The 124,129-nt window shown below is 42.2% G+C and overlaps 1 protein-coding gene across 2 annotated transcripts; it reads right to left on the bottom strand.

Moving 5' to 3' along the window:
- Positions 1–15,124: 15,124 nt before the first annotated feature.
- LOC122553468 (uncharacterized) lies at positions 15,125–76,797 on the bottom strand. Of its 2 annotated transcripts, XM_043697255.2 has the most exons (9): positions 76,714–76,797; positions 71,263–71,345; positions 69,882–69,946; positions 61,001–61,086; positions 38,507–38,619; positions 37,628–37,763; positions 20,855–20,917; positions 19,170–19,230; positions 15,125–15,704 (listed from the first exon to the last, which is right to left on the bottom strand). In XM_043697255.2, exons 1-9 carry the CDS (start codon positions 76,783–76,785, stop codon positions 15,547–15,549), a joined length of 837 nt encoding a protein of 278 aa, XP_043553190.2. In that variant the 5' UTR covers positions 76,786–76,797; the 3' UTR covers positions 15,125–15,546. The 2 variants fall into 2 exon arrangements, with proteins under 2 accessions (XP_043553190.2, XP_087845603.1); XM_087989477.1 differs by lacking the exon at positions 20,855–20,917.
- Between the last annotated feature and the right edge of the window lie 47,332 nt (positions 76,798–124,129).

Genomic DNA, 124,129 nt, shown 5'->3' with positions numbered 1-124,129 from the left:
AGGAAGAAGAAGGGAGAAGAAGGGAGAAGAAGGGAGAAGAAGGGAGAAGAAGGGAGAAGAAGGGAGAAGAAGGGAGAAGAAGAAGGAGGAGGAGGAGGAGGAAGGAGGAAGAAGAAGAAGGAAGAAGAAGAAGAAGAAAGAAGGTGGAAGAAGGAGGAAGAAGGAGGAAGGAGGAGGAGGAAGGAGGAGGAAGAAGGAGGAAGAAAGAGGAAGAAGGAAGCAGGAAGGAGGAAGAAGAAGGAAGGAGAAGAAGAAGAGAAGAAGAAGAAGAAGAAGAAGAAGAAGAAGAAGAAGAAGAAGAAGAAGAAGAAGAAGAAGAAGAAGAAGAAGGAAGGAGGAAGAAGGAAGAGGAAGGAGGGAGAAGGAGGAAGAGGAAGAGGAGGAAGAAGGAAGGAGGAAGGAGGAGGAGGAAGAAGAAGGAGGAAGAAGAAGAAGGAAGGAAGAAGAGAAGAAGGAGGAGGAGGAGAAGGAGGAAGAAGGAGGAAGAAGGAGGAAGAAGGAAGGAGGAAGGAGGAGGAGGAAGAAGAAGGAGAAGGAGGAGAAGAAGAAGGAAGAAGAAGAAGGAGGAGGAGGAAGAGGAGGAGAAGAGAGAAGAAGGAGAAGAAGAAGAAGGAGGAAGAAGGAGGAAGAAGGAGGAGAAGGAGGAAGGGAGAGGGAGGAAGAAGGAGGAAGAAGGAGGAAGGAAGGAGGAAGAAGGAGGAAGAAGGAGGAAGAAGAGGAGAAGGAAGGAGGAAGAGGAAGAGGAGGAAGAAGGAAGGAAGAAGAGAAGAAGGAAGAGAAGAAGAAGAAGAAGAAGGAGGAAGGAGGAAGAAGAAGGAGAAGAGGAAGGAGGAGGAAGAAGGAGGAAGAAGGAGGAAGAAGGAAGGAGAAGGAGGAGGAGGAAGAAGAAGGAAGAAGAAGGAGGAAGGAAGAAGAAGAAGGAAGAAGAGAAGAAGAAGGAGGAGGAGGAGGAAGAAGGAGGAAGAAGAAGAAGAAGAAAGAAGGTGGAAGAAGGAGGAAGAAGGAGGAAGGAGGAAGGAGGAAGAAAGAGGAAGAAGGAAGGAGGAAGGAGGAAGAAGGAGGAAGAAGGAAGGAGGAAGAAGAAGAAGAAGAAGAAGAAGAAGAAGAAGAAGAAGAAGGAGGAAGGAGGAAGAAGAAGGAGAAAGAAGGAAGGAGGAGGAAGAAGGAGGAAGAAGGAGGAAGAAGGAAGGAGGAAGGAGGAGGAGGAAGAAGGAAGAAGAAGGAGGAAGAAGAAGAAGGAAGAAGAAGAAGAAGAAGGAGGAGGAGGAGGAAGAAGGAGGAAGAAGAAGAAGAAGAAAGAAGGTGGAAGAAGGAGGAAGAAGGAGGAAGACGGAGGAAGGAGAAGAAAGAGGAAGAAGGAAGGAGGAAGGAGGAAGAAGGAGGAAGAAGGAAGGAGGAAGAAGAAGAAGAAGAAGAAGAAGAAGAAGTGGAAGAAGAGGAAGAAGGAGGAAGAGGAGGAAGGAGGAGAAGAAGAAGAAGAAGAAGAGAAGAAGAAGAAGAAGGAAGGAGGAAGAAGAAGGAGAAAGAAGGAAGGAGGAGAAGAAGGAGGAAGAAGAAGGAAGGAAGGAGGAAGAAGAAGGAGAAAGAAGGAAGGAGGAAGGAGGAAGGAGGAAGGAGGAAGGAGGAAGGAGGAAGAAGAAGAAGAAGAAGAAGAAGAAGAAGAAGAAGAAGAAGAAGAAGAAGAAGAGAAGAAGAAGAAGAAGAAGAAGAAGAAAGAAGGAGGAAGAAGGAGGAAGAAGGAAGGAGAAGGAGGAGGAGGAAGAAGAAGGAGAGAAGGAGAAGAAGAAGGAAGAGGAAGAAGAAGGAAGAAGGAGGAAGGAAGGGGAAGAAGGAGGAAGAGGAAGGAGGAGGAAGGAGGAGGAAGGAGGAGGAAGAAGGAGGAAGAAGGAGGAAGAAGGAGGAAGAAGGAGGAAGAAGGAAGGAGGAGATGAAGAAGAAGGAAGAAGAAGGAAGAAGAAGGAAGAAGAAGAAGAAGAGAAGAAGAAGAAGAAGAAGAGAAGAGGAGGAGGAAGAAGAAGGAGAAAGAAGGAAGGAGGAGGAAGAGGAGAAGAAGGAGGAAGAAGGAAGGAGGAAGGAGGAGGAGGAAGAAGAAGGAAGAAGAGGAGGAGAAGAAGAAGGAAGAAGAAGAAGGAGGAGGAGGAGGAGGAAGGAGGAGGAAGGAGGAGGAAGAAGGAGGAAGGAGGAGGAAGAAGGAGGAAGAAGGAGGAAGAAGGAGGGAGAAGGAGGACGAAGGAGGGAGAAGGAGGGAGAAGGAGGGAGAAGGAGGGAGAAGGAGGGAGAAGGAGGGAGAAGGAAGGAGGAGGAAGAAGGAGAAGAAGGAAGAAGAAGGAAGAGGAGGAGGAAGAGGAGGAAGGAGGAGGAAGAAGAAGAAGAAGAAGAAGAAAGAAGGAGGAAGAAGAAGGAGGAAGAAGAAGGAGGAAGAAGAAGGAGGAAGAAGAAGGAGGAGGAGGAAGAAGGAAGAAGGAGGAGGAGGAAGAAGGAAGAAGAAGGAAGAGGAAGAAGGAGGAGGATGAAGAAAGAGGACGAAGAAGAAGGAGGAAGAAGAAAGAAGAAGGAGGAAGAAGAAGAAGGAGGAGGAAGAAGAAAGAAGAAGGAGGGAGGAAGAAGAAGGAGGAGGAGGAGGAGGAAGAAGAAGGAGGAGGAGGAAGAAGGAGGAGGAGGAGGAGGAAGAAGGAGGAGGAGGAAGGAGGAGGAAGGAGGAGGAGGAGGAGGAGGTAGAAGGAGGAGGAGGAGGAAGAAGGAAGAAGAAGAAGAAGGAAGAAGGAAGAAGGAAGAAGGAAGAAGAAGAAGGAGAAGGAGAAGGAGAAGGAGAGGAGGAGAAGGAGAAGGAGAAGGAGGAGGAGGAGGAGGAGGAGGAGGAGGAGGAGAAGGAGAAGGAGAAGGAGAAGGAGAAGGAGAAGGAGAAGGAGAAGGAGAAGGAGAAGGAGAAGGAGAAGGAGAAGGAGAAGGAGGAGGAGAAGGAGGAGGAGGAGGAGGAGGAGGAGGAGGAGGAGGAGGAGGAGGAGAAGGAGAAGGAGAAGGAGAAGGAGAAGGAGAAGGAGAAGGAGAAGAAGGAGAAGGAGAAGGAGAAGGAGAAGGAGAAGGAGAAGGAGAAGGAGAAGGAGAAGGAGAAGGAGAAGGAGGAGAAGGAGAAGGAGAAGGAGAAGGAGAAGGAGAAGGAGAAGAAGGAGAAGGAGAAGAAGAAAAAGAAGAAGAAGGTTCTGAGTCCTGGGCCTGCTTCTGGTGCTACAGCCCGGGCCTTGCCCACAGCTGTCCTAACTGCTGCTGCTGCCTGAGGCCTACCTCCACTGCTGCTGCCAGAGCCTCACCTAAGTCAATTCCCACCTCAGACTGTGTGGAGTTTGCACATTCTCCCCGTGTCTGCGTGGGTTTCCTTCGGGTGCTCCGGTTTCCTCCCACAGTCCAAAGATGTGCAGGTCAGGTGAATTGGCCATGCTAAATTTCCCATAGTGTTAGGTAAGGGGTAAATGTAGGGGTATGGGTGGGTTGCGCTTCGGCGGGTCGGTGTGGACTTGTTGGGCCGAAGGGCCTGTTTCCACGCTGTAATGTAATCTAATCTAATCTAATCTAAAAAAAAGGGTGTGTTGCTGCTGCCTGGGGCCCACTCCAATTGCTGGTCCCTGGACCCTACCTGCTGCTACTTGAGGCCTGTCTCCACTACTGCTGCCTGGCACTTGCCTTGGGCCTCTTCCAAGACCTCCACTTCTGCAACCAGAGACCTGCTTCCACTGCTGCTGCTGCCTGGGACCCCACGTGGACTCAAAGCTACAGCTGTTTCCTGGGGCCTACTCCATTAACACCCAACAGCACAGCATGGTGAGCCCCAAAAAAGCAAGCCCCAGTCGCACCTATGCTGGGGTGACCGCTGCCTTAGGCTTGGAGAAAGTGAGGACTGCAGATGCTGGAGATCAGAGCTGAAAAATATGTAAATGTCGACTCTCCTGCTCCTTGGATGCTGCCTGACCTGCTGCGCTTTTTCATCAACAGATTTTTCAGCTGCCTTAGGCTTGGCTGCTACAGCCCCCGCTGCAACCCCGACCCCTTCAGGCACTTGACTAAACGTCTGGGGGTCAAGGCCTACTCCCACCCGAACATGACCATTGAGAGCTGCAGTAAGGCCATGGCTAATGTGGTCAGCCCACTAGCCATGTTGCTGCAGCCAGAAAATATGGGAAGGCCGTATTTTTCCTCAGGACCGAGCAGGCAGTCCACCTAGTCAGGGAGAGGGGGCTCACTGTGGGCGGGACACATTTACCCGTCAACCCTTTGGAGGTCACGGCCCAGAGGGCTGTGATTTCCAATGTCCCGCCCTTCATTGTCAGTGAGCCCCTTCTCCCCCACCTTCAAACTCTGGGGAAATCCGGTCAGGTGTCCAACTGCTCCTACTCGGTCTGAAGGAACCTGCCCTCTGGCATATATACTCCTTCCGACACCAGGTGTTCATTTGCCTAGCCCGGGAGGAGGTCACGTAAGGCTCATTTACCCTCCTCCATGAGGGTGTGGCCTACCGCATCTTCTGGATGGCATGTGGTGTCACCTGTGCCATGAGGTGGGGCAAATAAGAAAGAACTGCCCTACCCAGAAGGCTTAGCCCACGACAATGGCTGAGTGTGGCGCCACCACACCTACTCCCCCTCCCCCGAAGTCAACACCACAAGCTCCAGCAGCAGGGGTTAAGCCAGAGGCTCCTAGTGCCTCGGCCTCTGGCAGGGAGGGGGTGAGCATGCGGCCAGACAGAAGGCACAAAAGAAAACCCAACGTGCCAAACCCGCCCCCATGGAGACTACCCCATCATCTTCGCCCAAAATAGACCCTCAACACGCCCCACCCTGGCACGACAATGCCCCTGTGGCTGTGCCAGAGTCACCCTGGCACAGGAACCCTGACCCCAACCCCCCGAATCCATAACTGATCCCTGCTCTGCCGTGCCCCTGACCCCACGTCCAACCCCCGCCCCATTACAGAAACCCCTGGGACATCATTGCCTGGTCCTAGCCCTGCAACACCTGGCCCGGGAGTCTCTGAGCCCAGTCCCTGCCCCACCCAGCCAGACCCCTGCACTAACCTTGGGGAACACACCACTGCCTTCCTTCCTGCAGCAGCTGTGCCTCTGACCCCTGCCCAGTGAAGCAGTTGAAGCTACTTTGTTGAATGTTTTTAGGACAAAGATAGATTTTGAACAATAAAGGAATTAAGGGTTATGGTGTGCAGGCAGTTAAGTGAAGCTGAGTCCACAAAAAGATCAGCCATGATCTTACTGAATGGCGGAGCTGGCTTGATGGGGCCAGATGGCCTGCTCCTGCTTCTATTTTATATGTTCTTATGTAATATGTTCAAAAGAGTATTGAGGTCATAGGTGATCCTAAGCTGCGTCATCTGAATTAGGAGTCCTACCATAGGAACACTGGTGAAATAATTTAACTTATTGGTATTGCATAGCCAAGTCCTAGGTACACTGTTCCTCCCATTGACTTTCTCTATCCTCCCAAGCTATTGCCACCTGACCACTTTTTTGGAAACTCGTAACCACCCTCCTATCAATCCTGCACTCCCCACAAACAACCACCTCCCCAACTCCTCTCCCCAACACTCACCACTGCCATGATTTCATTTGGTACTTGGAACTAGCCTGGAGATATTTATGATCAAATGTGTCTGCTCAAAGTCTTTTCTCTTTTCTTGGGTTAAGTTTAGAACTTTGGGACTTCAACTTTTTAAAGGGTGTTATTGAAAAAAAGAATTCTGTATTTGACCAATAGCTTATTCCAACAATGCATGACTATGCGACCTTCATCACCTTCACAACATTTTATTTCCTTGCGACTTCATCCAGCTCCCTGGTCACCATCTGGTTGGAACAGAGTGACAGCAATCTCAGCATTTGGTTATGATCAGTTTAGGACCTTATATCCTGTACAAAACAATGATTTCCACTTTAGCCTATCTATTAAAATCTACTAGGAGAAAGTGAGGCCTGCAGATCTGGAGATCAGAGTCAAAAAGTGTGATGCTGGAAAAGTACAGCAGGTCAGGCAGCATCCAAGGAGCAGGAGAGTCATGTTTTGGGCATAAGCCCATTCCTGATGAAGGGCTTATGCCCGAGACATCAACTCTCCTGCTCCCCGGATGCTGCCTGACCTGCTTTGCTTTTCCAGCACCACATTTTTTGACTATTAAAATCTACCGTCATTCCAGACTCAATTATTGAGTTGAGTTATCTCCTGTCCCTCATCTACCTTCGATGACCTCCAGATTATGCAAAATTTAATACAGCACATCATCAAACTGAATCGTGTTTGAAGATTTCTGCCTTGCAATCATTTGCATGCACAAATTCAGGATGCAATATTCTTTAGTTTGCCATTCTCATTCAATAAGCTATTTGGGGTTTGGAGCAGAATGTGTTTTCCTCAATTTAAACTAATTATAAATTTGCCTTACAATGCTTGTCCCAAGGTGCAGTTCGCCTTTTTCGTGACAATTGAGTATGTCGATGCAACAAAAGCAATTCATTTTCAGTTTATTTCTTAGCAGCCCCTCTGTGAAAGGTTGGCTTAATAGCACAATATGATCTTCATTGAACAGATAGCAAAATCCAATCACCTATGTAAACCCATTAGTGCATTTCCCAGCTAAACGATTCAATCATTTGCAGTACAACAAAAATCTAATCTTCATTTTATACAGATTGGTGAAAAGGATTAATTGGTCCTCAGTACTATTAAAATCATTCCACAGATTGCTTTAGGCAGAAGCATATCCAATAAAATTTGTTGTTTTACATATATTTTAAAAATTCTACTGCTGAAGAACTCTTATGCAAACTTTTTAAATTATTTTATACATTTCATAGTTCATAGAGAACTTTAACTGTATTAAATTATTAACTACGATTTAATTTATTAACATTTTATCCACATTAGTAGATGCCACAAAATATCCAGAATCTTGAATTACAACAAGCATTGAAAATACTTACCCTCATTGGGGCTGTTAATCAGGGAACCCTTGCTGACAGATAGAAAGAGGAGTGTCACTGAGTCTCACACCTGCACACACGCAAGGGTGCTGGGGAAAAAATAAGCACTACCGCAGTTAGGCGGTAGTGTGGGGGTAATCAAAAAAATTAAAAAAATAAGAGGGTCAGAGGTTCTGTTCACTCTGAGAGCTGGCTCTGAGGGAGTTAGATCAGTGTCAAGGGCTTTCCACATGTAAATAAAAGGTGACTTGGTGATGGGATGCTGGTCTCTGTGGTGTTATTTCACACAGCAAGCACATCTGTTCCATTATTTCACTCAAAAAAAAGAAAGATGAGTATCACTGAGTCTCACACCTGCACACACACATGGGTGCGGGGGAAAAATAAGCACTACCGCAGTTAGGTGGCAGTGCGGGGGTAAATAAAATAAAAAAAGGAAAAAAAATATAAACAGGAGTATCAGAGGTTATAAAAAGAAAAGTGTCACTGAATTTCACACCTGCATACACAATTGGGTGCAGGGGAAAAATAAGCACTACCGCAGTGAGGTGGCAGTGTGGGGATTTTATAGAGAAATAAAGAAAGAGGAGTGTCAGACATCCTGTTCACTCTGAGAGCTGGCTCTGAGAGAGCTGGATTAGTGTGAAAGACTCTCCACATGTAAATAAAGGGTGACATAGTGATGGGATACTGGCCTCAATGAAGTTACTTAATGAGCAACAAGAGAATAGCATGCTCCTGAAGGAATTGGCTCTCAACAGTTGTCTTTGAGTTAGGCTAAGCACTTATGGCATCATGGCATAATTTGGGAAGCTTCATTCGTTCAATCTTGCCATCAATGACTGGGCCCAGTATGTGCAAAGTATGTTTTATTTTGTCTGGGCAAATGACATTGGGGCAGATGAAAAGCAACAAGTAGTTCACCTGACAGCTTGTGGAACCAAAGCTTTTTCCTTTATTAGGCGCCTAACTTTCCCTTTCAAGAATTGACAGATTTAATTAAGGCATATTACAACCCCAAGCCTCCTCTAATTCTGAGGTACAATCGGTTTTACTCAGTAATTCGAGAACAAAGGGAATCCATATCAGGATTTTTGACTGGGTTAAGATGACTAGCAGAGACATGGGAATTTAGTTTAACCTTTAATGAGATACTGACAGACTATTTGGTATGTGGGATTAATGATGTAACCATGCAAATGTGCCTACTAACCAAAGCCCGACTGGATTTCAAACAGGCACACAATAGGCTTTATCATTGGAAAATTGTGGCAAGTGGAGAATATGAGTTGCAGGGTATTCTGATGGAAGTGGAAACCCTTGCAAGTTTGACTGAGCTTGGGGAACACCATTTGAGTGAAGGCAATTGCACGGCATCACACAGAGCAACAGAGGGACTCTAGGTCAGTCCAAAGTAAAATCCCAAAATAAAGCCAAGCTTCAGCCAAACGGTTAACATTTTCTTAGGATCCAGGCCAGGGAGCTATTGTAGTTACTGCAACCTTGAGACAGCAGAAGAGTACCACTAGACCTAAATTGTGTAAGAGAACTCATAGGTTGGCATCCTGGAGAATGCACACCCTGGAAAGTCCACTTACGTCTGCATTGAAACAGTTAAATTGTTTAGCAACATCTAAACCAGATATAATCAAAATAAATATCTGGTTAAATGGTTAACTGGTTCTAATGGAAGTCAGTATCAGTGAGGCCATTTCAGTAAACGCAAAACCAGTCTTTAACAAAATTTGCTCTGGACTCCAACCCGTAAGTATGCACAAGACCTCAGCTAGACTGAGAACTTCTACAGGGAACCTTTACAGATTCAGTGCACAACTACGGTTCTAGTGTGTTATGAAAAGGAGCTGGTTTAGTTACCAATGATTGTAGTAATAGGCTCGGACTAAAGCTTGATGGGGCAGAATTGGTTGATAAAGATTCACCTAGTTTGGCTATTTTTCAAATATAAAATGGCTGCCTGAGTGAAGTCCAAATTATCTGCCCAAAAGAATTTCAAGAAAGTCTAGGGACTATCAATGGAGCCACCTTGCATATTGATCAGGAATCAATTCCACAATGCTGCAAAGTCCTTCCAGTACTATTTGTTTTAAGGGCACAAGTAGAGGCAGAAACCAGAAGGAATCTTCAAACCAGTCCAGTTTGCAGAATGGGTAGCACCAATTGTACCAACTGTGAAGCCCAATGGGTCGGTTCACCTTTGGGGGGATTTTAAACGAATGGTAAATCTATTTTTGCAGCTGGATGAACACCCAAATCCTCGCATAGAGGATTTATACATGCAAAAATGACAGGGACGCTGAGCTTCTCAAAGCTGGGTATGAGCCATATATACTTGCAATTGCAGTTAGAAGAGAATTCCCAGAAGTATGCTACAATTAATACTCATAAGAGCTTGTACCAATAAAACAGACTGCCACTGGGGCTATCATCTGCCTGTGGAATTTTTCAAAAGATGATGAAGAACATTTTACAAGGTCTATTTATCTAGATGATGTGCTAATAGCAGGGAAGACCACTAAGGATCACTGAGAGAACTTGACAGGCAGGCATATGCCTTAGAAGGGAAAGAATGTGTGTTCCAAACACCCCCAAGCAAACGTACTAACCAAGACTCCTATATTTATATGAAATCTTTTATATGAATTCTGAAAAGTAGCAGTCCCAGCACCGATACTTGTGGCACACCACTAGTCACGGGCCTCCAGTCTGAAAAGCAACCCTCTACTATTAATCCTCTGTCTCCTGCACTCATGCTTCAGTGTCATACTTAAAAACACAGCTGCGCACTTTTTCAAATGCTGAAAGGAAAGAACTGCGTTTTACATCTCATGTTTGTGAAAACTCACACAGGTATTGGTCAATAGAGATACATTACACTCACTTTGCTGTCAGGAACCTGGAGATCCACTGGATTGGCTAGTGAACTGGAGGATTGTACTCTTTCCTATGGACAAACCGTGGTGACCGTAGCACCAAGTCCTGTCTGTCCACTTTTAAAGTGTCACCTACACAACACAGGAAGAAGGTCAAAGACATTTTGCACGCCACAAGGGTCAGTGCCATCATCTTCTCTCTGCTACCTCGCACCCTCTCTTTACTGAAAGAGTGAAGAAAGAACAAACTGATAATGTGCATTTTCATTTGGGAACAAACAGGGACTGCTTCCTTTCTAGCATTAATACTCTCAATGAATGATGATTTCAGCCAACTCCATTGCATTGGAAGAGATTATCAAATAAGTCTTGACAGACATGTTGTGCCTGACACTGTTGTGCTCCAACATGGTGAAGGTGATGTTCCACCTGATCCATGTCCTCATCTTCCTCATCAGAAGAATGTTGCTGCTCTCACAACTCCTCATTGTCCATCACTTCCCCTCTTTGGCCTTTTCCTGTTGACAACAGCAAAGTTTGCAAGGATAGTGCAGCACACTCTATCTACAGTGTATAGCAAGGAATCTCCAGATTTGTCCAACATGAGAATCTCATCTTGATACTATTCTGCTAAAGTGCAAACTTTGTTATGTATGCTCATCCCTTCAAATGGTGGTAACCTTCAATGACAACACTGCCTTGGTACCCCATACCTTCCACTGATCTATTGTCTCCCATCCTTGGGTATTAGGTTAGCTCTGTTCACAGTTAGTGTCTACTCTGAATTCCAGCAGATTGTCTTCAATCGCAATAATCCACAGCAATCATCCCTGATAACTCACTTGACTTTCAGGGAACAGACTTCCATGATATACCATGGCCCAATCCCTGGTCAACGTGGATTAACGAATCCAAATGTATGATAGATCAAATATGCGGCTGGTTTGTGTGTAGTTCCTGATTGGTTGAACTCGACCTGCAGGACTGACCGCGGCCTCCTGGCCACGTCCTCATTCCCAAACCACAATGCTATGGAACCGCTGACACTGTGCTGTGTAAGCTACTGACTCATGGTGTAGGTGTGACTTTGACATAGAATGGTCCCATACAGCAACATTTCTACTCCTTACTTAATCATTAGTGGGAATTATGACAAACTTGCTAGTTTTCTGCTTGCACCTAAAAACAAGACAAATAGATAATTACCAAGAGCTTGAAAGTTCTGAATGAAGTAATAAATGTAAAAAGGCAAGGCAGGGCACAGATTCAGTGAGCATCTAAGTATTGTGTGTGAAAAATTAGTAGCACTAAGAAAGCAAGCCATGAGCCCAAAGATACATCATGTTTCCATACACAAAGATGAATATATGCTCCTGTTGAGGAAGTTAGAGAGCCACAAAAGAATAAGTTCCATTTTTACTTGCTTATCGTGATATATTGGGAATTCATGAGTCCAGAGAAAATATATTCCTGTTACGGTGAAAGGAAAGGCTGCTAAGTATAGGGAGTGCTGGATAACTAAAGAAATTGAGGGTTTGGTCAAGAAAAAGAAGGAAGCAAGTGTCACGTATTGACAGGATAGATAGAGTGAATCTTTAGAAGGCAGTCGGAGTATACTTAAGAGGTAAATCAGGAGGGCAAAAAGGGGACATGAGATAGCTTTGGCAGATAAACTTAAGGAAAATCCAAAGGGTTTTTACAAATACATTGAGGACAAAAGGGTAACCAGGGAGATAATAGGGCCCCTCAAAGATCAGCATGGCGGCTTTTGTATAGAGCCGCAGAAAATGGGGGAGATACTAAACGAGTATTTTGCATCAGTATATCCTGTGTAAAAGGTCTTGGAAGATATAGAATGTAGGGAATTAGATGGTGACATCTTGAAAAATGTCCATATTCCAGAAGAGGAAGTGCTGGATGTCTTGAAACGCATCAAATTGTATAAATCCCCAGGATATGATCAGGGGTACCCTAGAACACGGTGGGAAGCTAGGGAAGTGATTGCTGGGCCTCTTGCTGAGATATTTGTGTCGTCAATAGTCACAGGCGAGGTGCTGGAAGACTGGAGATTGGCTAACGTGGTGCCACTGCTTAAGAAAGGTGGTAAGGACAAGCCAGGGAATCATAGACCAGTGAGCCTGACATCGGTGGTGGGCAAGTTGTTGGTTGGAATCCTGAGGGACAGGATGTACAAGTATTTGGAAAGGCAAGGACTGTTTAGGGATAGTCAATCTGGCTTTGTGTTTGGGAAATCATGTCTCACAAACTTGATTGAGTTTTTTGAGGAAGTAACAAAGAGGATTGATGAGGGCAGAGCAGTAGATGTGATCTATATGGATTTCAGTAAGGCATTCGACAAGGTTCCCCATGTGAGACTGGTTAGCAAGGTTATATCTCACGGAATACAGGGAGAATAGCCATTTGGCTCGAAGGTAAAAGACAGTGGGTGGTGGTGGAGGGTTGTTTTTCAGACTGGAGGCCTGTGACCAGTGGAGTGCCACAAGGATCGGTGCTGGATCCACTACTTTTTGTCATTTATATAAACGATTTGGATGTGAGCATAAGTGGTATGGTTAGTAAGTTTGCAGATGACGCCAAAATTGGAGGTGTAGTGGACAACGAAGAAGGTTACCTCAGATTACAACAGGATCTTGATCAGATGGGTCAATGGGCTGAGAAGTGGCAGATGAATTCAGATAAATGTGAGGTGCTGCATTTTGGGAAAGCAAATCTTAGCAGAGCTCATATACTTAATGATAAGGCCCTGGGGGTTTGTTGTGGAACAAAGAGACCTTGGAGTGCAGGTTTATAGCTCCTTGATAGTGAAGTCGCAGGTGGATAGGATAGTGAAGAAGGTGTTTGGTACGCTTTCCTTTATTGGTCAGAGTATTGAGTACAGGAGTTGGGAGGTCATGTTGCGGCTGTATAGGGCATTGGTTAGACCACTGTTGGAATATTGTGTGCAATTCTGGTCTCCTTCCTATCAGAAAGATGTTGTGGAACTTGAAAGAGTTCAGAAAAGATTCACAAGGATCTTGCCAGGGTTGGCGATATTGAGCTATAGGGAGAGGTTGAACAGACTGGGGTTGTTTTCCCTGGAGCATCGGAGGCTGAGGGGTGACCTTATTGAGGTTTACAAAATTAGGAGGAGCATGGATAGGATAAATAGACAAAGTATTTTCCCTGGGGTGGGGGAGTCCAGAACTGGAGGGCATAGGTTTAGGTGAGAGGGGAAAGATATAAAAGAGACCTAAGAGGCAACGTTTTCACGCAGAGGGTGGTACGTGTGTGGAATGAGCTGCCAGAGGAAGTGGTGGAGGCTAGTACAATTGCAACATTTAAAGGGCATTTGGATGGGTTTGGAAGGGATGTGAGCCGGGTGCAGGCAAGTCGGACTAGATTGGGTTGGGATATCTAGTCAGCATGGATGGGTTGGACAGAAGGGTCTGTTTCCGTGCTCTACATCTCTATGATTCTGTGACTCTCTGACTCACTGCAGTATCAATTGCATGCCTGCCCTCTTACAGAATGAGATGGACATCACAGTAGGGGGGCTTGCCGACTCCAAGAGGACAGACTCCTCTGGAGCCATACATGTGGATTTCACTTCCAATCTCAGGCAAAGGTGTTTATCCTCCCTGGACAAGACTGATAGCCTTGGTCATAACCTTATTAACTGCCTCCTGTTTCCATTATCATCCTTCCCCTACCTATTAACAAGGGCATGTGAAACCAACAATAAGAACAGAACTAAGTCCTTCTGTATAAATCTTTATCCATCAACATTTGACTGTGAAGAATACAATAACCAGTTTCTGTAAACCATTCGCTATTTGTTACAGGAAGTCAGCAATCACCGGGCATCGTAAAATTGTAATTACCTGCCTTAGACAATGTAACAGCAATCAGCCAAGTGACTTGTAGACCTCTGTATTATTCCTATAAAACATACTGCTTTCGTGTGTAGAGCAGGGATTCATCGAAGGGTGGCAGCACAAGAAGGCTACATAACCCCTTTGGTGTCACCCATAATCTCTTGTTGGCTATCCAAAAATAAAGCATCTATTTTTGAACTGAAACTTGTGCCATCCGGAGTTAAGAGTCAAACTTCCACACTGTGTGCAAAGTGGCCTGGCAGCAGCATGACAACATAACTGTCAATGAGCTTCAATATGCAGTATTGATGTGACAAACTGTATTATATATGAGTGCAAGATGTGCCATGATTATGCAATAAGACGGATGATTGGCAGATACAAACCTCCATGAATGAAGGGTGCAGGTGGTCACTGCCCACGTGGTGCCCCACCAGAGGTTGGAGAATACTGGCTAAAATGAATGCCTGGAGAAGGCACCAGTGAGAAGCAGCTGCCAGGGAATTGCTCAGACTTCTATGTCAGAAATCGATCCACCTAGTTTCTCTACATTGCCTTGAAAAATAGCAACCTGCACATCAATGAAGTGAGATTAGGTAATAATGGGATTTGCATGTGTACAAATAGGCCCCATGTAACTCATTACAGAACAACCTCGATTATCCAAATGAGATGGGTGGGGAGTATTTTATTTGGATAACTGAGAGTTCGGATAATGGATTATTCAGATAATGGATAGTGTTTTTACAGGTTGTTCAGATCTTGTTCTGATAATCTGAAATTCGGATAATTGATGTTGGCATAATCGAGGTTGTTCTGTAGTGAGATTCTCATTTAGTCATTGAAACTTTATGCGGAAAATTGAACACTTTTTCTTCGAATTGAGAATCTAATTTCTCCATTCTTGCCAAATTTTCCTAACTGCCTATCCATGGCTGATATTGTTCACGGACTATGAAAATTCTCCCAGATTACATTTTATGTTTGACGTTTATATTATGTTTAGTTTTTCTTTTTAATCAATTTGCATGTCAATCATGATGCTTTATAATATTCAAAGAATTTAGTGAATTGAATGAAGAAACCTAAATTTCTATAACAAGATTTTTGCAATTTAGTGCTAAATTATTATAATCTCTCAAATAAAAAAGAACAATGCAGAATTCATTTTATATCACTATTAACACACTCAATATTTTAGAATACCAAGTGGCTTCAAGATCATATCAAGCAACAGCATCATATAATTTAATACACTTACGCAATAACTGAAAAAAATGTGCTTACAGAGTTTCTACATTATCAGTCAATTCTGCCTTTAAGCTAACAATTAGCAGAAATGTCAGCTGTATTGCACTTCCACAGACTAGTATTAAACTGGAAAAAAAAACAAGTAATTTTGCTGTACAATAGCTTTTTTTATATTTATGTAAAATAACAGAACAGTTTATGCCAGCTGGATATGCATTAAATACAACTGGTGAAATAACAATACTTTAAACTGAGACAACTCTAAATGTCTACTAGTTAACTTATGTTCGGGATCTTCAGTTCAGTAGCCACACATTTCTGATCTAACATTAAGAGGTATTTCAGGTGATACAACATTGACTGTTGAAATAACCTTTGCATTTGCAACCCATTTTTAAAATGAAAAACTAATATAAAATCACATTACTATTATTTTATTCAGACTAACCAGAAAAATATTATAATTCAGTCTCCAAATCAAGAAAATAAATATTTTTGATCTTCCATTTGTTATTGCTAATTGGATTCAAAAGACAAAGGACATCTGCACTTAAAAGAATTTGAAAAGACCTGGTTGAGATGATTTCTGATCCTGTCCAAATGAGAAACCAAAACTGAATTCATCTTTGCTGTTTCCAAAATTATTTGAAGACATATCAGATTGGAAGGAAAATGTGAATGGCTGACCATTTGATGGACTGTCCATACCTGTAAAAACCAAAATAAAACTTTATAATGTCATAGTCTTGGAGACATACAGCATGAAAACAGACTCTTCCACCCAAATCATCCAGGCCAAAACTGAAGTAGCCCCATTTGCCTGCATTTGGCCCATTTCCCTCTAAATCTGTCCTATCCGTGTACCAATCCAAATGTCTTTTAAATGTCGTAATTATACTCGCCTCTACAACTTCCTCTGGCAGCTCATTCCATATACACACCAATTTCTGTGTGCAAAAGTTGCTCTTCAGGCCCCTTTTAAGTTTTTCCCCTCTCACCTTAAATCTATGCCCTTTAGTTTTGGTCTCTCCTTCCCTTGGCTATATACTTTATTCATGCCTCTCATGATTTTATTAATTTCTGTAAGGCCACCCTTCAGCCTCCAATGCTCCAGAGAAGAAAGTCCTAGCCTATCTAGCCTCTACTTACAACTCAAACCTTCCAGTCCCAGTAACATCCTTGTAAATCTTTTTTGCACCCTTTCCAGTTTCATAATATCCTTCCTATAGCAGGATGACCAGAACTATATGCAGTAGTCCAACGTGACCACATCAGTGTCTTGGACAGCTGTAATATGATGTCACAACTTCTGTACTCAATGCTCTGACCAATGAACGCAGGTGTGCTAAATGTTTTTATCACCACCCTGACTACCTATGAGTTTACTTCTAAAGAACTATGTACCCGCACTCCCATATCTCTCTGTTTGAGAAACATGCCCAGAGCCTTACCATTAACTGTGTAGGTCCTGCCCCTGGTTTGTCTTACTAAACACAACACTTCGCGTTTATCTGAATTAAACTCCATTTGCCATTCCTCAGTCCACTTGTCCAGTTGATCGAGATCCCGATGCACTCACAGATAACCTTCTTCATTGTCCACATTACAACCAATTTCAGTTCACCTTCAAACTTACTAACCATGCTTCCTATATTGTCATCCAAATTGTTTATATAAATGATGAACAGCAGTGGACATGGCACAGATCATTGCAGCACACCACTGGTCACTGTCTCCTACAAGCCAATTTTGTATCCAATTGGCTAGCTCACCTAATACTATGTGATCTAACCTTACTAACCAGTCTGCCATACAGAATGTTGCTGAAGGCCTTGCTAAAGTACAGGTTGACTGCTGGTCTACTGCTCTGCCTTCATCTATCTTCTTGTTCATATCTGCAAATAGCTCAATCAAATTTGTGAGACACGATTTCCCATGCACAAAGCCATGCTGACTATCCCTAATGGAGTCTTTGCCTTTCAAAAGCAGGTATTTCCTCTCTCTCAGAATCCCCTCCAACAACTTACCCACCATTGACGTTAGGTTCACCAGTCTGTAGTTCCCTGCCTTTTCTTTGCAGCCTTTCTTAAATAATGACACAGCATTAGCCATCCCCTAGTCTTCTGCATCTCATCCATGGCTTTCGGTTATACAAATATCTCTGCTAAGGACCACATGATTTCTTCCCTAGCTTCCTACAATGTCTTAGAGTACACTTGATCAGCTCCCAGGGATTTATCCAGTTTATGTGTTTAAGACCTTCAGCACCTGCTCTTTTTTAATGTGGACTCTTTTCAAGACATCGCTATTTGTTTGGTCCGAATTCCCTACCTTCCACGTCTTTCTCCATGGGATATACTGACCCAAAATACCACCTTCTGTGGTTCCACATATATTTTACTAAAGTATATCAATATTTTGGCACATTGCTATGATCCAACAGATAATAGTACTGGATAAGTTGGATTCCAGAACAAAGCCTGACTTGACTTGACAGATTATAGGATTGTCATGATGGTTAGTCACAGAATTATATTCATATGAGATTGCAATGTTCTTTAACAGAACATAAATTTATTAGACAACAGAAAAAAAGTACATTTAAAATACAACTTAAAACAAACAACAAAACAAAGTTTCAACCTGTTTCCTCACACTATCCCTTTACAGATAGTCAATTCCAGAGAAATATTACTCTGATCTCAACTCTTTAATTCTTAACCAACTGACATCTCTCAGTTTCTTTTCTTTGGACTGCGGAAACAATATTAGTTATTTTTCAAGCCAGCTGGCATGAATGTTTCATAATTTTGATGACCTAAACTTTTTCAGTTCTAACAAACTCTCCTGGCTCAGAAGCTTCATGAAATAAAAACACTTCAGTTATGGTGACTAGTTCCACTAGACTAAAACCTGATTCTCATACTTGGAGGAAACTGTTCTCCCTTCTGAAGTCAAATGGCCTCTGGTCCATTTGTAAACTCAGGAGTAGATGTACTCCATCTATTAACACCACAGGCACTTGACTGAAGTTGTATGTTTTCTTCAAAATGATGTAATTAGGTCACTGTTCCATACAACCTTCTGAGCTTTTAAAAAAAAAGTCACTTCCACAGAGTAAATCAAAGTCCATCCGCCTCTATTTTAAAATCCAATTCATATATTGAGAGAGATATACAGCACAGAAACAGACCCTTCAGTCCAACTCGTCCATGCCCACTACATATGGTAAATAAACCTAGTCCCATTTGCCAGCATTTGGCCCATATCCCTCCCAACCATTCCTATTCATATACCCATCCAGATGCCTTTTAAATATTGTAACTATACCGGCCTCCACCACTTCCTTTGGCAACTCATTCCATACATGCAGCACCCTGTATGAAAATGTTGCCCCTTAGGTCCCTTTTAAATCTTTCCCCTCTACCTTAAACCTATGTTCTCTAGTTTTGGACTCCCCCACTGCAGGAAAAAGACCTTGTCTATTTAGCTTATCCATGCCACTCATGATTTTATAAATCTCTATAAAGTCACCCCTCAGCCTCCGACGCTCCAGGGAAAATAGCTCCAGTCTATTCAACCTTTCCCTATAGCTCAAACCCTACAAACCCGGCAAGATCCTTGAAAATCTTTTCTGTTGTTTCACAACATCTTTACCATAGCTGAGAGACCAGAACTGCATACAGTATTCTGAAAGTGGTGCAATCAATGTCCTGTACAGCTGAAACATGACCTCCCAACTCCTATACTCAAAGCACTGACCAAAACAGGGAAGTATACCAAACACCTTCTTCACTATCCTATCTACCTGCAACTCCACTTTCAGTGATCAAATGATAATTTTCTGATATATATTTTATTATAATGTGAGTTACAAGATAAATTCAATCAAAAGAAATAAAGATTGTCCATTCAAAATAGATGGGAAGAGACAGATCGCCAGCAGGTGCAGCATAATTTTACACAGTAAAATACTGCTGGCCAGGATAGAAACAATAAGAAGGGGTATGTGGGAACATCTTGATTTCGAGAAAGAAGCTACCTTAGATCAGGAAAGGTCCTGACTTCAGCTGTGAAATAATGGGGCAGGCATGTGATTTTTGTGTACAAGTAAGAATCTTTTACAGATGACTAAGATTGTAAACTGGAATTTTCAGAGCTCAGAATACTTGCCAATATCTTTTTGTGATGACAGAAGATTGCTTGTTATGTTAGCTGAATTACCCTTTTCAGGCTAAAAATAAACAGAAAGGCAAGATTATATTTTTACATAGACTTAGTAATATATAGTAAAATTACATAGCATTCATACAAAACATGCTGTTTGACCATATCTGCCAATGTTAGTTTTTATTTTCCAGGAAAACAATCGTCTTAGTTTTACTTCTATGTTCTTTGTACAAATTTCTTCAGTTATTTTATTTGCTTTCAATCTATTCTTAAAAATTGAAATTATCCTACCTCACTAACTCTGAGAATGCACTCTATGGCACCATGGTCCTTAGTTTTAAAAATTACTTTCTGCTCTTAATTCTTAAAGTTCTATGCTTATTCTTACCTTCCCTCAATCTAGAGTCCATGGTTACTGGAATTAATTTATTTCTATTCCCTACTTTTGATCCTTTCAAACAGTAAGCACTACAAGAAAATCTTCTCTGTTCCAATAAGAACATAACTAATATAAAGACCCTCTGATTGGTTTGACAGCATCAAGAGTCTTCCCACTGTCCTCAACCAGATAGTCGAGGTGGACATATAGGAGGCCACCACCTTGAGGAATGTGACATCACGTTTCCTGTTGACAAATGCTGGCTCGGGACAACCACTTGGTCCCAACATTGGGGATCCAAAGCCTGTGAGAAAATCTATCCCTTGATGTCTAAATGTTCAAGCTGAACTTACGATATTTTGGCTAAGTAACAGTTTTTATCCTTCCCGTCAAAACATTAGGCTTTGTACCTCCTTCAGTATACGCAGATATAAACTGTTATGATATAGTTGTGTTTACAGAGAACTGGTTTCAGGGTATCTAAGAATGGGTACTGAACTTTCAGGGGTATTCACTATTTAGAAAGGATAGTCAGTTATGAAAGGAATGGAGCAGCATTATTAGTAGAAGAGTAAATCAATGCAATAGTGAAGAAGGATATCAGCTTGAAGAATTGTGATGTGGAATCTGTATGTGTGGAGATAAGAAACACAAAAGTGCAGAAAATGTTGTTGGAGGTTATCTATAGATCCCCCAAATTGTAGTAAGGGAAGGCACTAAACAAGAAACAAACATGCAATAAGGGCACAACTGTAATCATGGGTGACTTGAATATACACATAGAATGGACAAACCATACTTGTGGTACCACAATAGTCACTGCCTGCCACTCAGAAATAGATCTATTTATTTGCTCTCACTGTTTCCTGTCTGCAAACAATTCTTGATTCATGCCAATATACTATCCCCTACCCTATGAGCTATAACTGTGCCTACTAACCTCCTATGGGGGACTTCATTAAAGACTTCTGAAAATCTACTGTTTTAGGTCAAAATCAACCAGTGGTAGATTGCACCAATTGCAATTACATTTTTTTTCTATAAAATTTATTTTGAAAATGTCTCTTACAGGGACTAAGTAGCCTAGTTCTTCCACTTCTGGAGCCTGGATTTGAATCCACCTATAGCTAATGAAATAGTTATTATCCATATTACTAATATTTTCTTAAAACCCTGCACATAACCTGCAAAACTATTTTTACCTACACCAAATCATTAGCAGGAAACGTCAATGTCCATAAATGCTATAAACAAGTGCTTGAGCATCAGCCAACTTGTTATTAAACTTTTTAACAGCATTAATTTTTACCGTTTTCTTGAAGAACAAACTTGAAAACTCAAACTGATTAGCAGACATTTGATTGTCAGTCATCTGAAATGTTGATAAATAATTATTAAGCATATAAAAATCTCAAATATAATATTAATAAATATAATAAGTATATTGCAGCCAAACAAACTGGAAAATTGGAAGTAAACATTCTGTCTTATAATGCAACTTTCTGTCAGGAATCCATCTGACCTTCTTTTCTAAACTTTCCAAAAAAGCATAAAGAAAGTAGTTCTTTGACTGTTTACACAGACATTTTGGAATATTTGCAAATGTCATTATTTATGTAGTTTAAGACAAATAGTTTGATTAATCCAAATGTCAAAGATGCTGCCTATATAAATTGAAGTACGTTTTACGATTGTAAAATTCAAAGAGCTGAAAACATATATCTAAATTTCAAGATAGAGCACAGATGAAATTTATGAAGTCTTGACAGTTGTTAAGAGAAAGTATTAACAGGCCACAAACTGACGGAGGGAGGTATTAATGTAGTGGTAATGTCAATGGGCTAGTAGTCTAGACATCAAGACTCATATTCTGGGGGTATGAGTTTGAAGCTTACTGTACAGATAGTGAAAATTAAAATCAACAAAATTCTGGAATTAAAAGTAGTCTGATGTAACCATTGTTATAAATGCACATCCGGTTTACTAAAGTTCTTTGGGGAAGGAAATATGATATTCTTACCTGGCCTACCCTACAAGTAACTCTGGACCCACAGCAATGAGGTTGACTTTTAACTGAATGAAGTCTTGACAATTGTTAGGATAAAATATTAACAGGCCAACTAAAAGAGCTGAACCAGCCATTCAGTCTCCTGAACATTTGCTTATCGAAAATTAGGGGGAGCATCCATACAGAGTACAAACGAGGGAGAATATTCATCTTAATAAGCCCTATCCGACCTAACCATGAAATCAGAAGCACCTCCCATCTTTGAAGGTCTTAGAGTCATAGAGATGTACAGCATGGAAACAGACCCTTCGGTCCAACCTGTCCATGCCGACCAGGTATCCCAACCCAATCTAGTCCCACCTGCTAGCACCTGGCCTATATCCCTCCAAACCCCTCCTATTCATATACCCATCCAAATGCCTCTTAAATGTTGCAATTGTACCAGCCTCCACCACATCCTCTGGCAGCTCATTCCATACACGTACCATCCTTTGCATGAAAAAGTTGCCTCGGAGGTCTCTTTTATATCTTTCCCCTCTCACCCTAAACCCATGCCCTCTAGTTCTGGACTCCTCAACCCCAGGGAAAAGACTTTGTCTATTTACTCTATCCATGCCCCTCATAATTTTGCAAACCTCTATAAGGTCACCTCTCAGCCTTGACGCTCCAGGGAAAACAGTCCCAGCCTGTTCAGCCTCTCCCTGTAGCTCAAATCCTCCAACCCTGGCAACATCCTTGTAAATCTTAGCTTTAAACAACCAGTCAAGAACCGGAGTGATGAATATGCCCAAATACATAAACCCCCTCTATGACCACTCAAGGGGGAATCGAGATTTGCTCTCAAGATTTGGCACCTTTGTAAAGCCATCCATAGGCATAGCCTCTGATATTGCAAAATTAATCTTGTACCCTGAAAAGGTGTCAAACAAGCTGATGCATTGTATCAGACGAGGCACCAAAACTGCTGGGTTTGATAAAGAAACAAGGACATCGTCTGTGTACAATGAAATCTTATGTAATTTTGACCCCACTTCAGGAGCCAATATATTGGGATCCTACGAATAGCCTTTGCCAATAGTTCAATCACCAATGTAAAAAGCAATGGCGAAAGGGGACAGCCCTGTCAGCTGCCCCTAAAAATGCTAAAATTGCTGAATCGTACCCCATTGGTGATGACCACAGCGAGAGATTCACTGTAGAGAACCTTTACCCATCTTATAAAGGCTTTGCCCAAGTCAAACTGCTCTAGAGTATAAAAAAGGCCACTCAACTCGGTTAAATGCATTCTCTGCATCTAGAGAAATCACCAATCCCTGTATTGACTGTTGATGACATGCTTGGATTACATTAAGCAGCCTCCTAACAATATCAGAGGATCTGCGGCCCTTTATGAAGCCCATCTCGTCCTCTATAACAAATAAAAAATAACACAGTTTCCAGCCTTAAAGCCGAGAGTCTTGGAGAGGATTTTAAAGTCATCATTTATGAATGAAATGGGCCTGAAAGAAGCATAGTCCTCTGGGACCTTCCTTTTTGTAAGAATAAGCAAACTATTGGCCTCTTTTAGAGATGGCGGGAGAAGATCATGACTGTACGAGTCATTAAGCATATTGAGCATCGAGCCTGACAATATGCTTATAAATTCCTTATCGAATTCACTAGGAAGTCCATCAGGACCGCGTGCCTTTCCATTCTGAAGCTGCTTTACAGCCTCCTGCACCTCTTGCTCTAATAAGCAGGCATTAAGAAAAGACTCTTGCTCGGGGGTCACACCTGAGAGCTCCAGGTCCTCGAAAAAGTGTTCCAATTTGGCCCTCCCCTCCTCACAATCCTCAGATCTGTATAATTCAGAATAAAATCTCTGGAATGCCACATTAATCTTTTTGGAATCCCATGTTAGGTTCCCAGACCCTTCCCTAATCAATGTAATGGCTTGAGAGGCACTCCTTTTCCTGGTGAGATATGCTAGGTACTTGCCCAGCTTGTCATCATGCTCATATAACCTTTGTTTTGCGAAAGTAAGCTCCTTCTTTGCTGTCTGCATGAGCACGGAATTCAATTCAGACCACAGCATCGTAATCCTCTGTTACTTGGCCAACAAGGGCCTATCAAAGTAAGCCTTCTTGGCTGCCTTCAACTGTATTTTGAAGAGACGCTGCTGCTCGCCCTTCTGTCACTTCCTACTGGCAGAGTAGGAAACAACTAACCCTCTGGTATAGGCTTTGGCAGTTTCCCAAAGGATGGATGGGCTACTAAACGAGCCTGAATTAAATGTCTAGGAACGCTCTAAATTCCTGAGAAGTACTCCACAAACTCCACATCCTTAAGGATAAAGGGATCCATTCGTCAGTGCCTCAGGCCCACTATAGCATCCTTAATCTTAACTAACACGTACACTGGAGCATGATCAGAGATGGTAATTTTAGCAATCGTACAAGATGCCACCAAGTCTAGGGTTGCCGGGGGGAGTCAGAAAAATCAATCCTAGTTTGACATCAGTGTGGATTGGAAAAAAACGTAAAATTCCTGCCTGTAGGTGGAGATGCCTCTCAACGTCCACCAACCCTAACTCCACACACAGATCCACTAATTGTTTAGTTTGTACAGAAGATATCGGGGGGGGGGGGGCTTTGGGCAACTTGTCAACCGTGGTATCCTTAAGACAATAAAATCTCCTCCTATAATAATATGTCAGGACTTGAGACTGATCAATTTAGAGAATGCATCTACCAGAAATTTGAGGGGATGGGCCGGAGGGCAATAAACATTTAAAACACCATATTCTTGTCCATTTTTCAGGATTTTGAGGATTACAAACTTCTCATGTGTGTCTTTAACAAACTCTAGTAACTTAAATGGGAAATTCCTCCTAACCAATATAGCCACTCCCCTACTTCTGGTATTAAATGATGAAAAATCAACCCAATTGAAGCTATTCTGTTGTAGTTTCAAAGATTCCCCATCATTCAAGTGTGTCTCTTGTAATAAAGCAATATCCACTTTTTCCTTTCTCAGACTCCAGAGTACCTTTTTCCTCTTAATTGGTGAGTGACTCCCCTTGATATTCCATCTACACCATCTAATCAAGTCATTAGCCATAACCTTCTGCAGTAACATTTAGATTCCAAAGAGGAGAACCTCAAATTACAAATTGTCGAGGCTTAGTGTTGCAAGATCCATCAAACATAAAAACTACATAAACTAAAACCACTACAGCTAACAACCACCAAAACTATCAAAGATTATATACAACAAAAACCAAAAAGCAAACCAACATATAAAGTGCCAAAGGCTCTGAATAGGGGAACTCACCTCCTGCCCAAAGGGGGCAGCTACATATCTCAAAGCCCTACTTCCCATCCCGCTGCCAGTACTGCAGCCAGGTCATTTAAATACCTGAACCAGGCATAAACTGCCTGTAAGTAGGCATCTAGCCATCCCAACCATTTCTCTCCTCCTAGCTAGAGCCGCACCTCAAACACAATCAGAAAAGAAAGAAAATACACCATAAAATAACAATGTTAATAAAGAAACTTTGAACAAAAAAGGCAAGTACCTCATCCATCCTTTGGTATAACTTAACTTAGAAATTGAAAGTACACATCCCAACTGCCTCCGAGCATGGTTAGACCAGATTATTAGCAATAAAAGAAATAGGAAAAGAAAGCCTCGACCGAACTTGCTCTCTTTTTTTAAAAAGTAAAGTAGAGACATACCCAAACAACACTAAATTTGTACATACTAAATTGTTCAGATTAAGTTAATTTGTCCACAAAGTGTCTTGCCTTCTCCGATGTATCAAAGAGATGTACAGATCCATCTAAGGTGAACCGGAGCACTGCCAGATACTTCAGAGAGTACTGGATCCCGGGCTCCCTCAATCTTCTCTTGACAGTGTCATAGGATGTTTTTTTTTCGAGATCACCGCTACCAAGAAGTCCTTGAAGAACATGATCTTAGAGCCCTCGTAAAGTAAGGCCTTCGAATCCTTCCCCTGGATTCTGGAAGCTTCCACGATTCTCTCCTTATCTCTATAGAGATGAAACCGCACCAAGATATGACAAGGATGCTAGTTCAGACCTAACCTCTGCATTGTGACCCGGTGAGCCCTCTCAATCTTCAAGCTTCTCATTCCAGCCTCCAAGTTAAGGAATTTCGGCAACCAGTCCTCAATAAATTCCACTGGCCGCTCACCTTTCTTATCCTCCGGCAGACAGACAATGCAAATATTTTTTCTCCTGTCCCTGTTTTTGAGGTTATCAACCTGGTCAAGCAAATTACGGACCTTCGTCTCCAGGGCCTGGATCCTATCCTTAGAGGAACCGGTATCAGCTTCCACCATTGCAACTCTGTGTTCTACCTCATCCGTCCTTTTCTTCAGGTCTCCCAGTTGCTGTTTGCGTTTCTACAGCATGATAGAGATCGGGCCCAGCTTCTCTATCTACTTGCCCAACATCTCGCAAACTCCTTCATCAGGACCTGGTAAGAAATTGAGTCTGAGGATCCTGCAGGCTGGGCCACAGGCTCAGCCTCAGACATACCTCCTCCCTCTTCGGCATCCTTGGATGACCAAGGTAAGTTGCTCTCTGGCAGTTTCCTGGGACTCCACGACCTTATTGTGGTGGTCCGGGTAGGGCGGGTCAGGACTTTATCCCACTTGCGATGTGGTGTGGAGCTCGGCAACGCGATCTTCCTAGATCACCACCATGTTGGATCCCCCACCATGTGATTTCTAACTTTGTCCACCCCAGTCCAACACCAGCACCTCCATGTTATAGTGACAAATGCAGAGAGAAGGAATAAAACGATGTTTATTCATGGTGACTATGGCATGAGTGTGAAAGGCAAAAGGATGATACAAGTATTAGGGAATTGATATACTATTTACCTTTCTGCTCTATCAAAGATCTTGGGCCAACTTGGGGCCCTGTCTCACAGTTGGAGAAATCATACTTTCATTGCCAACCTACTTGGTCACTTCCACCCACATAATTGAATGTCATCCACTTCCTATCCTTGGTATGATCGCCACACTGTAGTCCCTCACATTCTGTAGCAGGACTTCCAGATAACAGTAAGAAATCTGGCAGCAGCTTCTCAGATCTCCTTTCTGTTCTTATTTTTGCTGCAGCCTGCAAAACTATGTAACTCATGTCATACCTAATTTCATTAGAAATCTTTTAATAGATCCGGTGCATCATCACAATCTTCCTCCTTATTTACGGGGTAGTATGGTAGCAGAATGCATCTGTCATGGCTCAGTTAAACAGATTCTCAACCCTTGTATATGTTGTGTTGTTTAGTCAAGGACTATTACTTTTAAGTTTTAAATGTAATGCTTAAATATGGCTTCAACTTCCCTCTGAGTAACAGCAAAATATCTCAGCAGTTTTCAAAAGAGAGCAGTATTATTATCTCAGGTGTCCTAGTCAGTATTTATGTCCCAACCAACATCTAAACACTAGATGATCTGCTAAGGATATTGCCGTGTATTTCCTACATTATTACTTTGGAAAAGTGCTTCACTGCCTGGAAAGCACTTTGTGATAACTAAAGGCATGCATGATACAATTAACAGTCTCTTGGGCAATGAAGGAAAGCTAGCATGGATTTATTAAGAACAAACTGCATTTAACTAACTTGCTCGGGTTTTTTGAAGATGTAGCAGAGAAGGTAGATAAAGATAATATTGTTACTATTGTACATACGGACTTCAAAATGGCATTCTCACAAGCATACATAGTGGGGTTTGGTTGAGAGTCTAGATTTCCATAAAAACTTTGCTTTATTAAAGTAGGCTCACATTATTTTACTGACAATTTAACAAGCTTTTTTATTCTGTGATCTATTTTTACACTGGCTCACTGATTACTTACACAAGGTAAAGAGGTGTAATTTTCTTATAGTTTTTGATATTAAGACCATAAGACCATAAGACATAGGAGTGGAAGTAAGGCCATTCGGCCCATCGAGTCCACTCCGCCATTCAATCATGGCTGATGCGCATTTCAGCTCCACTTACCAGCGTTCTCCCCGTAGCCCTTAATTCCTCGAGACAACAAGAATCTATCAATCTCGGCCTTGAAGACATTTAGCGTCCCGGCTTCCACTGCACTCCGTGGCAATGAATTCCACAGGCCCACCACTCTCTGGCTGAAGAAATGTCTCCGCATTTCTGTTCTGAAATGACCCCTTCTAATTCTAAGGCTGTGTCCACGGGTCCTAGTCTCCTCGTTTAACTGAAACAATTTCCTAGCATCCACCTTTTCCAAGCCATGTATTATTTTGTACGTCTCTATTAAGTCTCCCCTTAATCTTCTAAACTCCAACGAATACAATCCCAGTATCCTCAGCCGTTCCTCATATGTGAGACCTGTCATTCCAGGGATCATCCGTGTGAATCTCCGCTGGACACGTTCCAGTGCCAGTATGTCCTTCCTGAGGTGTGGGGACCAAAACTGGACACAGTACTCCAAATGGGGCCTAACCAGAGCTTTATAAAGTCTTAGTAGTACATCTCTGCTTTTATATTCCAACCCTCTTGAGATAAGAGACAACATTGCATTCGCTTTCTTAATCACGGACTCAACCTGCATGTTTACCTTTAGAGAATCCTCGACTAGCACTCCCAGATCCCTTTGTGCTTTGGCTTTATTAATTTTCTCACCATTTAGAAAGTAGTCTATGCTTTTATTCTTTTTGCCAAAGTGCAAGACCTCGCACTTGCTCACGTTAAATTCCATCAGCCAAATTTTGTATTGATACATAAAATTGTCTAGCTCATTAATACTTTTATAGGATTGTTTTGGTACATTTATTCTGTGATCTATTTTGACACTACCTCAATATTCATTTCTATAGTTTTTGTTATTGATACAGAAAAATGTCTAGCTCATTAATACTCTTATAGGATTGTTGGATCTGTAATTACTTTCAAAAAATTATGAAAGAGGTTTTTAAGTATTTTCATACACATCTTTGTTAATATTGAGCTAATTGGCTCAGGACAAGAGTACGGAAATGCTATGAGCTTGCATGGTGGATACAAGTGGAGTTGGGGTTGAGTAGAGAACATGGATTGGCATGGAGACCATTTATGTATCAGTGGAAACATGGGTTGGCATGGAAGGTATGAGAGAGTATTGGGGAAAGGTAAGGTTGTGAGCTGGTATGGGGGAATGGAAATTACATTTTTAAGTCATGGTACACTTGATTTCCCAATCAAACCATGGTGCATGACATCTTTGAGTGGTTGTGAACCAGGTGTCTTTGAAAAGCTAGTCAGTGATATCACCTGGCGTGCTGAATGTTTTCCAGCTTCTTCTGTACTGATTTCTAGATAACTTGTATTTTTTTCCCTACATTTGTTCATGGGATGTGGGCATCACTGGTTGGCCAGCATTTATTGCCCAACTTTAATTGTCACTTGAACTGACTAGCTTGTTAAGACCATTCGAGAGGACAGTTAAGAGTCAACCTGTGGGACTGGAGTCACATGTAAGGAAGACCAGAGAAGGATGACAAGCAAAACATCCTTCCCTAAAGGCAAGTGAATCAGTTGGGCTTTTACAACAATTAACAACGGTTACATGGTTGCTACTAAGCTAGCTTTTTATTCCAGATTTCCAAAAACCAAGGTGGCATTTGAAACCGGAGCATTTGCCCGAGTCTCCGGATTACTACATAAATTGCTCAATAAACTCAGCAGATCTGACAGCATCTGGGGACAGAAAGCAAAGTTAACATTTTGAGTCCAATGACTTCTTCAGAACTGATAGTGGCTGGAAACTACAAGCTAAGAGGCCTTCTTGCCTCTCGCAGGCCCAACCTCAGGGAAACCCGGAACTAAGGCTTGATCAGTGCTGGAACAAGGAAAATGTTGACCCAATATTGAGAAGGCCCAACTGAACTAGCCACAAGACACCCCAGAACATTTAAGGCTGAGACTGGTGCCCAGGACACCATCAAGAGCATACACTTACCTTCTGGAGGAGCAAACTTTCCTCACTGACACACAAGATCGACTACCCAGGAAACATGGGAGATATGCTGGACTGCAGGTCAGACTGAAACTGCAGGGTTTCAAGTCTCCCTCCCCAGCATATTCCTTGCAAATGTCCAAGCCATGGAAAACAAGATGGATGACCTTAAAAGTTAGACTTACCTTCCAAAGAAAATTGAGAGATTGCTGTGCACCTGGTTTTAATAGACTTCTGAATGAACCACCCAAATTTTAAATTTAATGATGATTTCATTCTCCGAGCACGTTATCTGCAGCCCTGACATTGTGTTCTTTGCTCTGTTCTATTACTTTATTGCACTTTGTAACCTAGGTACATGCAACAATAATAAATCAAAATCTCCTGTTCCATCAGCAGAATAGACCCAAAGAAGATTGCAGTTGGAAGAAATTGCTCAGGGAATCCTCAACATTAATTCTAGATCCCATGAAATCTCTTGCCATCAGATGAAGTATGGGCAAGGAACCTTCCTCCTGTTATTACCTACTGTCCCGCCTCAACTGATAAATCAGTTCTGCTCCATGTTGAACACCAATTTGAGGACATACTGAAGGTCTTAAGAGTCCAAAATGTGATGTGGATGGAAGAAACCACAATGTCCATTATCAAGGATGGCTAATTAGCACTGCTACTGGCTGATCTGGCCAACTCCTAAAGGACATAGCTGATAAACTGGGCCTGTGGCAGGCAATCCTCAAAACATGTTGTGTGGCATTACAACCTGCTAAATGGGATAGATTTCAAACAGACAGCTCAAAACTAGGCATCCACAAAGCACTGTAGCCATCAGGAGTGGCAAGCTATATTCAATGTAAATTCCATGCCCTTTTATTTTTTTATATTTTTAAATTGTGGACTGAAATAACAACAGTAGGCTTGCTGCATGTTTATAAGCACCATTTACACAACTGCTTAATTGAGCAGTGTTGAAATGTGATTGCAGATGAACTGGAACTGAATGTTTGTGCACAGTTGGAAGTAGTTGGTTACTCTGTGGACTAGTGACTAGTTATTGTTGACAAAGGCCTATTGCCTTCCAACAACTATATAATTGGTTCTTGGGCAGCCAAACAGCTTGAGGCCATAATCAAGATACACAGGAGCTATCGGAACTCCACCAGTTCGGTAGTCCTCTCAATTCTCTGCACTAAAATCCACTTTAAGTCTGAAGGGAAACAGATTGTTTTCCTTTAGCAGTTGCTGCAAGCTATGACTTTTATTTGATAACCCACAGACCTTTTATAAGAGAACCAATCACCTCCTCACTCTTGCAAACCAATAGAAGCATCTGGAGAAGGATGACTGAGAATAGCAGAAGAATCACGACAATCATCTCAGCAAACTGTGTGAACAGAAACTCCTGAACTATCTTCCAAGTCTTTCCATCCATAATATCCATTTTGTCCTGACTGTGTCTGTGACAGAATTTATAAGGGGATTAGAGTTTTAACTTAATGCAGTTATTTGCCTATGGTTCATAATTGTTTGCCCATAGCTAGTATTCAATTATTTGTAATAAATAGTAATTTTATTAAGCACAGGAACATAGTCCATGCTTTCTGTCAACCTGGGTCTGAAAGTCCAGTGAATTGGGGAATCTTTGTATACATTTTAAAAGCATTAACATTTGTGACAATTCTGTGAATAGTGGGGCTTGATTTCCAGTGCAACATCCCAGTGAGATGGAATATCAACTACAACCTGTAAACTCAGTGCCCAACATATCCTTCACTCTAATACTACCACCAAGCCAGGTATCAATCCTGGTTCAATAAATAGCTCAATAAATAGCCTATACCAGTGCCAGATATATCTAGAACTCAGATGATGACCTGGTGAAAGCTATAACAAATACTAAATAAATTTCAAGCAGCATGGAAAAGACAAATCCAAGCAATTCCCATAACCTGTTCAGACTGATGAATGGACTCTCTAGCCTCAAATAATGCTGATCTCGCTAACATTGATCTCGTCTAGCATGCACCCTGTGCAATGTAACCTGCATGCCTCTGTCTAAGTCTTGTTGATCTGTACATCCTTGTTTACTAAGATCTGCTTGTAAATAAAGCTTTTACTGCACCTCTGTACACGTGACAATAAACTAATCAACCATGAACGGTGATGGGCAATACTCAATGATGGGGGACATCAGCACATTAGTACAAAGACAGTGCTGAAGCACTGGCATCCTTAGCTAAATATGCCATGTGGATGATCCATTGTGATCTGTTTCTGAGATCCCAGCATCAAATATTTTTGGCCAGTTGGAATCATTCCATATGATGTCAAGAGACAGCTGTAGGCAGTGGATACTGCAAAGACTATGGGCCCTCGCAACATACTTGTACATGTACTATGTAACAATCGTCTCCAACAAGACAGAATCCAACCATAGCCCCTGGACATTCAATGGAATTATTATCGTTGAATCCCCACTATCAATACCCTAGTGGGAAAAGTCAGAAAATACATGATACCAGGTTATAGTCCAACAGGTTTATTTGAAATCACAAGCTTTCAGACTGCTTCTCCTTCATCAGGTGAAATCTACTCAGGTGGCTTCACCTGATTAAGGAGCAGCACTTTGAGTGGTTGTGATTTCAAATACACCTTTTGGACTATAACCTGATGTTGTGTGACTTCTGACTTTGTTTATCCCAGTGCAACACTGGCATCCCCACATCATAACATCCTGACTGGAAACTGGAATGGACCAACTATATACTTCCATGACCAGAAAAGCAAGTCAGAAACTGGGAATTCTACAGCAAGTCATAGAGTCGTAGAGATCTACAGCATGGAAACAGACCCTTCGGTCCAACCCGTCCATGCCAACCAGATATCCCAACCCAATCTAGTCCCACCTGCCAGTAACCAGCCCATATCCCTCCAAACCCTTCTTACTCATATACCTATCCAAATGCCTTTTAAATGTTGCAATTGTACCAGCCCTCACCACTTCCTATGGCAGTTCATTCCGTACATCACCACTCTCTGTGTGAAAATGTTGTCCTTATATCTTTCCCCTTTCACCCTAAACCTACACCCTCTAGTTCTGGACTCACCGACCCACGGAAAATACTTTGGCTATTTATCCGATCCATTCCCCTCAATCTTGTAAACCTCTATAAGGACACCCTTCAGTCTCCGGCGCTCCAAGGAAAACAGCCCCAGCCTGTTCAGCCTCTCCAACCCTGGCAACATCCTTGTAAATCTTTTCTGAACCCTTTCAAGTTTCACAACATCTTTCCAATAGGAAGGAGACCAGAATTGCACGCAATATTCCAACAGTGGCCTAACCAATGTCCTGTTCAGCTGCAACATGACTTCCCAACTCCTGTAATCAATACTCTGACCAATAAAGGAAAGCATACCAAACGCCTTCTTCACTATCCTATCTACCTGCGACTCCACTTTCAAGGAGTTATGAACCCGCACTCCAAGGTCTCTTTGTTCATCAACATTCCCTAGGACCTTACCATTAAGTGTATAAGTCCTGCTAAGATTTGCTTTCCCAAAATGCAGCACCTCTCATTTATCTGAATTCAACTCCATCTGCCACTTCTTAGTCCATTAGTCCATGTGGTCAAGATCCTGTTGTAGTCTGAGGTAACCTTCTTCATTGTCACTACACCTCAATTTTGGTGTCATTTGCATAACTATACCTCTTACACTCACATCCAAATCATTTATATAAATGACAAAAAGTAGAGGACCCAGCACCGATCCTGGTGGCACTCCATTGGTCACAAGCCTCCAGTCTGAAAAACAACCCTCCACCACCACCCTCTGTCTTCTACCTTTGAGCCAGTTCTGCATCCAAATGGCTAGTTCTCCTTGTATTCAGTGAGATCTAACCTTGTTAATCAGTCTCTCATGGGGAACCTTGTCAAACGCTTTACTGAAGTCCATATAGATCACATCTACCGCTCTGCCCTTATCAATCCTCTTTGTTACTTTTTCAAAAAACTCAATCAAGTTTGTGAGACATGATTTCCCACGCACAAAGCAATGTTGACCATATCTAATCAGTCCTAGCCTTTTCAAATACATGTATATCCTGTCCCTCAGGATTCCATCCAACAACTTGCCCACCAGCGACATCAGGCTTACTGGTCTATAGTTCCCTCGCTTATCCTTACCATCCTTCTTAAACAGTGACACCACATTAGCCAACCTCCAGTCTTCCGGCACCTCACCTGTGACTATCGATGATACAAATATCTCAGCAAGAGGCCCAGTGATCACTTCACTAGCTTCCCACAGAGTTCTAGAGTACACCTGATCAGGTTCTGGGGATGTATCCACCTTTACGTGTTTCAAGACATCCAGCACTTCCTCCTCTGAAATATGGACATTTTTCAAGTGTCACCATCTATTTCCCTACAGTCTATATTTTCCAGATCCTTTTCCACAGTAAATACTGATGCAAAATACTCGTTTAATACCTCTCCCTTTTCTGCGGCTCCACACAAAGGCCACCTTGCTGATCTTTGAAGGGCCCTATTCTCTCCCTTGTTACCCTTTTGTCCTTCATGTATTTGTAAAAGCCCTTTGGATTCTTCTTAATTCTATTTGCCAAAGCTATCTCATGTCCCCTTTTTGCCCTCCTGATTTCCCTCTTAAGTATACTCCTACTGCCTTTATACTTTAAGGATTCACTCGATCTATCCTGTCTATACCTTCTTTTTCTTAACCAAACCCTCAATTTCTTTAGTCATCAGCATTACCTACACCTAACAGCCTTTCCTTTCACCCTGACAGGAATATACTTTCTCTGGTTTCTTGTTATCTTATTTCTGAAGGCTTCCCATTTTTCAGTCATCCCTTTACCTGCGAACATCTGCCCCCAGTCAGCTTTTGAAAGTTCTTGCCTAATACCGTCAAAATTGGCCTTTGTCCAATTTAGAACTTCAACTTTTAGATCTAGTCTATTCTTTTCCATCACTATTTTAAATCTAGTAGAATTATGGTTGCTGACCCCAAAGTGCTCCCTCACTGACACCTCAGTCACCTGTCCTGCCTTATTTCCCAAGAAGTTTAGCACCTTCTCTAGTAGGTACATACACATACTGAATCAGAACATTTTCTTGTACACACTTAACAAATTCCTCTCCATCTAAACCCTTAATACTATGGCAGTCCCAGTCTATGTTTGGAAAGTTAAAATTCCCTACCATAACTACCTATTATTCTTACAGATAGTTGAGATCTCCTTACAAGTTTGTTTCTCAATTTCCCTCTGACTATTAGGGGGTCTATAATACAATCCCAATGAGGTGATCATCCCTTTCTTATTTCTCAGTTCCACCCAAATAACTTCCTTGGATGTATTTCCAGGAATATCCTCCCTCAGTACAGCTGTAATGCTATTCCTTATCAAAAACACCACTCCCCCTCCTCTCTTGCCACGCTTTCTATCCTTCCTGAAGCATTTGTAACCTGGAACATTAAGTTGCCAGTCTGGTCCATCCCTGAGCCATGTTTATGTAATTGCTATGATATCCCAATCCCATGTTCCTAACCATGCCCTGAGTTCATCTGCCTTCCCCGTTAGTCCCCTTACATTGAAAAAAATTAAGTTTAATTTATTAGTCCTATCTTATCCCTGCTTGCCCTGACTGATTCGCTTCTGTTCTCAATTGTACCTGTCTCAGATTGATCTCTTTCCTCACTATGTCCCTGGGTCCCAACCCCCCCCACCTTACTAGGTTAAATCCTACTGAGCAGCTCTAGCAAATCTCCCTGCCAGTATATTAGTCCCCTTCCAATTTTGGTGCAATCCGTCCTTCTTGTACAGGTCACCTCTACCCCAAAAGAGCTTCCAATGATCTAAAAATGTGAATCCTTCACCCATACACCAGCTCCTCAGCCATGCATTCATCTGCTCTGTCCTCCTATTCCTGCCCTCACTAGCTCGTAGCACCGGGAGGAATCCAGATAATACTACTCTCGAGGACCTCCTTTTTAAATTCCTACCTAACTCTCTGTAATGTCTCTTCAGAATCTTAACCTTTTCCCTTCCTATGTTGTTGGTTTCAATGTGGACAGTGACCTCCTGCTCGCCCCTCTCCCCTTGAGAACATTCTGCACACTCTCTGAGACATCCTTGATCCTGGCACCAAGGAAGCAACACACCATTCTGACTTTTCACTGCTGGTCACACAAACGTTTGCCTGTACCTCAGATTAGAGAGTCCCCTAACACAATTGACTTCTTGGAACCCGATGTACCCCTCATTGCGTCAGAGCCAGTCTCAGTACCAGAAACTTGGCTGTTTGTGCTACATTCCCCTGTGAATCGATCACACCCTACATTTTCCAAAACAGCATACTTGTTTGAAATGGGGATAGCCACAGAAGACTCCTGCACTAGCTGCCTACCTCTCTTACCTTTCCTGGAGTGTGACTGTATTTGAGACTTGCCCCCTTCCTATAACTGACATAATTATGCTGTTGCTGTTGCAAATTCCTCATTGCCTCTAACTGTCTATCCAATCCATTTGATCTGATAGGATTCACAGCCAACAACATTTATTGCAGACATAATCCACAGTAACCCTTAAACTCCCTTTAAACTCCCACATCTGATAAGAAGTGCATATCACTCTACTAAAGGCCATTTTTGCTCCTTCACAATCTACAGACCCAGAAAATAACACCGTCTTATTCCTCTACAAAACACTACCCAGGTTAAATCAATAGTTATGGCTTATATTTTAAGTTTAATCAAGAGACAAATCTCAAGAAAAATATTATCAAGAAAGAACCCACTCTACTCACGACTGCAGACTCTCTGTAGCCCACACTTAAAACAATTCGCTTATCTGTTTCTATGCTGTGAACTTCACCCAAACAGTTCCTCCATGATCAGTTGCGAATTTCACTGTTTGAGAATTTTTCCAGACGCTCTCCGATGGCCAGTGATATATGAATTCAAACAGCAAAGGCAGTAACTGTGCAGGGTACACTGTGGTGTCAGTTTCTCTCTCTCTCTCTCTCTCCTGCACTGACCTCACCATGTGCTTCCTTTGTCTGTACTTCTCCCTTTCAAAACTGCTGTTGTTTGACTTTTTTTCCAAAGTTCCAAAACAATGCAACAGCATATAAAACAGTAATTGCTGCTCCTGGAATTCGAAGAAATCACTTCCAACACCTAAAATACCTCAAAAAAAAGAGCAGCTGTTACAGCCAAAAACTTTTCCATCCTCCATTTTGGATTACCCAGAATCCTAACTAGCATCTTTACTCCTCAAAACTACTCCATCATCTATGAAGCACAAGTCAGGAAGTATTGGAATATTCTCCACTTGCTGTATGAGTTGAGCTAAAATGACATTCAAGAAGTTCGACAGCACCCTAAGCTCGACACAAAACAGCATAATTAATTAGCACCCAAATTATTATTTTAACATTCAGTCCTTCTACCACTGATGCATAGTGGCAGCAGTGTGTACCATCTGCAAGATGCACTGCATTTTAAATCTGTGCTTTCTACTACTTAATAGGACAATGACAGGATATACATTGGAACACTGATGCAAGTTCCCCTCCCAGCCACACATCAGCCTGTCTTGGAACTGTATCACTACTCTTTCACTGAGTCAACATCTTTGAACTCTCTACTTAACAGCATTGTGGGTGCACCTGTTGTTCATATCTGATTTGTTAATGGGATGCTAAATATCTCGGAGTTAAAGGTAATAAGGCAACAGATATTGTAAACTAATTAGTTAACTTTTAAAAAGTGTATAAAAATTAGTCAGTCAGAAAGTTGGAAAACTTTCAGTCAGTGAATAGTTGAAATAAAACTCAGAGTAAAAAGTACATGCTTGAACTCTATCAAAAACATTTATATCATCAGGTAGGCTACACCAGTTCACGAAAGCAGCTCAACATCACCTTCTCAAGGGCAATTAGGAATGGGGAACAAATGCTGGCCTAACCAGTGATGCCACATCCTAAGTATGAAAAAGCATAAATTATGCCAAAGTCTCTTCTGCCAAATTGGTAAATATCAAAGTGCTATGACAATGTTAAAAATAAACTTTTACCTGCTCTGGGGTGTTGCTTAAGTCGAATGCTGTTTTTCCAAATAAATTAAATTCAGTGGATTTGGGCGTGGAAGTATTCAAGAAACAAAACCCAGGTGACTTTGATGCTGTTTTCCCAATGGATAAGTTAGAATTCCTAATGCAAAGATAAAATTTAAATTGTAGCATTTCCTTCATAGAAACAACATAGGCATGACAAGATGCTACAAACCTGGCCAAAATGGATAATGGGAATAGAAGCTTGTAATTTATTCTGCTGAGTACTGTGATGATAATTCAGTTGTGAAATCATAAGTAAGAGCCACTAGTCAGATAGTAGAGGGAAAGCCTATCATTTTAGCAAGGACCAACAGCTGTGCTGCATCACACCAATTTAAGATGAATAACAACAAAAGAATAATGCAATGAACCATCCTAAAGGAGTCAGAGTGAATAGAATTGATATTCTGCCAGCATCTGAAAGAACTGAGCTGAAATCTGCTTCAAAATAGGGCAATAATCAACAGTTGTGGAGAAAATAACTTTATATACTGACTTCATGCAAAAAAAATCCCAAGACTCTTCACAGGAGTATCACTCAGCAAAATTAAATATCGATCCACATACATATTAGGCCAATACATGGAATATTAATTTTCCTGGACTATTATTCCTTAAAGAAATAGCATGTCCATTGGGGGACCTTTTCAAAGTGAAAATTTGTCCAGAGACTGTTTCTCTTCAGGGCAGGTTTACACCTAGTTTTCAAATATGCAGAACAATTGGGCAAATAATGTCTGCCACTTTAAAAAAGACACTTAAATGTTTTAAATTTACTCTTTTCTAAGATAAACATAATTTCTAATCCATAACAACTTGTCTCAGTAATCATATATTTACATTCCAAATTCCTTTTGTCCTAGCTCAACCTGTTCAGGTGTTCGTGGAAAAACAGGTGTGTCATTAATGGTCTTTTCGAGGTCGCTATTCATAGATTTTAGTCCAATCAGTGCCTAAAAAAGGGGGAAGAAGTGTATGAAAATGATTATTGTTTTCAACAGTCCAAAGACATTGGAACGTATGTGGCATGGTTAAATCTATCATAATGTAATAAATTGAAAATCACATTATGTGATAATCCAATTAGCACACTGAACAATTTTCATCACTTTGCTTTCAAAAATAGAGAAAAAAAAGCAAGGCATGGTAAGAAAATGTATGTTGTGCTAATGACAATCAAAATTCCAAAAGTAGAGAGCTAGCCAAAAGTCCAAAACAAAAATCTTAAAACTAAACAAAGCAAATTAATTTGGTGAAAGCGAGGTTGACTGTTAAGTCTATTGAACTCTGAGGCTGATTGTGCAACTAGATCAAAACGTCTGATGGCAAGCAAAGAATGGAAAACATTTAAGGAAGTGATTCAAAGGGTACAAAATTACCGTTTTTGGCACCAGTCACATTCAGTTTGCTGAAATGATTCTTGCTATGAAGTTGGATAATTTTTCACCGTATATTACCAAACTCACCACTTTAGTCTTTCTTTGACCCCACATGGCAAGAATAATGCTTTATTTCACCCCCTTTTTACTGTGTAAGGTTCACAAAGGTTCACAAAGGAGCTTGCCTCTCAGCAGGGCTCCTTCATAAGACCAGCATCCCTTGGATGCTGCCTGACCTGCTGTGCTTTTCCAGCACCACACTCTCAACTACTAACCCACAATGTAAAGCCTTTGACTCTTACGTCTTGCAAGAAGACCCATCTTCCAAAACACCAGACCATCTCCCACACAAGAGAGTTCCTTGACATTCCCAGATAATTGTATGAAAGCATTAGAGTTATAATAGTCTGCACTGACTCCTGGATTCCCAGAAGCATGAATGACAACATATTGTCGGTCTCTCCCAGATCACCAATGAGATTGCTAAATTACACACACCTGTATCTCCCACTTGGGTGAGGGGGAAATGGCCCAGATCACTAGCATTCAGAGGACTGCTGGAGACCAGACACATTCTGAGCCCTGCCAAGTGTTGGCCCTGGGGTCTCAGCCATGAAGGACTCCATGTAGGTGTGCAAGGAGGAGCAGCAGTGGTAGATAGGTATTCAGGACCCACTGACCCTCCTTGCTGAGATGCTGGGGTGGTACAACCACTGAGACAGTCAATGCTACAGGCTGGCCATACGGTAGGCGACATGCATGGCCAACCTATCACGTGTTGGAGGACAATACTGTTCCCTGCAAATGCCCAACAAATAGTTGCAGATACTGCCCACTTCCTCAGAAATTGACTCAGTTTCCACACCAATTGTGAGTTTCTCCACAGTCATTCTATTGAACACTATTTGGGCTTCACAACTGGCATGACAGCAAATCGGCTTCTGTAAGGCTTTCTCCCTAAGTGTTAATGTGCCACTGAGACCCCCCAACCTCAGGCTCTTGCTTCCAGATTTCCATTCTGTTAACCCCACAGGCTCACGCTCCCCCAGGCCACTAACCAGGCTGTATATCTGTGGTTATAACTGCCTACCTGCTTGTCCTTCCCCCAGTCTCCATTGCCCTTGCACCCCACCTCCCCCCAACCCCCTTAATTTCAAGCGACCTGAACTGCCCTCAACTGCTGGTGTATACATTTATCCCTGACTGTAACAGTTCTCCCCAGGACAGGCCCTTGTGCAGAAAAATAACTGATCGTGACCCACTTCTTACAGTACAGTGGTATGGTCACTGTGCAAAGCCACAACAACCAGCTACTTATCTATGTCTAAATCACAGACTGACATGGGAGGCAGCCCCTGACTGATCATGCTCGGCTCCCTTGAATGACAGGTGTCATTCGGTGCGAACATGGAAGCCACGTTGTGCACGGTCTGGAGTGACATGGCTCACAGACATATGACAAGCTGTACATGCCTCTTGATCTTTGACTGAGGACTGTTGCACAGAGTGGCCACCTGGCTGGTTGCCTGACCGTGACAGTTACCAGTTAAAGGCAAAGCAGGACAAATCAGCAAAAAGCAACTTATGATGCTGAAGATATGCCAGTAGGCACAGGTGAATGCATACTGAGACAGCAATGATTAAGCCCTAACAGATAGACTGTTAAAAGCCATGTAATAGATATTTACCCTGTGCAGTATGTGTACCCAATGCAGCCATATACTGCTGATTGCCTGCGTGCCTTCATAGCTCAGTCTGCCCTTGCAAGGCATGGTGTCAGTGTTTAAGCCAATGCCAAAGTGGTGGCATTCCTCTTGAAAGTGGACTGCCAATGTCTGTGGGCGGAAGGTTTCATGTGGTTTACGCTGGTGGATCCTGCCCTGCATTCCATTTTGTCCCTGGCCAACATCAATCCCCTAGAACAAGCAGCAAGTTAAACCGCCTACAAACGTGTTCTGGTTTCCATGTCAAATTTTTCTGACAGCTTGTATTTTCAGGTGTAGTCAGTAAGATCACAATCGGTAGCAAAATGGGCTGTTAACCAACCATTTAATGAGCAATAAAGAGTGCCAGTTGGGAACTCAGATCCCAGACAAGAATCTCACCATGCCACTTGAGTAAAGGGAGGAAGTTACAAAAAGATGGTCTCGATGAACTCATCTTGGCATAGCCCATACTGTTCAGAGTCTTATAAGATTCTACTCAAACTGTTTTAACAAACAATTTATACCATGAGAAAGGAGAAAGCACCATATAAAACTTATCCATGGTATACAGAGGAACCTCAATTATCCAGCATTTGATTATTCGAATATCGGATTATCTGGCAAGATTGCAAGATCCTAATGCTCGGCTAAACTATGTTATCTGGCATTCGATTATCCAGAATTCGATTAACCGAACAAAATATTGCCCACACGTGTCCTTTGGATAATCGAGGTTCCTCTGTATGTGGGGAATAAGGAAGATGTTAGATTAAGAAAGGTTTTTAATATGGTGAAGAAAAGTAATAAGCCAGAATATTGCATGTCTTTCAGAAGCTAGCTAAGAGCCACTAACCCTAAAAGTGGAAAAAGACTAGGTATGCAATTAAACTGGACAGAAATACAAACATGGATTAGAGCTTTTAAAAATATATGCAATGGAGAGTAATTTAAATAATTATTGCTTCGCTAAAGGTAGAGACAATAGAAATTATCATGAGGAATTAGGAAATGGCAGACATTAAACAAATATTTTTGCTGAGTTGGGACTGTGACAATAATGTGGCAGTAAGAGGTCGATATTCTCCTGGCATTTTTTTGAAGAAAGGTTTTAAGGCTGAGGTGCAATGCAATCTACCAGAGTCACTACAGTAAACAGTATGTGAGGTTTTGGGTCTTTAAAGTTGAAACAACAGAAGCAGCCTGAATATACATGGTCACACTCTCACAGAACCAGGATTTTTAGTTCAGTAGAAGCAGTCATTGTTGGGGTCTCAGCAGGGTTGGAAGCTGAGGTAAACCTTTCCCCAACTGCTACACTCTCTCAGAATTTTCTCTTGATGTTCTTTTCCTCCTGGGCTATTGGAGTTGGATGTGAGACAATTGGTTTTTTGAACTTGGCTTTTGCCAAGGGTTGAAAAGTGTGGCGCTGGAAAAGCACAGCAGGTCAGGCAGCATCCAAGGAGCAAGAGAATTGACATTTCAGGCACAGGCTTTTCATCCCCTCATTCCTGATGAAGTGCTTATGCACGAGGCATCAATTCTCTTGCTCCTCAGATGCTATCAGACCAGCTATGCTTTTCCATTGCCACACCTTTCAACTCTGATCTCTAGCATCTCCATTCGTCACTTTCTCCTTTTGCCAAGAGTGTGTTGATGGGACGTTACTATATTGGAACAGTTAATTAACAATTATTAGAATGCCATGATTCCACCCTCCACCACTCCTCCCCCGCAATTCCCTTTATCAACAATTTTCATTGCATGGGGGTAAATGGGCATATAGACAGTCCACATGGAGCATTCTTGCCATTCCAACTTCGTTGATGATTTGGACAGTTTAAACCTCTCCAAAGTTTTAGGGTAGTCAGGCCCTTTTAGTAAGTAGATGGGTTTGACAATCTCTCAAAGGAGGTGTGAGACATGGGAGTCAACACATCACAAAAGAAATGCTACTGAAATTGATTCATTGTATAAAAACAAAATACAAATAAAAGTTTTTTGTTTCAATTTCAGTGGTTAGACTGAATTAATTAGATTGTAAATTAGATATGTTTTACTACAGTGATTTGACAGTTGACCAGAGCGCTCTTCCGTATTAAAATCAGAAGAATGGACCACCATACTCCCTAGCTTAATAACCTAAGTATCCTAAATATGGGAAGGGCCTGCTGCACAGGAGGAAGTCTCTTTGTCTCTAAGCCAGAAGTTCTGGGTTCAAGTCCCACTCCATGACTTGGTGGCCAAGAAATGTGTATTCATAACATGGAAAAAGAGATTCATCCAACATATTAGAATGGCAACTGATAAGAGCAGGAGAAATTCCTGATCAGTCATGTGATGAAATAAAATTGAAGTCACTATCATCACGATCCAGAGGTTTGGACTACATGTAAATTTGTATCTTGCTACAGCCACTTGGAATTCTTTGGGGGAAAATTGGCTGGACTGCTAGTCTGGATCAGATTGGTGCCAACATTATGGGGTGTGACCTCGGTTCCAACTGAGATGGACTCAGGAACTGACTTCTTTCACTGCTCTAGGTATTATGGATCAGAAGTCCCTTTAAGCGGAAAATTGAAGATGAAGGAGCCTAAATTGTTTTCACACTGAGAAAATACAACTTCCCGGTGTTCCTGGATTCTTTAATTAACCAGATAGCTTGTGTGAATTAGAAACAAAAGCCATTTGGTTTTTCAATTTCAAAAGATACAATTTATTGTATTTCCCAAGGTTTAGTATTATTACAGATTTACTGAGTTTCAAATGTTCCAGACCACGTATCTCAGCAAGGCAGTGTTGAGGTTTGACTGAGTCTTTAGAGGTAATTCAAGGAATATCTGTCTCTGATGTGGTTAGTGGGGTAGCTGGGGGTGTTGGGAGAATTGGTTGGAAGCATTAGGCATTCAAAAAGTTTGGGAACTACTCAGGGATTAAATCTCAGGAGGAGGGGTTCCAGATGCTGAGTAATTGTGCTCCATAACTTTTGACTTCTTGGGCAATTCCTGCAGAGTCCGCTGCAAATGGATTTGTGTCTGTTCCCAATGTACAACACTAGACTACATTTCAGCACAGGCATGAATGTATCTAATGCTACAGCAACCTCAGTAAAAACATAGGAAACTGAAGCAACCTGTTAAATCTGTCCTGCCATTCAACAAGACCATGGCTCATTTGCACTTAGAACTTAACTACTCTTTTGTGATGTGAAGATGCCAGTGTTGGACTGGGATGGATAAAGTTAAAAATATCATACAACACAAGGTTATAGTGCAACAAGTTTATTTGTAAGTACAAGCTTTCGGAGCACTGCTCCTTCCTCTGGTAGCTAGTGGGGCAGAATCATAGAACACAGAATTTATAGCAAAAGATCAAAGTGTCATATACATGACACAATGCATTGAACAAAACCTATATTACTATTAATTCTTTAATCACTTAGATTGGGGTTGCAGGTTTTGATTCATTAATATGTAAATCCCATAACTTCTTTCAAGTCATATTTCCAAGGTAACTTAAGATTTTATTTTAAAAAGTGACATCTCAGCTCAGACAATGCATTAAAGGTGTGAGGTTAGAGTCTGTCTGTATCCCAAACTTGCGTCAGACTGGTTTTATTTCCAAAGTAGGAATTGATAAAATGTCAAATGGACTGACTGCCTACAGATTGTGTGCTTTTTGAACAAAGTATAATGTATCTGCAAATACAAATCTGCAAATGCAAATTCACCCCATAGACTTATATGAGTGTGCACGTGTATGTGTGTGGGTAAGGGGAAGAGAGAGAGAGAGAGTGTATGTGTGTGCATGTGCATGTGGAAGACAGAGCGAGTGTGTGTATGTGTGTGTGCTTACGTGGGCGTGCTTGATAGAATGTGTGCGCAAGTGTTACAGAGTATATGCCTGTGAAAATGTATGCGCATAACTGTGAATATGCTTATGTGTATGACTGAGACAGCGTGTGTTATGAGAGAGGGTCTTTGGGACTGTGTGTGTGTAAGAGTGCGTGTATGTATGTATGCATGCCTGTGTGTGAGTGTATTTGTGAAGTGTATAGTGTAGTGGGGTCACCTGCAATGTGACATGAACCCAAGATCCTAGTTGAGGCCATCCTCATGGGTACCGAACTTGACTATCAGCTTCTGCTCTGTGTTGTTGCGTATCCCAAAGTCTGCCTTGAGGATGGTCACCCGAAGATCCAAAGCCAAATGCCCTTAACCGCTGAAGTATTCCCTGACTGGGAGGGAACATCTCTGTCTGGCGATTATTTCGCAGTGTCCATTCATACATTGTTGTAGCGTCTGCTTGGTCAGTACATTGCATCAGTGGTATGACACTTTGATCTTTTACTGTAAATTCTGTGCCCTATAATCCTGCCCCATTAGCTACCTGATGAAGAGGCAGTGCTCTGAAAGCTTGTACTTCGAAATCAACCTGGTGTTGTGTGATTTTTAACTTTAACAAGCTCCTCTTTTGTGCCAGCTCATTAGAGCCCACAACTCCCTGACATTTCAAAATTTCACTTAGCACTTCATTAAATCTTTCAGTGATCCAGTCTTCACAACTCTATGAGGTAGAGAATTCCAGTCATTTACTACCCTCTAGGAGAAGGTATTCTTTTGCATCTCAATTTTATAAGTGTGTGTCCGTATTCTGTAAATGTGTCCCCTAGTTTGACATTCCTCCATTAGCAGAAACAACTCCTCAACATCCCTTGTCAAGCTCCCTCAGATCATATGAGTTTCAATATCCACTGCTCATCCATGACTTTCCACATTCCCAGAAATAGACAGCTATTTCTCTTTCTTTGTAACTGCCTTTTTATGGTTAAGATATTAGAATATAGAACATAGAACAGTACAGCACAGTACAGGGCCTTCAGTCCGCGATGTTATGCCAAGCATTTAACTTAAATCTAAGATCAACCTAACCTATACACCCCTCAATTTACTGTTGTCCATGTGCTTGTCCAGCAGTGCTTAAATGTCTGTCATGCCTCTGACTCCAATACCACCGCTGGCAGTGTATTCCACACACCCACTACTTTCTGCATAAAGAACCTACCTCTGACATCTCCCCATACCTTCCTCCAATCACCTTAAAATTATGACCCCTCATAACAGCCATTTCTACCCTGAGGAAAGGTCTCTTACTATCTACTCTATCTATGCCTCTCATTACCTTGTATACCTCTATCAAGTCACCTCTCTTCCTTCTTCTTTCTACTGTGAAAAGCCCTAGCTCACTCAACCTCTCTTCATAAGACATGCCCTCCAATCCATGCAGCATCCTGGTAAATCTCCTCTGCACCCACTCCAAAGCATATCCATCCTTCCTATAATAAGGTTACTAGGACTGGATACAATATTGCAAGTGTAGTCTAACCACGGTTTTATAGAGCTGTAGCAAAACCTTGTGGCTCTTAAACTCAAAGTCAAAACACCATATGCCTTCTTAACCACCCTATCAATTTGGGTGGCAACTGTGAGGGATCAATGTACGTGGACCCCAAGATCCCACTGTTCCTCATCACAGCCAAGAATCCTGCCTTTAAACCTGTATTCAGCATTGAAATTCAACCTTCCAAAATGAATCATTCTATGTTTATCCAGGTTGAACTCCATCTGCCACTTCTCAGCCCAGCTCTGCATCCTATCAATGTCTTGTCGTAGACTGCAACAGCCTTCAACACTATCTACAACACCATTGACTTTTGTGTCATCAGCAAACTTACTAACCCACACTTCCACTTCTTCATCCAACTCATTTATAAAAACTAAAAAGAGCAGAGGCCCAAGAACAGATCCCTGTGGGACACCGACCTCCAGATGGAATACTTTCCATCCATTACCACTTCCTATCTTCTTTTGGCCAGCCAATTCTGTACCCTGTCAGTCAAATTTCCCTGTATCCCATATCACCTACCTTTCTGAATGAGCCTACATTGGGGAACCTTATCAAATGGCTTACTGAAATCCATATACACCACAATAATCTCATTCCTCGCTTCCTGTAGTAATCTTGGATATATCTGGCCTGGTCCCGGGGACTTAGCTATCTTATTGCTTCCTAGAGTTTCCAGCACATCCATTTTATTAATATCAATCTGTTCAAGCCTATTAACTAGTCCATGGTGTTCTCACTATCAACAAGGTCCCTCTCTCTATTGAATACTGAAGCAAAAAACTCATTTATAGCCTCCCCTACCTTTTCAGACTCAAGGCACAAGTTCCCTCCACTATCCCTGATTGGCCCTACCCTCTCTCTGATCATTCTCTTATCCCTCACATTAAGTGTAGAATGCATTTGGGTTTTCTGCCTTTCTGCCAAGGCTTTCTCATGATATCTCCTTGCTCTTGTCATGGAGAAAATGTAGAGAATCACCAGGAGATGCAGAGAGTTCTTCAAGAAGTAGATCTTTTATTTGCAAACAAAAAACTGTGACACTGAGAAAGCAGATTCTCGAATGCCCACGAACCTCAGGGTCCATGGCTTTTTATATTTTTTTAATCATGTTTTGTTAGCCTATCAGCATGTCCAACTATATTAATCAAAGTACCTTACTCTTGCTACACAATAAACCAGTGATGTTAATTCCCATTATTTTTTCAGCTGTACATTCTACCTAATGTCATTCTAATGTTAGATATTTAGTGTCAGATTTTGCAACAATGATCTTTCATTCCAGACCCGACTTAATATTTTCCTAATGTCATGATTAGATATTTATTGTCAATAGTCTCAAGCAGGTTGACTCTACTTAACTATTAATTAGATATTTAATGTCATGTCCCAAATATTTATGGTCTCAATCTTGTCATAATGATACTTAACAGGGAGGCTAACTTTACTAACTGTGTTATCTCATCTCACCATAGTGACCTTTCAGCCTCAACCTTACTCTGCTAATTGGTGTAAAAGCATTCCACTATTCTTATCCCATCCTGCATTCCACAGACCCCTTGCAACAGATCGGCAGTGGACTCCACGCTTTAACCCTTCCCTTGCTTTCATGCTCTTTATTTTCTATACTCTCCTCAGTCCATTTTTGAGTTCTTTCCTAGCTACCTTGTAATCTTCTAAAGCTATGCCAGATCCTTGCTTCCTCAACGTTAAGCTTAAAAATGTGTTGCTGGAAAAGTGCAGCAGGTCAGGCAGCATCAAAGGAGGAGAATCGACGTTTCGGGCATAAGCCCTTCTTCAGGAATGAGGAGGGTGTGCCAAGCAGGCTTAAGTAAGCTTCCTTCTTCCTCTTAACGAGAACATCCTCTTCTCTCGTCATACAAGGCTCCTTCACCTTACCATTCCTTGCCAGCGTCAGTGGGAAAAAGTTATTCAATACTCATAACAAGTGCTCCATAAACAGCCTCCACATTTCTGTTGCGTATTTCCTGTAGAACAATTGTTCCCAATTTATACTCCACAGCCCCTGTCTAATAGCAGTGTAATTTCCCCTCCCCCAATGAAATGCTCTCCAACCTAACTCCCTTAGATCCTCATCCCTTTTCCTAGATATGTCATTTGTGCCAATGTGCACCACAACTTCTGGCTGCTCATCCTCCCCCTTTTGAATCCTGTAGATTTGATCAGAGACATCCCGGACCCTGGCACTTGGCAGGGAACACAACTTCTGGGAGTCCCATTCGCAACCACAGAATCACCTGTCCATTCCTCTAACTCTTGAGTCTCCTACAACTAACGCTTTTCTATTCTCCCTTTTCCTTTCTAAGCCACAGAGCCAGGCTCAGTGCCAGAAACCTGGCCATTATGACTTTCCCCTGGGAGGTCGCCCCCTAACAGTATCCAAAATAGTATATTTGTTATTGAGAGGAAAGGCCCTAGGGGATTCCTGTACTCTCTGCCTGTTCTCTTTCTGTCCCCTGATTGTAATCCATCTATCTTTACCTGAAATGAGGCTACATCCCTGTAACTCCTCTCTATTACCCCTCTGCCTCCCGAATGACCCAAAGTTCATCCAGCTCCAGCTCCAATTCCCTAACACAGTTTCCAAGGAGCCGGAGTTGGGTGCACTTCCTGCAGATGAGGTCAGTGGGGACACTAGTGGTGACCCTTACCTCCCACATCCTACAAGAGGGGCATGCAACTGCTGTAACATTCATTCCCCCAGTTCTGAATTCCCAAAGAGATGATTGAAAAAAACTAGTAACCTTACTGAATCGGCACACAGAACCTTATTTTTGTTTAGAAGAGGAAGATGATTTGAGCAATTCTAAACTGAGTTGCTTTCTCTCAAACTTAGTTTGAAATTCTATGTCAGAATACTAGTGATAGTGCGTCATGTGTTTTTGTGGCTAGTTGATGTTCATGTATCTTGGTGGCTAGTTTTCTGCCTATTTGTCTAATGTAGTGTTTGTTACAGTTCTTGCAAGGTATTTTGAAAATGACATTCATCTTTCTTGTTGTCTGTATAGGGTCTTTTAAGATCATTAGCTGCTGTTTTAGTGTGTTGGTGGGTTTGTGGACTACCATGATGCCAAGAGGTCTGAGTAGTCTGGCGTTTGATGTATGGGAGAGCGGCCAGGATTTCTAGATGCATTTTGTCTGTTTGTTTGGGTTTGTTGCTGACCAATCAGTGGATTCTGTTCATTGGGCACCTGTTCTTTTTGAATACGCTGTATAAGTGATTTTCCTCTGCTTTGTGTAGTTCCTCTGTGCTGTAGTGTGTGCTGTCTCATTGAAATAATGTTCTAATGCAGCTTTGTTTGTGGGTGTTGGGATAATTGCTTCTATAGTTCAATATTTGGTCCGTGTGTGTTGTTTTCCTGTAGACACTGGTTTGAAGTTCTCCATTGAGTGTTCGCTCTACTGTGACATCTAGGAATGCCAGTTTGTTGTTGTTTTCTCCTCTTTTGTGAATTTTATGCTAGTAAGGGTATTATTGATGGTCTTGAAGGTTTCCTCTAATTTGTTTTGTTTAATTATGACAAATGTGTCATTCAGGTAGCAGATCTAAAGTTTGGGTTGGATGGTTGGCAGAACTGTTTGTTTGATTCACTGCATTACTGCCTCTACTAACGCGACAGACCATAAATGGACAAACACAGTAGAAAGAGCCATAGACATTAGACAATGACAAATGCAGAAAATGAACAAAACTAGATCTGCAGAAAAATCTCGACAAACTCACACAAAATAACAACACAGACAACCTAGAACCATGGATAAAAAAAACTTATCTGACCAACCCTTAACAGATACTGAAAAAGCTGTCTTAATAAGAGAATTAAATTACAACTTCCAGGATGCAGACAAGAAAGATTTCTTAGCAGCATTAGAAACAACACTGAAGGACAACAAACTCACAGAAGAAACTCAGCAAACCATAAGAAAGTCACACCAACATTAATCAGGGAAAAGGAAGGAAACACACTCAATACACAAGAAAGGAAAGCATTAGAAGGACTCAAAAAAAACATTGTTATCCTACCTGCAGACAGAGGACACTTGACAGCCATTTTAAATCAAATAGACAACATTGAGAAAATGAACACACTGCTTGCAGATACCAACACTTAGCAACAGGTGGCGACAGACTCAAACCACGAATAGAGAACTGAATCACAGTCCCGCTCAAAAACTTTCAGAAATCTGGAGAATTAAATAAGACAGACTTCCAAAAAATGAAACCAGACAGATCCAACACACCACGCTTCTACGGATTACCCAAACTTCACAAACCAGGAGCTCCCCTCAGACCCATAGTCTTGTTACCTGGAACACCAACGTACAGGTTAGCCAAGGAACTACACCAAAGACTAATAAACTTAGTAGAAGATTCAAGGCATTCCATTCACTCCACCCAAAAATTCCTGAACACCATCAAAGGCACCAAGATCGAAGGGGATGAAATAATGGTCTCCTTTGAGGTAACAACACTTTTCACATCCATCAACATCAACCTGGCCAAAGAAACACTGACAACACTTTTAGAAAAACCAAAGATACATACACCAAACACCACCAATTTCATCAGAAAAGACAACATCATCAAGCTAGTGGACCTATGCCTTACCACCCACTTCACTTTCAATAACAAAATCTACAGGCAAATGAATGGAACATCCATGGGTCAGGGTTCTTAGCAGAGACAGTAATGCAGAGACTAGAACAAACAGCTCTGCCAACCATCCAGCCCAAACTTTGGGTCCGCTATGTGGACGACACCTTTGTCACCACTAAACAAAACAGATTAGAGGAAACTTTCAGGACCACTAATAATATCCCTAGTGGCATAAAATTCACAAAAGAAGAGGAAAACAACAACAAACTGACATTCTTAGATGTCACAGTAGAGCAAACAGCCAATGGGGAACTTCAAGGCAGTGTCTACAGGTAAACAACATATACGGACCAAATACTGAACTATAGAAGCAATCATCCCAATACCCACAAATGAACCTGGTTTAGAACATTATTTCACTGAGCCACCACACACTGCAGCACAGAGGAACAACAGTCCACCAATTTCTCAGCAACAAACCCAAACAAACAGTCAAAATGCCTAGCCACTCTCGCCTACATCGAAGACATCTCAAAAATGACCGCCAGACTACTCGGACCTCCTGGTATCATGGTAGCTCACAAACCCACCAACACACTTAAACAGCAGCTAATGAACTTAAAAGACCCTACACGGTCAACAAGCAAAACAAGTGTCAATACCTTGCAATAACTGTAACAAACACTACATTGGAGAAATAGGCAGAAAACCCACCACCAAGATTTATGAACATCAAAAAGACATGACCCACTATCACTTGTATCCTTACAAACAGATAAGGAAGGACAGCACTTCAACTGGGACAACACATCCATCCCAGGCAAAAGTGAGGACTGCACATGCTGGAGATGAGAGTCAAGACTAGAGTGGTGCTGGAAATGCACAGTAGGTCAGGCAGCATCTGAGGAGCAGGAAAATCGATGTTTCGGGCAAAAGCCCTTCAATCAGGAATGAGACTGGAAGCCTAGGGAATAGACAAATGGGAGGGGTGGGGCTGGGGAGAAGGTAGCTGGGAGTGCAGTAGGCGAATGGAGGAAGGGGTAAAGGTGATAGAACATAGAACATAGAACATAGAAGAATACAGCGCAGTACAGGCCCTTCGGCCCTCGATGTTGCGCCGATCCAAGCCCACCTAACCTACACTAGCCCACTATCCTCCATATGCCTATCCAATGCCCGCTTAAATGCCCATAATGAGGGAGAGTCCACCACTGCTACTAGCAGGGCATTCCATGAACTCACGACTAGCTGAGTAAAGAACCTACCCCTAACATCTGTCCTATACCTACCCCCCCTTAATTTAAAGCTATGCCCCCTTGTAATAGCTGACTCCATACGTGGAAAAAGATTCTCACTGTCGACCCTATCTAAACCCCTAATCATCTTGTACACCTCTATCAAGTCACCCCTAAACCTTCTTTTCTCCAATGAAAACAACCCCAAGTGCCTCAGCCTTTCCTCATACGATCTTTCTACCATACCAGGCAACATCCTGGTAAACCTCCTCTGCACCCGTTCCAGTGCCTCCACATCCTTCCTATAGTATGGCGACCAAAACTGCACACAATACTCCAGATGCGGCCGCACCAGAGTCTTAAACAACTGCAACATGACCTCAGTATTCCGGAACTCAATTCCTCTACCAATAAAAGCCAGTACACCATATGCCTTCTTCACCGCACTATTTACCTGGGTGGCAACTTTCAAAGATCTGTGTACATGGACACCAAGATCCCTCTGCTCATCCACACTACCAAGTATCCTACCATTAGCCCAGTACCCCATCTTTTTGTTACTCTTACCAAAGTGAATCACCTTACACTTAGCTACATTGAACTCCATTTGCCACCTTTCTGCCCAGTTCTGCAGCTTATCTATATCCCGCTGTAACCTGCCACATCCTTCCTCACTGTCTACAACTCCTCTGACTTTCGTATCATCCGCAAACTTGCTCACCCAACCTTCTAACCCCTCCTCCAGGTCATTTATAAAAATGACAAACAGCAATGGTCCCAAAACAGATCCTTGCGGAACACCGCTAGTGACGGCACTCCAAGATGAACCTTTGCCATCAACTACTACCCTCTGTCTTCTTCCAGCCAGCCAACTCCTAATCCAAACCTCCAACTCACCCTCAATGCCATACCTCCGTATTTTTTGCAGTAGTCTACCATGGGGAACCTTATCAAATGCCTTACTAAAATCCATATACACCACATCTACCGCTTTCCCCTCGTCCACCTCCTTCGTCACCTTCTCAAAGAATTCAATAAGGTTTGTGAGGCACGACCTGCCCTTTACAAAACCATGCTGACTATCCTTGATCACATTATTCCTATCCAGATGTTCATAAATCCTATCCCTTACAATTCTCTCTAAGATTTTACCCACAACAGAAGTGAGACTCACCGGCCTATAGTTACTAGGGTTATCCCTACTCCCCTTCTTGAACAAGGGAACCACATTTGCTAGCCTCCAATCTTCCGGCACTACTCCTGTAGACAACGAGGACATAAAAATCAAGGCCAATGGCTCTGCAATCTCCTCCCTTGCTTCCCAGAGAATCCTAGGATAAATGCCATCAGGCCCAGGGGACTTATCTATTTTCACCCTTTCCAGCATTTCCAACACCTCTTCCCTACATACCTCAAAGCCATTCATTCTACTTAATTGTGACTCAGTATTCACATTGACAACAATGTCCTGTTCCTGATTGAATACTGACGAAAAGTATTCATTCAGTGTCTCCCCAATCTCTTCAGCCTCCACACTCTGATAGGTCAGAGAGGAGGGTGGAGCAGGTAAGTGGGAAGGAAGATTGACAGGTGGGACACGTCATGAGAATGGTGCTGAGCTGGAAGTTTGGAACTGGGGCAAGGAGGGGGGAGGGGAAATGAGGAAACTGGTGAAGTCCACATTGATGCCCTAGGATTGAACGGTTCCGACTTGATGATGAGACATTCTTCCTCCAGTCGTCAGGTGGTGAGGGAGTGGCGGTGGAAGAGGCACAGGACCTGCATGTCCTCTGCACAGTCGGAGGGGGAGTTGAAATGTTCGGCCACGGGGCAGTGGGGTTGATTGTGCGGGTGGCCCAGAAACATTCCTGAAGCGCTCAGCGAGGAGGCATCCAGGAGCAATGGATGCAATAAATGACATTTGCGGAAGTGAGGGGAGAGGTGTGGGTGCAGGCTTTGCAATTCCTGCGGTGGCAGGGGAAGGTGCCAGGAGGCAAGGGTAGGTTGTTGTGGGGCGGGGGAAACCTGTGCAGGTAGTCAGGAGGGAATGGTCTTCGCGGAAGGCGTGGGGAGGGAAAAATATCCCTGGTGATGGGGTCCGTTTGTAGGTGGCAGAAATGTTGGCAGATGATACGGTTTATACGGAGGTTGGTGGGGTGGAAGGTGAGGACCAGGGGCTTCTGTCCTTGTTGCGGTTGGAGGGGTGGAGTTTGAGGCGGAGGTGCGGGACATGGATGAGATGCATTGGAAGGCATCTTCAACCACGTGGGAGGGGAAATTACAGTCTTTAAAGAAGGAGGCCATCTGGTGTATTCTGTGGTGGAACTGGTCCTCCTGGGAGCAGATACGGTAGAAGCGGAGGAATTGGGAATACGGGATAGCATTTTTGCAGGAGGTAGGGTGGGATGAGGTGTAATCCAGGTAGCTATGGAGTCAGTGGGTTTGTAGAAAATGTTGGCGTTGAGTCAGTTGTCATTGATGGAAATGGAGAGGTCCAGGAAGGGGAGGGAGGTGTCAGAGATGGTCCATGTGAATTTAAGGTCGGGGTGGAATGTGTTGGTGAAATTGAAGAACTGATCTACCTCCTCGTGGGAGCACGATGTGGCGCCGATGCAGTCATCAATGTAGTGGAGGAAAAGATGGAGAGTGGTACCGGTGTAACTACAGAAGATGGACTGTTCTACGTAGCCAACAAAGAGACAGGCATAGCTGGGGCCCATGCAGGTGCCCGTGGCTACCCCTTTCATCTGGAGAAAGTGGGAGGATTCGAAAGAGAAAGAGAAGTTGTTGAGGGTATCCTAGACAAGCCAAACAGAGACATGCATGAGAATTCCTAGAAGCATGGCATTCCAACTGGAACTCTATCAACAAACATGTCGACTTGGACCCAATTTACCACCCTTTGAGGAAAAGTACAGGAAATGACTTCACTGCCGGAAATGACATTATCAGCCCAATGAAACCTAAACACATCAACAGAAAGTAGGTCATAACACCTGTGCTTCAGTGGGGCTCACAGATGTTACCTAGTATGGTGATGAAACATGTGAAAATGAACCTTGCAACTCAGCGAGCAAACTTACATCCAGTGCAGAAGAAATTTACAAGGATGTTGCCTGGACTCAATGATCTAAGTTATAAGGAGATATTGGACAAGTTAGGGCCTTTTATTCTTTAGAGCGTAGGGGAATTCTCCAGATGCATATTTCTCTGGTGGTAGGGTCTGACTGTGGGTGACAGAAATGGCAGAGGATAATGCGTTGTATCTAGATATCGGTGGGCTGGAAGGTGAGGACCATGGGGGTTCTATCCTTGTTGCAGTTGGAGGGTACTGAAAGGGCTGGGGAGGGAAATATATCTCTGGTGTTGGGGTATGACTGTAGGTGGCAGAAATGGCAGAGGATGATGTGTTGTATCCAGAGATTGGTGGAGTGGAAGGTGAGAACCAGGAAGGTTCTATCCTTGTTTCGGTTGGATGGACCTCTGACCTATCACCATCACCCCACCTTCATCTACCTTTCACATTCCTAGCTACCTTCCCTCAGTCCCATCCCCCACCCACCCCATCTCTGATGATGAGCTTATGTTCAAAATGTTAACTCCCCTGCTCCTCGGATGGCTCTGCTTTTCCAGCATCACACTTTTTGATATAAAAGGATATGGGGCAGGTGCTGTCTTATGGACCAGGCCAAACGCCTTCAAAACATTTCAGGAAGGTATCCCAGACCCTAACTTTTCTAGTTTTTCTTTAAGCAGGTGCACAGTAGATATTCCAGGAGTAATACAGCTGGCCCAACCACTTAGTTTTAAACAAAACAGAATTTATTTGCAAGATTACCGAATGAAACACAAAAGGGAACAGAATATAGAATAACTTAACTATTTAAAAACTCAATCAACTCTGTCAAAACTCAATGAAGCTGTTCAAAATACTTGCAACGTCCCCATAAACACCCCCTTGGCAAAAAAATATAAAATCAAACACAGGTTCTTACAGGAGAGATGCCAAAGAGAGAGAGAGGTTCAGCATGGAGCTGTCTCTTTGACCAGCAGCCTCAAAAAAACTGGCTGCTTGCTAAAACCAAACCAAAACCAGAGTAAAACTGAGCTCGGAGAACTGGCCACTCTCTTTTTATTGTACAAGTGTTTTTTTTTTAAACTTGAAAACTTTTGTGCATGAGGTGGTATCGGTTGGCGATAATCAAATTGGCCCTAAAACCCATCCACATCAGACACATTGGAATCTACACATTTACAACCCCTCTGAAAGAAAACCAAGGACAACCTTCCATTGTTAAAGGAGCAGAATCATCACAGCAGGGAAATGGGGTTAGCATAGATGTACATTTCAGTTGGCATTGACCAGTTTGGGCCAAAGGGCCTGTCTCTGTGCTGTAGGACTCTATGACTCTAACATCTTTCCTGTAGCAAGGTAACTAAAACTGAACACAATACTCCAATTGTGGCCTCACCAATGTCCTTACAACTAAAACATAACTTATCAACTTCTATACTCAATGCCTGGACTGATAAAGGCCAGTATGCCAAAAGCCTTCTTCACTGCCCTGTCTGCCTGTGACTCCACTTTCAGAGAACCGTGCATCTGAACTCCAAGGTCCCTCTGTTCCACTACACTCCTTAAGGCCCTCCAGTCACCAGGAAACTCTTACTTTGACTTGATTTTATAAAATGCAACACCTCATACTTATCTATTATTAAATCCATTTGTCATTTCTCAGCCCACATCCCCAGCTGCTCAAGGTCCTGCTGCAATTTCTGATTACTTTCCACACTGTCTATGAGACCACCTATTTCAGTGTCACCGACAAACTTACTAATCATGCCTTGTACATTCTCATCCAAATCACTGATATAGATAACAAACAGCAATGGGCCCAGCACCAACCCTTTAGATACGCCACTAGTCACAGGCCTCTAACCCGACAAGCATCTTTCACCATTACGCTCTACTTCCCACCATCAAGTCAATTATGTATCCAATTTGTCAGCTCCCCCTGGATTCCATGCAATCTAACCTTCCAGAGCAGCCTCCCATGTGGAATTTTACCAAATGCCTCACCGAAATCCATATAAACCATTTAATTTCTGCTGCTCATTTCTGCATTTTTTTTAATCAAACCTGCTAGTGTAGAAAGTTGTCAAAGGATACAGAAGGATATAGATCAGTTGTAGACATGGGCAGAGAAATTGCAGATAGACTTTAATCCATGTTTGTGTCAGGTGCTGCAGTTTGGGAGACCAAATGTGAAGGAAAAGTATGCAGATAATGGCAGAACCCTGAACAGCATTGATGTACAGAGGGATCTTGTAGTTCAAGTCTGTAGCTCCCTGAAAATGGCCAAGCAAGTAGATAGGGTGGTGATGAATGCATATGGCATGCTTGCCCTTACTGATCAGGGAATTGAGTACACGAGTCAATCCTGATGAAGGGTTTATGCCTAAAACGTCAATTCTCCTGCTCCTCGGATGCTGCCTGACCTGCTGTGCTTTTCCAGTGCCACACTTTTGAACTGCACGAGTCAGGATATCATGTTGCAGCTTTATCAGACTTTTGTTAGGGCACGCTTAAAATACTGCATTCAATTCTGGTCGCCACATTACAGGAAGGATGTGACGGCTTTGGACCGGGTGTAGAAGAGGTTTACCAGGATGCTGCCTGGATTAGAGGGCATGAGCTATAAGGAGAGGCTGGAAAAACTCAAGTTGTTTTTCTGGAGCTGGGGAGGCTGAGGGGAGACTTGAATGAAGTTTATAAAATTATGAGATGCATAGATAGGTTTGATGGCCAGAATCTTTTTCCTAGAGTTGAAATGTCTAAAACTAGGGGGCATACATTTAAGATGAGGGGGTGGGGGAGTTCAAAGGAGAGGTGAGGGGCAGGTTTCTCTACACAGAAAGTGGTAGCAGTGTGGAATACACTGCCAGGGTTGGTGGTGAAGGCAGATACGATAGGGATGTTTAAGAGGCTTTTAAATAAGCACTTGAAAATGCAAGGAATAGAGGTATACCAAGGGCACGCAGAAGGGATTAGTTTAATTTGGCATCATGTTCATCACAACATCATGGGCCAAAGGACCCATTCCTGTGCTGTACGGTTCTATATCCTATGAACAAGATATTGGTAAGGCCACATTTAATGTAATGCATACAATTCTGGTTGCACTGCTGAATGAAGGATAAACGAAGGAAAGCATGCAAAAAAGATTTACAAGGATGTTGCAGAGACTTGAAAGTATGAGTTATAAGGAGAAGTTGGGTAGACTGGGACTCTTTTTCATAGAATGTAGGAGGATGAAGGGTGACCATATAGAGATTTATAAAATCAGAAGGAGTATTGTTAAGGTGAATCACCAAGGTCTTTTCCCTAGGATAGGAGAGTCTAGAACTAGAGAGCACAGGTTTAAGGTGAGAGTGAAAAGATTTAAAAGGGACCTGAGGGGCAATTTTCCCACATAGAGGGTGGTACGTATGTGGAACGAGCTGTCAGATGAAGTGTTACAAGGGGGTACAATTGCAACATCTAAAATACATAGATAAGAAAGCTCTAAAAGGGATATGGGCCAAACATAGGCAAATGGACTGGTTCAGTCAGCCAACCTGATTAGCATGGACAAGTTGGTCTGGATAGCCTGTATCCATGTTGTATGATTCTATGATTTTGTCACAGTTTGGTTATAACTCACATCTTCAATACCCAGTACATTGATTCTTTTTTTTTTTTTTAATTTTTCAAACTTCCCTTCAAATTTCTTTTGCGGATGTAGGTGTCACAGGCTGGCCAGCATTTATTGTCTGCCTTGGATGCCCTTGAGAAGGTCGTGGTGAGCTGCCTTCTTGAATTGCAGCAATCCATGTGCTGTAGGTTCACACATAATGCTCTTAGGGAGGGAGTTACAGGAATTAACCCATTGACAGTGAAGTAATTGCAATATGTTTCCAAATAAGGATGGTGAGTGGCCTGGAAGGAAACTTGTAGGTGATTCTCATGTACTTGCTACCCTTGTCCTTCTAGTTGGAAGCAGTTGTGGGTTTGGAAGGTGTTGATTAAGGATTTTTGGTGAATTTCTACAGTGCATTTTGTAGGTAGTATACACAGCTACTACTGAGCATTGGTGGTGGAGGGAGTGGATGTTTGTGGATGTGGTGCCAATCTAGCAGGCTGCTTTGACTTTGATGACATTAAGATCCTTAAGTGTAGTTAGAGTTGCACTCATCCAGGCAAGTGGGGAGTATTCCATCACTCATCTGACTTGTACCTTATCAATTGTGCACAGGCTTTGTAGATTTAGAAGGTGAGCTACTCGCTGCAGTATTCCCACCTTTGACCTGCTCTTGTAACCACTGTTCATGTGGTGAGTCCCTTTGAGTTTCTGGTCAATGGTCACCCCAAGGATGATGATAGTGGGAGATTCAGTGATACTAATATCATTGAATGTCAAGGGGCAGTGGTTAAATTGTTTCTTATTGGAGATGTTCATTACCTGGCATTTGTGTGGCACAAATGTTATATACTACTTGTCAGCCCAAGCTGGGATATTGACCAGATCTTCCTGCATTTGAACATGGACTGCTTGTGTCTGAGGAGTCACAAATGGTCCAAACATTGTGCAATCATCATACATCTCCACTTCTGACCTTACGATGGAGGGAGTGTCATTGATGAAGCAGCTGAAAATGGTTGGGCCTAGGACACGGCTCTAAGGAACTCCTGCAGAGATATCCTGGAACTCAGGTAACTGACTTCCAATAACCACAACCACCTTTCTATGTGCCATGTATGAATCTGACAGTTTGCTCCCTGATTTCTATTAATTCCAGTTTTGCTAGGAATCCTTGATGCTGCACTCTGTTGAATGCAACCTTGATGTTAAGGGCTGTCACTCTCACCTCATCTCTGGAATTCACTTTTTGTCCATGTGTGAACAAAGGCTGTAATGAGTACTCCTGGCGGAACCCAAATCTGGCATTACTAAGCAGGTTTTTGCTGAGTATTAGCTGTTTGATAGCATTGTTGATAACACCTTCCATCACTTTGCTGATGATCTAGATTAGACTCAGTAATTGACCAGGTTGGATTTGTTGTACATTTTATACACAGGGCAAACCCAGGCAATTTTCCACATTGTCGGGTAGATGCCAAAGTTGCAGCTGCACTGGAACAGCTTAGCCAGGGGACTGGCAAGTTCTGGAGTACGAATCTTCAGTACTATTGCCAGATTGTTGTCACAGCCCATAGCCTTTGCAGTATCCAATGCCTCAAACTCTTTCTTGATATCACATGGCCACAGCCAAGATTGCTGCCTAAGGACTGTGTTTGGGAAGCTTTTTGCTCATTGGGCTCTGAATTACTGTTCAGTGTCCACTGCTTGGTTTTGGTGATTGAGAGGGTGGGGAAGCGAGATGGCAACCAAATTTGGACAACCAAATGTGGTCCATAGGAAGAGCTGTTCAGCTCGACCAATGCAAATTTTTAATTTAAAACATCATAGTTACTCAGACAGGAAAACAGCTAGATCTACATACTTGCAAGGAATTTAGAATGGAGGCTGAATTGAATGAAATTATAAAATAACAAAGTGACCAGGATTGTATTTAGTTAGTCAAATTCTTTCAAATGACTGGACAGCAATGACCAGGGTCATGCTTTGAAGTAACAACAGAATGTTATGTTTAGACTGGATGTTATGCAATCTTTTAATTCAGTGTGATTTCTTAACTAATTTTAACATTTATAAGTCTAGGGGAGTATTCCAGTTTTTTTTTCTATGTAATTGGCATGGGTTTTTATACCTTTAGCTTCTCCCAGATTAAATGATCTGGGTGAATGAAGAATCTATATATGGGAATGAATAAATGCGTGAGCAGGATATTTGCTTTTTAATACTAATAGAGAGATGTTGCATCAACTCAATGATGTACTCAATAAACTCTCATTTTGATATGAATTATATTAATTTTCAAACCGTTTGACTTACCTGAGATTTATAAAGTGAATCAGTGAAAACACATGCATTGGATGGACTTGCATCTATTTTCCTCACTGTTACATCATCTGAATTCACTGTAATATTTAATAAACATAAAAAATGTATATGAATGTTTTGCTATGTAAAATTATATACTGCACAAGATTAAAATGTAATTCATTGGAATTTCCATTCGAATTACCACCCATTTTCTGGTAGTTTGGAAATAGTACATGTCGTAGACATGATGCAGTCATACTACCTTTAAAAAACTAGACTAAAGCTGCACCAGAATTATCTTTCAAAAGAATCCCAGGTTTTTTTCAACATCTCCACTCTGCCAAATTTAATGTGCAATGCTCTCACTTCTGACTTGTTTCCTCAAAGTAGCTGACCTTTTTATAAATACTGATACAAGTTTTAAAGAATCGTAATAAATTCTACTACAGGAAAAAAGGGTGCTGATTGGTTGACCAGTCAACTTTGATTGCAATAAAGGATTTATTTCAGTTCTGGTAAAGATAACTGACCCATGTTATTATAGTGAATGTAACGAGGTCAGCCAGGTGGACCTCATAGAATATGAGTTCCCTGATTGGACCTGGTTAACAGCCCCAATCAGGGAGCCCTGGCTGACAGATATAATTAGGAGTGTCCGAAGTCCTGTTGATTCTGAGAGTTGGCTCTGAGGAAGCCGGACCAGTATTGAGAACAATGCACTTGTAAATAAAAGGTGCTTTGGTGACAGAATACTGGCCTTTGTGGAGTTATTTATTGGCAATGAAAGAAAAGAAAATTCCGGAAGAAATTTGCTCGTAACAGTATTTTTTGAGTTGGGGTGAGCATTTCTGGCATCCTGCCTTTATTTGGGAAGTGTGACTCAATCAATCCTGCACGTGAAGACTGGGTCCATGGTATATGGAAAAAATGTTATTATTTTCCAGGCAAATGACAGTGAGCAGATTAAAAGCAAACAGTTATTCTCCTAACAGCTTGTGGACCTGTAGCTTTTTCAGTTATTAGGAATCTAACGTTTTCTGAGGAACCAGGTAATAAAACCTTTCAAGAGTTGATGAATTTAGTTAAGGAATATTACAACCCCAAGCCTCCTCTAATTCTGAGACACAATTGGTTTTACTTGGCAATTCGAGAACGAGAGAAATCCATGTTGTGGTTTTTGAGGAGATTAAGATCATTGGCAGAGGCATGTGACTTTGGCTTAATTCTTTATGAGATGCTGAGAGACTGGTAAATGGGATTAATGATGTAAATATGCAAAAGCACCTGCCAGCTGAAACCCAACCAGACTTCAAATAGGCACTACAACTGGCTTTCCCATTAGGAAATGCGACAAGAGGAAAATGAGTTACAGGGCATGCTGATGGAAGTTCACACCCTGGCCAGGCTAACTGAGCTTGGTGGACATCACTTGAGTGGAGGCAATTGCACAGCCTCAATCAGGACATATCCTGACAGAGGGCCTCTAAGTCATCCCATGGCAAAACCACAAAGCAAAGCCAAGCCTCAGCTAAATGGTTAACATTTTCTTCAGGGTTTCGGCCAGCAAGCCATTGTAGTTGCTGCTGGGATGCAGAGTCTAGACAAGAGGAGATCCACGAGGCCTGATTTGAGTAGGAGAACTCATAGGGTGGTATCCCAGAGAGTGCACACCATGGAAAACTCACCTACATCTGACTTGGAACAGTTAAATTGCTGAGCAACATCCAAATCAGAACCAATCAGAATAAATGTCAAGTTAAATGGACACCGAGTGATAACAGAACAAAATTCTGGAACCCAACCCTTAAGGTTGAGTGGATTAAACTTTCAAGGCAGGCTGAAAGAAAGCCTACAGCTCCACTCAATACCAAGCTATCTCAGTTCCTATTTGGTTATAAGACCACACCTTCTACTACTACAGAGATAGCTTCAACAGAGTTGCTAATGGTGACAAGACTCCACATCAGATTAAATCTGACCTTCCAGGAACTGGTGGAGGTGGCCGGGGTGGGGGGGGAGGGGCGCGGTGGTGGTGGTGGTTGCAGGGTGAAACAACATCACTAATGCCAATGCAGGGCACAAGGCTCCTCTAAGGGAAACACATGGTTTACTGCAAGAGTTGAACTTTGGTGTCAAAACAACAAAAATGACCCTGCATGGGTAACAGACAAGGTTGACTCAAGGTCAGGTCCTGTGACGTACAATGTTCAGCTAGGCATGGAGGTCCTGAACAAGCACATGGGCCACGTGAAAGCTGCAAGCTCACAAATGGGACAGGAGCAAAATAGTCGGCCCCTCAGAACACACAGAAAGACTGCCCGAACCCATGGGTTCTTCCCCCTCTGCTGAGCACTGAAGAAACCTTGGAGTCTGAGATGGATGGCAGATGTCACAGCCTCGAGACCCTTATCACCTGAAGTAGAGGATGAATTTCTTTGATGCTCCAGGTGCAAAGCTGCAGGCTACAGTCCAGTGCACCCCACCCCTATCCAAGGTTGAGTCAGAGGAGGTGGACCTGGTGCGAAAACCACCCCGGAGAGGTTACAAGAACAGCAAAAGGCCTATATGCCATGACTTCGAGGAGGAGGGTTGTAGTGATTGACCCCCTCCATGGCCAGCTGCCTGGACCTGTTTATGGCCAGTTTGGCCAGGCCCAGGAGCAGTCCCACGAGGAGGTCTTCAGACCTGCCCTCCCTCCTCCGTATCGGGCATACTCCTGTTTATTTTTTAAAAAATTTTTTTTGTAGCACCAGGCAGCACAGAGTCAGTCTCCTAAATTGAGAAGGCCTCTGAATTTCCTGGTTATAATATTTTATTACCTCATGTCCCTGTAAACTGTTTGAACGGTAGGGTTTGGGGACTGGCTTTGCTGCTCCACTCCGTTGTAAAATTGCTGTCTCTTGTATGCAGCTGTAAATGTAACTGTTTGTTGTAAACTGTTTTTGTAATTTGTTTAATAAAATATAAACAGGAAAAAAAAATAAACAGGAGTATGGGATTTGAGGTTTGTCCTCATCTCCCTGTAAACAGGTTGAACGGTAGGGTTTGGGGCCTAGCTTTGCTGCTCCTCTCCCTTGTAAAATTGCTGTTGTATACAGCTGTAAATATTAACTGTTTTTTGTAAAATGTTTTGTAATTTGTTTAATAAAATATTATAACCAGGAAATTCAGAGGCCTTCTCAATTTAGGAGACTGACTCTGTGCTGCCTGGTGCTACAAAAAAAAATATATAAACAGGAGTATGCCCGGTACGGAGGAGGGAGGGCAGGTCTGAAGACCTCCTCGTGGGTCTGCTCCTGGGCCTGGCCAAACTGGCCATCAACAGGTCCTGGCAGCTGGCCGTGGAGGGGGTCGTTAGGGCCGACTGCCTGCCCCTCTTCCGCGGTTACGTTAGGGCCCGGGTGTCCTTGGAGAAGGAGCACGCGGTGTCCACCAACACCCTGGAGTTGTTCAGGGAGAGGTGGACGCCACGGGGAGTGGAGTGCATTATTTCCCCCTCCAACTCTATTTTGATTTAGTCCCTACCCTCCCCTTCACTGTTTTGATCACACAGCATTGCCCTTCAATGTGAAGGGAACTGCTTGTCACTGGCCACTCGGGTGTTTTCCTATCTTCCTGGTGGTGGAAATTGAATAAAGATTCGTGCACTTTGTGTCTTTCACTGTGTCTCACACGTATACACACACACCATGGGTGCTGGGGAAAAAATAAGCACTACCGCACTTAGGTGGTAGTGTGGGGAAAGGAAAGAAAAAGAAAGAGAAAAAAAAGAAAAAAAAAGAAAAAAAAAAGGGGTATGGTTGCATTGCCCTTTGATGTGAAGGGCAGTGCTTGTCACTGGCCACTCGGGTGTTTTCCTATCTTCCTGGTGGTGGAAATTGAATAAAGATTCGTGCACTTTGTGTCTTTCACTGTGTCTCACACATATACACACACACCATGGGTGCTAAAAAAAAGAGAGTAAAACTTATACCTACACACAGCATTGCCCTTTGATGTGAAGGGCAGTGTTTGTCACTGGCCACTCAGGTGTTTTAAAAAAAAAGAAAAAAGAAAAAAAAAACAAGAATATGGAATTTGAGGTTTGTCCTCATGTCCCTGTAAACTGTTTGAATGGTAGGGTTTGGGGACTGGCTTTGCTGCTCCACTCCGTTGTAAAATTGCTGTCTCTTGTATGCAGCTGTAAATGTAACTGTTTGTTGTAAACTGTTTTTGTAATTTGTTTAATAAAATATAAACAGGAAAAAAAAACTAGGAGTATGGGATTTGAGGTTTGTCCTCATCTCCCTGTAAACAGGTTGAATGGTAGGGTTTGGGGCCTAGCTTTGCTGCTCCTCTCCCTTGTAAAATTGCTGTTGTATACAGCTGTAAATATTAACTGTTTTTTGTAAAATGTTTTGTAATTTGTTTAATAAAATATTATAACCAGGAAATTCAGAGATGTTCTCAATTTAGGAGACTGACTCTGTGCTGCCTGGTGCTACAAAAAAAAATTTTTTAAAAATAAACAGGAGTATGCCTGGTACGGAGGAGGGAGGGCAGGTCTGAAGACCTCCTCGTGGGTCTGCTCCTGGGCCTGGCCAAACTGGCCATCAACAGGTCCAGGCAGCTGGCCGTGGAGGGGGTCGTTAGGGCCGACTGCCTGCCCCTCTTCCGCGGTTACGTTAGGGCCCGGGTGTCCTTGGAGAAGGAGCACGCGGTGTCCACCAACACCCTGGAGTTGTTCAGGGAGAGGTGGGCGCCGCGGGGAGTGGAGTGCATTATTTCCCCCTCCAACTCTATTTTGATTTAGTCCCTACCCTCCCCTGCACTGTTTTGATCACACAGCATTGCCCTTCAATGTGAAGGGAACTGCTTGTCACTGGCCACTCGGGTGTTTTCCTATCTTCCTGGTGGTGGAAATTGAATAAAGATTGGTGCACTTTGTGTCTTTCACTGTGTCTCACACCTGCACACACACATGGGTGCTGGGGAAAAATAAGCACTACTGCAATTAGGCAGTAGTGTGGGCATTAAAAAAAAACAGGAGTATGAGCAGGGCAGCGGTAGACATCCGGTACGTGACCACTGCCATTCGACGCCTTAAAATGGCGGTGCCTGGACCCGACGTAGTGCACCAGTTGAAGGATGCTCAGTTGTGTGTTGGAATTTCGTCCGTGCTTACCCCTGCCCGGACAGAATTTCACATTGGGCCCAAGGTCCCGTACTTACCGCGGGAACCTGTGCCCCACAACCTGAGCCGCATCCGGAATTTTAGTTTTGTCCCTTTTAAGGATGGAAAAAGGAGGGCCCTGTATCGACTGCTGCTGTACACCGTCCACCTCTTCTCCCTCACCCACCATCTGGACACGCCTCGGCATGCCCATTTGCCACCAGGTCATGGGGATCCCCAGTGGAGGGCTTTCTACGCGGGAGTCCTGCCCCTCCTCTTGGGATCTGGGGTGGAGGGTGCTGCACACAGCGGTCCCCTGCAACCGCAGATTGCGGTGGTTCATGGACTCCCAGCCCTACTGCTTGTTCTGCGGTGCTGTGGAGTCCATGGACCATGTATATATTGGATGTGGGCATTTGCACTCCCTTTTTGATTTTCTTAAAAATCTCCTTCTCTGGTTTTGGTTGCACTTCAGTCCCACGTTCCTGAATTTCGGGCACCCTGCACGGAGCAGGGAGAGCAGGTCTGAGGACCTCCTCATGGGTCTGTTCCTGGGCCTGGCCAAACTGGCCATAAACAGGTCAAGGCAGTGGGCCATGGAGTGGGTCGTTCGGGCTGATTGTCTTCCCCTCTTCCACAGTTATGTTGGAGCCCGGGTGTCCCTGGCGAGGGAGCACGCTATGTCCACCAAATCCCTTGAGCTGTTCAGGGAGAGGTGGGTGCCGCAGGGAGTGGAGTGCATTATTTCCCCCTCCAACTCTATTTTGATTTAATCCTTGCCCTCCCCTTCACTGTTTGATCACATAGCATTGCCCTTTGATGTGAAGGGCACTGCTTGTCACTGGCCACTTGGGTGTTTTCTTTTCTTCCTAGTCGTGGAAATTGAATAAAGATTTGTGCAACTTGTGTCTTTCACTGTGTCTCACACCTGCACACACACAACATGGGTACCGGGGAAAAATAAGCACTACCACAGTTAGGCGGAAGTGTGAGGGTAAAGGAAAAAAATTTTTAAAAAATAAACAGAAGTATGAAAGGTTCTGTTGACTGAGAGTTGACAGAGGTAGCTGGACCAGTATCGAGTACTACGCACTTGTAAATAAAGGGTGACCTGGTGACAGGATACCGGCCTCTATGGAGTTATTTCAGTTATGGACTTGATTGATTGATTATCTTAAAATGGTTGTCAATGTGGCTATTAACATAATCAAGATTATTTAGCAATTGCTAACTAATCACTTATTCATATTGGATATGAATGTTTTGTTTTGAATTTTTGCAAGCAAAAGTATTTTGTTATAGGCCCAACATAGACTATGCTCATCAGTTTACTTGCTTCCATTTTTCACAAATGTAAAAAATTGGGAGCCTATAGCCTCCCACCCATGACTTGTTTTTCTTGCTGTTCCTTACTTCGGCCATATCAGTATGTAAGTACTCAACAGGGCTTAACAATCGCATGTTGCGTGGTAGTACAAAATGTGAGGACTGGTGAAAACTGAGATATTGTCAAAGTTTGTCAACACTCATTAAGACAGAATCACAAAATGAGCAATTTATACTACAAAAGAAGAGAGTACTCTCTAGATTTGTTACAAACTATAAGTGTAAATGTATTATATTAGTTAGTAAGTATTGTAAAGTTTACTGATAGTGCTAAAATATATTTGGATGTTACAGGCTGTATGAATTACAAACTAATTAACATTTACTAAATAACACATTAACGATGGCAGGGCAGATGCTGTGCTGCAAATGCAGAATGTGGGAACTTCTGGATGCTGGCATAATCCATGGCAAACACATCTGCACCAAGTCCATGTGGCTACAGGAACTTCCTTTTTTTGTGCACAGAACATACCTGGACAATTTTCCAAATTGTTGTACATACTAACGATACAGCTGTACTAAAATAGCTGAACAGCAACGCAGCAGGTTCTGGAGCACACTTCAGTACAATTGGCAGTATGCTGTCAGGGCCCAATAGCCTTTACAGTAGCAAGTGACTTTTGATATCAGGTGGTGTGAAACAAATTGGCTGCAGACTGGCATTTGTGATACTCAGGACTTCTGGAGGAGGGCAATGTGGACAATCCATTCAGCTTTTATCACTTCACATTGTTGTTAATGTGCAGTCTTATATTTTACACACATATTCTAGATCTCCCATCATTGAGGATGAGGGATCTGTGAAGCTTTGTCTTCCAGTGAGTTGTTTAATTGTCCTCCACCATTCATGACCCTGGAAATTACTGAAGATCAGAGGGACCTTGGTGTGCATATCTACAGATTTGTGAAGGTATAAAGACATTTGAATATACTAGTTTAGAGGCACTTGACATGCTTACCTGTATTAAATCGAGGTATAGAATTTGAGCAGAATGGTTATGCTGACAGCATATAAAATGCAGGTTAGGCCACAACTGGAGTATTGCAAATAGTTTTGGTCACCATCTTTTAGGAAGGGTATTATTGCACTTGAGAAAGTGTAGAAGATGCTGCCTGGGCTATAATGTCTGATTTATGACGAAAGATTGGATAGATTCCGATTGCATTCCTTGGAGCATAAAAGGTTAACAGGAAACTGGATAGAAGTGTATATGAAGGGTATAGATAGAGTGAATGGAAAGGCACCTATTCCACTAGTACAGAGGTCAGTAACCCAGGAGGATAGATTTCAAATGAGTTAGAAGGCTATGTTTTTTTTTATAACCCAGAGGGTGGTGAAAGTCTGGAACTTGCTGCCTGAAAGCATTGTTCAGTCAGAGGAGCCTTCGCAGGTCAGACACTGAGAAGATGTTTCCATTTGTGGGAGAATCTAGAAATATGGTTCACTGTTATAGATCAGAAGTCATGCATTTAAGACAAAGGTAAGAATGTTTGTCTCACAGAGGGCCATGAGTCTTTTGAAAATTCTTCAAGGGTTAAAGTGTTGTCTTTTAGTATTTTCAAAACTGAAATAAACAGATTCTTGTCAGCAAAGGAGTGAAACGTTATGGGGGTAGGTGGAAATACAGAGTAATCAGATCAATTACAAAACAGTACTCAAAGCCTTGTGAGGCCAAGTGGCATATTCCTGCTCCTTACTTTTATGTAGATTATTGATGATCTTTTTAAATGGTTTTGATGGACGCTCTTTCATGTTGCATATTTAGCTGAATATATTTAAGAGAGGATCTTAACTGGAGTGGTAAGGTCTAACATGGCAGTGTTGGCATCAAGTCAATGTTGGATGCTGACTGAGAGTCAATTTGCCTGATCTGCATACTTCTGCCTTACATTCATATCATCTACAGTAATGTTCTCATTACGATGTCATTTAGCACAAGCATGCACAAGAATTGAGTAGAAACAATACAAATGCCAATTTGAGAATAAAATGGCAAATATGCCTAAACCAGAACCAAAGTTTGCAATTAGAAATTTTAAAATTGCACATATTTAAATTTAATGCCAACGGATTATATAAAGAGTTACCTAACTAAATCATAACTCAGTATAGTCAGTTCTGCTATAACATGTGTTTCTTCAATGCCAATTGGCTTTAATACGATTGAAGAATTTAGACTGTTATTTTTAGAATGTGAACTTTCCTTACATGTATTGGCTATAAGGTGTTTTCTGCCCCATTAGTTTAAAGGGCGCGGGTATTGTATGACTTTCTTGTAACGCAAGATCACACAAGATAGGAACTATTGTAGGATATCAGAATCGACTATACTGATAAAACAAATTTACCTGAAATAGTGTGATTATTCTCTAACCACTGTACACCATCTTCCTGGTCATTGGAAACAAATGGGCTAATGTAATAATGTAAGGTGAAACAATTAGAAACATTCCAGGTTTTGCAGAACACTTACGCTGCAGATATGTTACAAAATATGCAGACATTAACTCATTACAAAAGACCAAGTGCAAATAAAAATGGGGTTATGCCCAAGTATAATCTGGAATATTGGTACTATATTTTGAAAGTTATCACTTTTCATTTGTGTAACCTATAATTGATACATAGAGTCATAGAGTTGTACAGAACTGAAACAAGCCCTTCAGTCCAACTTGTCCATGCCGACGAGATATCCCAAGTTAATCTAGTCCCATTTGCCAACACTTGGCCCATATCCCTCTAAACCTTTCCTATTTGTGCATCCATCCAGATGCCTTTTAAGTTGTAATTGTACCAGCCTCCACCACTTCTTCTAGATGCTCATTCCATACATGCTCTACCAGAAAAAGGTGCCCCTTAGGCCCCTTTGAAATCCTTCCCCTTTCACCTTAAACCCATTCCCTCTAGTTTTGGACTCCCCCTGCCTTGGGAAAAAGATCTTGGATATTCACACTATCCATGCGCCTCATGATTTTATAAACCTGTAAAAGGTCACCCTTCAACCTTTGACACTGCCGGGAAAAGAGCCCAGTCTGTTCAATCTCTCTCTATAACTCAAACCTTGCATTCCCAGCAACATTCCTTCTAAATCTTTTCTGCAATCTTTCAAGTTCAACATCTTTCCTATTAGCAGGGAGACCAGAACTGAATGCAGTATTCCAAAAGTAGCCTAACCAATGTCTTGTACAGCTGCAACATGACCTCCCAACTCCTATACTCAATGACTAAGGCTAACTACTAAACGCCTTCTTCACTACCCTGTCTACCTGTGACACAACCTTCAAGGAGCAATGAACCTGCACCCCAAGGTCTCTTTGTTCAGCTACATACCCCAGGAACCTACATTAAGTGTATTAAGTCCTGCCCTGATATGCCTGACCAAAATGTAACACCTTACATTTATCTAAACTCCATTTGATCAGGGTCCCGTTGTAGTCTGAGATATCCTTCTTCACTGTCCACTACACCACCAATTTTGGTGTCATCTGCAAACGTACTAACCATTACTTCTATGTTTACATCCAATTCATTTATGTAAATTACAAAAAGCAGTGGACCCAGTACCAATCCTTGCTGCACATTACTGGTCACAGGCCTCCAGTCTGAAAAACATCTTTTCTTGTTTAATATGTGTCTACATGAGAAACAAATGATACAAAGATGTAAAATATTCAAAATCAGTTTGGCAAAACTTTGGATAAAATAGGTAGAAACTTGAACATTTGTTACCAATATTGAGGTTGTCCTGGGTTCTTAGTTGTTAATGACATCTGAAACTTTTTCAGTTGTTGGATTCCACTTGATTCATCTCTCTACAAAATAATTTTTTTAATTATTGAAACAGATTATATTTTAAGTAATAATTTTCTGCGGTCAGTCAGAATGATGATGGGAGTGAATCCAGCCAGCTGGAGTGCAGTTGGGATCCTATGATCTATCTAAGGTGGGTGGTGGGCATAAGCAATGAGCCTGATGCTAGTTTTATAACAATCAATATGACAAACAGCAGACTATCTCTATATTGGGTCCTGCAACAATGTATGTATATCCAAAAACAGTTGCTGGATGTCAAATAGGAGGAAGTGAGGACAGCAGATGCTGGAGATTGGAGTCAGGAGTGATGCTGGAAAAGCATAGCCAGTCAGGCAGCATCCGAGGAGCAGGGGAATCGACGTTTTGGGCATAAGCTTTTCATCATGTATGAGGCTGAGAGATAAATTGGAGGGGGGATGGGGCTGGGGGTACGTAACTGGGAATGCGATAGGTAGATGAAGGCGGGTATGAAGGTGATATGTCAGAGAGGAGGGTGGAGTGGATTAGTGGGAAGGAAGATGGACAGGTAGGACAGGTCAAGAGGGCAGTGGGATAAGGTGGGGGAGGGAAAATGAGGAAATTGGTGAAATCCACATTGATCCCATGTGGTTGGAGGGTCCCAAGGTGGAAGATGAGGTGTTCTTCCTCCAGGCAGCGGGTGGCAAGGGTTTGGCGATGGATGAGGCCCAGGATCTGTATGTCCTTGGCAGAGTGGTGTTGCTTTGTGCATGTGTCCCGGAGATGTTCTCTGAAGCATTCCACAAGTAGGTGTCCTGTCTCCCCAGTATACAGGAGACTGCATCAGGAGCAATGAATACAGTAAATGATGTGTGTGGAAGTGCAGGTAAATCTCTGATGGATGCGGAAGGCTCCTTTGGGGCCTTGGACAGAGGTTAGTGGGGAGGGTTGGGCTCAGGTTTTGCAATTCTTGCGGAGGCAGGGGAAGGTGCTGGGATGAGAGAGTGGGTTGGTGGGGGAGTGTGGACCTGACAAGAGAGTCGCAGAGAGAATGGTAAGGTATAATGGGAGGACACCATTCCCTCCCATCACAGGATCTCTCCCCACTCCTGTCCCTACAGAACAGCATAGTGCTTCTATGAAATGAAACACATCACAGGACGATTATACAGCAAAGTTAGATACTGAGATATATGACTGATATTTGGCCAGCTGATGAAAAGAAGTTTGTCCAGTAGACTGGGTTTCAAGGGGAACTTAAAGGAAGCAAGCAAGGTAGAGAGGTGAACAGTTTAGGGATGGAGTTCAGAATGTAGGGCTAAGCATCTGAAGGCAGAACCATCAAAGATGCAAGAATGAAAGTTAGGGATGTACTTTAAAACTTTTTGAGCCTGCAGAAAATTAGAGAGAGAGAAAGTAAGGCCATTGAAAACAGATAAATAATTCGAAAGTTGAAGAACAGTTTAGCTGGGAGCCAATGTACTACACCAACTAAGGGGTGGTAACTGAGTAAGGACGTGGAGAGTAGAGGTTTGGATTGTTTACAAGGTGGGAAAGCAGTCAGGAGTAAAGTGGAATAGTAAACTCAAGAAGTATCAAAGGCATAACTGAGGATTCAACAGTAGCTGAGCTGAGGTGAACAAAGTCAAGTAATATTATGATAGTAGAAATTAATGGCGATTTGTGATCAGAAGCTTATGGGGTTAATTATTATGTCAAAATTGGGAACTGGATGGTTTAGTTATCATACAGATGCTACGAACAGGGACAGAGTTGGTAGCAAGGAAATGGAGTTTGGAGGGGAATGGAAAATAATGTGTGAAATTTAATATAGATGACAGGTGTCTCAAACATTGTTTTAGAGCTGCAAAAAGCCAGCATTGCCTTCTTTGAGATTGGCAACTGATTTGTTGGACGAATCAGACACTAAATTGGTCACTGACAGAATCTTCCTGGATCAAGGACTTTGATGGCAGAAACCTCAAGCTGTCAAACAAGGAGAGACCAGCATTTCTCCTCTGGAGGTAGGACTACTGCATCAACCAGAGGACCAAGATCAGTAAGGACCCAAGCTGCAGATGAGTGAGGGCAGAATGCATGTAATGAGGATGGAGCCACTGATTGGAAGGACAAGGAGGTCAGATTAAAAGGATAAACAGTGGCTCTCAAGTGCACCTTCTTCCTCCCAAGTGTTCTGTCCTTCAATCAGGTAGGGAGTGATGAGGCTACTCATTTGTTTGCAGGCTAAGGCAGATTTTGACCAGATTTTGCTTTTCAAGATTTCCAGAATGGTGATTCCCCTGACTACCAGCACCAGCTGGATGAGGCCTTTAAGTAGGCATTAATTGGCTTCTTAAGACATTGGCATCAGGATGGAAAGGCCATTTATAACTCTTTGCATTCACCTTCCCATTCTGGACTTGATTGGGGCAGAGGGTGGAAAGTGAGGCCCATAACCTGCATCCTCTAACCTCCACTTCCAAGCTCACTTTGAGGAATAGTATCCACCCGATGGCTTCATCTAAAATGAGAAGCAGGTTATCAACTACTGTCACCAATAATAGGCCTTTGACCCATTGAGAAAAATAAGAAGCTCCAACCTTACAAATGAAGTGAACCTTACAGAATAATCATCTGATGATTATCCTGACATGGACCTAGTGCAAGTGACCAGAGATAAAGCAATGCTGCTGGATAAATTCCAAGTGCACCCTCAGAACAAAGTCAACATACACAGCCAGGTACTGAAGAAATTTTAGCAGGCTAGAGGTGGAGACCATTGACTGATGATACAAACAGGAAAGGAGGCAGAACATTACAAGTAAAAGAAAATAGCTGAATTGCAGTATTTGTTACTTTTCTTTGGTCAAACATTTCTTCCACTCTCCAAAGTGACTTCAATCAGATCAACTATGATCTTATCATAGCCATGGACACCCGTATGGGCCATAGCTATGCCTGTCTCTTTGTTGGCCACGTAGAACAGTCAATCTTCCGTAACTACACCGCACCACTCCCCACCTCTTCCTCCGCTACATTGATGACTGCATTGGCGCCACCTCGTGCTCCCGCGAGGAGGTTGAGCAATTCATCAACTTCACCAACACATTCTACCCCGACCTTAAATTTACCTGGACCATCTCTGACACCTCCCTCCCCTTCCTGGACCTCTCCATTTCCATTAATGATGACCGACTTGACACCGACATCTTTTACAAACCCGACTCCCACAGCTACCTGGATTACACCTCTTCCCACCCTATCTCCTGCAAAAATGCCATCCCGTATTCCCAATTCCTCCGCCTCTGCTGTATCTGCTCCCAGGAGGACCTCCCAGGAGGACCAGTTCCACCACAGAACACACCAGATGGCCTCCTTCTTTAGAGACCGCAATTTTCCTTCCCAAGTGGTAAAAGATGCCCTCCAACGCATCTCGTCCACATCCCGCACTTCCGCCCTCAGACCCCACTCCTCCAACCGTAACAAGGACAGAACACTCCTGGTGCTCACCTTCCACCCTACCAACCTTCGCATAAAACAAATCATCCGCCGACATTTCCGCCACCTCCAAACAGACCCCACCACTAGGGATATATTTCCCTCCCCACCCCTCTCTGCCTTCCGCAAAGACCGTTCCCTCCGTGACTACCTGGTCAGGTACACGCCCCCCCCCCCCCGACAACCCACCCTCCCATCCTGGCACCTTCCCCTGCCACCGCAGGAATTGCAAAACCTGCGCCCACACCTCCTCCCTCACCTCCATCCAAGGCCCTAAAGGAGCCTTCCACATCCATCAAAGTTTTACCTGCACATCCACCAATATCATTTATTGTATCCGTTGCTCCCGATACAGTCTCCTCTACATTGGGGAGACTAGACACCTCCTAGCAGAGCGCTTTAGGGAACATCTCTGGGACACCTGCACCAATCAACCACACTGCCCTGTAGCCCAACATTTCAACTACCCCTCCCACTCTGCCGAGGACATGGAGGTCCTGGGCCTCCTTCACCGCCGCTCCCTCACCACCAGACGCCTGGAGGAAGAATGCCTCATCTTCCGCCTCAGAACACTTCAACCCCAGGACATCAATGTGGACTTCAACAGTTTCCTCATTTCCCCTTCCCCCATCTCACCCCAGTTCCAAACTTCCAGCTCAGCACTGTCCCCATGACTTGTCCTACCTGCCTATCTTCTTTTCCACCTATCCACTCCACCCTCCCCCCCGACCTATCACCTTCATCCCCTCCCCCACTCACCTATTGTACTCTATGCTACTTTCTCCCCACACCCACCCTCCTCTCACCTATCTCTCCACCCTTCAGGCTCTCTGCCTGTATTCCTGATGAAGGGCTTTTGCCTGAAACGTCGATTTTACTGCTCCTCGGATGCTGCCTGAACTGCTGTGCTTTTCCAGCACCACTCTAATCTAGACTCTGGTTTCCAGCATCTGCGGTCATTGTTTTTACCTACCTGATCTTATCAAATACCAGAGAAGGGTCAAGGGGCCAAATGGCCACTTCTATTTGTAATTTGTATATTCATATAAAAATGTTTGAATTACTTTAACAGGTTTAGCCTGGACTAGAAAAAATTGAGATAGACAATTTGTGAAGTCGCTTTCATGCCAGATTTCCAAGTTCAAAGCAATGTTTCCTTGATGTGCTAAATCCTTCTAATTCAGTGTGGGGTTGTTTAAAAATGCCCATGCAGACATCCTATTTCTCAAAAAACAAAGCATGTATGGCATCTTTTAAATTACCGCATGGCTGTGTACGCACATAATTCAACAGGAACATTGGTTGAAAGTTCTTCGTAATAATCTGAGGAACACGGAAATATTTTGAAATTTTTGCATTTTTTATGGATATGCAAATAATTTCATTTGCAGGCTATCTAATAGGAAAATGTTTTATGAGATCCACTGAAAAGAGGGTCAGCAACTAAAAACAACTGATTTAAGACCACTAACAAAGAACCATCGGGGAAATGAGATATTTTTATACAATTTATTATGACCCAGCATTTTCTAAGGGAACAAATAAATACTTCAAAAATAAAAGGTCATGGCGTTGTGGAGAAAGAGAGGGCCAGTGGGTCTATTGAAAGAACCAGCAAAGACATGGTGACATGAATACCCTCCATTGGTGTAGGATTTAAAATTAAATCTTAAATCACATGAAACTTTAAAACACCAATCTTCTTTTCACTCTATTGGCTTGAGGCATCACAGCAAAGTCTTATTTAGGTATCATCTTTATATTATCTCTCAGCAGATTCTTTTTCTCTTTTTGACCCACTGACTGTTAAAAATTAGCTTCATACTCTAAAGATTATTGAAATGTTAATTCAGTCAAAAATAAGATTTTAAACAAACTAAATCAGGAAGTTATAATGGTTTATTGCCTTACTATAGAAACATCTTTTGAAGTTGAAGCAGCAATGTTTGACAGAGACTTCTCCTGGTTTGCACAGAATTCCATTGGAACATTATCTTCAGCTGCCTAAAAAAATTAAAAGTCCTAATTTTGTGATGAGAAATCACACAATTACATCTGACTATTAAAGAATTGCTATTAAAATACCATTTTTGATAAATCTGTACAATCAAAAATAAAGCATATTTTTTCCTAAGATAAATATAAATTTGCAGAATGTAATTTGCCTTAAAAATCTATTCTGTTCTTCCCATCTTAATAAAGACCTTGTTAGTATCCTGATCCAGTTTATCATAATTTCCATAATGCACACAGTTAATGAAAATAAAAGGTGAAAGGCATTATTGTTCATTCTTTCACTTAATTTTACAGTAATAACTGCCAGCTCAGATAATGACACTGCATGTGATATATAGAATAGGTTAGTAGCGGGATTTGCATATTTGAGATGTGAAGCACAATTATGCAGGCACCAGAGTTAGGAAAAAGGATAGTGTAAGTGCCAAGTCAGCAGATGATGTGATTGGATACTCATTCTGCTGCAGAGAAGTCAGATGTGGACTTTTAAAGGACAACCTACAGAAGGCAGATGAGTGTTCCACTGTCCAATTGCTTGGTGTACCACGAAATCTACTAGAAAGCCTACATTAGCATCAAAAGACATGGAGCACAAACTTGGCACAGGTTTCAACTTCCAGCTTGAAGCCCAATTTTTTTCACCTTGGAACAGGTGAACACCTCCATTTTACATCTGTGCATCCAACATTCATTGTCCATCCCAGCATTTAATCCTTAGATGTCCTTGAAAAGGCATTGGTGAGGTGGTTCTTCTTGAATCATTGCAGTCCATTTAAGTTTAGGTACCCCCATAATGCTGTTAAGAAGGGAGTTCCAGCAGCACTAAAAGTACAATGATATACACCATATCAGAATGGGGGTGATGCCATTGTGGTATTGTCACTGCACTAGTAATTCAGTGACCCAGATAATGTTCTGGGTACACGGGATTGAATCGTACCACAGCTGATGGTAGAACATTAATAAAAGAAATTCTGGATTAGTGGTGCTGGAAGAGCACAGCAGTTCAGGCAGCATCCGAGGAGCAGTAGAATTGACGTTTCGGGCAAAAGCCCTTCATCAGGAATACAGGCAGAGAGCATGAAGGGTGGAGAGATAAGCGAGAGGAGGGTGGGGCTGGGGAGAAAGTAGCATAGAGTACGATAGGTGAGTGGGGGAGGGGATGAAGGTGATAGGTCAGGGAGGTGGGTGGAGTGGGAACACCTCATCTTCTACCTCGGAACACTTCAACCCCAGGACATCAATGTGGACTTCAACAGTTTCCTCATTTCCCTTGCCCCCACCTCACCCTAGTTCCAAACTTCCAGCTCAGCACTGTCCCCATGACTTGTCCTACCTGCCTATCTTCTTTTCCACCTATCCACTCCACCCTCCTCCCTGACCTATCACCTTCATCCCCTTCCCCACTCACCTATCGTACTCTATGCTACTTTCTCCCCATCCCCACCCTCCTCTAGCTTATCTCTCCACCCTTCAGGCTCTCTGCCTGTATTCCTGATGAAGGGATTTAGCCCGAAACGTCGATTTTACTGCTCCTCGGATGCTGCCTGAACTGCTGTGCTCTTCCAGCACCACTAATCCAGAATCTGGTTTCCAGCATCTGCAGTCATTGTTTTTACCTTTAATAAAAGAAAGCATACTTCTTGCCAGTTTGCCCTTGTAGTTTAGTTTGTCTGTCTTTTTTTATCTTTTTAGTCTACCTTTGCTGAATTCTGAATTTATCCCTATCTTTAGGGCTATCACTGACTTTGGCCTCTTATGCTTTTTCTTTCAACTTAATATTCTTCTTTGGTTAGCTATAGTTGTCTCTTTCTTAGAATTGTTCCTCCTTACTAAGACTACATTAATATTTTCTCCAAAAGAACACCTGAAATGCTGAAATACCCCATTGTGAATCAGGCAGTTGCTTAATGGAGTCAGAACTTTCTGTCTTCTTGCAGTTTGACAGCCTTTGTGCTTCCATCCTATCACTCAGCCAATAACCAGAATGTTGACAGTCAGTTCAAACTAATGAACATTAAGGCAGAGATGCTTTAGGTGCTGCCAGGCTAAGTTCAGAGTTACAAATCAGGTGGCTTTTCGGACACACCTCAAGGTGAGCAGTGTTCCACCAACCATGCCGATGCCGACAGGGGAGCACCTTCGGGAGAAATAAGACAGGCACAGGGACTAAGCAAATTCACTAGGGGTTTTTTGTGCCATGATACAAGTTCTAAATTTGAGCTGGAAAGTATAAGATTTGTATTTGCTTTGGTATTGTGGAAAATGTTTGATGGTCAGTGACAGGACAAGTTTGGACTCTGGGACTGTTAATGAATTGGGGTTGAGATTACGAGCACCATTTCTTCACATAGAAACTGTCTCCCTTTGATGCTCGAAATTCATGGCTGTAGTGGGAGAAATCACCCCTGAAATGCGGCACGGTGGCACAGTGATTAGCACTGCTGCCTCACAGCGCCAGAGACCTGGGTTCAATTCCCGACTCAGGCGGCACATTCTCCCCGTATTTGCGTGGGTTTCCTCCGGGTGCTCCGGTTTCCTCCCACAGTCCAAAAATGTGCAGGTTAGGTGAATTGGCCATGCCAAATTGCCCGTAGTGTTAGGCAAAGGGGTAAATGTAAGGGAATGGGTGTGGGTGGGTTGCGCTTCGGCGGGTCATTGTGGACTTGTTGGGCTGAAGGGCCTGTTTCTACATTGTAAGTAATCTAATCTAATCTAATCTAACAAAAAAAATGCCTAAATCTCCTGGAAAAGTCAATCACTGGGAAAGTAATCAGAGAGGCAAAAGTGAGGACTGCAGATGTTGGTGATTAGAGTCGAGAGTGTGGTGCTGGAAAAGCACAGCAGGTCCGGTAGCATCCAAGGAGTAGGAGAATTGGCATTTTGGGTAAAAGCCCTCCATCAGGAATGGTAATCAGAGAAACAACATTCCTTTAAAGATAAACATCTTACCACAGCCTGGGATCAGGGGCAGGAACAAAAGCAGAAAAGGGAGGTCAAGAACTGGGGAGGGGGAGGTCAAGAGAAAGAGGTGGAAGGGCAAAAGCCCAGGACCAACAGACTGCAGCCACGTTGAAGCTGGGAGGGGATAAATCCACTTATTTGCCTTTGGTGTCTGAAGGGGGTGGGGAGGGGGACATCAGAGAGACCACAGGGATGGTTGCAGGGGGTGGTGTGACAGGGAGGCTGAAGTGTTGTGACATGATGGTGGCATGGTGGCTCAGTGGTTAGCATTGCTACCTCACAGCACCGGGGCCTGTGCTCAATTCCAGCTTCGGGTGACTGCGTGAAGTTTGCATGTTCTCCCCATGCCTGTGTGTGTTTCCTCTCACAGTCCAAAGATGCACAGGTTCAATAATTGGCCATGATAAATTGTCTGGTAATATCCAGGGATGTGTAGTTTAGGTGGATCAGCCATGGTAAGTGCAGGTTTACAGGAATAGGATCGGGGATAGACCTGGGTGAAATGCTTTTCAGAAAGGTCGGTGCAGACTCAAATGGACTGAATAAGTTCTTGCCACACTGTAAGGATTCTATGACTACAATACTTTATTAAAGTTAAAACAATAAAGTGCCCATTGAAAATTAAAAACTAGCCCTTGAGAAATCCTTAGGTCCTCTAAAAAGAAAAACTGATTTTGTGCCCCGCCTCCCTTCCTTTTCTGCCTTCCTCTCGTGCTTCTCTATCCTGACATTTGATGGCAAGGGTTATTTCCTCATGATGCATTCCCTCATGATGACAAGGTTGTGCACTACCGCAGATTACAACGGGATCTTGATCAGACGAGTCAATGGGCTGAGAAGTGGCAGATGGAGTTTAATTTAGATAAATGCGAGGTGCTGCATTTTGGGAAAGTAAATCTGAGCAGGACTTATACACTTAATGATAAGGTCCTAGGGAGTGTTGCTGAAGAAAGAGTTCTTGGAGTGTAGGTTCATAGCTCCTTGTAAGTGGAGAAAAGGCGTTTGGTATGCTCTCCTTTATTGGACAGAGTATTGAGTACAGGAGTTGTATGGTCATGTTGCGGCGTACAGGACATCGGTTAGGCCACGTTTGGAACATTGCATGCAATTCTGGTCTCCTTCCTATCAGAATGATGTCGTGAAACTTGAAAGGGTTCAGAAAAGATTTACAAGGATGTTGCCAGGGTTGGAGGATTTGAGCTATAGGAAAAGGTAGAATAGGCTGGGGCTGTTTTCCCTGGAGCATCAGAGACTGAGGTTTCTGATTTTATAAACCTTATAGAGGTTTATAAAATCATGAGGGGCATGGATAGGATAAACAGACCAAGTCTTTTAAGATTTAAGGTTTAAGATGAGAGGGGAAAGATATAGAAGAGACCCAAGGTGCAACTTTTTCACTGAGAGGGTGGTACGTGTATGGAATGAGCTGCCAGAGGAAGTGGTGGAGGCTAGTACAATTGCAACATTTAAAAGGCATCTGATGGGTCTATGAATAGGAAGGGTTTGGAGGGATATGGGCCGGGTGCTGGCAGGTGGGACGAGACTGGGTTGGGATACCTCGTCCACATGGATGAATTAGACCGAAGGGTCTGTTTCCATGCTATACATCTCTATGACTCTATGACTCTAAATCCTGAGACTTGCTCGGTTGAGTACTACAGGATTCCTTCAAAACAATCCAAACAGCAAAAATATTGCTTGAAGATACCATTGTCTGCTCTGTAAAATTTTTGAAAATTCTGTAAAATTATATCTGAAGGTTGTAGGTTTAAAGTAGCTTGTTTTATTTGCAGAATGACTATAAGACAAATTCGGAATACATAAAACTCATGGTACATAGTACAGCTTATAATGAAGAGAACTAGTGAACCTGTGAGCTTATCTTAATCCACCGCCAATACCACTTAAGCAATAATTTCACATATTTTTAATATTACCTCACATTCCTTTTGTACCAAGTTAAGTTGTGTAACCAAAATATTATTTGCTTGCAGACTCTTGTGCTTTTCACTTTCTGAGACACAAAATGTAGTTTAAAAGTCAATTAGTTATTTGAAATTATTTACTAAGGTTATTTTTCTCAGTAATCAATAGTCCCCAGGTTCATTAGATTACTTACAGTGTGGAAACAGGCCCTTCGGCCCAACAAGTCCACACCAACCCACCGAAGCGTAACCCACCCATTCCCCTACATTTACCCCTTTACCTAACACTACGGGCAATTTTGCATGGCCAATTCACCTGACCTGCACATCTTTGGACTGTGGGAGGAAACCGGAGCACCCGGAGGAAACCCACGCAGACACAGGGAGAACGTGCAAACTCCACACAGTCGGTCGCCTGAGTCGGGAATTGAACCCAGGTCTCTGGCGCTGTGAGGCAGTAGTGCTGACCACTGTGCCACTGTGCCGCCCATTATTTTATTGTAATTTGAACGTCTGCATTTCCAATCCAGAAATCATAGTATTTATCTCCACAAAGTTAATAAAATGAAATGCCCCATGAGATGTCATAGGTTACCAAAAATAAGGAAGAGAGGCAAAGTTGTTTCTACTAAGTTAATCTCTGACAGGATATTGACCATGCTTCTGCTTGCTGTTGCCACTCTCTTAGATGTTAAAGTTTGAATGCTTACCTCATCTTCAGAAATTACTGCATGTGAAAACACAATTTGATACAAATATGATCTACTGCTTGAATTATCTAATGGTTAAATAGTGCATATAGTGGCTTTTAGCAGAGTGTTACTCATGCCCCCTCTACACATTAACAACACAGAAGTGGAACAATTGGAGAGTGTCAAGCTCCTAGGAGTGGTCATCAACAACAAGCTTTCTTGGATTCTTCATGTGGACACACTGGTTACAAAAGCCCAACAACGTCTCTTCTTCCTCAGGCAGCTGAGAAATTTTGGCATGACGGCAAATACCCTTGCCAACTTTTAAAAGTGCGCTATCAAGAGCATTCTGTCTGAATGTATCATTCAAGATCGGAGACAGTTATAGAGAGTGGTGAACTCAGCCTGGACAATCACAAAGGCCAACCTCCCACCTACAGAATCCATCTACCAGGCCCGCTGTCAAGGAAAAGCCACCAGCATTCTCAAAGATTCATCCCACCCTGGCAATGCTTTACTACAACCTCTCCCATCAATGAGAAGATTCAGAAGCCTGAACACATGCACCAGCCGGTTTTGAAACTGTTTCTTCCCTACTGTTGTTAGAATACTGAATGGACTCACAAGCTTTTACCATTTGCCTGTACCTGTGTTCTAGTTTTTGCCGCTGTTTACCTATCATTTACTTATCTATGCAATTTAACTATGTGATCTGCCTGTATTGCTCACAAGACAAAGCTTTTCACTGTGTCTCAGTGCACATGACAATAAATTCAGTTCAATTCAATTATACAGCAGCAATTCAAGTTTGTAACAGAGGAGATGCACACAGGCTCAACAGTTGGTAAAGCTTCTCCAGAAAGTTTTGATCAAAAGAAGACTGGTAAAGTAGAAAAATGATCAGGAAGAAGGGTCCCGGGTTTTCATATGCAACAGTGGAGGCCTTGGGTTTAAAAAGATGTACTCTGTTTCCACAGCTGGGTGAAAGAAAACATTCTGGAGTTTGGCTTCAAAGATCTCGGAAGTTTGGTGACCTCCCAGATGGTCAAAGTCAGGAAATGAGTCTCCAAATAGCATCTCCCATACTAAGTGAAGTAAAGTAAAACTGCCATAGAGCCAGAGGACCTCTTATCAGAGAGAGTGATGACTGGTGGTTGTTTAACCTGAAGGTCACCTCAGAGCAGGCAAGGTTGAGAACTGGGACTTCTATGGTAACCTCTACTGTCAGGGAAGTGAAACCGCACTGTTGGCATCACTCTTTATTGCAAACCAGCCAACTGAGTTAACTGACCCCTTATCACCTAATTAGACAATAGACAATAGACAATAGGTGCAGGAGTAGGCCATTCAGCCCTTCGAGCCTGCACCGCCATTCAATATAATCATGGCTGATCATTCCTAATCAGTATCCTGTTCCTGCCTTATCTCCATAACCCTTGATTCCACTATCTTTGAGAGCTCTATCCAACTCCTTCTTAAATGAATCCAGAGAGTGGGTCTCCACTGCCCTCTGGGGCAGAGCATTCCACATAGCCACCACTCTCTGGGTGAAGAAGTTTCTCCTGAGCTCTGTCCTAAATGGTCTACCCCGTATTTTTAAGCTGTGTCCTCTGGTTCGGCACTCACCCATCAGTGGAAATATGTTTCCTACTGCCAGAGTGTCCAATCCTTTCGTAATCTTATACGTCTCAATCAGATCCCCTCTCAATCTTCGAAACTCAAGGGTATACAAGCCCAGTCGCTTCAGTCTTTCAGTGTAAGGTAATCCTGCCATTCCAGGAATTGACCTCGTGAACCTACACTGCACTCCCTCAATAGCCAGAATATCTTTTCTCAAATTTGGAGACCAGAACTGCACACAGTACTCCAGGTGTGGTCTCACCAGGGCCCTGTACAGCTGCAGAAGCACCTCTTTGCTTCTATACTCAATTCCTCTTGTTATGAAGGCCAGCATGCTATTAGCCTTCTTCACTACCTGCTGTACCTGCATGCTTGCCTTCATTGACAGGTGTACAAGAACACCCAGATCTCTCTGTACTGCCCCTTTACATAAATTGATTCCATTGAGGTAGTAGTCTGCCTTCCTGTTCTTGCTACCAAAGTGGATAACCATACATTTATCCACATTAAACTGCATCTGCCATGCATCTGCCCACTCACCTAACTTGTCCAGGTCACCCTGTAATCTCCTAACATCCTCATCACTTTTCACCCTGCCACCCAGCTTTATATCATCAGCAAATTTGCTAATGTTATTGCTGATACCATCTTCTATATCATTAACATATATTGTAAAAAGCTGTGGTCCCAGCACGGATCCCTGCGGTACCCCACTGGTCACTGCCTGCCATTCCGAAATGGAGCCGTTTATCGCTACCCTTTGCTTCCTATTAGCCAACCAATTTTCAATCCAATCTAGTACTTTGCCCCCAATACCATGCATCCTAATTTTACTCACTAACCTCCTGTGTGGGACTTTATCAAAAGCTTTCTGAAAGTCCAGGTACACTACATCTACTGGATTTCCCTCGTCCAACTTCATAGTTACATCCTCAAAAAATTCAAGAAGATTAGTCAAGCATGATTTCCCCTTCATAAATCACTTCACCTTAAATTACCACACTATCACATTACTCAATTCACAAGATTCCCAGCACTCACACATCAGCAATCAGGATTCAGATCTAACATTGAAGGACTTCACCTTAAATTGTGAATGCTGCCAACTCAATTCCAGCTCTCACACTGTCTACATACCAACCAGCTACTCAGCTATGAAGGGCACATCACCCAGACATTTTGCTAAGCATAGTGACACCCTTCTTTCACTTTTGCAGCAAGGTGATACATATTCTCATAAACAGCAGTGAACAGTCTGGACAAAACATGTCTGTATTTTCTGAACCATTTATAGAGAAAGGTACTCCATTTTATGGATCCAGTAGTGGCTGGAACCATCACATCTGATGTTCCTGCCTTGTGCTAGTTCTCAACTTGATTTTCATCCTGCTTTCTGCGCGTCAATTAAAGAAGTCATGCCAAAATTCTCTAATTAATTATTCCCATTTTTTAAGAGAGCTATCATAACATCTGCTTGTAGAATTTCATTGATCTCTGGAGATGGTCTTTGTTTTGCCATTGAGGTAGTCACAATACATGCTGGAAAAATATCTGGAACTTCTTCTTGTAGCTATTTTGTCTCTTCAGCCTCAGTCAGATTTTCTGTGATTATACACAAAAAGTTGTAATTTCATTCCTGCTAAATTATTTCCGAGAAATAAATCACTCTGTCCATGGGAATTTCTTCACTACCCTGACTACCACTGATCAAGCCAACAAGTAACACTCAATTGGACTTTGTAAAATGGAACCGCGATACTTTTGCTACTTCTGTTTAATAACATTTTGGTTTTCGCTGAACTCTATGGAGGGAAAACTAAATTTCTTTTGGCAAAAGAACTTGATTAGCCCCTATGTCCCTTAAAATTGCCTTGGATGCATTATTTGTAGAAAAAAACATTATTTCCCTTTAGACAAAGTACGTAGTATTTCTCATCAATCCCATTGACTTCTTCTGCACTCACAGTAGTACTTACATTCAAGTTTATAGGTGTAGATTAATCCACGGAATTTTCTTTGAGTTCCCTTTTCAGACTAATTTTTACCCGGTAAGTCCCATTGGTTCCTATCGCAACTTTCAGCATTCTGAATAAATGTGTCTACTTTATTACAATGGAAACACTGATGCCAACAATTTTCACCTCCACCATTAATACTTTTGTTTTTGACGTCCAAAGCAAGTTTGGCATTCCCAGCTATCTGCTCTTTACCTGTCCACTTGCCTTCCTTTCATTCTCCCACTTTCTTTAAGGGGACAATGCAGAAAGGTTTTGCTTTATGGATTAACTTACAATCATCAGTCATTGTTGTTCCTTGTCTAGCAGTAGTAAACCTTCAATCTTCAACATGAGACTTTACAAAAGAAAGGAGTGAGTTTTTAAATTCTTCTAAAGGACTAAATATGCAATTTTAAATTCCAATGCATTTATCCATCAATCAAAATTATTTTGCTCAATCAATGCAAATTCAAGATAGGTTTGCCCAGATACTTTCCTTAAATTCTGAAACCATGCCTCAGACAATAGCTGATGTGCACCAGGTATAGCTCTTTTTATAGTATCAGAATCCCTCGAAGCTTCTTCTGAAAATGAAGCATAAATTTCCTATTTTCTACTCATCAATTTGCCTTGCATGCACAACATCCAGTGGTCTTTTGGCCAATTAGTTTTTCTCAAAGCATGAAACAAATATCCTCGTCCTTTTCTGAAATTGTGGTAAAGTCTATACAAATTTACTGGATTTTAGATTATGGCTAGGATTATATTCAAAAGAGGCCTCCTCCAATTCTGAGTTCTCTTGTTTTAACTGACACTTCAGACCTAAATTCTTTTTCCTTCTCTCTCTCTCTCTCTTGCATCTCTATTTCTAGCTTCTTATATTTCATCTTCCATCCTTTTCATTTCCAAAATCCTTTGTAACTTCTTATGCTTCTCTGCTCTTCTCTTAATTTTTTCTCCCTTTAATTTTTACTCATGCTCATACTCTTCAATCAGACTTTCATATGAACTGATTCTGTTTTACTGGTTGAATACCTGGTCTCTCCCATATTTCTATTAAACCCAAAAGCTGTGCTCGCCCTTTGATGATGTCTGTTTCTTAATGCTAGCATGCATTTCTATTCCCAATTTACCATACTTGAAAATTCATTAACTTGGCTTTTATAATTCTTCTATGTTTGTCATTGACAATCTTGCAGGAACCCTCTAGGTAGCTTTCCATGCAATTTCTTTTCATTGTATAGATCCCGATGCTTCCTTTAATCCTTTATCACTTGCTATTAACACCTAAATTCTTATTGTCTCTGTATCAAAATAATCTGGGGTGAGCTCACAATCTGAGTTCAACAACCCCCATATGATTGTGCACTGATGTTCAAGACCCACCAGTAGTTGTGACAAAACTTAAATACTCAATTAACAATCTGTCTCTGAGTGAAGCTTGCCCTGAACACAAACCCATAGTGGCACTGGGTCTCAAATGTCTCATCCCCATCCACCACCACCTCCTCACCATTGTTTGAAGACAGTAACTGTACAAACAAAACTCACAATGTAGCAACTCCTTCCACAGGTTTAAAGCATTTCCTATTTTGGTCCATAATCGAAATAATGGAAAATAAAATAAATTTAACAATTTATTGCTTTACAAAGCAAGCAATGAAGAAGCATGGAGAAAGTGAGGACTGCAGATGCTGGAGATCAGAGCTTAAAAATGTGTTGCTGGAAAAGCGCAGCAGGTCAGGCAGCATCAAAGGAGCAGGAGAATCGACGTTTCGGGCAAAAGCCCTTCTTCAGGAATGAAGAAGCATGACCTTCTAATCCATTGCCTGCAGTCACCGCTCATATACTAGCACTGAATATCAGGGTTAAATGGTAATATAGATGCAACATCAGTTATGCTGAGTCACCAAGCATGAGTGAGTTGCAACTGGCTATGGGTAAAGAATGAAATCCACTGTAGATCTCTGATGGGAAATTCCAATTTCTCCATTGTGTGTAAACCTGTTCATCTCTCTCAGAGAGACAGCATTCATTTTCCAATCAGGAAACATGCTACATCCCTTCAACCAAATAACCAAGATGATGTCACCAGTGCCACGATGGTTCAGCCTGAAGTAGAACTTCAAGCTCCAAATTGCTCGAGGGAATTTTACAAAGCCATTTGAAATCTCCCCCATGAAATACAGCCACCTTCCATCAGCTATACTAAACAAGTAGCACTGCATAAGTACACAGGGTCAGGCAAAAACATCTGCAAGTAAGCACAGGGAAAACCATGAAAATGAATAGGTCAGTTTTATATTAATTATGGAAATTGTTGTATATGTTACTTTAGGGTGTAGGTTTGCTCGCTGAGCTGTAGGTTTGATATCCAGACGTTTCATTACCTGGCTAGGTAACATCATCAGTGGTAACCTCCAAGTGAAGCGAAGCTGTTGTCTCCTGCTTTCTATTTATATCTTTCTCCTGGATGGGGTTCCTGGGGTTTGTGGTGGTGTCATTTCCTGTTCGTTTTCTGAGGGGTTGATAGATGGCATCTAGATCTATGAGTTTGTTTATGGCGTTGTGGTTGGAGTGCCAGGCCTCTAGGAATTCTCTGGCATGTCTTTGTTTAGCCTGTCCCAGGATAGATATGTTGTCCCAGTCGGAATGGTGGTTTTTTTCATCCGTGTGTAGGGCTACAAGGGAGAGAGGGTCGTGTCTTTTTGTGGCTAGCTGTGTTCGTGTATCCAGGTAGCTAACTTTCTTCCTGTTTGTCCTACATAGTGTTTGTGGCAGTCCTTGCATGGAATTTTGTAGATGACGTTGGTTATGTCCATGGGTTGTACTGAGTCTTTTAAGTTTGTTAGTTTTTGTTTGGGAGTGTTGGTGGGTTTGTGTGCTACTAGGATTCTGAGGGGTCTTAGTAGTCTGGCTGTCATTTCTGAAACTTCTTTGATGTATGGTAAGGTGGTTAAAGTTTCTGGCTGTGTTTGGTCTGCTTGTCGTGGTTTGTTCTTGAGGAATCTGTGGACTGTGTTTTTTGAGTATCCATTCTTCTTGAATACGTCGTATAGGTGGTTCTCCTCTGTTTTTCAAAGTTTGTCTGTGCTGCAGTGTGGGTGGCTCATTGGAGTAGTGTTCTGATACAGCTTCGTTTGTGTGTGTTGGGATGGTTGCTGGTGTAGTTGAGTATTTGGTCAGTGTTTGTCGGTTTTCTGTATACGCAGGTTTGTAATTCTCCCTTGTCCTTTCTTTCTACTGTGGCATCCAGAAATGCAAGTTTGTTGTTGGTTTCTTCATCCTTGGTGAACTTTATGCCTGTGAGGATGTTGTTGATGATGTTAAATGTCTCTTCTATCTTGTTTCGTTTTGTGATGACAAAGGTGTCATCTGCGTAGCGAACTCAGATTTTTGGTTTGATGATTGGTAGGGCTGTTTGTTCTAGTCTTCGCATTACCGCTTCTGCTATGAATCCTGATAGCGGAGATCCCATGGGTGTGCCGTTGGTTTGTTTGTAGACTATGTTGTTGAAAGTGAAGTGGGTGGTGAGGCACAGGTCCACTAGCTTCATGATGTTTTCATTGGTAATGTGACTGATGGTAGTTGGTGTGTGTGTGATGGTCTCTTCTAAAAGTGTGATGAGTGTTTCCTTTGCTCGGTCGATGTTGATGCAGGTGAACAGTGCTGTTACGTCGAATGAGATCATTGCTTCGTCTTCCTCAACTTTGGTGTTTTTGATGATTTTTAGGAATTCTTGGGTGGAGTGGATGGAGTGCTGTGACTCTTCTACTAGGTATTTCAGTCTTGCATGTAGTTCTTTGGCCAGTCTATAAGTTGGTGTTCCGGGTAGTGAGACTATAGGTCTGAGGGGGGCTTCTGGTTTATGGATTTTTGGTAGTCCGTAGAATCGTGGGGTGTTGGTCCCGTCGGGTTTCATTTTCTGGAATTCTGTCTTGTTTAATTTTCCAGAATTGTGTAATTTTCTTAGGAGATATGTAATTTTGTTTCCTAGTTGTGGGGTCGGGTCTAGAGCCACCTTTTGGTAGGTGTTGGTATCTGCGAGTAGTGCATTGGCTTTCTCTATGTAGTCCCTTCTGTTCAGGATGACTGTGAGCCGACCTTTGTCTGCAGGTAATATAATGATGTTTTTGTCTTTTTTGAGATTTTCTAGGACTTTCATTTCTTATGTGTTCAGTTTGTTTCCTTCCCTCTTTTGGCTCAGAGTAGGTGCAACTGTCTGTCTGATAGTTTGTTATGTTTCTTCCGTGAGATTGTTGTCCTTCAATGTGGTTTCTAATGCCGCTAGGAAATCCTTCTTGTCAGCGTCTCGGTAATTGAAATTTAATCCTTTTACTAGTACTGCTTTTTCTGTGTCTGATAGGGTCCGGTCTGATAAATTCTTTATCCATGCCCCTGTGTTATCTGTTTTGTTTTTTTTAGTGAGTTTGTCAAGTTTTGTCTTCAGGTCCCGATTTTTCTTTAGCTGTGTTTGTCGTGGTTTGGTGTTTATGGCTCGTTCTACCGCATCTGTCCATTCTTGATTTGTTGCTTGTTTGAATAACAGTTTTTGCCGCGCAATTTCCCGGTTGTATTTTCAGAGTCTGTGGTGGGCATCATTGATTAGTTCTCGGAGCATTCTGCGGCCGTTTTGTTCTGTTAAATTTCTGGCTTGAGGTGTTTTTATCGGCGGCTTATATTGGAAACATTTTGGCATACCTGTTTTCTTAAACATTCATGCAGGAAGTACAGTTGTTCGCGGGTGGAACTCTCTCGGATGGCATTCCTTTCCCATCTTCAGGCAAGTTGTAGCGTATTGTGCCCATAGGTTTTTGCAAGATTTGTGAAGGTTTGTAGCTCAGGTTGAGGTTTAGGGTGTAGGTTTGCTCGCTGAGCTGTAGGTTTGCTATCCAGACGTTTCTGTATATGTTACTCTTTTCATTGTCTTTTAGTTTAGGAGTATGACCAAGAAGATGTGAAGATGCAGGAGCTGAAGGATTGAAAAGTGGGAAATTGTGAAACAATGATTGGAGGTTGCAATTTCAAAAGAACCAGAGTTTGAGTAGTCATTTACAATTAGCCTTTTTGGATTTAAGGATCCTGGATATTTCCTTGAAGTGCTTTCTGTAAGCCTGGTAACAAAGGGTGTCCCCTCATGGGGGTAACATTCTGCAGCATGCAGTAAATCATCACAAATTTGAGACACATTCCAGTTAAGTACTGGTGAGTTCTCCTAATCCCCCACCATCATCTTGATATTAGCCCTGTGTTTCAGTATGCTAATAATTTGTGCCATGACATTCCTGCTGGTAGCATGGAGCTGATTGTGGAAAATCATTCATGCATGTTTGGGTGGTGGGTAAGAGTCATCAGGTAAGTTTGTAGTAGGTAAGCTCATTAGCAAGTAGCAATCCTTTGGTTCACTATGGTGGATAAATTATTGCTGAGTAAACTGACTGACATAGGACAAAAGCATTGTGGCTGCTAAACAGGCTTCTATATTCTGGGCACAGACATATCTCAACTGCACATTCATGGAGTGGTAGCCCTTGTAATTGGAGTATTTCTCTGCTTTAATTTGTGGAATTTGCAGAGCCATATGTGTGCAGCTGATGGCACTCTGCACCACTAGCGCAGCAAATTTCCATCACCCATCTGGCAAAATAACAGATTTTTTGTCCAGGTGCACAATGGACTTTTAAAGATGATGTGGGTACAGGGATGCTGGTGAATTTTGGGATATCTGCTGAGTCAGCACTAAATGAAGATGTATAAGATTGGACAAGAGAACTTACTAGGCTTCATGGCGAATATCCTCCAATAAACTCAATACCTCAAAAACAGTGTGATTCTGATCCAAACTGGGTTCTAGGGATTGCTTCCATATCTACTGTGATTGAAGCTGGAATACTTACATGGCAAATACAGAATTGAGACTGAGGCTTCCAGGAGTGAAAAGGTGTCCTGACTCCCATTGATCTTATGTGAAAGATAATACCTTTGACAACGGAACATACCCTCAATGTAACACTTAAATGTCAGCTGAGATTATGTGTTAAAGCCAGAAGGAAAAACTGAACATGCAATAGGCAAGAATGCAACCACATATCCAAGACTAACATTTAATCTGCAAAGATTAAGGTCTACAAAAGTCATGCAAAGGAAAAATGAAAGATTAGTGGAAACTTAAAGGATTGCAAAAATAGTATTTATTAGCTGTATATACCATTGCTTTTGGGATTCCAAAAGTCTCCTGTGGAAGTTTGTGCTTAATTTTGCAATGGGCCTGAAATACAGATCTGTATCCTAGTCTAATGGATCCCCTAATGCCAGTAATTCACCCCCTTCATCTGAAGGCAATATATTATGTTGATTTCTTTTGCAATGTCACAGGATGTTGCTGGATACAAAGATCAAAAAAACCAATTATAACTCAGGAAAAAGTTTAGTACTTCCCTAAGTGTGGAAAAGCATCATCTTAACTATCATCTCAGAAATTATTCTCAACAAATACATTGATCCATCTGCTACATAAGTGCCTAACTTAGCTTTCAAAACTAATCTTAAAACAGCAAAAGATAAAATTCTGAAATTGATAAAAAAGAAAAAACACAGAAGACACTTACTAAATATAACTTCACATAAGTGAAAAGCATACCTGCTTCTGTCTGTGACTGCTGTCTTACAAGTTTGAATGGTTTCAAAGTTCGTATTGATCTCTGAATAACTATTCCATGTCTCTGAGACTGTGTTTGTTCAGTACTCGGTGCAGTATTCATAATAATCTGGTATTCATGCTGTTCATTGCTGCAAACAGATTTTGTATGCAGTTACATTAGACTTAACTACTAGGTAAAGTCACCATTATCTTATTAGAGAAAGGAAACTCATGGTGAATTAACCTGAGGGTCAGTAAAATAACTCCACAGAGGCTGGTATCCCATCACCAAATCACCTTTATTTACATGTGGAAAGGCCTTGACACTGGTCCAGCTCTCGCAGAGCCAGCTCTGGATGTCAGAATATCTAACACTTCTTTTTTTTTTGTTATTTGTCAAAGTGACCAGAACTTCTGACACTCTTGCTCATCTTTTATTTTACCCCCACACTACCGCAACACTTCTCTTTATATCTGTCAGCCAGGGCTCGTTGATTGGACCAGATTAACAGTCCCAATCAGGAAACTCATATTCTATGAGGTCTACTGGCTGACTTCACTATAGCCACCATGCCACAGACAACGGGAAAGATTGCGAAGGTAGGACCTTCATGGTACGTGTTGTATATGGGACTTATTTGGGAGACATCATCAGAAACAGAGCATTTAGACAGCTTCAGTTAATTTGTGTCAACATGGATTCATGAAGAAGGGTAGGTCATATCTGACTAATTTTGTTGAATCATTTGAGGTCACAAGCATGGGGAATAGTAAAATGTCTACCAATTTTGTTCAGAAAACACTGGCTAAGGCTTGGCACAACATATTATCAAAAATAACAGCACATAACATTTGAGGTAGCTTTGGGACAGAGGATGCCAATTGGTTTAACACAAACATTCCGAGAGTTGTGATAAAGTGGATGAATTTGGACTACGCTAACAATGTAAAATAGCATGGAAAATACTGCCAAGATGTTTAAAAGTAAACAAGTAAAGGTGACAGTGAGAAGAAGCATTTGAACTCATTTCATGAGCATTAGTAGAAAGGAAATCAGAAACTGAAAAATCACCAATCAAGTCATAGTTTCCACTGCTAACATAGTCAAATTTCATCAACCAAGATTCTTTCTAATATAACAGGGAAAGCCACAGCGGCCAGGTCTCTGGCACTGAGCCTGGCTCTGTGGCTCAGAAGGGAATGGGGGAGAATAGAAGAGTGATAGTGATAGGAGATTCAATGGTTAGAGGAACAGGCAGGAAATTGTGTGTTCGCGAACAAGATTCCTGGATGTTATGTTGCCTCCCGAGTGCCACGGTCAGGGATGTCTTGGATTGAGTCCACAGGATTCTTAAGGGGGAGGGTGAGTAGCCAGAAGTTGTGGGATACATCAGTACCAATGGCATAGCTAAGAAAAGGGATGAGGACCTGAAAAGTGAATTAGGGAGTTAGGTTGGAAGCTAAAAGGCAGGACGAGCAGAGTAGAAATCTCAGGATTGCTACCGTTACCATGGCTAGTGAGGCTAGGAACAGAGACTGATTGCAGCTGAACATGTGGCTGCAGAACTGGTGTAGGAGGGAGGGTTTCAGATATGTGGCTCATTAGAATACTTTCTGGGACATATAAACTGGAGGGGTACCAATATCCTGGGTAGGAGATTTGCTAGAGCTCTTCGGGAGGGTTTAAACTCAGATTGGCTGGAGGATGAGAACCAGATTGGTAAACAGGCATATACAGTGTGCAGAGAGTCTGTGATGAAGGAGAGACAGTTGATAGGGCAAAGTTGCAGTCAGTATGATGGGTTGAAGTGTGTCTATTTTAATGCAAGAGGGGTCAGGAACAAGGGTGATGAACTTAGAGCATGGATCAGTACTTGGAGCTACGATGTTGTGGCCATTACGGAGACTTGGATATCATAGGGGCAGGAATGGTTGTTAGATGTTCTGGGCTTTAGATATTTCAAAAGGAATAGGGAAGAAGGTAAAAGAGGTGGGGGAGTGACATTGCTAATCAGGGATAGTATAATAGCTGCAGAAAGGGAGGTCATCAAAGAGTGTTTGTCTACTGAGTCATTATGGGTGGAAGTCAGAAACAAGGAAGGTGCAGTCACTTTATTGGGAGTTTTCTATAGACCTCCCAATAGCAACAGAGACATGGAGGAGCAGATTGGGAGGTAGGTTTTGAAAATTTGCAGAAGTAACAGCATTGTTGTTATGGGTGACTTCAATTTCCCTAATATTGATTGGAACCTCCTTAGTGCATATAGTTTGGATGGAGGTTTTGTCAAGTGTATCCTGACTCAATGAAGAAGGGCTTATGCCCGAAACGTTGATTCTCCTGCTCCTTGGATGCTGCCTGACCTGCTGCGCTTTTCCAGCAACACATTTTTCATAGGCCGACTACAGGGAATGCTATATTGGATTTGGTGCTTGGCAATGAACCAGGTCAGGTGTCAGATCTCTCAGTAGGAGACCATTTCAGGTGATAGTGATCACAACTCCCTGACCTTTATGGAGAGGGATAGGAGCTGATGGTATGGGAAAGTATGTAATGGGGGGGGGGGGGGGGAATTACAATGCTATTAGGCAGGAACTGTGGAGCATAAATTAGGAACAGATATTCACAGGGAAATGCATGACAGAAATGTGGAGGTTGATTAGGGAGCACTTGCTGTGAGTGCTGGATAGGTTTGTCCCACTGAGGCAAGGAAAGGACGATAAGGTGAAGGAACCTTGGATGACAAGAAATATGGAACATCTAGTCAAGAGGAAGAAGGAAGCTTACTTAAGGTTGAGGAAGCTAGGATCAGACAAGACTCTAGAGGGTTACAAGGTAACCAGGAAGGAACTGAAGAAGGGACGTAGGAGAGCTAGAAGAGGGAATAAACAAGCTTTGATGGATAGGTTCAAGGAAAACCTATGTACAGCACAAGAGGATGGCCAGAGTGAGGGTACAGCTGATCAGGAATAGTGGAGGAAACTTGTGCCTGGAGTCAGAGGAATTAGGGGAGGTCCATAATGAATATTTTGCTTTAGTATTCACAAGTGAGAGGGACCTTGTCGTTCATGAGGACAGCGTGACACAGGCTGATATGCTTGAACAGGTTGATGTTAAGAAGGCAGATGTGCTGGAAATTTTGAAATACATGAGAATAGATAAGTCCCCTGGGCCAGATTGGATATGCCCAAGGTTACTAAGGGAAGCGAGGAAAGATTTGCTGCACCTTTGGCGATGATCTTTGCATTCTCACTGTCCACTGGAGTAGTACCAGATGATGGAGGGTGATATACGTTATTCCCTCGTTCAAGAAAAGGAATAGGAATAACCCTGGGAATTATAGAGCAGTCTTACGTCGGTGGTGGGCAAACTATTGGAGAGGTTAATGAGAGACAGGATTTATAATTATTTGAAAAAGCATAGTTTGATTAGAAACAGTCAGCATGGCTTTTACAGGGGCAGGTTATGCCTCACAAGACTTATTGAATCTTTGAAGGTAGCCTTCTTGAAATGCTGCAGTCCATGTGTTGTAGGTTGATTCACAATGCCCTTTAGATAGGCAATTCCAGAATTTTGACACAGTAACAATGAAAGAACAATGATAGATTTCCAAATCAGAATGGTGAATGGCCAGTAGGAGAAAGTTGCAGGTGGAGGTGTTCCCATGTATCTGCTGACTTGTCCTTCTAGATGGAAGTGGTTATGGGTTTGGAAGATGTTCTCTAAGGATCTTTGATGAATTTTTGACTGTATTTTGTAGATAGTATACACTGCTGCTACTGGACAACAGTGGTGGAAGGAATGGGTGTTTGTAGATGTGGTGCCTATCAAGCAGGCTGCTTTAACCTGGATGGTGTCAAGCTCCTTGAGTGTTGTTGGAGCTATAACCATCCAGGCAAGTGAGGAGTATTCCATCATACTCCTGACTTATGCCTTGTAGATGAAGGGCAGGTTTTGGGGAGTCAGGAACTGAGTTATACACTGCAGTATTCTTAGCCTCTGACCTGCTCTTGTAGCCATTGTGTTGATGTGGTGAGTCCAATTGAATTTCTGTTAAATGGTAACCCAAGAATGTTGATAGTGGGGGACTCAGTGATGGTGGTGAGATTGTTTGTATTGGAGACTGGAACTGCCTTTTTCATTTGTGTTCTGTGAAAGTTACTTGCCACTTGTCAGCCCAAGCCTAGATATTGTCCAGATCTAGATGCACTTTTTCACTTCCAATTAGATGAGGTAAAACCCGTATTTATTGTCCATTCCCATTTGCCCTGGAGCTGGGGGTGGTGACCTTCCTTCTTTAATCCCTTTTGTCCTTAGAGTGTTGGGACGAACAGAGCATTAGAATGGTAATACAGTTTCAACCCAGGATGGCATATAACTAAGAGGTAAATTTGCAGAACACATAAATCAGGATTAAGAAAAAAGAAACTTATAGTAGGTAACAAGGATTCAACATGGCACAGAGTCCCCAGAGCAGTATAAAAGCTGCCACGGGTTGGGGGAGGATGGAACTTAGAAAATAAGTCAGGAAAACTGAGAGAATCAGAAAGCCTTGGTAGGTACAATAAAGGAAAATCTTTAAAGAGTTTTTGAAATAAAAAAACAGCAAGAGAATAATTAGGGAAATTAGGACAAAAGTAATCTGCATGTGAATCAAGAAGATGTGGGCACCGTCCTTAAAGAATACTTTGTGTCAGTCTTCACAATGGAAAAGGTTGACTCAGGTACAGGTATCAAGGTGAAAGATTGTGAAACAACAGAATAAATTAATAAAGAGGGAAGGGAGGTACAGGCATATTTATGAGCCTTAAAAGTGGAAAAATATACTGGCTTGGATATGATGTAAGCCAGGCTGCTGAGGAAGGCAAGAGCTATGGCAGTCATTTTCAAATCAGAGGACTGCTAATATTGTCCTGTTATTAAAAATGGGAAGACATGGACCAGAGAATGATAGGCCAGTCAGTCTAACTTCTGTGGTGAGGTTGTTATTAGAAATAGTCTGATGGGTAGAATATAATTGCACTTGCAGAGACACAAATTCATCATGATAGTCAGCTCGGATTTAGAACATAAAACATAAAACAGTGCAGCACAGTACAGGCCATTTGGCCCACAATGTTGTGCCGAGCATTTTTCTTAATCTAAGATCAACCTTACCTATACACCTCTCAATTTACTGCCTCCATGTGCTTGTCCAGCAGTTGCTTAAATGTCTGTAATGTCTCTGACTCTATGACCACCACTAGCAGTGCATTCCACGCATCCACCACTCTCTGCATAAAGAACCTACTTCTGACATCTCCCCATACCTTCCTCCAACCACCTTATAAATATGACTCTTCATGACAGCCATTTCTGCCATGAGGAAAAGTCTCTGGCTATCTACTCTATTTATCCATTTCATTACCTTGTGCACCTCTATCAAGTCACCTCCCTTCCTTCGTCTCTCCAGTGTGAAAAGCCCTAATTCACTCAATCTCTCTTCATAAGACATGCTCTCCTATCCAGGAAACATCCTGGTAAATCTCCTCTGCTCCCTCTCTAAAGCATCTACATCCTTCCTATAAGGAGGTGACCAGAACTGGACCCAATATTCCAAGTGTAGTCTAACCAGGGTTTTATACAGCTGCAGCAAAACTTCTCAGCTCTTAAACTCAATCACCCGTTAATGAAAGCAAAGCACCATACACCTTCTTAACAACCCGATCAACTTTGGTGAGAACTTTGATGGATCTACGTACGTGGACCCAAAGATGCCGCTGTTACTCATCATTGCCAAGAATCCTGTCTTTAACCGAGTATTTAGCATTCAAATTCGATCTTCCAAAATGAATCACTCTGTATTTATCCAGGTTGAACACCATCTACAACTTCTCAGCCCAGCTCTGCATCCTGTCACTGTCTTGTTGTAGCCTATAACAGCCTTCAACACTATCTACAACACCACTGACCTTTATGTCATTGGCAAACTTACTAACACACACTTCCACTTCTTCATCCAAATCATTTATAAAAACTACAAACAACACAGGCCCAGGAACAGATCCCTGCAGGACTCTGACCTCCAGGTAGAATACTTTCCATCCACTACCACTTGCTGTCTTCTTTCGGCCAGCCAATTCTGCATCCAGACAGCTAAATTCTGCATCCAGACAGCTGTATCCCATACCTCCTAACTTTCTGAATGACCCTACCATGGGGAACCTTATCAAATGCCTTAATGAAATCAATATACACCACATCCACTGCTCGACCTTTGTAAACTTGTCTCGTCACATCCTTAAAGAACTCAATAAGACTTGTGAGGCATGACCTGCATCTCACAAAGCCATGTTAACTATCTTTAATCAAACTATGTTTTTCCAAATAGCCATCAATCCTATCTCTTGGAATCCTCTCCAGTAACTTGCTTGCTGCAGATGTAAGACTGATTGGCCTGTAATTCCCAGGGACTTCCCTATTCCCTTTCTTCAACAGAGGAAAAACATTCGCCTCCCTCCAATCATCCAGGACTACACCCATGGAGAGTGAGGATGCAAAGATCATCACCAGAGGTGCAGCAATCTCATTCCTCGCTTCCCAAAGTAACCTTGGATATATCTGGTCTGGAGAAAGTGAGGTCTGCAGATGCTGGAGATCAGAGCTGAAAATGTGTTGCTGGAAAAGCGCAGCAGGTCAGGCAGCATCCAGGGAACAGGAGAATTGACGTTTCGGGCATAAGCCCTTCTTCAGGAATGAGGAAAGTTTGTCCAGCAGGCTAAGATAAAAGGTAGAGAGGAGGGACTTGGGGGAGGGGCGTCGGAAATGTGATAGGTGGAAAGAAGTCAAGGTGAGGGTGATAGGTCAGACTGGGGTGGGGGCGGAGAGGTCGGGAAGAAGATTGCAGGTTAGGAAGGCGGTGCTGAATTCGATGGATTAGACTGAGACAAAGTGGGGGGAGGGGAAATGAGGAAACTAGTGAAATCCGAGTTCATCCCTTGTGGTTGGAGGATCTCCCATCCACCGCCTCCAACCTCACAGTCCCACAACCCCGCACCGCCCGCTTCTACCTCCTGCCCAAAATCCACAAACCTGACTGCCCCGGCCGACCCATTGTCTCCGCAAGCTCCTGCCCCACCGAACTCATCTCCCCATACCTTGACACCGTCCTGTCCCCCTTAGTCCAAGAACTCCCCACCTACGTTCGGGACACCACCCATGCCCTCCACCTGCTCCATGATTTTCGCTTCCCCGGTCCCCAGCGCCTTATTTTCACCATGGACATCCAGTCCCTGTACACCTCCATCCCCCATCACGAAGGACTCAAAGCCCTCCGCTTCTTTCTTTCCCGCCGTACCGACCAGTACCCTTCCACTGACACCCTCCTTCGACTGACTGAACTGGTCCTCACCCTGAACAACTTCTCTTTCCAATCCTCCCACTTCCTCCAAACAAAAGGAGTAGCCATGGGCACCTGCATGGGCCCCAGCTATGCTTGCCTCTTCGTAGGATATGTGGAACAATCCATCTTCCGCAACTACACTGGCCCCACCCCCCACCTTTTCCTCCGCTACATCGATGACTGTATCGGCGCCGCCTCGTGCTCCCACGAGGAGGTTGAACAGTTCATCCATTTCACCAACACCTTCCACTCCGACCTCAAATTCACCTGGACAGTCTCAGATTCCTCCCTCCCCTTCCTCGACCTTTCTATTTCTATCTCAGGCGACCGAATCAACACGGACATTTACTACAAACCGACCGACTCCCACAGCTACCTGGACTACACCTCCTCCCATCCTGCCCCCTGTAAAAACGCCATCCCATTCTCCCAATTCCTTCGACTCTGCCGCATCTGCTCCCAGGAGGACCAGTTCCAAAAACGCACAACCCAGATGGCCTCCTTCTTCAAGGACCGCAATTTCCCCCCCAACGTGGTCGACGATGACCTCCACCGCATCTCTTCCACTTCCCGCTCCTCGACCCTTGAGCCCCGCCCCTCCAACCACCACCAGGACAGAACCCCACTGGTCCTCACCTACCACCCCACCAATCTCCATGTTCAGCGCATCATCCACCGCCATTTCCGCCACCTCCAAACGGACCCCACCACCAAGGATATATTTCCCTCCCCTCCCCTATCAGCATTCCGTAAAGACCACTCCCTCCGTGACTCCCTCGTCAGGTCCACACCCCCCACCAACCAAACCTCCACTCCCGGCACCTTCCCCTGCAACCGCAGGAGGTGCAAGACTTGCGCCCACACCTCCCCCCTCACCTCCCTCCAAGGCCCCAAAGGAAACTTCCATATCCGCCACAGATTCACCTGCACCTCCACACACATCATCTATTGCATCCTCTGCACCCGATGTGTCCTCCTCTATAATGGGGAGACAGGCCGGCTACTTGCGGAGCGTTTCAGAGAACACCTCTGGGACACCCAGACCAACCAACCCAACCACCCTGTGGCTCAACATTTCAATTCCCCCTCCCACTCCACCAAGGATATGCAGGTCTTTGGACTCCTCCATCGCCAGACCACAACAAAACGACGGTTGGAGGAAGAGCGCCTCATCTTCCGCCTAGGAACCCTCCAACCACAAGGGATGAACTCGGATTTCACCAGTTTCCTCATTTCCCCTCCCCCCACCTTGTCTCAGTCTAATCCATTGAATTCAGCACCGCCTTCCTAACCTGCAATGTTCTTCCCGACCTCTCTGCCCCCACCCCAGTCTGACCTATCACCCTCACCTTGACCTCTTTCCACCTATCACATTTCTGACGCCCCTCCCCCAAGTCCCTCCTCCCTACCTTTTATCTTAGCCTGCTGGACAAACTTTCCTCATTCCTGAAGAAGGGCTTATGCCCGAAATGTCAATTCTCCTGTTCCCTGGATGCTGCCTGACCTGCTGCGCTTTTCCAGCAACACATTTTCAGCTCTATATCTGGTCTGGTTGTGGGGACTTATCTATCTTGATGCTTCCCAGAATTTCCAGCACATAAACAGATTGATATTAATAAAGTGTAAGCCTATGAACCTGGTTCATGGTATTCGCACTATCTATTGAATACTGAAGCAAAAAACACATTTAGGACCTCCTATTCAGACTCCAGGCACAAGTTCCCTCCATTATCTCTGATTGGTCCTACCCTCGCTCTGATCATTCTCTTGTTCCTCACCTGAGTGTAGAACATCTTTGGGTTTTCCCTAATCCTTTCTGCCAAGGCTTTCTCGTGACCACTCCTGGCTCTACTCAGTCCATTTTTAGATCTTTCCTAGCCACCTTGTAATCTTCTAAAGCTGTGCCAGATCTTTGCTTCCACAACCTTAAGTAAGTTTCCTTCTTCCTCTTGATGAGAAGCTCCTCTTCTCTTGTCATACAAGGCTGCTTCACCTTACCACTCCTTGCCTGTCTCAGTGGGACAGTTATCCAACACTCGCAACAAGTGCTCCATAAAGAGCCTCCACATCTCTGTTGTGTATTTTTCGTAGAATAACAGTTCCCAATTTATACTCCACAGCTCCTGTCTAATAGTAATATACTATCCCCTCCCTCAGTTAAGTACCTTCCCATACTGACTGTTCCTATCCCTCTCTATAGCTATGGTAAAGGTGAGGCAGTTGTGGTCACTTTCACCAAAATGATCTCCCATGAGAGATCTGACACCTGGCCTGGCTCATTGCATAGCACCAAATCCAATATCACCTCCACTCTAGTCAGCCCATCTACATATTGAGTTAGGTATCCTTCCTGGCCACACCTAACAAAATCGGCTCCATCCAGGCCATCTGCATTAAGGAGCTCCCAATCAATATTAGGGAAGTTGAAGTCACCCATAACAACAACTCTGTTACATCTGCACCATTCAGAGATCTATTGTCTAATCTGTTCTTCCATCTCTGTCCTACTATTGGAGGGTCAATAGAAAACACCCAATAAAGTGACTGAACCTTTCCTGTTACTGACTTCCACCCATACTGATTTAGTTGAGAAAACCCTCCTCAACAACCTCCTTTTCTGCAGCTGTAATGCACTGTCTAATTAACAATGCTATGCTCCCTCCTCTTTTACCTCCCCACCTCCCCCCCCCCCATTCTTTTTAAAAGATTTAAACCCTGGAACATCCAGCAACCATTCCTGCCCCTGTAAAATCCATATTTCCATTATGGCTACAACATTGTAGTTCCAAGTATTGATCCATGCTCTAAGTTCATTACTCTTATTCCTGACACTTCTTGCATTGAAACAGACACACTTTAACCTATCCCTTTGCCTATCAACTGTGGATCCTTCCTGACAGACTCTCTGAATTCTATTTCTGCCTGTTCAACAACTACCCTCTTCTCTGATTTGTAGGTCTGGATCCCATCCCCCTGCCAAGCTAGTTTAACCCTTTACGAAGTGTTCCATCAAAATTCTCGCCCAGGACATTGGTGCCTCTCCATTTTAGTGTGACCCTTCATGTACAGGTCCCAGCTTCCCCAGAAGGTACCCCAATGATTCACATATCTGAAGCCCTCCATCCTGCAACAGCACTATAGCCATGTGTTTAGTGGCACTCGCTCCTTGTTCCTCACCTCACTAGCATGTGGCACCAATAGTAATCCTGAGATTACTACTCTGCTTGTCCTGCTTTTTTAGCTTCCAACCTGAAATCACTTTATAGATCCTCATCCCTTTTCCTAGCTATGTCATTGGTGCCAATGTGCGCTACAACTTCACCACAACCTCCCATGCCCCCCCCCTCCCCCCCCTCCTTCAGAATCTTGTAGACTCGATCAGAGACATCCTGGACCCTGGCACCTGGGCGGCAACATACCTTCCAGGAGTCCCGTTTGCGACCACAGAATCTCCTGTCCCTTCCTCTAACTGTTGAGTCTCCTACTATTAGCGCTTTTCTATTCTTCTCCCCTTCCCTTCTGAGCCACAGAGCCAGGCTCAGTGCCAGAGACCTGGCCACTATGGCTTTCCCCTGATAGATTGACCTCCCCAACAGTATCCAAAATGGTGTACTTATTATTGAGGGGAAAGGCCACAGGTGATCCCTATACTGTTTGCCTGTTCCCTTTCCATCCCTGATTGTAACCCATCTACCTTTTTCTTCTACCTGCCGTGAGATTACCACCCTAATGGCAGTCCTCTCTATTACCCCCTCTGCCTTCTGTTAAGGAACGTTTGTGTTTGACATGACTAGTCAGTAAGATTAGATTACTGGGATCCAGGGACAGATAAACAATTGGATACAAAATTGGCTTGATGGTAGAAGACAGATGTTGATGGTAGAGTATTGTTCTTCAGACGAGAGGCTTTTGACCAGAGGTCTACCACAAGGATTGCTTCTGGGTCCACTGTTGTTTGTCATTTATATCAACAATTTAGTTACGAACTAGAGAAGGTATGTTTTGAAAGTTTGTGAATGACAACAAAATTGGTAATATCATGGACTGTAAAGAAGGTAATCTCAGAGCATGACGAGATCTTGATCAGACAGGACAATGGACCAAGAAGTGGCAGATGGAGTTTAAGTTAGATGAATGTGAGGTATTGCATTTTGGTAAAACAAGGCAGAGTAATGGTAGGGCCCAGGATAGTGCTGTTGAACAGAAGGAGCTGGGGTACAGTTTCATTGTTCCTTGAAAGTGGAGTCATAGACAGACAGAGTGGCGAAGAAGGTGTTTGGCACATTTTCCCTCATTGGTCAGAGCTGAGTATACAGATGAACCTCGAGTATCCAAAGGACACAGGTGGTGAGTATTTTGTTCGGTTAATTGAATTCTGGTTAATCAAATGCCAGATAACATAGTTAGCCAAGCATCGGGACCTTGTGATCTTGCTGGATAATATGATATTTGGATAATCGAATACCGGATAATCAAGGTTCCTCTGTAGAAGTGGGGACATCATGTTTCGGCTGTACAAGGCATTAGTGAGGCTACTTTTAGAATACTGTGTAGTTTCCAGAATCCTGCCATTCTGGTTGTTCATTTGCACGAGAACATGCCTGTCCTGCACTCTAATCAACTAGTCCCAATCCACATTCTCCAAGTCTTGCCTAATTCAATTATAGTTGGCTTTTCCCCAGTTTAACGCCTTCATCTGAGGTCCACTCTTGTCCTTGTCCATAAGTATCCAAAAGCTAATGGAATTATGGTCACTATTCCCAAAATGCTCCCCCATTGAAACTTTGATCACTTGGCTGGGCTCATTTCCCAACACCAGATCCAGTACAGTCCCCTCCCTTGGTTGGATTACCTATATACTGTTTCAAAAAACCCTCCTGGACACACCTAACAAATTGCTCCCGATCCAAACTCCAGCACTAAGAGAGTCCCAGTCAATATGGAGAAAGGTAAATCACCCAGCACAACAACCCTGTTATTTTCACATTTTTCCAAAATCTGACTACATATCTCTTCCTCTATCTCCATCTGGCAGCCAGTATTGTGATTGCATCCTTCTTATTCCTGTGCACGACCCATAATTCCTCATTGCAAGATCCCTTTAGAGTGTCCTCCCTCAGCACAGCCATGATATACTCCCTAACCAGTAATGCAACACTTTTGCTTCCTCCTCTGTCCTTTTCTGTGAAGATAGAACCAAAGTATGTAGTCAATTCTTCTTTTTCCCATTAAAATTTCCTCCACTTCTGATTGTAAAAGCCTATATGTGGCACCTTGAGCCCTAGCAAAACTGGAATCAATAGGAATCAAAGAGAAAACTCTCCACTGGCTGCAATCATATTTGATAAATAGCAGTATGGTTGTGCTTGTTGGAGGTCAACCATTTCAGCTCCAGGACATTCCTCAGGTAGTGTCCTAGGCCCAATCATCTTCAGCTGCTTCATCAATGACCTTCCCTTCATCATAAGGTCAGAAGTGAGGATATTCACTCATAATTGCACAATGCTTAACAACATTGAAGACTCCTCGAACACCGAGGCAAACCATGTCCAGAAGCAGCAAGACCTGGACAATATCCAGACTTCGGCTGACAAGTGACATTTGCACACACAAATGCCAGGCAATGACCATCTCTAATAAGAGACAATCTAACCAATAAAGCTTGATATTCAGTAATGTTACAATCACTGCATCGCTCATTATCCACATCTTGAGGGTCACCATTGGCTAGAAACTTAATTGGATGATAGAATCATCAGAATTCAGAGCGAGAGTAGGCTATTCAGCCATTTGAGCCTGCTCCATCATTTAACATGATCATGGCCAATCTTATCCTGTCTCAACTCCACTTTCCTACCTGCTCCCCATAGCCCTTTACCCCATTTTTCATAAGAAACATATTTATTTCCTTCTTGAATCTGTTGATTGATTCAGCTTCCATGGCACTCTGTGGCAATAAGCACCACCGATTCACAATGCTCTGTGAGTAGCTTCTCCTCATCTCAGTTTTGAACCTAACTCCTCTCACAGTATATCTATTTTCTCCTCTTCAAGACTGTCTTACAAGGGGAGCATCTGTTTCACATCCATCTTATCAATCGCCTTGAGCATTTTATATATCACAATCAGATCACCCTCATTTTTCTGAACTCCAGCAATTACAAGCCCAAGGTATTCAACCACTCCTGATACAACAATGCTTTTATCTCTGGAATTAATCTTGTGAACCTCCTCTGTACAGCCTTCCATGCCACCATATTCTTCCTCAAGAAAGGAGACCAGAACTGGACACAATATTCCAGATGCGATCTCGCCAGTGCCTTATGTAATTATAACAGTACTTTTTTTACTTCTGTAATACTGTAGTTTTGCAATAAGTGCCAGGATTCCATTTGCCTTTCTTATTATATGCTATATCCGCATACCCACTTTGTGCAATTCAGGCACAAAGATACCCAGATATCTCTGCACTGATGCACTTTGAAGCTGCTTACAATTTAAATAATAACTTGCCTTTTTGTTTTTCTGGTCAAAATGGGCAACCTCACACTTATCCACATTAAACTCCATCTGTCAGATTCTGGCCAATTCTCCTGGCCTATTATAATCCATCTGTAAACTCTTTATCTCCTCATCACTGGAAGGATCACTACCTCCTCATCACTACCTGCTTTCCCAATTACTTTAGTATCATTTGTGAACTTTGCTATGCTACACTCTGTCCCTGCTTGCAGATTATTTTTATAGTTTGTAAATAGCTGAGCACCAAGAACTTGGAAGTCGCTTCACTTGGAAGTCGCCACTGATGATGTTACCTAGCCAGGTAATGAAACATCTGGATATCAAACCTACAACTCAGCAAGCAAACCTACACCCTAAACCTCAACCTGAGCTACAAACCTTCACAAACCTTGCATTAGCATGTTTCCCATTCACTAGTACCTTTCCAGAATCCAGGGAAATTTTGGAAAATCATAAATAAGGAATCCACTATCTGTATGAGAGTGAGCTATAGGGAACATCAAAACTGACTGTAAACATTTCTATAGATGTGTAAAGAGAAAATGATTCGTGCAAATTAATGTAGGTCCCTTACAGTCAAAAAAAGGAGAATTTATAAGAGGGATCAAAGAAATGGCTGACAAACTAAATTCATACTTCTGTCTTTACAAAACAGGTCACAAATAACATACCAGCAATAATGGGGAACACAGAGTTTAGTAAGAGGTAGGAACTGACACAAATTAAATTAGTACAGAAATAACGTTGGAGAAATTAATGGGATTGATGGCTGATAAATCTCCAGGCTCTGATAATCTACATTTCAAAGTACTTAAGGAAATGGCCCTAGAAATAGTGGATGCATTGGTGTTCAAACTTATCTGAAGAAAGATGCTCTTGTAACACATTCAATACAGCAAAGGTTTACCAAATTGATTCCTGGAAATTCAAGACTGATGTATGAGAAGAGATTAAATCTTCCAAGATTCTTTAAACTCTGGAATAGTTCCTACAGATTGGAAGGTAGCTAATGTAACCCTACTATTTAAAAAGGGAGATAGAGAAAAAACAGAAACTATAGATCAATGAGTCTGACATTGTTCATGGGAAAGATGCTAGACTCCATTATCAAAGATTTATATACTGGAGAACTTACGAAATAGTGATAGAATCAGACACGGTCAGCATGGATTTACAGAAGGAAATCATGCTTGATAAATCTACTGCAGTTGTTCCAGGATGTAACTAGTAGAATTGATTGGCGGAACCAGTGGATGTGGTTTCTGTGGAGTTTCAGAAGGCTTTCAACAAAGTTCCACTTAAAGATTGAATAAAATTGATTGATAGAGAATTGAAATGGACAGAAAGTTGGCTAGCAGACAGGAAATACAATAGGAATAAGTATTAGTTAATTTCTGTTAGAATTTTACAGGCTTCTATAAGATCGCACACCGCCCCCCCCCCCCCCCCCCCCCGCAAACTAAATTCTTCTAAACTCCAGTGAATGATCAACTCCATCTCTCTTCACACATCAGTTTTGAATTTGAATTTATTTTTCTCTGAATGGCAGGCATTTGCAGATACAGTGTAATGTAGATAAATTCGAGGTTATTAACTTTGGTAGCAAAAATAAAAAGGCAGACTATTATGGGCGGCACGGTGGCACAGTGGCACAGTGCCACACAGCGCCAGAGACCCGGGTTCAATTCCCGCCTCAGGCGACTGACTGTGTGGAGTTTGCACATTCTCCCTGTGTTTGCGTGGGTTTCCTCCGGGTGCTCCGGTTTCCTCCCACAGTCCAAAAATGTGCAGGTTAGGTGAATTGGCCATGCTAAATTGTGTTAGGTGCAGGGGTAAATGTAGGGGAATGGATCTAGGTGGGTTGCGCTTCGGCAGGTCGGTGTGGACTTGTTGGCCGAAGGGCCTGTTTCCACACTGTAAGTAATCTAATCTAAATCTATTTGAATGGCTGTAAATTGAGAGCAAGGAATACTTAATAAGATATGGGTGTCCTCATGCACTAGTTGCTGAAACTAAACACACAGATGCAACAGACAGTAAAGAAGGCAAACTGTTTGCTGGCCTTCATAGTGAGAGATTTGAGTGCTGGAACAAGGATATTATGCTGCAGTTACACAGGGCATTGGTGAGGCCACACTTGCAATATTGTGTGCAGTGTTGCTCTCCTTATCTGAGGAAGCATGTTCTTGCTATAGAAGGAGTGGAACAAATCATTTACCAAAGTGATTCCTGGGAATGTAGAATTGACCTGTAAGGAGAAATGGAATCTGTCATTTACTAGAGTTTAGAACAATGAAGTGGGGCGAGTGGAATCTCATAGAAACCTGTATAATTCTAAAAGGAGTAGATGAATTAGATGCAGGAATAATGTTCCAAATTGTTGGGGGATCATAGGTTAGGGCTGAAATAAAGATATCTTTCTTCACCCAAAGAGTGGTAAGCCAGTGGAATTCATTACCACAGAAAGTGGTTGAGGCCAAAACATTGTGTGTCTTGAAGGAAAGGTAGATAATGCTCTTGTGGCTAAAGGGATCAAGGGCAACTAGGATCAGGCAATAAATGCTGGCCAGCCAGCAATTCCCACTTCCCACAAGTTAACTAGAAATATCTGTCCATACTCAATTGTCTCCTTTTATCTGCATTCTTAAGTGTGCCACAGCAGCAGACTGTAGTGTACGCAGACAAATCAATCCATATTTCATACACAGAACACTGCCTTTTTGAAGTAAGTTCCCAGTAGAGGGTAAATTGGTGCTGCAAGCCCAACCCTAACAATAACATGCAACCAATCCACAAAAATGTGATCAATTCCAGACAGGGTACGTGAAGTACAAAAAAAATCTGTGAATGCTGGAAATCTGAAACAAAATTAGAAATTGCTGGAAAAACTCAGCAAGTCTGAATTTTCATCTTCAGATCCAAAACATTCTGAAGAAGTGTCACTGGACCTGAAATGTTCACTGCTTTTTTTCTTGATACTTGATTTTCATCTGAAACTGTCTGAATTGCCCTTCATATCACACAATCAGAAATTGCTGGCAAAACTCAGCAGGTCTGGCAGCACCTGTGGAGAAAAATACAAAGTTAACATTACAAGTCCAGTGATGCTTCTTCAGAACGTTTTGGATCTGAAGATGAAAAATCAGACCTGTTGAGTTTTTCCAGCAATTTCGGATTGTGTATATGAAGTGTAATATAAACAGTTGCAATGGTCTAGTGGTATTATCACTGGATTGTTAACCCAGAGACCCAGTTAATGTTCTGGGGACCCATGTTTGAATCCTACCACAGCAGGTGGTAGAATTTGAATTCAATAAGAATCTGGAATTAGGAGTCTAACGCTGAGCATAAGTCCATTGCCAATAGTCAGGAAAAACCCATCTGGTTCATGAATGTACTTGAGGGAAGAATATTGGAATCTATACCTGGTCTGGCTGACATGTGACTCCAGACCTGCAACAATGTAGTTGACTCTTAACTGCCCTCTGTGTGATTAGGAATGGGCAAGAAATTAAAGTGCAGCTGGTGATGTCCATATCCACTGAATATAAAAAAAATCTCAGTGCCTTGACATGTCCTAAAAATTTTCAAAGGTAGCTTTTCTTTAAGATTGGTTGAAATGCTACTCAAATCAATAGGGGTTGATTAGTTCAGTTGGCTGCAAAGCAGATTTGTGATGCTAACAGCATGAACTCAATTCTCACTCTGCCTGAGGTTACCATGAAAGGTTTAGATCAGAGTGGTGCTGGAAAAGCACAGCAGGTCAGGCAGCATCCGAGAAGCAGGAAAATCGACGTTTCAGGCAAAAGCCCTTCATCAGCTATTCCTGATGAAGGGCTTTTGCCCGAAACGTCGATTTTCCTGCTCCTTGGATGCTGCCTGACCTGCAGTGCTTTTCCAGCACCACTCTGATCTAAACTCTGGTTTCCAGCATCTGCGGTCCTCACTTTTGCCTAGTTACCATAAAGGTACCACTTTCTTAACCTGGCCTAAGGAATGGTTACCCTCAGATTAATTAGCTACTTCACTCAAATTATTATCAAGTTAGTGCTCAGATCAGTTTTAAAACCATAAGACTCTTAATGATGTTCCAAGCAGCAAATACAGCTTGGGTTTTCCGGAAAATATAGTCAAATGCTTGTAAGTCTATGATGTATAATCTAAATGATGAGAGAAAAAGAGGGAAAACAATGAGGAAAGAGACAAGAAAGCAATTGCAAGTTAAAAAGAGATATAAATAAAGATGAAAGTGGTACAAATAATAGGGAAAAATTAAATATGAGTGACAAAAAGGTATTAATTGGTGGCTTCTTCTCATTAAGTCCTTTTGTTCACAAAATGTCTTGTGGGTTCTCATTGGCAGTTTTCCCACTCCATTGATGTTTTTGATTTGAAGCTTCCCCATCTTTTCAGTGCTCGTTTGTTATTCGACTTTTAGCCATTCCAAGATGAAATGGCGAAAGTGTAACAGCAGGAAGGCAATATAAGATGCTTGATAGGTACAATACATTTAACTACAGGTAGATTAGTTCATTGAAAAGCTTACCAAGCAATATTATAACAGTTCAACATCAAATTATTTATATTTGCTAAAATTATTTACTAAATTTTAAAATCCTACCATTGTTCTTGTTCCTTTGAAGTGACAATATTTGGCAAATTATTGAAATGCAACAGATCTGATTGAAGTTCATTTATTTCTTTGAAACTCTCAGAATCACCTAACTGCATGATAAAATTGAAATAAATTAAAGGTTTCAAATTGCAAAATGCAAAAATTAAACAAGTATTTTATATTTCTTTATTAAAATATTACTGCAGTATTCTTCCCAATGAATATATTTTAAGTTAGCTGATATAAATAAATGTAATGAATGTTGCAATGTTCTTGATGGCATTCTAAAATAAATTTCAGATTCTATGAAATCATGTTATACAGTGTATCACTGTTTTGTCATCATATTTTAATTTTAAACTTCAATAATAGTTCATGTTTTCTAATTAGAATTCATAACAGACATTAGCAACTGAAATTTGAATGGTGTATTTGTACAAAAGGCATTTACAGAATTGAAATATAAATCTAGACACACAAAAGTTACCTGTGCTGCATTCTCTTGTTTTTCATATTGCCTCAGTGATGTTTTCTCTTGTGCCAATGTAGTAATTTGCTTCAAATAGTTTTCTGTGTCTATTTTTAAAGTGGCACTATAATGTTAAGGGAATAACATAAAACAGTCGAAAACTTCATGGTAAGTACAATAGGAACTTGACTCCACAGTCATGTACAAGAACACTTCATTCACATTACCAGTTGCACTTACACTTAGCATGTGGAGTGTATATTCTGTGTTAATTTGAAGAAATTCTGAAATAATATTCAGTGACTCTAGCAATTTACAGAGTTTTAGTGCTTTTTAGGCAGAATCTTACAGAAGCCTGAATGATTTATGTCTATTTTCTGTTTTCCTCCTGGTATAAAGGAGAGGCAGGTACTATAGGGGATGAAAGTTGGTGGCATAGCTGTTAATTTTGATGTGGGGGAAAAGTGTCCTGAACCAGTGAATAGGTAGAAGAGAGGGAATGCAGATTTAACAGTGTAGGGGGTAACTGTGAATGAGAAAATATATTGCAGGTGTGTGAGTGGTAGAGCCTTGGTAGGAGGTGAGCATTGTAACAAAGATAGAAAGAGATGGTGACACTTGTGTGAGAAATGGAGAATGACATTAACCTTTTTCTTACATTGCTGTGAATTCTGGGTGGCAACTTGCAGCATGCAGGCATGGTTTGCTGTTGTTGCCTCATCTGCTGATCCTGAGAGAAGAAGTCATCCCTTCTATTACCACCCTTCCAGCAGGACCTCCAGGTCACTGGCTGCGAAGTGAGATGAAAATTTTGCTTCTCTGCCATGTCTGGAGCAAATGTCACAAACCATGCAGGGCAGTTCCAGGTTGTCACTATGTGTCTGGGTGTACAATAGCCTTTTAAAGATAGCACGTGCACCAGAGATACTGGTCAATTCTGGTATATTGCAGCAGTTACAAGTTGTTCCAGGAATGGTACGTAGTTAGATGGAGAATGAATCAGATAAGTAGGTCACCAATGGAAGTGGAGTAGGTAGTTATCGAGATAAATTTGATAAAATACAGCAAGAAAATGCACTTGGACTCACAGCAAATGTCCCTCTAAAACCTTCAACAGACCTGGCACTTAGAAAAGACAATGTAAGATTTAGCCCAATAAAAACAGAAGTTGCTGGAAGAGCTCAGTAGGTCTGGTAGCATCTATGAAGAGAAACCAAAGTTAACATTTCGGGTCTGATGATCCTTCCTCAGATCCAAAAACTTAACTTTGATTTTTCTCCACAGATGCTACCAGACCTGTTGAGTTTTCCCAGCAACTTCTGTTTTTGCTTCTGATTTACAGCATCCTCAGTTCTTTTGGTTTTTATTTAATAAGGTTTAGCCCCATGGTTTCATTTTCAGGTTATGTATGACTACAAACCCAATCTGCATTTATATTACAAGTAAAGCATCAGAGTAAAACAAAAACACTTTGTACAAATGCTACTATCATAGTATTTTAGAATTTTACAATAAGGAGACTATTAGACTCATCGTGTCTGTACCAGCTCCCGAAACAGCTGTCCAGCTAATCCTAATTTCCAGCCCTATCTCAATAACCCTCTAATTTCATTACTTTCAAATGTATATACAGCTTTCTTTTGCAACCTCCTCTGGAATCTGCCTCAACAAATCTCCCAGGCAGTGCATTCCAAATCCTAACAACTCTAAGTAATAAAAAATTTCCTCATTTCACTCTTAGCTTTCTTGCTGACAGTTTTGAAATTGTGATCCCCTAGTTATTGACATATGAACTAGTAGAAACAGAATATCTTTCTTTACCCTGTCAAAATTGTTCGTAATCTGAACACTTCAATAAGGTCACCTCGTAATCTTCTTTGCTTCAAAGGGAATAAGCCCAATCTCTCAATCTTTCTTTGTATTTATAATCCTTCATTCCTGGTACCATTCCAGTGACTCTCCTTTGATCTCTGGGCTTTAACATTCTTCCTTAAATGAAGTGTCCAGAACTGAACTCAATTCTTCAATTTAATCCTTAAAGTGCCCAGGACTGAACTCAATATGCCAAAATGCAATCTGACCAATGATTTGTAGAGGTGCAGCATCACCTCTTTGTTTTTATACTTTATGCCTCTATTTATAAACTCAAAGATCCCATAAGCCTTCTTAGCAATTGTTTTAATTTGCCTGGTCAACTTCAGAAAATCATGCAGATGAAGGTCCCTGCACTCTTGTACTCCCCTCAAAATTGGACCATTGACTGTACATTGTCTGTCTCTGTTTCTTCTACCAAAATGCCTTGCTTCACATTTCTCTGCATTGAAATTCATTTGCCAAGTATCTGCCCATTTGGCCAACTTGCCAATGTTCCTCTTAAGTTACTCAACAATATCCTCAAACTCACTATTTTCCCTGGCTTAGCATTATCTACAAGTTTAGAGATTTTGCCCTTAACACTCATCTCCAAATCATTTATATAAATCAGAAAAACCAAGGGTCCCAACACCAATCCCTGGGGAACACCACTTTCAACTATATCTACCCTCTCAGTTTCCTTCTTTTATCCAAGTTCTAATCCATGCTTCCAAGGACCATCCAGCCCAAACATTTCTAATTTGCTAACTAACACTGCCATGTGGCACCATATCAAATGCTTTATGGAAGTCCAAATATACAACATCTAAAACATTACCTTCATCTACTGCATATATCACCTCATCAAAGAACTCAATTAAATTTGTCAGACATGACCTGCCTTTGACAAAGCCATGATGACTGTTCAGTATTTACTTATTTTTCTGAATGTGTATATATACCTTCTGCCATATTATGCCTCCATCAAGCGACAATCTATAGTTCCCTGCGTCAGCTTTTGTCCCTTTTTTAAACAACTGTGTCACATTTGTAATCCTGCAGTCCCCTGGGACTAATCCCATGTTCAGACAGGTCTGGAAAATTTCGGACAATGGCTCTGCAATTTGCTCCCTTAACTCTCTCAGCAATCTAGAATATATTCCATTCGGGTCTGGCAGCTTCTCCACCTGGAGTGCCACCAGCCTTTACCTTCTTTATTTATCACCATACTGTACAATTGCTTAACACCTAGGTTTTCCACTAGACCATTGTCATCATCTTCTAATTTGGTAAAGATAGAAGCATTGTCACCTCATCAAAGAATTCAATCAAATTTGTCAAACATGACCTACCTTTAAGAAAGCTATGATGACTGCTTAGTATTTACTTATTTTTCTGTAAGTGTATATTCTATGAGTGCCTTTGTGTATCCTTTGCTTCAGTCAGCAGCTTAAACAGCGTGGTTCTTATGGGCCCATTCTATCCTTCATGAACCTTTTACTATTAATATGTTTGAAGAACATTTTACTATTTGTTTTAGCACAATCTGCCATCTTTTCCTCATGCTTCCTCTTAACCTTCCTTATTCCAGCTTTCTGCTTTCAGTTCCCAAATTCTGATCATTATACTCAGTGCATTTACATACATATATACAATTTAACCCTGTCCTTATCTCTTTCTTGCCCATTGGAAGGCAGCCATTTCTTTATTCACTGTCAACACTGAAGCCGTCCTTCACTTCCTTTCCTCCACACACCATTTCTCTTTATTGCCCTTTATAGTACTTCCAAATCTAGACCCATTTGTCAACTCACCCTCCGACTTACAAGTTTAAATTCATCCCCACTACACTATTTACTCTTTCAATGAGAGATTAGTTCTTTTTCTACTCAGGTGAAGCTCATCTCTTCTGAACAGCTTTCTCCTTTCCCAAAAGTGATCTCAATGTTTTAACAATCTAAGCCCCTCCATTCTACATCACCGCTTAAGTCACGCATTTGCCTCCCTGATCTGCCTTTGCCCAGATGGTAAAGCTCTTGGCACAGGTAGTATTTCAGAGATTACTGTCCTGGGGATTCTGTATTTCAACCAACTCCCTAATTCCTGAAACTGATCCTTCCAAGTTGTCCCATTTGAAGTTGTTGGTTTACCACTACCACTACCGTCCCTTTCCAGATGTTTATCCAGTTGTTCCATGATGTTCTAAACCCTTGTACTAGGAGGCAATAGACAATATGGGATTCATGATGTCACCTGCAAACTAGACTGTCTATCCTATTCCTCAACCTATTAAGTCACCCATTATTACTACTACCTTATTAATCTGCCTACCAACCTCTCTCTCTTTTCCTAGTGTAGCCTCAGGCACCATGGTACTGTAGTTTTCTTTCAAGTCATCCAGCACCAGCTCAGTTATGTTGCTCACTAAATAGGCATCTAAAGTTTCATACCTTTGCTTCAAGGAGTCCTGATGTCTCCATTTCTTTTGACAAATGCTCACCCACTCATCTGCCATCTCTACTCTTGATGTGGAATGACCACTCTCTCGTATGACTGATCCATACTATAGAGTGAATACAGCTTTGCATTACCTATTTTGCAATCATTTACCTTCTAAGCCCTCTCTTTTTCATGAAATAGAAATAGTTTTTAAATATTGCAGGAATAAATCTATATTGATACAGTAATAGAGAAAAAATCATGGCAGAAGCACTACCTTTAAGATATTTAAGATATTATGCTGATCAAGACAATGGCTGTTGGAACTATCCATCCTGTGCAGTATAAAAGTTGCCTTCCCCAAGCTAATGTATCAGGTCTTTACTAGTACAAAAAACATACTTAGGTAAAATGTTATTCCGCCTGGACTACAACTCTATACTTATGGACTATGTGAAAAACTGGCAGATATTGAACTGTTGCACTCTTCCTAGATTAAACAAGAAGAGAACTCATGTGGTCCCTTTGAAATCTAGGTTTGTTCAATACCATGAGTTGTTTGACACTTTGATCTTTTACTATAAATTCAATGTCCTAAGATCCTTCCCCCCTAGTTACCTGACGAAGGAGTAGTACTCTGAAAGCTTGTACTTTCAAATAAACCTGTTGGACTCTAACCTGGTGTTGTGTAATGTTTATCTTTGAAATGTGGTCTGCTCTATAATGTAGGCTGCAAGTTATCTGCTAAATATAGGAAGTCACTTTAGAAAACCAGCCATGCAAAGCTTTTAAGGACATAAGAGATGGAGTTCATTGCCCTTAACTGTGAGAAAGCCTGGCTTTGGAAAATATAATTGGGTCCTGTGCTGATGGTTGCTGAACAACCCTTTCAGATTTTTTTTGTTTCAAATAGTCTTGGGAGTTGGAAGAACATATCCAAGGCTTGAAGTAAAAGCTGCAAGTCACTCTTTCCTCTCTTTATTAACAATATTAGGAATCTGATAACATTTCCACATCTCAGTACTTGGACTACCCTGTAAACCCTGAGAAGCTGAATTGTGATCACTCTCCCAAGACTTGGAACCAGTCTGATTTTCAACTGAACAGACTGAACTGCCTGGAAACGAAGTTGCATCAAGACACTATTCAAAAGGGCCACAACACACTACAGCACACCAGAACTGCAAAAAGAGGAAGAGGAACACCTGTACAAGGAATTTGCCAAAAACGATACCCGCGCAATCTCATCAACAGATGCCTAAGAGAAAGACAACGGAACGAGGACATGCCGCAACCCAAAGGACTAGCCACACTACCATACATCAGGAGCATTTCAGAACTGACAGCCAGACTACTGCGACCCCTAGGACTTATAACAGCACACAAACCAACAGCCACCCTCAGACAACAACTCACCAGAACGAAGGGCCCGATACCCAGCATGAGCAAAACTAATGTAGTGTACAAAATCCCATGCAAGGACTGCACAAAACACTATATAGGACAAACAGGAAGACAGCTAACGATCCACATCCATGAACATCAACTAGCCACGAAACTCCACGACCAGCTATCCTTAGTAGCCACACACGCAGACAACAAGCAACATGAATTCGACTGGGACAACACTACCATTATAGGGCAAGCCAAACAAAGAACAGCCAGGGAATTCCTAGAAGCATGGCACTCATCCACAAACTCCATCAACAAACACATCGACCTGGACCCAATATACCGGCCACTACAGTGGACAGCTGAAACTGACAACCGGAAGCGGCAGGGACAGGCCACTATAAATGCCGGAGGAAACACCACAGAAGCGCTTCACAGGAGGCTCCCAAGCACTGAGGATGTCACCTAGACAGGGGACGAAATGTTTGCAACAAAAATTTCCAGCTCGGCGAACAGAACCACAACAACGAGCACCCGAGCTACAAATCTTCACCCAAACTTTGAAAATCTTTCTTCTGTCTGTGGCTGTCAGAAACTTGATTTTGTCAACAAGAAAGCCAATGGACTATGAAAATCCATTAATTTTACCTTTTGTTTCTCAGACCATTGCCCAACAATGGTGTTTTACTTTTGCCTTTTCAAACTAGCATCTCTGCAGGGTCTTTGTTGCCTTGTGTGTTGTGTAAATTTGCTGGTATTGGGATTAAAAGAAAATATAGCTCTAATTGCAGATTCTCATTTCGGTGCTAACCAACTTTTTCTACCAGTTTTAGAAATGAATTTTGTTTCATAATAAATGAATTATTTTTAAGTTGATTAAAGAAACCTAGTGAAAATCTCATTGTCTTGCAGGTAATCTTAACTTTTCGTATTTCTGTGTTCACATATACCTACACAAAATGGACATAACAAGTACCTTTGTGTTTGCATTCCCCTCCAAAACCAGGTTTTCCAGCAGTTAAAGGCAATGAACTCTATCTTTTTTGTCCCTAAAAGCTTTGCTTGGCTGCTTTTCTAAAGTTACTCAACTTTCTATATTTAGCAGGTGGGTCATAGCCTACATTAAACAGGAGACCACATTTCAAAGAGACCACATGTGTTCTCTCCTCCTTTAGTAAAAATCTTGTTTAATCTGACACTCCCATTTATTCTTTCTTACAAATGATTCAATGAATGCTGAATAAAAGGCAGTTAGGTTGACAAATCTTTAACATTAATAACAAATTATGGAATAAAAGTCACAAACAACTTAACATGTTATTGCACATTACATTCCCCCATATTTGTTAAGTACAAACTAGACACCGATAATGCAAAAATATCCAAGGATATCTAATGGCATATATCTGTTACGATGAAGTTTGATTCCAATTAAAACCTTTTGTAAGAATACTGGATGCAAAAGTATGAACCATAGAATCCCTACAGTGCAAAAAGAGGCCATTTGGCCCATCAGGTCTGCAGTGACACTCCAAAGGGCCTGTATCCACACTGTAGGGATTCTATTCTATTCTAAAGAGCATCTCACCAGATCCAGACTTCCCAAGGCTAATCCACATAGCCTGCATGTCTGTAGTCACTATGGGGCAATTTAACATGGCTAATTCACTTAACTTGAACATCTTTGGACTGTGGAATAAACTCCATATAGGCATTCACCCAAGGCTAGAATTGAACCCAGGTTCCTGGTGCTGTGATGCAGCAGTGCTAACCACTGAGCCATGGTGCCACTAAATGTGATCTGAGCTAAAGTTTTACAAATTCAGGGAAGAATGTACCTTTCTTCCCGGCCTATCAGAATTTATCTTTGTAGGACTGAGCAAAAAATCCCCATATTCTACAATACTTGTCTCAGAACCCTGGACTTTTCTAATATCTAAAATAATGCACAAAAACCTGAGCTCAGTCTGCAATAAATATACACAGAGCCAGAATGATTTCGGTCTGGGATCATTGTAGAACCCAAAATCCAATTTACACCATCACTCTAAAAGAACAATCAACCAGACCTAACTCTCAAGACCGATACTAACTTTTATATCTCAGGCTACACCACCTAGACATAATGGAGCCAATACAGATACCAGACATTCAACTTCAATCAATATTCATTCAGAGAGATATCGTACATTCAACCTCAATCAAAATACGTTTACACATACCGTTAACTGTCAAGAAGCCAACCGACCTAAAAGGGAACATCAGTAACACAATGGCAAGCGCAGTTTGCCACAAAGATAAAAGGCCCACAATTATTATAATTGCCGGCTATGATCTCATCCAAAAGAGCTACTTCCAGAAGAGGGATCCTGATGGCAATTCTAAAACCTACCGACACAGGCCTGTTCCGCACCAGGAGAACCAATGGCAACTACGATCAACAGACCTAAGAACCAACAACCTTCGAAAGCCACTGACTTGATTTACACAAGGCCTCAGACAGATCCTGAGGTGAAAAGCAGCTCACAAAATCCACCAGAAAGCAAGGAAAGCCAAGTGGTTATGAAGTTGAAGGTGTATACTGTACATTTAAGAGAGAATGAATGCTGTTCTGCACTGAGAGCTTACAAGCACCTGTCATATGACTAGTAGCTATCTCAGAGTGTACTGGAAAATTGAAAATATGTAGCATTTGGCTGTGAAATGGATACCTGAGTTGGTTTTGCCAACAATTCGAATTTAACCAATCAGTTTAAATTATGCCTCAGGATACTAAAACCCAATCGAGTTTGAATTTATTGTTTTGCCAATATTGAACCACTTGCCGATTAGTGTCCTAGATCTTTAAATAAAATGTAGGTGAGACAATTTGTTTAATTTTGGTTACTTGTGGTTAATTAAATTAAAAATGAGAGAAATGACTCTTCAGATCGTTAAAGAGGTTCTGTGGTTTGAAGATGCCTCCCAAGTTTGCCAAGAAAGTTTAGAAACACAGAGAAAGGCCATACTTTTAGAATTAGCAAACAGATTAGAATTGGGTCTAACCAGGGACAAAAGGAAAGCTGAAATTGTAAGGGAGTTAGTCAAGAACTTAGATGTGTCAGAGAAACAGACAAGTGCAGTAGAGTTAGAAAAACCTAAATTACAATTGAGACAAATGGAGTTAGAAGATAAAAAAAGGGAAAGAAGAGCCATAAGAGAAGAGAGTGAGAAGAAAAGGGGTAAGTTCTTAGCTGAGTAAAGCAAGAGAGAAGAAAGAGAAAGGGAGAGAGAATTTAAACTTCAGAAGTTGCAAATTAGGAAAGTCAAGTTAACAGGATGGAGATGAAGAGAGAAAGTAGTGAGGTATACAAATATGTTAAAACATTGCCACATTTTGATGAGAAAGATGTCAAAACCTTCTTTATTTCATTTGAAAAACTGGCTAGGCAGATGTAATGGTCAGAGAACTTGTGGCTAATGCTAGTTCAGACTAAGCTGGTAGGCAAAACTAGTCAGGTATTTGCAACACTGTCAAATGAGGGGTCAAGAGATTAGACAGATGTCAAACAGGTTATTTTGATTACTTTTGAATTGGTACCAGAAACATATAGATAGAAGTTCAGAAACAAAAAGAAGGAGCCAGGTCAGACTTATGTTGAGTTCAAAAGAATTAAGCAGTCATTTTGATAGATGGGTGTGGGTCTTAAAAATAGATAAGACTTATGAGGTTTCCAGTGATGATAAAAATTCATGTGGATGAACAGAAAATTCAAGAAATGAGAGGAGAAGAAATGGAAGATGAATATCCATTGGTTAATAAGGCAAAATTTGGCTTCTGGCAAGAATTTCATCCTGTGATAGATAGAAAGTAGAAGAAGGGGAGATCCTGCACTACAAAACAAAGATTAGAGCACACTAGTAATAGTTCACCACAGGTGGAAAAAAAAGCCCAAGAGGGTGAAAGGAGGTGAAAGGCCACAGGTGTTTTCACTGTAATGGCATGGCACACAGAAAATACAGTGCTGGTGGTTTAAGAAAGGTATGGGAAAAGGTGTTTTCACTGCCAGGAGGTGGGATACGTAAAGTCTCAGTGCTGGTCATTAAAGAAAGGCACTGTGGGAAAAGATGCTCAGCCAATGGCATTAGTAAAGGTAGTAAAGGAAACCCCAAGAAAAGTCGAAGAGCTGCAGGAGAGTGCACAGCCTGGCAGAGGCTGGGTATTCAGTTAGTGCCTGATCTCTATGAAGACTTCACCTCTGTAGGTAATGTTTACTCAGAAAGAGCAGGGGGAGGAGGGAAAGAAGTCATACGTTTGCGAAATACAGGATCTAACAGAAAGAGGTAAATGCATTTGCACTCTTTGTGACCTGTTACCCAAGAGAGCAATAAATTGTGGGATAGATAGACAGAAATTTAGCATTCCCCTATGTAAGATCAAGTTGAAGTGCCAACTCAAGACTGGGGAAGTAACAGTGGGAGTGATTGACAGAGTGTCAGTTCCAGAAATACAGTTTGTTCTTGGAAATGATTTAGTAGGATTCAAGGTGGGAGTGACACCCCTTGTGGAGGAGAAGCCAAAGGAAGACCAGGGAACTGAGGAGTTAAAAGAAAAGTACTGTGGAATTTTTCCAGACTGTATAGTAACAAGATCTCACTATTATAAGCAAGAAGCAAAAATTAAAGGGAAAGATGAAGGAGTTGAGGATCAGTTAGCAAACACCCAGTTTGATGTAATGGTGCAGAAAGAACCAGAACAGGCAAAGGGTCAGGCAGAAGTGCTTAGTCCTGAAAGGCTAATGCACTTACAACAGAAAGATGAAACAATAAAAGATATATATATATTGATGCATATCAAAAGGAATCAGAATGTCTTCCTGGGTATAATTATCTGAAAGATAGAATCCTAAGATGAAAATGGAGACCAAAGCAGATCAGTGCAGAGGAGAAATGGGCACAAGTGCACCAGATTTTGTTGCCATTAGTATTCAGACAGGAAGTGTTACAGGTTGTGCATAATTTACCAGTAGGAGGTCACCTAGTTATGAGGAGTCTCAGGCTAAGGTCCAAAAGCAATTCTATTGGCCTGGGATGCACAAGAATGTGGTTAAATTTTGCTGTACATATCATACATGCCAAATGGTAGGTAAGCTACAGGTATCAATAAAACCAGCACCTTTGTTGCCAATTCCCACATTCAAAGAACCTTTCATGCATGTTATGATTGATTGTGTAGTTCCCCTCTCTAAAACTGAAAGTGGAAGCCAGTACTTGTGAACCATAAGGATTGTATATCAGATTTCCAAAGGCAATTCCAGTACAGAGTATTAAGGCAAAAAGTGGGGTAGAGGAGTTAGTAACTTTCTTTATGTGGTATGGGCTACCCAGAGGAATTCAGTCAGACCAAGGGTGTAATTTTACTGCTAGGCTGTTCAAGGAAGTCATGGATACCTTAGATGTACAGCACTTTAAATCAAGTGCGTATCATCCTGAATCCCAGGGACCTTTGGAAAGGCGGCATCAGATCCTGAAGACCACGTTAAGACCATACTGTCAAGATTACCCGAATGATTGGGATAAAGGTATTCCATTCATATTGTTTGCCATTAGAGATGCCACAAACTAATCTACTCAGTTTACTCCCTTTGAGTTGATATTTGAACATGAAGTGAGAAGGCCTTTGAAATTAACTAAAGAGAAGTTGATAGGACCAAAGTCAAAGAACTCACACTTAGATTAAGCATCTGAGGTAAGGGAGAGATTTAACTGGGTAGGTGAGTTAGCTAAACAGCGCCTGAAGAGGGCACAGCATAGAATGAAACAGGTAGCAGATAAAAAACTCTGACATTCAGACATTTTTCAATGGGGATGACATATTAGTATTGTTACCAGTGGTAGGAGATATCTTCAAAGGTTTAGTGGTCCCTATCAAATTTAGAAAAAGTTGAATCAGGTAAACTATCTGGTAAAGACGTCAGATAGAAGAAAAATTGTATCGGGTATGTCATGTTAGTTACTGCCCCACAGATGAATCAAATCCAGATGTCATGGAGTTTGATGTACCTCAAAATATGTTAAACAATGAGGAATTCCTTGAGGAGTGGGATAGGTTAGTGAACTATTTGTCTCAAGAGCAAAAAATCCAATTAAAAGGTTTGTTGCAGCAGTATCAGGACATATGCAGGAATAAGATGGAGGGACTGATACTATTGTGCATGAGGTGGATAAAACAACAATGAGTTCTGATAAAACAACACCCCTGCAGACTTAATCCTTTCAAAGTCACACATATCCAGAAGGCAGTGAATGCGATGCTCAATGAAGATATCATTGAACCAAGTCAGAATGAGTGGAGTTCGCCTATCGTGTTAGTTCCCAAACCTGACGAGATGCAACGATTTTGTGTGGACTATTGGAACGTCAAAGCCATATCAAAATTGGACTCATACCCAAACCAAGATTGGAGAACTGTATAGAGAAATTTGGACAAGCCAGTTACATTACAAAATTGGACTTACTGAGTTGTTATTGGCAGGTACCTTTATTCGAGAAAGCTAAAAGATGTTTCTGCGTTTGTAACCCCAAATGGGCTATATCCATTCAAAGTGATGACTTTTGGAATGAAGTATGCACCAGCCACATTCCACAGACTCATGAACAGAATTGTGATTGGTTTAACAAACTATGCAGTTTATCTTAATGATGTAGTGATCTTTAGCAAGTCATGGAAAGATCACATGATACAGTTGGCAGAACTCTTTGAATTATTATGAGAAGCAAAACTGGTAATAAACTTAAAGAAAACAGAATTCACGAAAGCAGAG

This window comes from Chiloscyllium plagiosum, unplaced genomic scaffold (assembly GCF_037043375.1).
Source record: "Chiloscyllium plagiosum isolate Xiang-an unplaced genomic scaffold, Cpla_swu_hap1 HiC_scaffold_8, whole genome shotgun sequence".
Classification (NCBI taxonomy): domain Eukaryota; kingdom Metazoa; phylum Chordata; class Chondrichthyes; order Orectolobiformes; family Hemiscylliidae; genus Chiloscyllium; species Chiloscyllium plagiosum.
The sequence above is the reverse complement of the archived record's forward strand: the minus strand, read 5'-3'. Positions and strand labels throughout refer to the sequence as shown.

What these genes read in the sequence shown, in the direction of transcription:
- LOC122553468 (XM_043697255.2), bottom strand. Translation starts at nt 76,785, where the DNA reads ATGGAATTCTGTGCAAACCAGGAGAAGTCTCTGTCAAACATTGCTGCT. An exon ending in ATTCACTTTATAAATCTCAG is followed by an intron (nt 38,620 to 61,000) that starts GTAAGTCAAACG and finishes CCCCTTTTTTAG; the next exon opens with GCACTGATTGGACTAAAATC. An exon ending in GTTTGTTCTTCAAGAAAACG is followed by an intron (nt 19,231 to 20,854) that starts GTAAAAATTAAT and finishes GTTTATTTTTAG; the next exon opens with CCTGAAAAGGGTAATTCAGC.